The sequence below is a fragment of the Chlorocebus sabaeus genome, chromosome 29 (genome assembly GCF_047675955.1).
Source record: "Chlorocebus sabaeus isolate Y175 chromosome 29, mChlSab1.0.hap1, whole genome shotgun sequence".
Lineage (NCBI taxonomy): Eukaryota > Metazoa > Chordata > Mammalia > Primates > Cercopithecidae > Chlorocebus > Chlorocebus sabaeus.
In genome coordinates, this window is record NC_132932.1 from 7,726,964 (window position 1) to 7,838,956 (window position 111,993).

General features: G+C 44.0%; 2 protein-coding genes across 2 annotated transcripts; one reads left to right on the top strand and one right to left on the bottom strand.

Annotated features, from left to right (window-relative positions):
* The first annotated feature begins 16,611 nt into the window (after positions 1 to 16,611).
* On the top strand, positions 16,612 to 91,451 carry LOC103231258 (protein FAM169B). Its single transcript, XM_073012903.1, has 8 exons — positions 16,612 to 16,705; positions 16,807 to 16,977; positions 18,471 to 18,604; positions 23,393 to 23,492; positions 52,425 to 52,510; positions 57,627 to 57,804; positions 85,266 to 85,448; positions 91,082 to 91,451. Exons 1-8 carry the CDS (start codon positions 16,612 to 16,614, stop codon positions 91,219 to 91,221), a joined length of 1,086 nt encoding a protein of 361 aa, XP_072869004.1. The 3' UTR covers positions 91,222 to 91,451.
* LOC103231257 (mitochondrial import receptor subunit TOM20 homolog) lies at positions 64,295 to 64,881 on the bottom strand. Its single transcript, XM_037987644.2, has one exon. The coding sequence runs from the start codon at positions 64,769 to 64,771 to the stop codon at positions 64,334 to 64,336; it is 438 nt and encodes a 145-aa protein (XP_037843572.2). The 5' UTR covers positions 64,772 to 64,881; the 3' UTR covers positions 64,295 to 64,333.
* Positions 91,452 to 111,993: the final 20,542 nt, after the last annotated feature.

Sequence of the window (111,993 nt, forward strand, 5' to 3'; positions counted from 1 at the left end):
AAGCCTGATCTACACATGCCTCTCCCACCTGCCTCTGCCCGCCACATTATCATATTCCAGGATGTCTGCAAAGCCTGCGGAGACAGACATTGTTCCTGCTGGGCTCCTGAGGTCCCCTCCATCACCTTCTCATCCCCAAGGGAGGATGATGGTGTCTGCTTGGCCTCTAGGTAATGCAGGTTGATGAAATTGAGCACAGTAGACGGCGTGTGCAGTGGGGTTGAAGGACTAATCCAGTGTAGAAACAGCATTTACAGGCTGTTGGAATCAAAGAGCTGGGCAGAGAGGACATTGAAAGTTGATGAACAGCATTTCTCATTTTGCTGGCCACCTATGGGAAGGTGAGTGACACAGTCACATTCCACTAGGAAGGCTTGGGACATTTCCCCTGTTGGAGAACTAGACCTAGGGAAAAAGAAGGAGCAGGAGAGGCTCTGGTGTGGCTTTCGTTAGAGTCCTCCAGTCTTTGGGTTTTCTGCCTGCTGGACAACCCCTTCACAATACAGGAAAGGCAAGCATAGTTGCTGCTGGGAAGCTGGGATTGGGAATCCCAGTGCTCTAAATCACCAGTAAAACCAGGACAAAGACCTTCACCCTTTCATACCAGGGGAACAATGATACAGAATGTGATTTGAAAATCTTAACTGGCAAAGGATATGAAAAGATAATTATTATGAGCCCCCAGTGGCCATATAAATCTTTTATAGCTGTGTTCTTTCAACAACTACTCTTCTTTTTTTCTTTTCAGATATTCACTCGGGTCTCTAGACATGGTGACACCCCAGGGATGGTGGCAGCTGAGAATCTAGGCAAGGAGCACTTGGTTACAAATGTTCTTTGGGTTTTCTTCAGTCTGTCATGCAGAGTCGCTGTCTCAACAAGCATATTCTCATAAGCCCTTGCAAGCAGGGTCTGGTTATCTTCGCCTCTTCATCCCCAACTGCATGAACACTTGAGAAGGGCTCAGTGTATCATTCCTTTGATGGATCCATTGATGACAGCTCATTTTGGGCAGGTGTTTTATTGAATCAGAAGGAATCCCATCAGTAATCCCCTTTAAGGGAATTTATGTGGTCTGTTAGTTGCCAACTTAGTTCAGAAACTTCTGCTCAGAAACATGTCCTGAGCCTGCAGCTATAAGTTAGCTCATGCTCTGGCAGATTTTCAGACGTCTGTGACATCACCTCCACCTGACAGCTCTGCGTTCTCCTTAGAGATCTTGCCACATTTCTCCACCTCTCCTTAAATCTTGTTTTCAGAATTTTATGACACTCAAGTTCTTCCTGGGAGTCGTTGGCTCAGAGAGCGTAGGCCATCTGCCAAAGTCTGAGCCTCCTGGCGGGGCAGGGATGCACAGGCCTCAGGAACCTGGAACAGGTGCTTTGGTCTCACCTATGGAGACCTGTTGGTCTGCATCTGTGAAGACATCATAATCATCACTTGCAGTTTTAGTTTTCTGAATGACTGGGACATTCAAAGTTCTCCCAGTGCTGCGCTCACAGGTAGTCCTGCCTATCTGGGAAATAGGGGAGGCGGGTGCAATAGGGCTGAGCAGGGGAGCCCCAGCTCTCTGTTGCCTTTTGCAGGCAAGAGGATAAAACAGCTGACATCTGTTTAGGGCGTGGGAATCCCATTACACTGGAAGCCTCAGATAAAGTAAACCAAAACATTTCATTAAAATTCATTTCCTTTTCTCACATCTTACTGAAAACAGAAAAATATTTCAACCTTGGCATAGCCACTGAATTATTCATCTGAAAATTAAAAACAAAATACAAAACAAAATTTTGATGCAACGCAGACTGGATCCCCCTGTCCCATACTCCTTGCCATCCCTGCTCCTGAGGTGAGGCTGGGGCCTGATCTTCCACCATGGCCCTCACCAAGGGGACCATGTTCTCTTGTCCTCTCATGGTAGCAGTCTGATCTTTCTTTTCTCCCTTCCCTAACCCTTCACTATCCCTAACCCTTCCCTATCCCTTCCCTTCCCTTCCCTTCCCTTCCCTTCCCCTTCCCTTCCCTTCCCTTCCCTTCCCTTCCCTTCCCTTCCCTTCGCAGTCCTTCCCTATCCCTTCCCATCCCTTCCCTTCCCTTCCCTTCCCCTTCCCTTCCCTTCCCTTCCCTTCCCTTCCCTTCGCAGTCCTTCCCTATCCCTTCCCATCCCTTCCCTTCCCTTCCCTTCCCTTCCCTTCCCTTCCCTTCCCTTCCCTTCCCTTCCCTTCCCTTTCCCTTCCTTTTCCCTTGCCTTCCCCTTCCCTTTCCCTTCCCTTGCCTTCCCTTGCCTTCCCTCTTTCCTTCTTTCTTTTTTTTGAGACAAGTTCTGGTTCTGTTGCCCAGGCTGGAGTGCAGTGGCATGATCTTGGCTCACTGCAACCTCTGCCTCCCCAGCTCAAGAGATCCTTCCACTTCAGCCTCCCAAGTAGCTGGGACTACAGGTGCACACCACCAGGCCCAGATAATTTTTGTATTTTTTGTAGAGATGGGGTTTCGCTATGTTGTCCGGGCTGTTCTCAAACTCCTGAGCTTAAGCGATCCACCAGCTTCAGCCTTCCAAAGTGCTAGGATTACAGGCCTGAGCCACCATGCCCTGCCTGGTTATTTCTTAAAATGCCTATTTTATCTTTCAGCTCTTGTATTGTTTTATTGGATTCCTTAGATTCCTTGAATTGGGTTTCAACTTTCTGCTGAATCTTGATGGTTTTCATTCCTATACAGATTCATTCCTATCCTATCAGACTGTCATTTCTGTCATTTCAGTCTGGTTAAGAACCATTTAAAGTGAACTAGTGTGGTCATTTGGAGTGAGAAGACACTGGTTTTTTGAGTTGACAGAGTTCTTTTGCTGGTGCTTTCTCTTCTGTGTGGGTTGATTTTCCTTTAATCTTTGAAGTTGCTGTCGTTTCAGTGGATTTTTTGCTTTTATCTTCTTTGATGCCCTTAAGGGTTTGACTGTGGTATAAGGTGGGTTCAGTCAACTGGCTTGGCTTCTGGAAGATTTCAGGGGCCAAAGGCACAGCTCAGCCCGACTAGGCTGTGTGCTCTGACCCTGGGGGGCTGGGACCAGGCCTATGGTTTTGTTCTCTGGCCCCTCAAGGTTAAGCACCTGCTGCACTGCAGGGGCCAGTGTGTTCCCAGTCCACTGGCCACAACACTCCAGTAGGGGGTACCTGCCAAAGTGCTTCACTGGGGTGGTGGCAGTGGGGTCTGCCCTCATGCATGCATGGCAACCATCACCTCTTCTTTGAGAGTCGTTTTTCTATTCCCTGATGGGCATCCTTTAGAAATAACGTTAGGGGGATCTTCTTGTAGCAAATTTCCTCAGGTCTTATTTTTCTAAATATTGCTTTATTTGCCTCAGACTTGGAAGTTACTTTTGCTAGATGGAGAATGAAAGTTATTTTTCTTCTAGCACTTTAAAAAATAGTACTCCATTGTCTCCTGGCTCCATAGTTGCTCTTAAGAAGGCAGCTGTCAATCTAATTATCATTTTCTTTTTTTTCTTTTTTTGAGGTAGTGTGTTGCTCTGTTGCCCAGGCTGGAGTGCAGTGGTATGATCTCGGCTCATTGCAACCTCTACCTTCTGGGTTCAAGCAATTCTTCCATCTCAGCCTCCCAGGTAGCTGGGACTACAGGTGCGTGCCACCACGTCTGGCTAATTTTTGTATTTTTGGTAGAGACAGGGGTTTCACCATGTTGGCAAGGCTGGTCTCGAACTGCTGACCTCAGGTGATCTGCCTGCCTTGGCCTCCCAGAGTGTTGGGATTACGGGTGTGAGACATGGCGCCTGATCCTAATTGCCATTCTCTTGAAAGGATCTGTCATTTCCTCCTGGTTCTTTTTTTTGGAAACACAGTCTCTCTCTGTCACCCAGGCTAGAGTGCAGTGGCACGATCTCAGCTCACTGCAACTTCCGCCTCCCAGGTTCAAGCAATTCTCGTGCTTCAGCTTCCTAGTAGCTGGGACTACAGGCGCATGCCACCATGCCTGGCTAATTTTTGTAATTTTAGTAGAGATGGAGTTTTATCGTATTGGTCAGGCTGGTCTTGAACTTCTGACCTCAGGTGATCCACCCGCCTCGGCCTCCCAAAGTGTTGGGATTACAGGCATGTGCCACCATGCCCCAGCCCTTCTGGCTCCTTTTATAGTCATCTTTTTGTGTTTATTGTTTTGCAGTTCGACTACTGTGTGTTTAAGTGGGGACTTTTTCCTTATTTTCCCTGCTTTGGGGATTGGTTGGAATTCCAGAATGTTAGGGTAGATGTTTTTCATTAATTCTGGAAAAATTTCAAGCATTATTTTTTCAAATCTTGACTCTTCCTCATTCTGATTTCTCCATCTGGAACCTCAGTTAGATAGTTACTGGGCTTCGTCATTCTATTCTTCCTTTCTTTTAACCTGCCTTTCAAGTTTTCCATCTGTGTGTTCATCTGTGCTGCATTCTGGGTAATTTCTTCAGACACATTTTCCTGTTTATTGACGATTAAACACATTCCTTTCTAGAAGTTCTTTCCCCCTGGAATCTTATTGGGCAATTTGAAAAATCTTGGCCCTTTAAATTCTTTATTTAAATGTCTTGAAACTTATTTAATATCATTATCTTCTATATGGAATAGTTTTAATATCTGTGGTCTTTGTGGGTCCAATTCTGTAGTTTATGCTTATTCTTCCCTGGCAATGTCTTTAATCATATGCTCAGGGATTTTTGAAGTCAAGTGTGAATGACCTCAAAATGGGTGCCTTTGCCCTCGTGTCCAAACATCTGCGTGGCCTAATATTGAGGAGAGTCATGGTATCATTTTTTGAGTTTCTTCAGGTTTCAATCTAATATATGAAAGCCATCCTCTTGTGGGCATTTCATTTGCCTTTTCATGCTTGCTCAGTTTAAAATACCTTAAAACTATTTGTTGTTTTAGAGTAACGTGCATCTCATTCTTGTGTTGGTGTGTTCGTCAGTTTAACCCTTTGGGAAGGCTAGGATCTTAATAGGTTTATAAAGGAACATTGGAAACAGTCTTAGTCTGTCACAATTTGGAAGCTGCCAGTTGAATTTTATTGAGGGGAAGAGTTAAAGGAGAAGGTCAGCTTGGCCGCTGACCTGTACACCCTGCATCTGTAGCTTAGCAGCAAGTTCTGCCATGTCCATTGCCAAAACCTGGCTCAAGTCTCCCATCTCGCTCTCTCCATCTTCAATGCCATCACTAGACTAAGTTGTCATCGTATCTTGCCTGAACTCTTGGCACTCTGATTCTCTGATTTGGTTTCCTATTGCAGTGTATTCTAGAGGAAGCAACACACACACACACACACACACACACACACACACTTACTTATCCCATGCTGAATGAATATCTATCTGTCTGCCTCTTGCAAATTTTTCAAAGTTGATGTTAAAAATTATGAATGCATGGGCAAAGGATTTGAACAGACAGATATTTCTCTCTCTTTCTTTCCTTCTTTCTTTCTCTCTCTCTCTTTCTTTCTTTCTTCCTTCCTTCCTTCCTTCCTTCCTTCCTTTCCTTTCCTTTCTTTCTTTTTTTTTTTGATGATGTCCTGCTCTGTTGCCCAGGCTGGAGTACAGTGGCACGATCTCAGCTCACTGCACTCTGCCTCCTGTGTTTTCATCATGTCGGCCAGGGCTGGTCTTGAACTCCTGACCTCAAGTGATCCGCCTGCCTTGGCCTCCCAAAGTTCTGGGATTACAAGCGTGAGCCACTGTGCCCAGCCTTGAATAGACTTGTCTTCAAAGAAGATGTATTCATGGCCAATAAGCTTATGAAAAGATGCTCAACATAACTAATCATTAGAGAAATGCAAGTCACAAAAACATGAGAACTGGCTGGGCGTGGTGGCTCACGCCTGTAATCCCAGCACTTTGGGAGGCTGAGGTGGGTGGATCACCTGAGGTCAGCAGTTTGAAACCAGTCTGCCAACATGGTGAAATCCCGTCTCTACTAAAAATACAAAAAGTTAGCCAGGCGTCATGGTGAGCACCTGTAATCCTAGCTACTTGGGAGGCTGAGGCAGGAGAATCACTTGAACCCAGGAGGCGGAGGTTGCAGTGACCCAAGATTGCACCACGGCACTCCAGCCTGGGCAACAGACCAAGACTCCATCTCAAAATAAACAAACAAAATAACAACAACAACCACCACCAAACAAAAACACAAAAAGTGGCAGGTGTTGCTGAGGATGTGGAGAAATTTAAATCCTTGGGCATTGCTGATGGAAATGTAAAATGGTGTCACTGCTGCAGAAAACAGTGTAGAAGTTCCTCAAAGAAGTAAACAGAATTACTGTATTATCCAGCAATACTGCTTCTGAATATATACCCAAAATAATTGAAAGCAGGGACTTGAGCAGATATTTGTACACCTGTGTTCACAGCAGCCTTCTTCACAATAGCCAGGAAGCGGAAACAACCCAAGTGTCCACTGCTAGACGAATGGGTGAACAAAATGTGGTCTATATGTATGATAAAAAGAGGATGGTTTCAATAAACCTAATAATCTGAAAAAAATATTACTCAGCTTTAAAAAGGAAGAAAATTCTGACATGTGCTACAACATAGATGAACCTTGAAGACATTATGGTACATGAAACTAACCAGTTGCAAAAAGACAAATATTGTAAGATTCCACTTATCTGAAACACCTAGAGTAGCGATATTGATAGAGTTAGAAAGTGGGATGGCCGTTGCCAGGGAGGGTTAGTCACTTCTGTACAGGGAGTACAGCAGTTTAGTTGGTAAAATGAGAAGGTTCTGGAGCTAGGTAGTGATGATGATTGCACAACAGTATGAATGTACTTAATGCCACAAAACTGTATACTTAAAAACGTTTAAGTGAGAAACTTTATGTTATATGTATTTTACCTCCGTGAAAACAATCTAAAACAATAATGCGTCATGCTTTTCCATATAAAATAAAACTTTTGAAGGAAGGGGCCAGATATTCAGTGTTTTTACCATTTTATTATTTTTAAATTTATTTAGTTTTTTTTTGTTTGTTTTTTCAGACGGAGTCTCTCTCTGTTGCCAGGCTGGAGTGCAGTAGTGTGATCTCGGCTCACTGCAACCTCCACCTCCCAGGTTCAAGCAATTCTCCTGCCTTACCCTCCCGAGTAGCTGGGACTACAGGCACATGCCACCACACCCGGCTAATTTTTTGTATTTTCAGTAGAGATGGGGTTTCACCGTGTTAGCCAGGATGGTCTCAATTTTCTGACCTCATGATCCACCCACCTCAGGCTCCCAAAGTGCTGGGATTACAGGCATGAGCCACTGCGACTGGTTTATTTTATTTTATGTTATTATTTTATTTTATTTTATTTTTGAGATGGAGTTTTCCTCTTGTTGCCCAGGCTGGAGTGGAGTGATGCGATCTCGGCTTACTGCAACCTCCGCCTCCTGGGTTCAAGTGATTCTCCTGCCTCAGCCTCCCAAGTAGCTGGGATTACAGGCACCTGCTACCACGCCCGGCTAATTATTTGTATTTTTAGTAGAGATGGGAGTTCACCATGTTGGCCAGGCTGGTCTCAAACTCCTGACCTCAGGTGATCCACCCCCCTTGACCTCCCAAAGTACTGGGATTACAGTCATGAGCCACCGCGCCCGGCCGACATTTTATTTATTGTGTTAAAATATACATAACATAAAATTTACCATCTTAGCCATTTTTAACTGGCATTAAGTAAATTCACATTGTTGTGCGAGCTTCATCACCATTTATCTCCAGGATTTTTTAAATCATCCCAAACAGAAACTCTGCAAACATTAAACAAAGCTCTCCACTCTTCCTTCCCCAAAACCCCTGATAACTTCTATTTTCTGTCTCTATGAATTTGCCTATTTTAGGTACCTCATATAAGTGGAATCATTCAGCACGTGTCCTTTTGTAACTGGCTTATTTCACTTAGCATAATGTCCTCAGAGTTCATCCATGTTGTAACATGAGTCAGAATTTCCTTCCTTTTTAAGTCTGAATAATATTCCATTGTATGTGTATACCATATTCTGTTTATCCACTCACCCATCAATGGACACTTGAGTTGCTTCTATCTTTGGGCTATGGTGAATAATGCTGCTATGAACGTGGGTGTGCAAGTTAGTTTAGTGGTATTTTCAAAATGCAATGCTGAGCCCTGGCTGCCATTTGCACAGTGTGTGGGTAGGACAATAGAAATTAGTAAGTAGGTGAGTCAGTGAAGGCTGTGCTAGAAATCTCAAGACCTGGATTTGAGCCCCAGCCTCATTACTAATAACTTCTTGTTTTTGAACTTCTGCTTCCACACCTGAAAAATGGGGTTAGGATTTCGTGCTTCTTTGCCTTCGTAGGGTTGATGTAAGTTTCAAACAAGAGAGGAAACGTGAAAGCCCTTGGTAAACTGGAAAACTCTATGCAAATGTAAGGTTTAAAAGAGCACTTTTTTTTTTTTTTTTTTTTTTTTTTTTTTTGGAGACAGAGTCTTGCTCTGTCTTCCAGGCTGGAGTGCAGTGGTGTGATCTTAGCTTACTGCAACCTCCACTTCCCAGCTTCAAGTGATTCTCCTAACTCAGCCTCCTGAGTAGCTGGGACTATAGGCGCCTGCCACCACGCCCAGCTAACTTTTTGTATTTTTAGTAGAGATGGGGTTTCACCATATCAGCCAGGATGGTCTTGATCTGCTGACCTCGTGATCTGTCCGCCTCGGCCTCCCAAAGTGCTGGGATTACAGGCGTAAAAGAGTACATTTTAATATAGGAACATATCACCAAATTTTGTAATATCATACATTTTCTCCCAGTAAGTACTTCAGAAATATTGTTTATTTGCAGAAGGCAGAATGTTACATTCCTTTACTATTTCTTCAATTTAAAACTGAATTGGTACCAATATTGCAACCTTGATACAAATATTAGTATTCTGCATGTATTTCCTCATTTACTTTTCCGTTTTACACAAATGAGTTCAGTGCCCTTGTAAAAATATAGTCATCTTAATACATTTTCAATTATTTGGAAGTGACTCCTTTTTCCCTGAGTAAATCATTTTCTAAGTTTAAGATAAACACGTTCAACACCATTCATTTTTTGAGGGCAGCGTATCTGGAGTCTAAGTACTTAGACGGTGTGCACCAACTTAGTCCAGAACTGAGTTGTGCAGACGAGGACCAATGTGCTTCCAGTCTCCTCACTGCTTGCACAGAACTAGGCATGCCAAACAGAAAAACATTTTTTCCTTTTCAGAGGTTTTATTGTTTGAAATGTAATAGATGAACATGTAAGGATGTGATTTTTGGATGACAGTTTATAATGCCCGTTAATAGACACAATTTGGGGGTAAGTTCTGAGAAATGTTATTCTGTGACTAATGGGCAAATGTATCATGGTGATGGGTTATTTTTCTTCTCATGTGTGCTGTGTGGTTTAGGGCTCCGGATCCATGCTGGACAGTTGTTCCACCACAGCATTTTCCCACCAGCTTTGGGGCCACCGCATGGTGTTGTGGTATTACTGACACTGGGACTTGGTATTTTTACAAGTTCTTGGTCAATTAAATTCAGGATACGAAAAGTCGGGCTTTCCGTGTTTTCCTGTGCATGTGCCAAAGCCCTCTTCCTTCCTGGTAAAGGTTAGACAAATAGGGCAACATCATGATGACCACAGGGATGGGGTGGCTCAAGGTCAGTGGTGAGGGAAGCCTGAGCTTCCTGCACAGGGTCAAGGTCAGGACCTGTCTTTGGTTACCATTCAAAAAGAAGCAGATATTCGAGGTGTTATATCCTCCTGTCTGCCCCAAATGTAGAGACCCATTGGTCCCCAGACAGGACACCTCTTTGAATGTAAAAGGAACAGTATGTTTTAGTCCCACCTCATCTCCTTTTGATTGATTCAAAGGGAAAAGATAGTTTTATCTTGTAAAAGTGCCTAAAAGAAAGAGATAACAATGCTCAGATTACAAGACCTTATTAAAAGCAATTGGGATTATATAAACCTTTTTGTGGGTGGCACAGAAAGTCATCTGCATATTTTACCTTCTAAGATTTGGGAAAAGTGATTTATTTTCAGTCAAGGCAATGACAAGTTGCAAGTTGTCCAATACTAAGTATGTGATAACAGAGCAACAGGCTGCCTGTCAATTACTGGGTAATAGAACCTTCACGGCCACCACCTGCAGACCTCCAGCAGTGCCTCCTCATTCCCTGACAATTTTGCTCATCTGCTCAAGAAATTCTAACATATTCTACATTCTGTCTTCCAACTTAAAAAAAAATTCTTTGCTAAGAATATTTTGGCAATCAAATGCTCTTCAAAAAACAACAAAAATATCCAAGTGTTTATTTGCCTTACCTTCTGTTCTCTCCTCCTCTGTGTAGAGGGATTTACTGCTGTCACCATGGCTCTTTCAAATGGCCCTGAGTTCTTACGCTCTGACCTTGAACTCCGGGTGCTTGCCTGTTTGCCCTCTGTCTGACAGTGATGGGTCCTTCCACTGTAACATCATTCCAAAGCACTCTTCTCCAAGGTGGTTTTGTTACCTGTCAACGTTCTGGGACAAAGCGTCTCTAGTTAAATACATTTGGGAAATAAATGCTGAGTTAAGCAAACTCTGTTGTTGCAGGATTTCCAAAAGTCCTCGATTTCTGATAGGCGCGGCATGCCACCCTTTTCTAATCTTGCTGACTTCGGAAACCCCCTTTCATGAGCGCATCTCAAGCATAGCTTGTGGAGTTAGCGTTCCGCAGATGCACTTGGGAAAACGCCAGCATGATACCGGCGAGGTTGTAGTGATGACTGCACAAAACCTCAGATTCTCTGATATTAAATAAATGCCTGGCACTGCCTCGCACAACTGTGGGCATTCCTTACTGAATCCAACAGCCCTCCTTACAAAAAAATTAAACATAAGCATACTTTAAGTTAAAAGTAGCTCTGAGTTTTAAAGCATCATGTGGTGAGGTTTGGAGGCTCAGAATGAAGTTTGCATTTGTGAGTATTGAGTTTTCTTAAAGCATACAGCTTAAGAACACGCAGTTCTGGGGACTGGACTGTGCTGTGAAGTGCACGACTCCCTAGAAATCAGGGCCCCTGATGCATTTCTGGTTCTGGATTCTGAGCTGCTAAGGTGGCATTTGGAGCTCTTCTGCCTTTAGATGCTACACCACTACGATGGGTGTGTAGGACACCTGGGTTCAGACCCTTGCAGAACCTTCCTATATTTTCTGATGTTGTCCTCTTTCTGATTAGAAACTAGTTTTCATGCTCTCTGCTAAGCCCAAAATTAGTCATTTAACTCCCCCCGCCACCCAGGGCAGATTTCTTATTTAATAAGGATTTCTTCTATAATAAATTCCTTTTACAAGAAAATTGATTTGTGAAGAAACAGACCACCTATGTGACAAAATAAAGAAAAACAAAAATAAAAAAAGATTTTGTATAAGCAATATCTATTCTTAACTATTGTTTAAAAATAGGACTTGAGGCTGGGCACAGTGGCTCATGCCTGTAATCCCAGCCCCTTGTGAGGCCGAGGTTGGTGGATCAGCTGAGGTCAGGAGTTCCAGACAAGCCTGCCCAACATGGTGAAAACCTGTCTCTACTAAAAATACAAAAAAATCAGCTGGGCATGGTGGTGGGCACCTGTAATCCCAGCTACTTGGGAGGCTGAGGCAGGAGAATTGCTTGAACTGGGGAGGCGGAGGTTGCGGTGAGCCAAGATTGCGCCACTGCACTCCAGCATGGGCGACAAGAGTGAAACTCTATCTCAAAAAAAAAAAAAAAAAAAGTACATATATATATGTGTATGCCGAGACCAGCTCAGTCAGGGAGACCCTAACCCAGCAGTGCTAGAGGAATTAGAGACACACACACAGAAATATAGAGGTGTGAAGTGGGAAATCAGGGGTCTCACAGCCTTCAGAGCTGAGAGCCCCGAACAGAGATTTACCCACATATTTATTAACAGCAAACCAGCCATTAGCATTGTTTCTATAGATATTAACTAAAAGTATCCCTTATGGGAAATGAAGGGATGGGACAAATTAAAGGACTAGGTTGGGCTAGCTAACTGCAACAGGAGCATGTCCTTAAGGCACAGATTGCTCATGCTATTGTTTGTGGCTTAAGAATGCCTTTAAGTGGTTTTCTGCCCTGGGTGGGCCAGGTGGTCCTTGCCCTCATTCCTGTAAACCCACAACCTTCCAGCTTGGGCGTTAGGGCCATTATGAACATGTTACAGTGCTGCAGAGATTTTGTTTATGGCCAGTTTTGGGGCCAGTTTGTGGCCAGATTTTGGGGGGCTTGCTCCCAACATATATATATGACTTGATGGCCAGGTGCAATGGCTCACACCTGTAAGCCCAGCCAGCACTTTGAGAGGTCAAGGTGGGAGGATTACTTGAGCCAAGGAGTTTGAGATCAGCATGTAGTGAGACCTTGTCTCCACAAAAAAATTTACAAATGAGGCAGGAGGATTGTTTGAGCCTGGGAGGTGGAGGCTGCAATGAGCCGTGACTGCACCACTGCACTCTGGCCTGAACAACAGAGTGAGACCGTGCCTCAAAAAAAAAGAAAAAAAAAAAAAGACTTGAATACTACTTCATAATTTTGTATCCTTAGAAATGTGTTCACATTATCCGGAGCAGGAATTGTTCTTACTGTAGTTGAAGAATGACAGCCCATGTTACTAAAAAAAAAAATCAAATTATTTCAGCCAGCTTTTCCCATGACATATTGCCTCATAGTTACTGCCAGGTAGTGGCGTTCGGCAAAGTCCAAGTTTCTAAGAGTGGGGCTAGTAAAATTTAAAATATCTTTGGTAATGTTTCTTAAAATAATGGGTCCACATGATACAAATTACATTTGTTAAAATGAAAAGATTTTGCTAACCTTTGTGGTAAGGCAGTCTTTGAAGAGAGTATTTTGCTAGTGATACTAAATCAATGATTAATTGCAGAACATTGATCCTGTTCAAGATCTTCATTAGTTGGCCTTGCGGTTTACATAGAAAGGACCAAAAGGTGGTAGGCCTTGGACATTAGGCCTTGCTGGACTATCAGCAGTGGCTGACCCAGCCATTGTAGCGGCTGATGGGACAGGCAGTGGCTGAGGGAGTGAATTACTCTATTGCTGCAACCCTGGGAACCCAAGCTTTGATACAAAGATTCTGAACAATTTAAGTATTTTCCCTAAAGAACACGTTAAGATGCACCATTATTTTTGTTTTTAAGGTAACTACGTCAACATATGCTTAAAGGGAATTCTTATATTTGGGGTTTGCTGGGGGGTTTCAGTTTCTTTACAGTCTGCAGTGAATTATCGTTTTAACTCTGTGCCGTTTTCATAAAAGCATTTTACATTGTACTGAAAAGATTACATTCTTTTGGCTTTGGAAAAATATTTCCTGTTCAGTTCAAGCCATTAAAGCCTGTTAGCATTTCACATCTGGAAGCCTGTGCCTCCCGTCACCAGTGGAGCGAGTGTGGCGGCCTGGCTGGGCCCCCAGCGCCTGCGTAAAGCCCCGGACTTGTTTACTTCCCAAAGCTCAGCCTTGCGGGTTTTCGGGAGTGAAGGGGTTGTGAGCGGGGGAGAGGCACTTCCTTGCTCCCAGGGCAGGGCAGGGGTGTGTGTGTGTGTGTGTGTGTGTGTGTGTGTGTGTGTGTGTTCATTCTTCCTGGGATGGAGATGGAGGGGTCTTCCTCTTGGGTAATGAGGGGGGTTTCTTTCGCCCGGGGTGGGGAGGGGAATCTTTCTTCCTAGTGGGTGTTGCATCCTCCCTCCCCTCATGCATTAAGCAGCTCCTATTTTTCACTCCCACCCAGTTTTCCAGAAAGCCAACCCAAACATTCTCCGTGTGAGAGGGAAGTATCCCTCAGGGAAGAGAATTCATTTGAACAAAAAACGCTGGGCAGCCTGGGGCCTTAGTGTGGGTTGGAGCTGCAGGCCTCAGTCTGGTGCCCCTTGTCACCAGGCTACGTTGAGGGACGGCCCGGGAGAGGTGGCCCTGGCGCCTGCTCTGTGGCTGTTTTTCCTGGGAACACAGGGGACTGCGTCCTGCTTTCAGTCTTTAAAAGGGAACCAAGGCTCTGGGTGCCACGTTACTTTGTGAGCATTAAGCTCTCCCCCAGTTTGCTGTGGTCTGGGAGGGTTAATTTTTGTGGCCTCTGGGACCCTGCTCTCCGGAGGTGGGCCTGATGCTGCCCCCACTCTCAGGATCATTGAGTTGGGCTGTGTCTGCTGATCCTGGTGGCTTCAGTGCTGAGAACACTCCCCCAGGGACCTGTCCCTGTGGCCTCTTGGCTGCCCAGGCACTAGAGCTCTGGGGCAGTGGGTGCCCTGGGACAGAGCCCACTGAGTTCTTTGAGGGAGTTTGACAGCCCCCGCAGCATAACCTGTAGGGGAAACGATTTCATGGTGTGGAAGGAGCAAAACGTTCATTGCATTTCTCCTGATCACATGTGACCAGAAATGATGCCAAGCAACCCTAGGCTTCCTGCGAGAATCAGGCAGGACCCTGAGCACCCAGGCCTCAGACCTGATGGCCTTGGGTGAGGTGCCCCCCTCCCGACAAACCAAATGACCACAGTGTCTTTGCACTCCCCTGGCAGGAGGTCAATTCACAAGGGGCCAAGGTCAGCGTCTTCATGGGGCTGGTTAATCAAGCTCTTCGGTTGAACTTGCAACCTCGCTGTAGGAGACGGGTGGTCCAGATCTGACAAACATCTTTCCCAGAACACAGGGCCAGCGACAGAGAGTGAAAATCAAGGTCAGATCTCTCCTTGCCCCTTAACGCTGGAGTTCCTGGGTGTGTTTTGAGAAAGGTAGCTATTGAAGTTGGTTTCCATGGGAGGAGCATGCAGCATGCGTGCAGGCCCCAGGGTGGAGGCAGTTCTCTCTCCAGTTTGTTTTTCTTAATTTCTTTGAACATTCAGTGAATCTTTTTTCAGACTTGTGGGAAGCCACTTGCCCAGTGAGTTGAAATGAATAGCAGTTTCAACAGAGAGCTTAGCTGAACAACCACCCAAATGGACTAAATGCTTTGTATGGGAAAAGCATAGGAAGGGGTCTTCATGGTGGGCTGGGGAGGGGAGGGAAGCTGTGTTGTACTCGGCATGCCCCAGCTCCTCTCATTGTTGTGAGATGGGGAGTGACCGCTTTGAGACAGAGTTAAGGTGTGAGTTAGGGAGTCCTACAAGACAGAGGATGTGGCCCACATGTGCTCATCCTATCCTAGGCTGAACACAGGACTCAGTGTCCCCCAGAGTCCTTGCCCTTGTGTTTTAGGGCTCCAGGAGAGAGCTGGCTGCATTTGAGATGGGCCTTGAGGATGGACAGACAGACAGAGCCCTGCAGCGGAGGGCATAGGGCACCCTGGGTGCTGCAGGGGAGGGACCTGGGATTTTTTTTTTTTTTAAGACAGTTTCACTCTTGTCGCCCAGGCTAGAGTGCAGTGGTACGATCTCAACTCACTGCACCCTCTGCCTCCCCGGCTCAAATGATTCTCCTGCCTCGGCCTCCTGAGTAGCTGGGACTATAGGCACCTGGCACCATGCCCAGCTAATTTTTGTATTTTTAGTAGAAATGAGATTTCACCATGTTGGTCAGGCTGGTCTCGAACTCCGGGCCTCAGGTAATCCACCCACCTTGGCCTTCCAAAGTACTGTGATTACAGGCGTGAGCCACACTATACCTGGCCTGACCTGGGACTTTTAAATGGCATTTGAGCTTGGTAAAGGGGACTGTTTTGATCGGGTCGGTAGCCCCATCTGAATGTTTTACACAGATTTCGAAATCAGATAGACCTGGGCTTATGCCTCAGTGCTGTCCCCTACTGGCCAAGCGTTATCCTCTAGAGGCCTCAGTTTCTTCTTGTGTAAATGAGTTAAGCAGGATTCAGTGAGATCACGGGTGTGGAGTGCTCAGCATCTTGTTGGCAACTGGAGCCCAAAAGACGTCAGCTGCTGCTGTTATTTTAATTGGTGATGGAGGGAGGGCAGATGGATGGATGGAGCACGTGGTTGTTACAAGATGCTGAGGGCCTGGCCCAGTGGCTCAAGTTCGTAATCCCGGCACTTTGGGAGGCTGAAGTGGGTGGATTGCTTGAGTCCAGGAGTTTGAGACCAGCCTGGCCAACATGGCAAAACCCTGTCTCTAAGGAAAACAAAAAACAAAAAAAACAAACCACCACTACCAACAAATGTTATCCGGGCACGGTGGCTTGCACCTGTAGCCCCAGCTACCTCGAGGGCTGAGGTGGGAGGAGCCCTTGAGCCTGGGAGGTTGAGGCTATGGTGAGCTGAAATCGTACCACTGCACTCCAGCCTGGATGACAGAGTGAGACCCTGTCTCAAAAAAAAAAAAAAAAAAAGAAAAGAAAAGAAAAAAAAGATGCTGAGGCCCTGAGCTAAGGGGTGAATGTCAGGACGATGGGAGAGAGGTGGTGTAGGTTCAGTTTGGTCTTTATGGCAGATCTGAGTGGTCCCTGAGTAAGGAACTGGGGTGCCATCGCGAATCCATCTGGCTCCTAAGCTGTGCACCTGGAGGGCCCAGTAAGGAGTAGGGAAGGCCTGTCGGTTCAGGCCAGGGGGCTGGAAGAATGTGTTTACTCAGCTGTTTATTTACCACTCTGTATGCCCATGACATTTTCACCCTGGAAAGTGGGAGACAAGGAGGTTAGGCTTCCGCAGAGGCTGAGTCCTGGTCCGCTGAAGCTGTCAACATCCTCCAAAGGTAGGAGCCTCTCCCTCCAGGAACTATTCCCAGCAGTAAAAAATTCTTCCCAGGCAAACTTGGTGGACTGAAGACTTGACACGTTTTGCCACTTATTGCAGTCTTTGATTCCAGAATAGTGATTGGCAGGGGGAATGGTGCTTCTGAAACAAGCAGGGGAAGCTGCTGTTCCACAAGGGGCACGAAGTGGGTGTTTACCTTGGAGGAGGAGGAGGAGGAGGAGGAGGAGCCAGTTGCTATGGCAGCCTCCTCACCCTATGGGATGCTCCAAGGTGAATCAGAGGCTGAGGTGGGGTCCACAGATTGGGGATACAGTCCCCTCCCCACTTGGGGACATGCCAGGCAGAATCTTTGGTTGCTGCAGAATGGGAAACCGACTGCTGCTTCTCAGCTGAAGTTGGATGCTATCTATTTGTTTGAGCTGGCCGGGTGTGGTGGCTCACGCCTATAATCCCAGCACTTTGGGAGGCTGAGGCAGGCGGATCACTTGAGGTCAGGAGTTCAAGACCAGCCTGGCCAACATGGTGAAACCCTGGCTCTACTGAAAATACAAAAACTAGCCAGGCATGGTGGTGCGTGCCTGTCATCCCAGCTACTTGGGAGGCTGTGGGACGAGAATTGCTTGAAACCCAGAGGCCAAGGTTGCAGTGAGCCAAGATCACACCACCGCACTCCAGCCTGGGCAACAGAACGAGACTCTGTCACACACACAAAACCATCATCTGAGTATTCAAGGATATAATTTACCTCCAAAAGTAAGGTGAGAGGAAAGAGATGCAGAGGAAGAGTTGACAAATAACCAGCACATTAATATGTACGATAGCCCATCTGTGTGTGGACATGTAGTTGTATAAGTCATACTAGCAGTGTTCTTACAGAGTCTTACAAAGAGTAGCCCAATTAAAGCAGAAGAATTGGCATAATCTTATGAATCTGCACGGCCAACATAAGCTAGCAAAATAATAACTCAAGCTGGATTTTGACCAAGTTATCAAGTTCTATCCCGTTAGTCTCATGTTCAGGGTACCAGCGGGTCTACATGGTCTCTAGGTTGACTTTACAGCCATCTAAGAGGGCTCGTGCTTCATCTTCTTGGGGTTGGGGCCAACCCTGCAGTCAGGAATGTCTTCTGTTTTCTTTGGTACCCTCTGCTGTGCTGCTATTTTTTTTGTTTGTTTGTTTTATTTTTTTTTAAAAATAGGTGAGCTGGGCAAGGTGCAATGTGTCTGTGGTCCCAGCTACTTCAGAGGATCACTTGAGCCCAGGAGTTCAAGTCCAGCCTGGGCAACATAGCCAGACCCTGTCTCTGGAAAAAAAAAATTTTTTTAAATGGGTGAACATAATTTTTAGAGCAAATGTTCACTTTTTTTTTTTTTTTTTTTGAGACAGAGTCTCACTCTCTCACCCAGTCTGGAGTGCAGTGGCGCCATCTTGGCTCACTGCAAGCTCCACCTCCTGGGTTCATGCCATTCTCCTGCCTCAGCCTCCCAAGCAGCTGTGGGATTATAGGCGCCCGCTGCCACGCCGGACTAATTCTTTTGTATTTTTTTAAGTAGAGATGGGGTTTCACCATGTTAGCCAGGATGGTCTCGATCTCCTGACCTTGTGATCCTCCCACCTCCACCTCCCAAAGTGCTGGGATTACAGGCATGAGCCACCGCACCCAGCCCAAGTGTTAACTTTTCAAAAAATTCCTCAAGAAACAAGTTACTTTCCTTTCACAAAAGAGTAAAACTAATGTCCTTTCTTGCCTCTTTCACCCCAGCAGGCATGTACCCTGTAGATGTTTTGGAAGATGACCCTGACACATATCAGGAAGCAGCTCTGGCTTACTATGCTTCACTTAGGGAAGGAGCTGGGGCCTCATCTGGGGTTTTCTGTCTTCCCACTGGGGAGAAGGTATGCATGATCCTCCTTGGCGAAGAGCTCTGTAAAATCTAATTTACAGAGTAGAATGTTTTTGAAAGAATAAAATAGATTAAAAAAAAAACAAAAAAACCCCTTCTGGAGTGAGTATTAGAATAAGCACACCCTGAGAAGCAGAATGAATCCTGCATTGGGATTCTGGAGTCCAGAGTGTGAGTCCAGAGCTGCCAGGCAGTGAGCCAGACAGCCTGTGTGAATGTCTACCACTCACTTACTAGCTGTGTGACTTTGAGCAAGTGTCTTAACCTCTCTGGCCTTGGTATTGTCATCTGTAGACTGGCGACGATAACAGCACATACCTTATGGTGTTGTTATGAGAATTAAGTGAGATACTGTGTGTGATGCCCAGCTGCCTCGGTTTCCCCATTTGTAAATGAGGGGACTGGTTGGTCTTCAGTCTCTAAGGTTTGATTCAGTTCCAAAACTTTGTGATTCAGAATGAAGTTATATCAATTTTGATTTTTAGCACTGATAACATTCTATGCATTGTGAGTAGGGACTGGAAAGCAACAGAGAGAAATGAAAACCATTTGTTAGGACAGTAGGATTGTGGGTGAAATATTAAAATTGTGTTACTTTTAAGATCTTTATTTCCCTCCTTGCAGTAAGTTAAAAGAATATGTAACTCTTAGTCAATACCTATGTCAGCCACCTTTCTTTCACATTTGAGGCTGATCTGTTGAAAGAGACAAAGTTTTCTTGTTTTGTACGGATACAATTTCACTCATACCAGATATTGTTGTCATCTGGCAGGCAAAGTTGGTTGAGAAAGACAGGGTTTTATTTCACTGCACTGAAGTTGTTCCTGAGTTAATGAAAACAATGGCTTGTACAGTTTATTGTGTGGCTTCCTTGAGATTTTGGAGATGCTAGCTCGCAGTCATTCCCTGAAGAATCCAGCGCTCATCCGTGATCAAAAGCCTCCACGTTTTTGATCTGCAGGGTGAGGTCGCTTTCCTCACACGCTTCTAGCGCCCCCTAGTGGCTGTTAAGCCAAAAAGGCGAAAGCTCTGTCAAAGATAGGGGCTGTCTTAGTGAGCCCGGGTGGTGAGGGGCAGGGTTGCCTGGAGTATAGGGGTGCTAGATCATCTCGGAAGTGGGGAGAATTACAAGAGTTAGCCCTGAAGTACTTTAGGAGGCGGTTTCAATCATCTGCTTTTATTTCACACGTATTTATGGATTACATTACTTTGACCCCACCCGAATATGTAGTATGCTCAGTGAGTGAAGAATTTTAGTTTTATTGGCGACAACATAAGACAGCTATTAAAATTAAGTTGTTTCAATGTGATAGAAATGCGAAATGACTATAGCTATTTCCCTTTTCCCTTTTTAAAAAATGAAAATTTCGGCTGGGTGCAGTGGCTCACGCCTGTAATCCCAGCATTTTGGGAGGCAGAGGCGGGCAGATCACCTGAGGCCAGGAGTTCAAGACCAGTCTGGCCAACATCGTGAAACCCCATCTGTACTAAAAATTTAAAAAAAAAAAAAAAATTAGCCGGGTGTGGTGGTGGGCACTTGTAATGCCAGCTACTTGGGAGGTTGAGGCAGGGAAACTGCTGGAACCCCGGAGGCAGAAGCTGCAGTGAGCCAAGATCGCACCACTGCACTCCAGGCTGGGTAACAAAGGGTGAAACTCTGTCTCAAAAAAAAAAAAAAAAAAAGAAAGTTTCATGAAAACAATCATTTGATTTCCTACTGTTTTACTATTTTTGTAGTTAATAAGAAATGGGAGGCCAGGCGCGGTGGCTCACGACTGTAATCCCAGCACTTTGGGAGGCTGAGGTGGGTGGATCATGAGGTCGGGAGATCGAGGCCATCCTGGTCAACATGGTGAAACCCCGGCTCTACTAAAAATACAAAACATTAGCTGGGTGTGGTGGCGCGTGCCTGTAATCCCAGATACTCAGGAGGCTGAGGCAGGGGAATGGCTTGAACGTGGGTGGTGGAGATTGCAATGAGCTGAGATTGCACCACTGTGCTCCAGCCTGGGCAACAGAAGGAGACTCCATCTCAAAAAGAGACAGAAATGGGAGCTGTCTTCTGCCATTTAGGATGTTGAAATAGTCTGATTTGGAATAGTATTGGACCTCCTTATTGCTTTTCAAAGGTTTAACTTTTCTTTTTGAATGTAGAGAAGCTTTTCAAAGCAAAAAGAAAGATAAGGAAGTGATTTGAGGATACATCATGGCATTTCACTTTGGTCCCCCTAAAAATATTTCCTTCTGATAATTAACTCTTTTTCCAGTCTTGAAATTGTCCTATCACATTTAAAATACAATAATATTAATACTTACCAATTTTTCTGATTATAAAACAGTACATGCTCGTCATTTAATGTTTAGAAACTGTTACAAAGGATGGGGAAAAGAATATCATCCATACTTAACTGCTGTGAGTATTTTGATGTGTTTGCTTTTGACTTTCATATTTTTGCATTTCTTAAAACATAGGTGAGATTACTCTCTGAATACAATGTGGTTTATAACAAGCATCTTTTCCTTTTCTTTTTTCTTTCTTTCTTTTTTTTTTTTTTTGAGGCAGTGTCTCTCTCTGTTGCCCAGCCTGGAGTACAGTGGTGTGATCACGGCTCACTGCAGCCTCCCCTTCTCAGGCTCAAGTGATCCTCCCACCTCAGCCTCCCAAGTAGCTGGTACTACAAGAATGTGCCACCACACCCAGCTAATATTTTGCTTTCTGTAAAGATGGGGTCTCAGTATGTTGCCCAAGTTGCTTTCAAAGTCTTGGGCTCAAGTGATCACTGAGGCCTCCCAAAGTGCTGAGATTACAGCATGAGCCGTTGTACTCAGCCGTCTTTCAATGTTGATCCAATGCTTTTTAAATGTTGGGTTTAATGGCCTGTAACAACTGGCTTGTGGATGAACCATATTGCACACAACCTTTTCAGGAGGGCCAGCTTGGGGACTCTTCATTAAAGTGACGCCGAAGACCAAGACATTTATAGATTGCAGGATTTGTTAAGAAATAGTTCTCTGAGGCTGGGCGCGGTGGCTCAAGCCTGTAATCCCAGCGCTTTGGGAGGCTGAGACAGGCGGATCACGAGGTCAGGAGATTGAGACCATCCTGGCTAACACGGTGAAACCCCGTCTCTACTAAAAAAATTACAAAAAACTAGCCGGGCGAGGTGGCGGGTGCCTGTAGTCCCAGCTACTTGGGAGGCTGAGGCAAGAGAATGGCGTGAACCCGGGAGGCGGAGCTTGCAGTGAGCCGAGATCTGGCCACTGCACTCCAGCCTGGGTGACAGAGCAAGACTCCGTCTCAAAAAAAAAAAAAAAAAAAAAAAAAAAAAAAAAAAAAAAAAAAAAAAAGTTCTCTGAAACTGTGGAGGTCTCCTGTCAACTGATTTGAAAAAAAGTTTTGTTCTTGTTGCCAAGGCTGGACCTTAGTGGCACTATCTCGGCTCACTGCAACCTCCGCCCCCTAGGTTCAAGCAATTCCTCTGCCTCAGCCTCCTGAGCATCTGGGATTACAGGCACCCACCACCACGCCTGGCTGATTTTTTTTTTTTGTATTTTCAGTAGAGAAGGGATTTTGCCATGTTGAGCAGGCTGGTCTTGAACTCCTGAGCGAAGGTGATCTGCCCCCCTCGGCCTCCCAAAGTGCTGGGATTATAGGCATGAGCTACCGCGCCTGGCCGCTATCAACTTTTAACAAGCATTCTGCCTGCCTAGCTTAGCCAATGTGTTCTTTTGTAATTTTCTTATACTGTTCTTGGTTTTCAAAACAGACTTGGTACCAGAGCACACTGACCTTTTTCATTCGATGACCACAAAGAGGGCTTTGGATATGGACATTTGCGAGAAGCCTCTGGGACAATCTCAGTATTAGAGACACTGGTTTCTCTCTCATATGACAAACAAGTGCCCAAAGTTGAGCTTCTCTGTCCCAGGGCTGACAGGGAGCCTGGACAGGCCCAGAGAACATGTCAATTTCTTTCTTTCTTTCTTTTTTTTTTCTTATGAGACAGTGTCTCACTCTGTTGCCCAGACTTGAGTGCAGTGGCACAATCTCGGCTCACTGTAACCTCCGCCTCCCAGGCTCAAGTGATTCTCCTGCCTCAGTCTCCCAAGTAGCTGGGATTATAGGCACGTGGCACAACCGCCCGGCTAATTTTTGTATTTGTAGTAGAGATGGGGTTTCACTGTGTTGACCAGCCTGGTTTTGAACTCCTGACCTCAAGTGTTCCAACTGTCTTAACTCCCAAAGTGCTGGGATTACAGGTGTGAGCCATTGCACCTGGCCAAAGGTGTACATTTCTTGAGACTGCTTGCTGGACTAAGCCAGGACAGCAGGCAGCCTGAGTGGCATCCCGGGAGGAGGCGGGCACATCCCAGGTTGTGTCCATACAGTGGCCACTGGGACCCTGGGAGAAGAGCTGGGCCCGAGATGGGCAGATTGGGATCCAGAAGGCTACTGTGGTAGAAAGCGTTTGGAAGGGAGAGCTGAAGGGCAATTGGCCGACAAGTAGGTGTCTAGCTGACACATGGATAGATGGACATGTGGATGTGGGAAAGAAAAGGTGTGCTGGGTGGGAGATGCGAGAAGTTTTTGAAATTCCCCTTGTGTTTAGCTCAGCAGGGGTAAGGTTTCCATTTTTGTGGTGGCTATGTTCTGTCAAATTAAGCCTGTGTTCTGTGCAACAGTGTTCTTTCAATGCACACCATGCTAATTAATGTTAAGTAAATTCGCATGCCTGTATTATGATGAAATAACAAAATGGTTATTTTATTATTTTTTCAGATGAAACTTGAAGCTTCATATATCTGTTTTTGCATGGTACACCGTGATGAACCTCAACGTAAGATACCGGTTTTGGTTAATTCCCAGGACGCAAAGACAGGTTGCTAGTCATTAATGGATTTCAAAAACGGGCATCTTGATTTCATCATAAACAATGGATGGAATCAAATCCCTAGGAGATGATGGTTGTGCTCATAGGCTGAACTTAGAAGGACACGAAAGCAGAATTGATTTATTTTCAGCTTTTAGGGATCCAGTAGTGCATTCGTATTTCTGTTTATTGACGTATATATTGTTGTTGCTTTTTTGTTTTTGTTTTTGTTTTTTTTTTTGAGACAGAGTCTCACTCTGTCACCCAGGCTGGAGTGCATTGGTGTGATCTCGGCCCACTGCAATCTCCACCTCCCAGGTTCAAGCGATTCTCCTGCCTCAGCCTCCCAAGTAACTGGGACTGGAGGCACCTGCCACCACACTCGGCTAATTTTTTGTATTTTTAGTAGAGACGGAGTTTCACTGTGTTAGCCAGGATGGTCTGGATCTCCTGACCTCATGATCCGCCCACCTTGGCCTCCTAAAGTGCTGGATTACAGGTGTGAGCCACTGCACCCAGCTTTTTTTTTTTTTTTTTTTTTTTTTTTTTTGTGAGACGGTGTCTCACTCTGTTGCCCAGGCTGGAGTGCAGTGGCCGGATCTCAGCTCACTGCAAACTCCGCCTCTCGGGCCCAAGCGATTCTCCTGCCTCAACCTCCTGAGTAGCTGGGACTATGGGTGTGCCACCACGCCTGGCTAATTTTTTTGTATTTTTAGTAGAGATGGGGTTTCACCATGTTGGTCAGGCTGGTCTTGACCTCTTGACTTCAAATGATCCTGCCTGCCTTGGCCTCCCAAAGTGCTGGGATTACAGGCGTGAGCCACCACGCCTGGCCTGTATATTGGTTTTTGTATTAAAAGACATGAGAACTGCCTCTTGCCCACAGCAGCAGGCCTCAGAGCTGCTTTCGAGGTTGGCGCTTGCTGTTCTTATTAACAGCGCGCAGAATTGCAAGTGCTGTGTGGGGTTCTTTTGTTGGTGCGTTACCACAGCCCTGTGCAGCCAGGGGACCATTCTCATCCCCCACATTCAAACGAGGACATGCGGCCTCTGAGAGGTCAAGTAACTGACCTAAGACCACATGGTTAGGGCATGGTAGGGATTTTTTTGCAAGGTGATGATTGGATGGGGTTTTGTTTCTGGTGGTGAAGTTTAGGTAATCTGTAACTCATTTATTATTCCTTTGTGTTATGGAGAGACCATTTGTGGCTGGCTTTCATATCCTTGGAGTGAGTCCTCTGGAGAAGAGGCACCACCAGGCTCCATGGCATCTGGGGCAGGGGCTGGGGGCTGTGGCAGTGGGCAGTGTGAGGTGGGGAGCAGAGAAGGGGTGCAGCCCATCTGTCCTCCCTGAGAAGAAGTGAATGAACTCGTTTCAGTGAGGGCTCTCAGTTTAATTTTAATCCTATGCAGAAATTTTCTCCTCTATTATACCTATAGTTTATCTTGTGTTTTGCAGATCTCTTACAATGGCTGTGTACTGCTTTCCTAATAAGAAATAATAATAATACATCTTAATTGGTGATATGGTTTGGCTGTGTCCCTGCCCAAATCCCACCTTGAATTGTAGCTCCCATAATTCCAAGGTGTTGTGGGAGGGAGCTGGTAGAAGATAATTGAATAATGAGGGCAGTTTCCCCCATACTGTTCTCGTGGTAGTGAATAGGTCTCAGAAGACCTGATGGTTTTATTTTTTTATTTTTTAATTTGTTTGGGGGGTTGGAGTTTTGCTCTTGTTGCCCAGGCTGGAGTGCAGTAGCACAATCTCAGCTCACTGCAACCTCCACCTCCTGGGTCAAGCAATTCTCCTGCCTCGGCGTCTTGAGTAGCCGGGTCTACAGGCCTGTGGCACCAAGCCCAGCTAATTTTTGTATTTTTAGTAGAAACGGGGTTTCACTGTGTTGGCTAGGCTGGTCTCGAATTCCTGACCTTAGGTTATCTGCCCGCCTCGGCCTCCCAAAGTGCTGGGATCACAGGCGTGAGCCACCATGCCTGGCTTATCTAAGGTTTTGTAAGGGGTTTCCCCTTTCAGTTGGCTCTCATTCTCTCTTGCCTGCTGCCATGTAAGACGTGCCTTTTGCCCTTTACCATGATTGCGAGGCCTCCCAAGCCATGTGGAACTGTGAGTCCATTAAACCTCTTTTTCTTTATAAATTACTCAGTCTAGGGTATGTCTTTATCAGCAGCATGAAAATGGGCTAATACTATTGGTCAGCCCTCCTTTGATGATGTGGTATCTGGTGAAAGTTTGGGATTATGGGTTTTTTACTATATCTGCAAATGAGGGCCTCCTTCAGCTTCCAGTTTCCTTAGAGATAGACCTTTGTCTGTCACCTGCATGTCTGTCTGGGACCTGTACTCAGAGGATGCCCCGCTTGGTACATGTCACAAAGCCCAAGGTGACATCTCTGGGGCAAGCTATTCTGCACGTCCTCAAGGCCTCTGTGTTTGCTAAACGTGAAACTCAAGTGTGCTTAGCTAGCTGTGTGGGAGTTTTCAGCGTGCCAGCAAAGCCTCCTCATTGCTTCAGGGCTGGAGGTGGCTGAGATGTGTGTGAGCTTTCTATCAAGGTTCAGGGTGTTTCCTACCTCTGTCCGGTAGAGCTTTGGGTGTTGTGTACAGAGGGCCTACGAGAAACTCAGGTCTTTGATGTTGCCTTGGATTTGTGACTCCACCACCAAGTCGCTGAAGGTAACAAGATGTACCCACATGAACCCTTCAGTGCACAGATTGTCAAAAACTCTAAGAATATTGTTTGCCCATTTTAAGAAAATGCTCACATATCAGCTGCCCCACCACCCCCTTGTAGGCATTTAACAATATTCTGGTTATAGGTCTTTAACTACAATTTGCATAATGTAAACATATGACTGACTCTTATAAATCTGTTTCTCATTTGTATTGGACTTAATTTTTTTTGTTGTTTTCAAGAATGTACTATAATAAATATTCATAAGCTCCAAGACATCTCACTATGGACCATTCGTTATATATAATAGCACTTTAAATAACGTTTTGAAATGTTTTCCTACTGCTGTGGGCTCAATTGTGTTGGCTGTGATTTTGCATGGTTTCAAAAAAAGCACTCAGGTGTTCCTGGAGCCCCACGCTCTCGCTCTTTAATCCGGTATTTGGAAGCAGACATGAGTTCTTTCCCAAACACATCGCACATTTCCAGAGCATGTCTTGTGACTTGAAGCATGTGGACTGTGCAGCAGCCGATGGTATCAGGGACCCTCTTCACAGCTTTGACAAACGTGTCACCTCCCCTCTATGCTTAGCTGTGACCGTGGAGAATGCTATCACTAGTTCCTTTGTCACTTTCTTGGAGAAGTTCTATTTGTGAAGGCCGTGCATGTTTGTGTATTTGTGTGTTTAAATGGAAGCTAAAGGAATCAGAAGCTGTTTGATAAGCCCTGGGTGTGAGTTAATTATTGATAAGGTGGTTGAATTCATCACAGTCACTTCCGATAACTCCGCAAGCAAATGAAAAACATCCTGGAATTGTGAATTCCCCTGTGGCAAGTGGTTATCGTTCGTGGTGGCAGTCTGCTGTTATGATGTAAGTAATGAAGCTTTCCACCTTTCCCCTTTAAGAAACTGTGACTTCACTTTCTATATAGCGGGGGTGAGAGGCGTGTGTCCTTGTCCCCGTGGCTCCTGGCGTACCCTTTCTGGATGCTTCTCTGGACAGAGGTTGGTTTATATTCTTTGAGGGGACATGGCTGAAGGCTGCCAGTAACCTCCTTTCCTAGGTTGCTCCTGTGTCTTTGTAAGGACTTCAGCTTTCACTTATGTCTCCTTATTTGTTACTTCATTTATTTCTGCTTGTTTTGTTATTCTCATTTGTTAATTATTAATGGATCTCAAATGTTTACAAATATTAAAAAAACTTTTCTCATCAAAAAAGTTGTGGCCTTTTTTTCATCTTCCGTGTAAAATCAAAAGCACTCATCCTAGCCTTCAAGATTGACATCAGATGATGACCTTCAGCTTTTTCTGTTTCTTCCTGTGTCCCGTGCAGCATAATAGGATGAACATGGACTTTGATGTCAGATGGAGCTGACTTGGAATCCTGGCTCTGCCAACTGACTGGCAGAGGGGATAAGTTATTTAACCTCTTTGAGCATCTGTTTCATCGTTTGCAAAATGGGAACAGCTTACCTACTTCACAAGACAGTTGTAAGAATGAAATTATTTATGGCAGGAAATCTGATGCATTGGACCATCCCAGGGCAGAGCCTAGGCATGAAGTCTGCAGGGCTCCCGGACTCCCCCAGGAAGTGTACCCTGGCTTGTTTCTCCTCTGTCTTTGCGTGTTGTGTTAGAGAAGAATGGACTTCCGAGTGGGGGGCCTGTTCGGTAGCTTCTGATGAAAGTTTGGCAGTTGGAATCACTGCCCTGGCAGATTCTGCTTGGGTACTTCCCCAGGGACAATCTTAGTCTGTTTTTGAACTACTTTTTTTTGATTTTTTTTTTTTTTTTTTTTTTTTTTTGAGGTGGAGTCTTGCTGTGTTACTCAGGCTGGAGTGCAGTGGCACAATCTCGGCTCATTGCAACCTCCGCCTCCAGGGTTCAAGCGATTCTCCTTCCAAGTACCTGGGATTACAGGTGTGTGCCACCACACCCAGTTAATTTTTAGTAGAGATGGGGTTTCACCGTGTTGACCAGGCTGGTCTCAAACTTCTGACTTCAAGCGTTCCACCCACCTCAGCCTCCCAAAGTACTGGGATTACAGGTGTGAGCCACTGCGTCCGGCCTCTTCTTGGATTCTTATTAATTGTCAGAAAGTTGTTCCTTATACTGATTCAAACTGCCTCCTTGTATAAATGTCATGCAGTCCATCCAAAAGCCCCAGTTGATCAGGGATGGGCTGGAGGGGATGTCTCTCGATTCCCCCTGGGTAAAGAGACAGTGGCTCTCATCAGGTAAGCCTTAAGGCAGGCGTGATTTGGCACTAATGGAAGGATAGGTCCAGCTCAATTATAGCTCAGTTTTCTTTGGTGTTGCTCAGGCTGTGACTGAAGCAAACAGCACTTATCCACAGAGAGTAACAGGGATGACGGATGAGAGGATTCGAAACCTTTTGAGCAATGCTTGAGGAAACTAGGGCTATTTCACTTTAGAGAAGGAACGCAGGGGTCTAGAAACTCATGGTTTGAAAGGGTGTTGAGGTCATTAGTTCCAGTGTTTTCCAAGATGATTTTAAGGAGGTGCGACTGAATTTCAGATGGAGAAAAAGGATGATCTTTGGGGTTTTAATTTTCAATATTTTGAGGAAAATGATTTTGCTTCCTGCCAATGTGCCTTTAGTGCTTGACTAACACTTTTTAATCTTTTGAAAAAAGAGAGGAGGCCTCCCAGCTGAGTACCCTTAGCTAGAATGCTATATTTTGTCTTTGTAAGGTATTTTTATAATTATAGCAAATGATGCCTCATTTATGGCAGGGCTAATAAGAGGACAGGTGGTGTCCAGATGTGTCAAAATCACGAAGGTGCTTTCTGGGAGGCACTGGCCTGTGGTCTGGGCCTCTGCACCCCCAGAAGCCTGTTCTATTTTGGGATACTCTGATTGTTAGAATATACTTCATGAGGAGCCCAAACTGATAGGGCCATATGCCTCTCCATTGGCCTTGTGCCCCGCTGTGGGGTCATCCAGGTAGGTGGGCGTGGCTTCTCCACTCAGGTGTGCCATATTTTCAAAGTCCTCCCATCCACCAGATCACACATCTCTCAGTCTCCAACTGCTTCTCCTGGGATGCAGGCTGCAGAGCTTGTCCCATCCTGGGTCCCTCTTTCAGGTCTAGGCTTCTTTTAGCACGACATCAGAACTTGTGTCATGGGTGCCATTGTGGGAAGCACCTGGGTTTTGGAGTAAGTCAGTCCTGGGTTCAGATCCTGGCTCTGACCCTTAGGAGTGGGTGGCCCTGGTGAAGTTCCTGAGTGTCTCTGAGCCTTATTTTCCTGCCTTGCTACTTGATAGTGTGGCCTGTGCGCAGCAGCAAGGCATCACCAGGGAGGAGCTGGTTAGAAATACAGGATCTCAGCTGGGTGCGGAGGCTCATGCCTATAATCCCACCACTTTCGGAGGCTGAGGCGGGTGGATTGCCTGAGGGCAGGAGTTCAAGACCAGCCTGATCAAAATGGTGAAACCCCTACTCTACTAAAAAAATACAAAAATTAGTCAGGCCTGGTGGTGGGCACCTGTAATCCCAGCTACTCGGGAGGCTGAGGCAGGAGAATTGCTTGAACCTGGGAGGTGGAGGTTGCAGTGAGCTGAGATTGTGCCATTGCACTCCAGCCTGGGCAACAAGAGCAAAACTCCATCTCAAAAAAAAAAAAAAAAAAAAGAAATACAGGATCTCGGGCCCCACCCCAGACCTACAGAGTCAGAACTTGGGCTTTAACAAGATTCCCAGGTGATTTGCAGGTACACTGCAGGCTGCGAAATGCTTGTCTAGAGAACTGTGAGACTAGAGTGGTGGATGGTGAGAGTGTTCACTCTTTTGGACTGGACATTTTACTCAGTTTACCTGGGCATTTCCAGTCTAAGTTTGACTCACCTTTACCTGACACTTCACTCACCTCTTGCGTGCCTGGCCCTCGGCTTTTCACACGAACTTGTTATTAAGACATGACTCTCTTTCAAAGTTTGGGTAGTTGATGTTTCAAACCTAAAGATAGGACCTTACCTTTATTCCACTGTATATAAATAACAGCTTAACTGAGATACAATTCACATACCATATAATTCCTCTACTTAAGGTTTACAGTTCATGGTTTTTAGCATACACAGAGTTGTGCATCCATCATCACAACCAGTTTCAGAACATTTTCATTACCCCTAAAACAAACCCCACTCCCTTTATCTATCATGATCCCTCTACCCTCCCCAGCCCCAGGCAGCCACTAATCTACTTTCTGTATGGATTTGCCTATTGTGGACATTTCTTACGAATGGAATCATACAATATATGGCCTTTTGTGCCTGACTTCTTTCACATAGCGTAATGTGTTCAAGGATCATTCATGTAAAGCATGTTTGAGTACTTCCTTCATTTTTAGGGCTGAATAATATTCCACTATACAGATACACCACATTTGTTTATTCATTCATCAGTTGATGGACACTTTGATTATTTCCAGTTTTGGGCTATTATGAATAATGCCATTGTGAAAATTTGTGTACAAGTTTTTGCATGGGGATATGTTCTCATTTCTCTTGGGAACCCAGGAGTGGGATTAATTGCGCAATCATATGGTAATTATGTTTAACCTTTTGAGGATCTGCTGTACTGTTTTCCAAAGCTGTTGCAACGTTCTATATTTCCTTCAACAATGTTTGAGGATTCCGACTTTTCTACATCTTTGCCAACACTTATTATTGGCAGTAAGTCAATAGCCATTCTAGTGGGTGTGAAGTGGTGTCTCTGGGTGTTGGTTTGATTTGCATTTTCCCGATGACTAATGATATGAGTATCTTTTCATGTGTTTATTGGCCATTTGTATATCTTCTTTAAAGAACTGTCTATTCCTAATTTTTGCTATTTTAAAATCGGGTTATTTGTCTTTTTAGTACTGAGTTGTGAGATTTAAAATCAGTCTTTATATATTCTTGATACAAATTATTTATCAGCTGTATGATTTGCAAAATTTTTCTCTCATTCTGTGGGTTGTCTTTTCACTTTCTTGGTGGTATCATTTGAAGCACAAATGTTTTTAATTTTTATGATGTTCACTTTATTTTGTTGTTGTTGTGTTTGCTTTTGATGTCATATCTAAGAAACCATTACTTAATCCAAGGTCATGAAGATTTATGCCTGTGTTTTCTGATTATGTTTTACTTGGGTCTATTATTTCATTGTGTTTAAAGAGTTGGTCCTTCTATCCAGTTATATTAGCTCTTTCTTCCTACTGTATAGCTTGTGTCATTTGAAGACATGCATTCGCTTTTTTTTTTTAAGATAGGATCTCACTCTGTTGTCCAGACTATGGAGCTATCATAGCTTACTGTAACCTCAAACTCCTGGGCTCAAGCAATCCTCTAGCTTTAGCCTTCTGAGTAACTGGGACTATACATGTGTACACTATCATGCCTGGCTAATTAAATTTTATTTATTTTTATTTATTTTTTTATTTATTTTGTAGAGACAAGGTCTCCCTATGTTGCCCAGGTTGATTTTGAACTCCTGGCCTCAAATGATCCTCCCACTTTGACCTCTCAAAGTGCCAGGCCTATAGGTGTGAACCACCATGCCCAGTCCTGAAGATGTGCTTTCTTTATTTGTAATCCAAGTACCTTAAAAAATGCTGATCATTATTCATGCAATTATTATACCTTTAAAAACACACTCAACCCATTATTTAGCACACATTGCTGGTTCGTCCACAAAAAGATTTCAATAGACTTTATGAAATGAATGCTTGAAATTTAGAGTACAGGGAAATCTGGTTGCTGAAATTGAGGTGGCTTATGTTTAATTGTTCTCCTAACACTAGCCTGGGAACACTCTGAGAAAAGGAGGTAAGGTCAGTTTTGTATCATCTGGTTGTGGTGAATTCATACTGATTTTAAGTCTAGTCTTTCTTTTCTTGGTCCTTATAGACCATCTTTCACAAGTCACTCTAGACCTTTGTCAGGAGGGGATGCTAGGAGAACCAGGTTATCGCCCTATGCACTGGGGTAGCAATGGTTCATGTTTGGTCTTTTTGGCCCATTCCTGACATTGTATAATTACAGAGAGCGGATTTCAACTTCAGCATCACATTCACAGCTTCTGCTCCCTGGGATGTGAATTCACTGGGTCTAGAGACTTGAGCATCTCTAAAAGGAGCAAATCTCTAAAAGAATGTCCCCAAGGCTGATTAAAAATGGCAAATTGTAATTGATATGCAGTCGAATGCAGCTGTTTGGGAAATAAACAAAGGCAAGACCCTTGCCTTATACTCCAGTCCACTATTTCCAGTTTCCAACCCATTCCTAATTTTGGGACTATTTGCCTTTCCTGTGAAGATGGTCCTGTGACCATTAGAGCATCTGGCCAAAGTGTGTTCTTCCTCAAGCCTCCCCTCTCTGAGTCTAGCCAGCCTACCCAGGCCCCTCACCCTGTTTTTGTGAGCAATTTCCCAGCCTGCCTGAGCTTACTCAGCGCTCTGGTCTTCCCCACCTTATTCTTTAAGGATTGTGTCAGGCCTGGGGCTCTGTACTCAGTTATGGGCACCTTTGTCCATCCCCCACTGGAACACCTTTGTAACATCTGACCCTTTCTGAATGGACCTCTTTTCTGCAAGCTCCTGGGTCACACCTTTAGTTCTTCTAGGTGGAGTCTTCCTGTTGTCCTTGTCAAGAAACTTGCTGATTTGTCTTGTCAGATTTCCTCTTATCAGCTCTCTTTCTGACAACTTTTGTTTTATATATTTTTTTCATATGAAGCCCAGGGGTCAGATGATCAGAGGGCAAGGCAAAGAATGTTCCAGAGGCTGATTAAAAATGGCAAACTATAATTGATATGCAGTCAAATGCAGCTGTTTGGGAAATAAACAAAGGCAAGACCCTTGCCTTATACAACAACCCAAATAAACTCCAAACAGATTGAGGAATTACATGTAAAAAAACCAAACGAGATAAAATTAAAATCCTCACCCATAATATAAAAATGAATATAAAATTTCTTTCTACTCATGATTTAAGTTTCTGGAAACCTCTGCGGCAAAAGGAATTCACAACAGATCAGCTTCAGCATGTACAAACTAAAGAGTAAAAACAGCAAAATTAAAATTAAACCTATGATAGGAGAGGTATAGATAGATAGGCAGACAGGTAAGGATGAGAAAACATTCATGGTAGAATTTAGGTAGTGAGTGTGTGGGTGTCCAGTGTAACAAATGATTGAAAACTTTTGTAATCAAATGTTTTAGAAAAAGGAAAAAAATTATAATTGAGTAAAATGACAAAGATATGATGCCACAGTGCTACAGAAGTTTTTGGAAGAAGGAGGCTCTTGGGTATTGATGGAAACAGTTGGGACCCCTCCCTGGTTCTTGGCAGGGAAGTGGCAGTCTGGCCAGTATGGGGGTGTGGAGCCAGGTAAGTTGTCCACTGCTCACTGCCCATTTCCTCAGGACCTCTGGCTCTGCCTCCTGGCGTCCAGGCTCAGTGGTGGTGCCCGTGCCTGGCTCTCGCAGAGGCTGGCTCTGTCCCCAGCACTAGGGGCTATGGACCTACGGCAGCAGGCCCTCCCTGCTTGCTCTCAGCCCTTGGCTGCATGGGGGGCATGCTGAAGGAGCGCTGAAAGGAAGCACAGATTTCCAGAGAAGCCCGGTGATGTTATGGGGATGGGTTGGGGATGGGGATACTGGCTCTGTGTCTTCGGCCCTTGGCAAAATGCCCTATCCATGATTTGAAGGAAGGATGGACGGAAAGAAGGGCACGACAGTGAATCTTAAGGAGGCTGCTGACAACCTGGGCAGAGCTTCTGGGGGCTTGCCTGGCAGGGGGCACAGGTTGGAGACACATGGAGTGGATTGAAAGCAACGGTGAGGAATGTTTTAGCATGGCTAGCTGGTAGCACCAACCATGCTCAGTTATCTAGGAGAAAAAGTGTAGGGCAAGGTCAACCTGAGCTCCCATCTGAAGAGTCTGGGGAACAGCAAAAGCAGGGGGAAGTAAGATTCAGCAGCTAGAGGAAGAGTCTGGGCCTGGATCCCCCACCTGGGTGGGAACCTGTGCTCTAAGTGTGTCTGTGTTGTGGGGCATAACACCTTGCAGTTATCACCTGTTGCTATTCCTCGTCCTGGTCATTGCCTGTGGTTGTCCTTCTTCGGTAGATTATAATCTCTCTGAAGGGAGGGGTCCTGCCACTTACATCTTCTGGGTTCTGTTGGGTGGCCAACATCCGCAGAGGGTGTTTGCTAAATATTAGTTAGATCTCTGCATGGGGGAGATGTGGGATGGGGAGGCAGCTGGGCTGAGAAACAGAAATCAAGACACTGAGGGAGAAGGAAGGCTGAAGCAATAGTGTTTGCAGTTGTTGACTTCCCTGAGTAGAACATCTATCCCTCCAGCCAACTCCCAGGACGTTTTGTGACCAAGCATAGCACTAACCCTTCAAATGACTGCTAATTGATTTACAGTTTTTGGTGATTGCACATCATGTGCACCCGGAGAAAAACAAGCAGAGAATCAAAAAATGATGATTTTTTCCTGGAAAAGCATGCCCATTATAGCCTACAGGGACAGCAGGGGCCAAGGCAAACATTCAGCTGAAACCAGAGCCTTGGTGTAGCCTGCCTTCCGAATAGCTGTCCTGGGCCGGGAGATTGCGACATGGCGGGGCTGTGGCCAGACCCTCTCTGGGCTGTGCGGGGGGCAGGTGGTGGTCAGGAGGGAACCTCAGGGAACTTCCTTGGGTCCAGGAGGTCCTGTCTGGGCTGCTCCTCTCTGCTGTGTGGGCTGCCCAGATTTTGGGGATGGGTCAGGGATGGAGGGCTGGAAGCCGGTGGGGGTTGTGAATTTTGAACTCCCAGAAGGGGGCCTAGCTAGAGTAGCTCCTGGTCCCTGCTGGTGGGCCTTGAAGGGAGAGGCTGGACCCTCTGGTGGGATGGATGGGTTCAGTGCAGCGCTGACTAGCAGGATGAGGGCAGTTTGTGTATATCTAGTAAAAAAACAAAAAACAACAGGGGTGGTGGGAGTCGGGGAGAGGCTCGCTGACCTAGCGAAGTCTGGGTTTTGGCATGTGGAGCAGTGATTGCAATTTTTTCTGGCTTTGAAGTGTGATGGCCCCGCAGGCTCATGAACATAAAGGATGCAGAGTGGAGATTTCCCGGAGCCTGCTTCAGGGACCACCTGGTTAGCAGGCACCCTGTAAACATGCCTGCCGTGAGTGTGTGGACATAGCATCTTTACGTTTTAGTCTGTGCTTTCTTTCTGGATCATGCAAAGGGGAACATCAGTCTGAGGCAGGTCAAATACCACCCTCCACACTGGCAGAGCCCCGCTTAAGTAGGTTTGACAATTTGAGGGAAAAGAACTCTGGCCAAAAACTCAGGCTCTATTTAAATACCTGCGTCTCTGGGCAGCTAAGGTGCCCATGTGGCCATGGATGTCTGGCCAGTGTTAGGTGGCCCCCAGGTTGAGTAGCGACCCAAGACACTTCTCATACAACCTAAAGGAGCCCCAAGCTAGGAACAGAGAGATTTGTTTTCTTTGGGCCCTAAAGGGTGCCAATTGAAGGGCTGGCTGTTCACAAGGGCAGCAAAATGTTCTGGAAGCACATGTTGGCTAGAGTTTGGGATTTCCCTCTTTATGGCACTTACTGTGAGTTGGATTTAAATATAGGGGAAAACAGCATCCCACGTTCTTACCAAGGGACTAATGGTATTTGGAAAACAGGGAAGCTCCATGGAAAATATTTCGAGTGTCAAGGATGGAGCCTTGGGCTTGGTGTGGTGGGGGTGGGCTGCTTCTGGGAGGCACGCTGAAGGTCTTACCACTGCATTTGGGGTGCTGTCTGCATCTCTCTTTGCTTCCTCCAAACCCGAGAAAAGTGCCAAGCCTGCCTTGGTCCAGCCGGTGATTTTAAGACTCCTTTCCTAAATGTGCTAGCTTTAGCATGGGTTTCTTTTTGTCCCCAAAACCTTGCAGTTCAGCTGTACCTCTGGATTCAGGCACCCCACCTCACTCCATCTTCCTCTAGTTAAAATCTAGACTCATGAAAACAAAATTGCTTAAGGCAAGAAAGGCCTGAGAAACACAGGGAGGCTGATGCAAATCTACTGCAAACCAGATGTTTCCTTCTCCGTGGCAAAGAGGCGCCCAAGTTCATGGGGCATCTGGGGAAGTGTTTGTCTTTAAGGAAGACATCTGTATGGAAGTGGTAGCCTGAGTAATGCGATGTGACAGTTGCTATGTCGACTCGCGTATTTTTCCCTCCCCTTATATTATTGGCCAGTTCAATGTTGCATAAAAGTCGTGCAATGCCTTGGAATGTGTTTATGTGCTGTCCTCTGCCAGAACTTTTCAGCATTTTTTTTCCTACGTGTGTTTTGCTTTTGGGAAGATGGCCTGTCACTTTGGTTTAACTGTGTTCTTTTTTTGCGGAACTACATATTTCTTGGATTTGTAACCGGGCAGTAGTGACTTAGACTCCAGGAGAGAAATGGGTAGGGGAGCAAAAAGGGGCAGGAAGGGGCACTTGAAGCCCCTTCCAGACCAGGGGCCAGACATGAACAATTTGCAGGTAGTTTGAGGAGATAAAATGTGTGTGAGTGGAATGGGTCCCTCCTTGGTGTCTGTGACAGCATGGGACATGGACCCTTCTTCTCTCTCTCTTCTCAGCTCCCGGCTATGTATCCAGCTGCCTGCTGGCCTGGCTCAGTTTGCCATCTCTATAAGGCATTTGAAAATGCAGCCCACAGTTTCCTCCTCTTCCTCCTCCTCTTTGCTTCCTCCTGGTTAAGGCACCTGCAACCTTCTGCTGAAGCTTGAGGGCTGGCTGCCCTCGTTGCTACCCTCTTCTTCTTCTTCTTTTTTTTTTTTTTGTGATGGAGTTTTGCTCTTATTGCCCAGACTGGAGTGCAGTGGTGCAATCTCAGCTCACTACAACCTCTACCTCCTGGGTTCAAGCGATTCTCCTGTCTCAGCCTTCCCAAGTAGCTGGGATTACAGGCATGCGCCACCATGCCCAGCTAATTTTGTATTTTTAGTAGAGATGGAGTTTCTCCATGTTGGCCAGGATGGTCTCGAACTCCTGACCTCAGGTGATCCACCTGCTCCCGCCTCCCAGAGTGTTGGCATTACAGGTGTGAGCCACCATGCCCGGCCACTACCCCCTTCTTTCTGCTATGGATGAGTCCACTCCCAGCCCATATCTCTTCCCCAGTACCTCTGTCCCAGTCGGCCTGATTGCTGCCACCCATCTCTCCTCACTTCCTGGCTGCATCCCCATGGCTTCCCATTGTTTTCTCTCCCTCCAGGCTCGCCCCCATCCTAATCCAGTCTCCACCCTCAGTCAGTGTGAACCTTTTTTTTTCCCTTTTAAGACTTTATCTTTTTAGACCAGTTTCAGTTTCACAGCTTTAGGTTTAACAGTTTCAGGCTTAGGAAGGTACAGAGATTTCCTGTATGCCCCCTTCCCCGACATGGATAGGGCCTCCCCTGTGGTCAGCATCTCCCACCAGACTGGGACATTTGTTGCAATTGATGAACCTACATTGTCACATCACTATCACCCAGAGCCCATCGTTTACATTTTTAGGGTTCACTCTTGGTGTTGGACATTCTACGGGTTTGGACAAATGAATGATGACATGTATCCACCATTATAGTATTACACAGGCATGAGGCATTCACTCTGTTAAGGTGTTCCCTGGCTGGCCTCTCTTTTCTCAGCACAGTGCCTTGGTTTGTCCTCTCCTCGTCTATTCCTTTCCTTTCTCTTTCTGCTGACATCTCTGCCTCGGTCTGGCCCAGCTCTGCCCTCTTGTCTTTTGTTCATTCTTCATCTGGGGCATACTGCTTAGAACAGGGGCTTTGGAGCCAGTGAGACCCACTCGGGTTCACATCCAATTCTAGTGCTGCTGTTTCTAGGCAAACAACCTTGAACAGTTTTCTTTCTTTTTCTTTTCTTTTTTTTTGAGATGGAATCTCACTCCGTTGCCCAGACTGGAGTGCAGTGGCACGATCTCAGCTCACTGTAACCTCCGCCTCCCGGGTTCAAGCGATTCCCATGCCTCAGGCACATGAGTAGCTGGGATTATAGGCGCCCACCACCATGCCTGGCTAATTTTTATATTTTTAGTAGAGACGGGGTTTCATGTTGGTTAGGCTGGTTTCGAACTCCTGACCTCAAGTGATCCAGTGGCCTTGGCCTCCTAAAGTGCTGGGATTACAGGCATGAGCCACCATGCCCAGCCCTTGAGCAGGTTTCTTAACCCTCTGAGGCTCACCTGGAAAATGGAGTTAGCTATGGTAACCAGTAAATGAGATACTGGAGAACTTGGTGTGAGATATCAGCAAGATAGCCAACTAAAAGTCTCTAGTGCTTGACCCCCTACAAAGACAGCCAGAACAGCAAATAAACAACTACCTGTTAATGAAAATAACTGAGAGAGAGAGTGTCAAAGTATATCAGAGGTTTAAGAGAAACTCTGGTGAGCACAGAAACTTGGGATGGCCACATAGAGAATGGAAAGATGGGCCTCCGCCACTTCTTCTCCCAACTGGGATAATCTGGGAACCAGGAGGAGCTTTTCCTACAGCAAGGAATTAGGCAAGGGGATCCCAGAAAACCCCATTACCACCTTGGACCTCACTCCATCACACCTACAGACCTCTCTGCTGGGGTCTCCTGCAGCCCTCACAGGCACTAAGCCCAGCTGAAGGGACTGCCTGGAGTCTATACAGCTATGCTCCCCACAGGGTAGGAGCCAATATTGTGCCCTGCCCCTATACCTTGCATGGCTAGTGCATTCTCTTATTTTGGAATTGGAAAGATGGCTTGGGTATGTCTGGCTCTGGGGTTGAGTAGCCACAGCTTCCTTTCATCTCTGAGGTTAAGCTGCCACAGAACCACCTCAGCCTGATGGCCTGACATACCCAAGCGAAGTTGCCAGCAGCTGTTACACCCATCGCCATGGGGCCAAGTAGAGGTAAAGTGGCTCCACCTACCACCAGCTCTACCTCCTTGGGCTGGAGCTGAAGAAGCAGTATCCTGCTTCCTGGGAAAATAGTCCTTGGCTGCCCAGAGCAGCCATGTCCATCAGTGCCTAATTTGAAGTAGCACCCTACATCAGGAAATGATATCTTGGCTATCCAGAGTGGTCACACATCCTAATACCTAAGCTGAGGTGATGTCTTGCATCCCGGGGAATCAGTGCCTGGGCACCCAGAACAGTCACACCCCGCAGACCTAAGCTGAAGTGGTACATTGCCCTGTGGGGAATTAGAACTTTGGCTGAGCTGAGCAGCTACACATCCCAGGGCTGAGCTGATGTAGTATCCCATGTCCCAGGGAAACAGAGCAGTGACTGAGCTCATACACTCTGCTCTACTGGCCAGATAACTCTAGTATCCTGCTTTCCTGAAGCTGAACTAGATCCCTAGAGTCTGAGTTGCTGAGATACCCTTCTCCTTGGGGAGTGGAGTTACGGCTTTGCTGCCTCCTAGCCTCCTCCATCCCCCAGGGCCCAAAGGACAGCTGTGTTCCACCATTCTGGGGTACTTGTTGCTCCTGCACCTGGTCTCATAAAGTCTGGAATACTGGTGAGCCCCACTATCCCAGTGTCTAGAGTCACTACTGCATGGTGCCTTATCCTGTGGGACCCAAGTTGCCATGGAACCTTGTTGACTCAGGTTCCCAAATTGCAGCTGTACCTTTCTCCCCAGGCCCAAACCTTAGAGTATCTCTTCTTCCCTGGAGTTGGGCCAGTTCTGTGCCCTGCCTCCTGTGGGTAGAATCACAGCTACAATGCAACCTTGTGGGCCTGAGCTGCTAGAAGATGCCTCAGACTCACAGATCCTGGCTTTGTGGGCAATCTTCAACCAACCCTGCCACAGAAAGTGAACCTGTACCCCAAGACCTGAGTGCCAAAATAGGTTCGTGAGACCCTGAGCCTAGGATGTTGACTCCACAGTTGCTTTAAGCACCTGAGTCTGGAACCTAGCACCACTGCAACTACTTGTAGGCCATGTCAGACCTGACATCAGGAGGGATCCCCTTGGCTGAGTCTCCACACTGTAGGGAAGATAAGCCTAGGAGGACCCCCAAATCCCTTGACACTAAGGACATTAGCAACCTACACCATTGCTGCTGCTGCCACAAACTGCTACAGCCTAGGCCACTGTGGCACCCACAGTTATTCCTGATGTGCACAAATAAAGAAGCTGCATGGAGACTATAACATTGTGCCTATCTGGAAAGAGTCACCACACCCTTCCCAACTGGCACATTAAAATGCAACTGCAGGTGAAAGTCTTTCTCTACAAAATCTAGTCTAGAAAGCCTGAAAGAGGTGATTCTTCCATCAGATGCACAGACATTGTCTATAGGAACATAAGACATGAAAAAGCGAGCAAATTTGATATCACCAAAGGAACACAATAACTCTATAGTAACAGACACCAGTGAAAGGGAAATTAATGAATTCTCAGAAAGGGAATCCAAAACAATGATCTTAAGGAAACCAAAAAAGATAAAATAAAACACAATATAATTCAACAAAATAAGGAAAACAATTCACAATATGAATGAGAAATTCAACAGAGATAGAAATCATTAAAAAGGACCAAACATAAATATTGCCACTGAAGACTTTAGTGAATGAAATAAAAAATATGATAGAGAGCTTCAACAGCAGACTTGATCAAGCAGAAGAAGAAATTTCTGAACTTGAAGAGAAGTCATTTGAAATTAGAGGACAAAAAGGATATCAGAATGAAAAAGAGTGATGAAAGCCTACAAGACTTATGACACGTAAGTAAGAGAACAAATATTCATATTATAAGAGTTCTGGGAGAAGAGAAGGGAAAAGGCATAGAAAACGTAAAGTTCCCAAGTCTGGGGAGAGATATGGACATCCAGATTTAGAAAGCACAAAGATCCTCGAATAGATTCAGCCACAAAAGTCCCTCCCTGAGGCATATTATAGTCAGATTATCAAAAGTCAAAGACATAGAGATAATTCCAAAAACAGCAAGAGAAAAGCGTCAAGTCATATGTGATGGAATTCTCATTAGGCTAACAGTAGATTTCTCCATGGAAACCTTATAGGCCAGGAGAGAATGGAATAATGCATTCAAAATGCTGAAAGAAAAAAAATTGTCATCAAGAATACTTCAGAAATAAGGGAGAAATAAAGTCTTTTCCAGACAAGCAAAAAGTGAGTCTTTTCCAGACAAGCAAAACTTTGTAATGTCACCACTAGATTGACATTACAAAAAAGGCTCAAGGAGTCCTACATCTGGAGGCAAAAAGATGATAATCACTATCATGAAAACACACGAAAATATAAAACTTATTGGGAGAACAGATTCACAAAAGAGAAAGGCAAAAGAATAAAATCTTATCACTATGGAAAACCATCAAACTACAATTATAAATAGAGAGGAAGAAAGGAACAAATTACATACAAAACAACCAGGAAACAATTAACAAAATAACAGGAATAAGTCTTCACCTATCCATAATAACCCTGAATGTAAGCAGATTAAATTCTCCATGTAAAAGATATAGACTGGTTTAATAGATAAAAAACATGACCCCACTATATGGTACCTACAAGAAACTCATTTTACTTGTAAAGTCACATGTAGACTGAAAGTGAAGAGATGAAAAAAGATATTTCATGCAAACAGAAACTAAAAGCAAGCAGGAATAGCTATGCGAAGATTAAATAGACTTTAAAAAATGGTAAAAATATATTAAGAAAGTCATAATATAATGATAAAGAGGTTAATTCAGCACTAGGATATAACGATAATAAATCTATGGTCACCCAACTCCAGAACACCCAGATATATGAAGCAAATATTATTAGATCTAAAGGGAGATATATACTATAATACAATAATAGGTGGGGACTTCAACACAAACTCTCAGCACTGGACAGGTCATTTAGACAAAATCAACAAAGAAACATTAGATTTAAATTGCACTTTAGACCAAATAGACTTAGCAGACATTTATAGTACATTTCATCCAACAGCTGCAGAATACACATTCTTTTCATCAGCACATGGAACATTCTCCAGGATAGACCACATGTTAGGCCACAAAAAAAGTCTAAACAAATTTAAAAGAATTGAAATCATATCAAGTATATTTTCTGACCACAGTGGAATAAAACTGGAAATTAATAACAAGAGGAACATTAGAAATAGTATAAATTCATGGAAATTAAGCATCATGCTCTCAAATGACCAAGGAGTCAATGAAGAAACTATGAAGGAAATTTAAAAGTTTGTTGAAACAAATCAAAATAGAAACACAACGTACCAAAACTTTTGGGAGACAGCAAAAGCAGTTCTAAGAGGGAGGTTTATAGCAATAAACACCCACATCAAAAAAGTAAAAATATTTCAAATAACCTAACAATGCATCTCAAGGAACTAGAAAAGCAAGAACAAAACAAACTCAAAATAAGTAGGAGACAAGAAATAATAAAAAGTAGAGCAGAATAAAATAAATTGAGACTAAATAAAATACAAAAGATCAACAAATGAAAGTTAGGTTTTTGAACAGATAAACAAAATTGACAAACCATTAGCTAGGCTAACCAAGAAAAAAGAAAAAATACCCAAATAAATAATATCAGAAATGAAAAGGGACAATTACAATTGATACCACAGAAATACACAGGATCATTAGAGAATATTACAAACAACTTTACAACAAATTTGAAAAGCTAGAAGAAATATATATATTTCTGGACACATGGAACCTACCAAGATTGAACCAAATAAGAAAGAGAAAACTTAAAGAGACCTATCAAGGTTATTATTGATAGGTGAGTAATGAGATTGAATCAGTAATAAAAAGTCTCTCAACAAAGAAGAGCCCAGGACCTGACGTCTTCACTGCTGAATTCTACCAAACATTTAAAGAATAACTAATACCAATTCTTCTCAAACTCTTTCAGAAAATGAAAGAGGAGGAAATTTTTCCAAGCTCATTCAATGAGGTCACAATTACCCTGATACCATAACTCGGCAAGGACACAACAACAACAAAAAAGGGAAACCATAGGCCAATATCCCTGATGAACATAATTGCACATGTTCTTAACAAAATACTAGCAAACCAATTCAACAATGCATTAAAAAGATTGTTCACCATGATCAAGTGGGATTCTTCTCCCGGATGCAAAGACGGCTCAACATACGCAAATCAATAAATGTGATACATCAGTGGCATCAAGGATAAAAACCATATTAGCACCTCAATAGACACAGAAAAAGCATTGGACAAAATTCAACGTTGCCTCATGATAAAGCTCTCAAGTTAGGTATAATAGGAACCTACCTCAACACAATAAAGGCCATATATGACAAACCCGTAGCCAACATCATACCGAACGTGGAAAATTTGAGAGTTTTACATCTAAGATCTGGAGTAAGATAAGGATGCCCTCTTTTAACACTTTTATTCAACACAGTACTAGAAGACCTAGCTATAGCAACTAGTCGAAAGAAAGAAATAAAGGTCATCTAAATTGGAAAGAGGGAAGTCAAATTGTCCCTGTTTGCAGATGGCATGATCTTATATATAGAAAACCATGAAGGCTTCACCAAAAAGGCTCTTAGAACTGATAAACCAATTCAGTACAGTTGTAGGCTACAAAAATCAACATAAAAAAATCAGTAGCATTTCAATACATCCATGACAAACTAGTGGTAAAAGAAATCAAGAAAGGAAATCCATTTACAATAGACACACACATACATACAGACACACACACAAACTAGGAATAAATTTAACCAAGGAGGTCAAAGAGCTCTACAAGGGAAAATATAAAACACTGATGAAAAAATTGAAGACGATACACAGAAAATAGACATCCCGTGTGCATGGGTTGGATAAATTAATATTGTGAAAATGACCATACTACCAAAAGCAATCTATAGATTCAGTGTACTCCTTATCAAAATACCAACGGCATTCTTCACAGAAATAGAAAAAAATTCTAAAATTAATTTGGAACTACTAATGACTTCAAATAGCCAAAGCAATACTGAGCAAAAAGAACAAAGCTGGAGGCATCAAACTACTGGACTTCAATATATTCTACAAAGGTGTAGTAACCTAAACAACACGGTACTGGCATAAAAGCAGACATATAGACCAATGGAACAAAATAGAGAACCCAGAAATAAACCGATGTACTTACAGACAGTTGATTTTTGAAAAATGTACCAAGAACATTTATTGGGGGAAAGGACAGTCTCTTTAGTAAATGGTGCTCAGACAACTGGATATTTATATGCAGAAGAATGAAACTAGGAACCTACCTAGTTTAAAAAGTTTATTGAAACAAATCAAAATAGAAACACAACATACCAAAATTTGTCACCATATACAAAATTCAACTCAAAATAGACGAAAGACTTAACTGTAAGACCTGAAACTATGAAACTATTAATAGTAGAAGATGGCATAGAGGAAATGCTTCAGGACATTGATCTGAGCAGATATTTTATGGAGAAGATCTCAAAAGCACAGGAAACAAAATCAAAATAGGACAAGTGAGATTATACTGAACTAAAAATCTTCTGCACAGAAAAATAAACAATAGAATGAAGAGACAACTTGCAGAATCAAATAAAATATTTGAAAACTATTCATCCAACAAGAGATTAACATCCAGAATATACAAGGGACTCAATTCAACAGCAAAGAAACAAATAATCTGATTAAAAACAGGGCAAATGAACTGAATACAAATCTCTCAAAAGAAGACACACAAATGGCCAATAGATATATGAAAAAATGCTCAACACAACAAAATATCAGCAAAATGCAAATCAAAGCCACAGTAAGCTATCACCTCACCCCATTTAGAACGGCTATTATGAAAAATACAAACAATAACAGATGCTGTGAGGTTGTGGAGAAAGGGGAATGTGTGTACTCTGTTGGTGAGAATGTAAATAGTACAGCCATTATGGAGAACAATATGGGGGCTCCTCAAAAATCTAAAAATAGAACTACTATATGGTCCAGCAATCCCACTTCTGGGTATATATCCAAAGGAAATAAAATCAGCATGTTGAAGAAATATCTGCACTCTGGTGTTTACTGTAGCATTATTCACAATGGCCAAGATATGGAATCAACTTAAGTGTCTATCAGCAGATGAATGGATAAAGACAATGTATATGCAAAGGAATACTATTTAGACATAAAAAAGAACAAAATTCTGTAATTTGCAGCAACATGGATGAGCTTGGAGGACATTGTGTCGAAATACGAAAAAAAGCCAAAACAGAAAGATAAGTACCACATGTTCTCACTTATCTGTAGAAGCTAAAGTAGTTGAGCTCATACAATTAGAGAGCAGAATAGTGGTTACTAGATGCAGGGAAGTCTGTTGGGGGATGAGAGGGAGGGCCTAGCTAATGGATGCAAAGCACAGGTCGATAGGAAAAATACATTCTAGGGTTCCATGGCATTGCGGGGCGACTCCAGTTAGCAACAATTTATTCTATGTTTTCAAATAGCTAGAAGAGTGGATTTTGAATGTCTGCAGCACAAAGAAGGAATAAATCTTCGAGGTGGCATGTAATGATTTGATCATTACATGTTGTGTACATGCATCAAAATATCAAATGTACCCCATAAATATGTGCAATTATAATGTGTCAATTAAAAAGAATACAGGCAAAAAAATGAGATACTACATGTGCCCTTGGCATTGCGCCAAGGGCTTGATGAGTGCTTGGTTGTGCTGTCGTGGTCAATGCTATTATTTTATTTTATTATTATTATTTTTTTTGAGACGGAGTCTCGCTCTGTCGCCCAGGCTGGAGTGCAGCGGCGCGATCTTGGCTCACTGCAAGCTCCGCCTCCCGAGCTCACGCCATTCTCCTGCCTCAGCCTCCCGTGTAGCTGGGACTACAGGCGCCCGCCAGCACGCCCGGCTAATTTTTTGTATTTTTAGTAGAGACGTGTTAGGGTGGTCTCAATCTCCTGACCTCGTGATCCGCCTGCCTCGGCCTCCCAAAGTGCTGGGATTTCAGGCGTGAGCCACCGCCCCCGGCCAATGCCATTATTTTAAAGTGGTAACTGGATCATGTTCCATCCTTTTCTGAAGCATAGTACCTGTCCAGAGTTTGGCTCTCACAGCCTTCCTGATGGGCCTCCTCCTGCCTCCTCACCACTCTGAATGCTGGTGGCTCTGGCATGCTGCAGTTCCTGTCCTTGCCTGTCACATCTCTACATCTCTGTCACCTCCCTCACCTGGCATGGCCTTCTCCCCTTACTTTGGCCTGACTCATTCTTCCCACCTGGTTAGGTCAGTTGCCCTTGGATACTCTCTCATCCCCCATTCCAAATGACCTTCTTCTCCCTTCTGGCCCTCCCACAGCACATAGCCTGGGTCTGATCTGACTCTATTCTGTGTCTTCCTCTAAACTGTAAGTTTCTTAAGCCAGGGTCTAGTTTGATTCCTTGATTGGATGTAATATGTCTTTTGCACATTATAGCTGCTCTGTATGTGGGTTGGATAAGCAACACGTGCCACAGACTTGTGACCTCCGGAGGGTCTGTGCACTGCTTTGGTACCTCCTGCTGATCTCTGTGCTGAGGCAGTTGGAGGGGGACCTCAAGCTCAACTTTGCGCTCCACTGTCCCCTGCTGGACGTTGCTACTACATCACACCACACAGCCTGGGTCTGATTTGACTCGATTCTGTGTCTTCCTTTAAATTGTAAGTTTCTTAAGCCAGGGTATAGTTTAATTCCTTAAGTAGACTCCTCCTTGCTGAATTTGTCTGCGGCCTCAAAAATCCTTCTGAAGGCACCACTCACTCTTAGTTGCCACAGCCCATCCATCCAAGGTGACAGGTGACAACCAGGTCTCTCTGACCTGTACTGTGAAAAAGTCATGCTAACTTTTTCAAAAGGATTGCTTTGCTTACTTATAGATTTTAAAAAATCAGATTAAAAAGGTTCGGCTTCTTTAAGAAGTCTTAAGCAAGACATAAAGTTTAAAAAATCTTGTCAGAGGTCCTGTTATGTGTCTGAATCCGGCGCTGATGCGTGCCCACTACGTTGGGAGGGCAGAGCGAGGAATGTTGTGGTCAGCTTAACTCCTGATAGAAAAGGGGATGGTCATGAGGAAATGTGATGTGAAAAGTAAATACTCACTGGATGGGCAGATCTCAAGCTGTGAAAGACAGACATTTCTGTGTAAACCGGAGCAGAAAGATGGTTTGGATGGGGATCTCCCAGGGAGAAATGGAGTGTTACAGAACACTTTCGATTGTCTTGTTGACAATGAAAATATTACACAGCCTTTTCATACTTCATTGTAATCCCAGAGCGATGTTTGAAGCAGATGGAGGAACCTTCTAGAAATTGCTGGAATGCTTCAAACACCTAAGGAAAAGCAGTTTGGTGAGGTGAACTCTCTCACCTACATTGCTTTATAACAATAGAAGAGGATGTGATCTCCATTTGACTGGGTGAATCAAAGCTGGGGAGGGGATGGGCTTAGGTCATGCAACTAGTAACTTGGGACGCCAGAATTTGGGCCCTGTCTGGCTCTGAGGTTCCAACTCCTTTTCCTTTTCCTTTACCATGGACAGTATGTAGAGCCGTTTCTAAAATGCCTTGAGTCATCTTACTCCCCATTGGCGCTGATATCAGCTGGTGACTTCCAAGTGAACGAAGCCAATGTTTTGCTGAGATGGTGTTTGCAGCCCAGTCTCTTCCATATTTAGACCTTGCCCAGCTACCCCTGCCGCTTGGGATGCCCTGAACACAGCCCGGGACTTACAGGACTCTGTGTCTCTGCTCCCAGGTTGCCTGCATCAGCCTTCCCCACTGTCTCTGTCTGTTGAAACCTCACCCAGTGATGCGGAGCTGGTGGAGTTTCTGGGGATGCTTTCCCAATTCCCCTCTGCAGAGTCGACCTCCTTCTCTGGGTCCTCATGAAACTTGATTCCAGCACCGATGATTCCCTGCCCTGTACGGGAGTAGCTTATTTAGCTCTCTCGTTCTCAGTGGGCTCTCAACTCCAAGAGGTAAGGATGGAGGCTTAATCATCAGCTCCCGGGTCCCAGGACAGCATCAGTCACACAGTGGGGAACTCAGCCATGGAGAGTTGAATTCAGTTATAAATCATGCTTAGCCTCAGGTGAATCCAGGCCTCTAGGAATTAGCCTTAGGGACCTCACTGTCTTAACTTCTTTGGGAGACCTTGGAGTGTCATAGAATAAAATCCATTACTGACACTTTCCTTGTGGTCCATGTCACCTGCCACTCGGAGACAGGGAAATTGAATTGGCTTGGTGAGGCTGGTTCTTCACAATGCCCTCCGGATGGCTCTCGGCATGGTGCATCTCTCTCTGCAGGTGTCCAGGCTCTTCTCAGTCCTTAGGTGGTGGAAATGATTGCTCAGGACCATACTTTTCCTTTTTAAAAACAAGGATATTGTGACTTCCATTTTCTAACCCTTGGAGGTTGCTGGCTCCAGCGTCTCAGCAGTGATGCCCTGAGGCTGGCTCTGTGGCACCTGTCAGCCCCCCAGAAGCTGTCATTTGTCCTTGCTGAGCTGGGGACTGCCTCTCTCCAAGGGCTGTGCCACCATGTCTCCCTCCTGTGTTCTCTGGACAAGGTATTATACTTCATTGATCAAAAGCTCCTGCTCTCCAGAAGGCTGATTCTATTTTTCAAGAGTTGGTTTTGAGGGCAGTTTGTTTTTAACCGTTACATGTGATTGGACTTCAGTTTCATTGTTATGTATACTTAGCAGTTTAAGATAAGTTTTGAAAAAAAACAACAACAGTTCAGTCTTATTTGTGCTAACTTGTGTGACTAATTAATGGTCTGCAGTGCACCGTGAAACTTGCAAGGCACCACATAAACACTGAATCGTAACACATTTCTTGTTTGAAATTGTATTAGCAAATTGAACATCTGTATTACAGCAATACAGCATATTAGTAACTTCAACAGCTTTTATTGATTCACCTTGTTAAGCAGGAAAATAATCCTTGTAGCTTATAAAGCTCCTGGAAGTTCTAGTAGGTGCCATTTTGGAAGTGAATTGAGTCGAATAAATGAAGGCAGATGTCCAGCATTTAATTGGCTCTTTGCTCCCAGCTGACTCTGTCAATTTTGGAACCATTGTCAGAGATGATATAATTCACCCATATGAAACTGACAAGGTGAGTTCGATGCTGTTGGTCTCTAGGGAGGAGGGGCTGGCTATGCAGAGTTAATGTTTAATACCTGGCTAATGCCACTTGTATTAGTCAGGGTTCTCTTAGAGGGACAGAATTAACAGGATACATATAGGAGATATATGTGTGTGTGTGTATATATATATGGGTTTATTAAGTATTTTATATATATACGTGAAGGGGAATTTATTAAGTATTATATATATGTATAAAGGGGAGTTTATTAAGTATTAACTTACATAATCACAAGGTCCCACAATAGGCTGTCTGCAAGCTGAGGAGCAAGGAGAAGCAGTCTGAGTCCCAAAGCTGAAGAACTTGGAGTCCGATGTTCGAGGGCAGGAAGCATCCAGCATGGGAGAAAGACGTAGGTGGGGAGGCTAGGTCCATCTCTCCTTTTCACGTTTTTCTGCCTGCTTTATATTTGCTGGAAGCTGATTAGATTGTGCCCACCAGATTAAGGGTGGATCTGCCTTCCCCAGCCCCCTGACTCAAATGTTAAACTCTTCTGGCAACACCCACACAGACACACCTGGGATTAATACTCTGTATCCCTCAGTCCAATCAAGTTGACACTCAGTATTAACCATCACACCACTGTAGCTTGGTCTTCACAGAGTTTTCCACTAAAGTTCCTTCAGTAGCAGAGAGGAACAGGGAGAAAGGCTGTGGCAGCTGACCCCGAGTGGTCCACAACATTTGTTTTAAAATCTTGAGGCTTATGTGAAATGTTCAATTGCCTTTGTTTTCTACTCCATGTTCACATTTTCCTCCAAATCTCCATCTAAAAAGGTCTGACTGGGAAGAGGCCTCTTTTATAATTCTGTGGATTCTGGAACCCTCAGGCTCAAATACTGGCCTTGAGAGACAGATATAAAAATGATGATCAAAGGGGTATAAAAAAGACACTAGAAAACAACCAAAGTAATTTTGGTGCTTAAAATGTGATTCTTGTACATTTTAAAATAACTAAAAGAGTAGAATCAGATTGTGTGTGACACAAAGGATGTAATGCTTGAAGGGACATATACATCATTTTTTGTCTTTTTTTTTTTTAAGACAGAGTCTCAGTCTGTTGTCTAGGCTGGAGTGCAGTGGTGCACCCATGACTCACTGCAGCCTTGACCTCTAGGACTCAAGTGATCCTCCAGCCTCAGCCTCTCAAGTATTTGGGATGACAGGTGTGTGCCACCACACCCAGCTAATTATTTTGTATTTTTCACAGAGATGGGGTTTCGCCATGTTGCCCAGGCTGGTCTTGAACTCCTGGGTTCAAGCGAACCGCCCACCTCTGCCTTCCAGAGTGCTGGGATTACAGATGTAAGTGCTCTGCTGGATACTCCATTAATATGCATTGCATGCCGGTATCAAAACATCTCAGATATCCTATAAATATATACATTTACTATGTACCCACAAAAATTAAAAATGGAAAAAAAATTAAAAAGGAAAAAAGTTAAAAAGAAAAAAATTTAATTTTTAAGCAAGGCAAAGAAAATTCCTGAGTTGAGACAAGGGGAAGAGACCATGATGGGATTTAGAGCGACCACTCAGTAGGGATGGATTGGCAGGGGAGACTGAGGTGGGGACCAGGCAATGGGCTGTCTCAGCCATCAGTGGAGATCATGGTGGCCTCATCCAGCTGGGATCTGGGGCTGGAACCAAAAGGACAGATTTTGTTATGAGGCAGCAGGAGGAACTGATGGGACATGGTGATGCCAGCATGAGGGAAAGAGGAGAAATCAACTCAATGATTAGTAGACACTGAGCACTTCCCGTGTGCCAGGCACTATGCTGGGCATTTCAGTTCCTCATGGGAACTTCCCAGCCACCTGGGGTGATCGGTTTGGGCAACTCCGATGAGGAATATGGGGCTTAGTGAAGTTGAAGTCATGTCCAGTTCTCTCCTGCTGAGCAGCGGGACCCATGTCTACACTTGGAATGGTTCCGGGGATGCTTCTGAGGCAGAGTCAGCAGGCCTTGGGGATGCCTGGGGTAGGAGTGGGGAGAGCAGGGGGGATTTCCCTACCCTTCTCTTGTAAATCTTAGCCCCAGGACCTTCTCATCCAAAGACACTCCCTCCACCCCATGTGATTCACCCATTCTTAACACCAGACCCATCTCCAGCCTCTTAGAAGGAGCACTGACTTAGGAGTCTAGTGGCCCAGGGCTGAACCCCACCTCAGCCCCTTCTAGCTGATTGCCTGCAAGTCACTTCACCTCCCAGAGCTTCAGCAACCTCCTTAGAAAGATGCTGGTAACAGTTTCATGATGAGGATGAAAGAAACTCAAGTAAAAGAAGGCAGCACCAAGCCCAAGGCCAAGGTGACGCTCAATACACAGGTATTAAGTCAGTTTAATGTGTTTAGCCCATGTTGAATTGTACTAAATTGGGGAAATTCTGGGCTGTGGCACATGGTTGGATTTTCATAAATGTTTTTGACATGGAAAGAGTTGGCCGGGCACGGTGGCTCATGCCTGTAATCCCAGCACTTTGGGAGGCCGAGGCAGGGGGATTACTTGAGGTCAGGAGTTTGAGACCAGCCTGGTCAACATGGCGAAATCTTGTTTCTACAAAAAATACAATAATTAGCAGGGCATGGTGGCTCACACCTGTAGTCCCAGCTACTTGGGAGGCTGAGGCAGGAGAATCGCTTGAACCTGGGAGGTGGAGCTCACAGTGAGCCGAGATTGCGCCATTGCACTTTAGCCTGGGTGACAGAGCGATACTCTGACTCAAAGAAAGGTAATTCTTACTCATTGGATTTGTCAATATTGGTGTGTATCCTGCTGTGTCCCCAAACATTGGGATATATCCTGTTTTGCGTCAACAACAGGCCACCTCTGAAACATCTGAGAAGCCCATTTCATGTGAGAGTGGTCAATCTTTCCTGTACAGTAAATTCTGCTCTAAAAATATCACCTGCTTTCCTCACAAATCATCTTCCCTTTGCACCTTGTCAGTGGCTCTGTGCTGTGAAGCTGCCCCTCTGTTGGCCAGTTTGCTGTGTGCACATCATCCTCTCTTGGCTTTCTCTCCAGTTGTGGCTGTTTACATAAAGGAATCCTTGTGGTCCACGGAAGACGCACTAAGAACCTCTGATCCCGCAAGAGAAGGGTTGATGAAGGTGAGTTGATGCAATTTTAAATGAACATTGTAAAAGAGATTTTAAAAGTCACAGTGCTTACTTGATAATTTGATAATTTAAAGCAGTCTAGCCATGTCTTCATTTCCTAGTACCACAGAGTACCACAAAACAGAAATGTATTGTCTCACAGTTCTGGAGGCTGGAAAGTCTGAAATCAAGCAATCGACAGGGTTGTTTTCTTTTGAGGGCTGTAAATGAGAATCTGTTCCTGGCTTCCCTCCTAGCTTCTAGTAACCTCAGGGGTTTTTTGGCTTGTAGATGACCTTCTCCTTGTATTTCCACGTTGTTCTCTATATGTGTGTCTGTCTCTGTCAAAATCATCCTTTTTTTATAAGGACACGAGTCATATTGGATTAGAGACCAACTGAATCCCCTCATGTTGATTGATCAGCAGACTCTATTTCCAAATAAGGTCACATTCACACAACTGGGGGTTAGGACGTCAACAGCTTTTTGGGGGTGATAATTCAATCCATAACACCCTGCTAGCAAGGAAAACAGCATTCAGTGCTATGTATAACAGATATCTGGCTACTGATAAGTCTATTTTACTTTCCTGAGTGGCCCCTCATGTCTAAGTTTTAAAACTTTAATATACACCATCTCTCTGTTGTATGGGAAACTTCTGCTTAGTACATTCAGGTAATGTTTATTGGCACTTAGCATAAGTTAGAATTATAGCAGATATTATCCTGTATGTTACCTGAGACTCTATAGAGCTTATCTAATGTCAGAACCTTCAAGGTATTTGTTTTGCAGATGAACACATTGAAACTGAGTCACACAGCCAGTAAGTGATTTAGCTGGGTACAAACATCTGTCTCCTTGACATCAGACCTGGTGATCTTTGAAGAGCTGTGCCTCTGTTGAGCAGTTGTAAAGCAGAGACCTGCGATGGCAGGTGTGAAGGCAGGAGCCAGAGGAGCTTTTCAGAGGTCCAGGTGGTGTCCTCTTGGCTGAACTTTGGCTGGGGCCGTGGCTAAGGAGGAAGCCAGTACCCAGCTGAGAGTTGGACTGTGTGCCTCACATTCACCCATTTGATTGGTATATTTATCTTAATTCCATAGATGGGAAGAAGGATGATGCTTCCCTGCAGTCTTGAAATGTGTGATCTTGTTTTCAGTTGTCTGGCATGCCATTCGGTTCCCTTCATAGAGCCCTGTAAATAATGAATGAAATATCAGTTTTCTTTCAGGTTCAGTATGGAGAATGGCTAAGAAACAAAATACAATTAAAAGATAAAGAAAAAAAGTCAAGACCTAAAGTTCTACAGACAGAGAGGGGAAATAGTCTTAGGCACAACACTTCAAAGATCTCCAGCCTGATGTTAAGGAGATGGAAGTTTGTACCCAGCTACCTCACTTACTGGCAGTGTGACTCAGCCTCGATGTCTTCATCTACACAACAAATACCTCGAAGGTTCTGAAATTAGATAATCCCTATAAGAGGTCTCAGGTACTGTTCCCAAGTTGTTAATCCAGGTTTTATTTTATTTTTATTTTTTTTTCTGCTGAGCAATTAAAAAATATAGTTCTTGATTTTTTTCTAAACAAGAGCTTCATTAAGATAAATTCATACATCATAAGCTTCATTCTTTTAAAGTGCACAATGCAGGGAGTTTTAATATATTCACAACATTGTATATCAATCACCACTAATTCTAGAACATTTTCATCATTTTAAAAAGAAGCTTTCTACCCATTAGCATCACTCCTCATTCCTGTCTTTCCCCAGCCCCTGGAAACCACTAATCTGCTGTCTTTATGGATTTGCCTATTCTAGATATTTCCTATAAATGGAATCATATGACAGGTGGTCTTGTGTAAACAGCCTCTTTAACTTGACAAAATCTTTTCAGAGTTCATCCACTGTAGCATGCATCAGTACTTCGTTCTTTTTTGGGGGGTGAATAATAGTCCATTGTATGGATATACCACATTTCATTTATCCATTTTTCAGTTGATGGACATTTGAATTGTATCCACTTTTTGACTATGATTAATAATACTTCTATAAGCATTTGTACATAAGTTTTTGTGAGGATACATATTTTCAGTTCTCTTGAGTATATATCTAGGAGTGGAATTGCTGGTCATGTGGTAACTCTACGTTTCATATATTGAGGAATTGTCCAACTACTTTCCCCAGCAGCCACACCATTCTGTACTCTCAACAGCAGTGTCTGAGGGTTTCAGTCACTCCATATCCTCACCAGCACTTGTTATTGTCTTTTTAATGTTCTCCATCCTAGTAGGTGTGAAGTAGAATCTCACTGTAGTTTTAATTTGCATTTCCATGATGGCTAAGGATGGTGAGCATCTTTTCATGTGCTTATTGGCCATCTATAGATCCTCTTTGGGAAAGTGTTTATGAAGATCCTTGGCCCACTTTTTAATTGGGCTATTTGACTTTTTACTATTGGGTTGTGAGAGTTTTTCATATGCAGAGTCTCCTATGCAGGAGTTTTTCATATGCGTAATCCTTATCACATATATGATTTGCCATTATTTTTTTCCCATTCTATGAGTTGCCTTTTTTAGGTCTCGTTTTAATTGACTTGGTAGATATTATTTTGAAAAGGTTTTTCTTCCAGCACATTAGAGATGGCCTGAGATTCAGCAAGTGAGCATGATGTACCCAGTGTGGTGCTTGGCATCTTGGTTTGCGTTGCTGTCCCAGCTCCGGTGCTGCAGGTGGGCCAGGTGCCACTTAATGATTGACTGTTCTGAATGCTATGAAGAATGTGAATGGCTCCTTAAATAATTTTTTCAGAACAAGAGTTGTTACTTTCTTCATTTGTCATCTCTTCTTCTAAGTTTAAATGAGAAAACCCCCACATTTTCTGAAAATGTGGCCTATATTATGAACAGAAAGAAACTTGGGTGTTATTTCCACTTAATGAACCATGTTGTAAAGATCTATCCTACCCCAGCTGTACAAGGGAATATTTCCTCTCTCTGTTTGTAGAACTTTAGGTCTTGACTTTTTTTTTTCTTTTAATTACATTTTGTTTTCTAGCCAGCTCTTCTTCACAAATTACCAAAAAAACCCCACAAGATTTCTTAATGTTTTTCCTGTTAACTTAATTAGTGGTCCTAATGAGGGATGTGAACTGGAACTTAGTTTTGTGTTTTCAGAAACATTTCTGAGTCAAAATCACATGTCACACGTTTTCCTCCCCCGTAATGAAATTGGACAAATTAAGTACATTTTCTTTCTCCTCCTTTTTCTCCTGCCAGTTTTTGATTGGATATTTCCCTTCTGCCAGATGCAATCTGCTTTTGTCTTCTGGCTTTCTTCTGAACTTTTTGGTTTTATAAGTTGAAAAATATAACCTCCCCCACGACACCAATCTGGTTTTGTGACTAGCTAGTTATTCTTAATGTCTGCACTTGATTTGGCTGCCGCTGTCTGAGATACAAAATGTGATGGTTTCTCAGAGCCAAGCTAGTGTGGTTTTCACTAATCTTTTTCTCATTTAAGATTTAACTCCAGATGAAGGTGAAATATTTTACATTCTGGCCAATTCATAAGTTTATTGGCACTGAACACTTCTTGCCATTTGCTGCAAGCTGCCTTATTTTTATTACCAGAGCATTTGAAAAACATGCATGTGTTTTAGAGACCACATGAAGGATCTTATCCCTTGACTGGAGGGGGAAACCAAGACTCAAAGAGGTTGTGAATTGCTGAAGATCTCCCAGCAAATCCAGGGTAACAACCCACAAACCACAAACGATGAGGATGATAATCCAAGGGTCAAGTATTAAATATAAAATGAAGTATTAACATTTGTATTATCCCCTTTCCCCAGATCTCATTTCTAATGGATGAAGATGAAGAAGGAAACTGCTGGCTGGACTTGAAAGCCCCAGTCTGTTGTTTGTGCCTGCCTCTGACAGATCCCTTGTCCAGCTGTCTCAAGTCCTCTTTGAAATGAGGCAGGGAAATCAATAAATGTAATCACCCTCTTTGAGCCTCAATTTCCCCACCTATGAACCAGGACCTCCCCAGCCAGGTGGTGAGAATCAAATGGGAACATGTGGGTGGATGTCATGGACCAGTTAGTGGCCTTGTTGATCTAGAGGTAATGCATAGGATGAAGTGACAAATACACACACGCAGAGGCTGTCACCTAGCAGTGTTGCAGAGTAAATTCCAATACAACAGCATTGTCACCTCATAAATAGCTGATTGGTTTCACCTCGTGCCACATTTTAGCAGTTGCTCGTGACTGTCTGAAGGGCTGCGTTAAGGAGGCTTCTGAGACCGTGTCCACGCTTAGCTGGACAGATAGGTCTGCTCTGAATCCAGGGGTGGGAGACCTTGGTTTCTACCACCTATTTGCCATCCATGGGCTACAAAAATGCACAGCATTTTAATAGGCAGGAGTGTGAAGTCATTTTGACTTGCGAAGGGGAAAGCTTCTAACTGTGTGGGCCTGACTTTGACCACAATACAATTTCCTCACTTGTGATAACTTTGCTACAGGCAAGAGATGGTTCAATTTTACAGCCTTAGAAGGGGTGTGCCCCGAGTCCCTGTAATTCTCTGGGATTAGGACGCCAGTGTGTGCTCCAAATCGGTCACAAACCGTTGAAACTCCCTTGCTTTTGGTGTAGCAACTGATCTCCCACATTATTTACCCTCCTTCTGATGGCCAGAATTCCGGGGCCTGCTGTCATGAAAATGGCAGATTGGGTTTATTTCAGGACACATCCAGCGAGTCAGTTGAAATGGGTTGCCCAGTCCCCTAGTGTTAAATTCCTGTTTTGTTACCATGTGATGGATTGTGTTTTGTCGTCTCACATTCCTGGTCTGTGGTCTTGAGGACCCAGGGGCCGCCCCTAGTGTTGTTCTCTGCTCCTGGAGGCCGCATGGTGCGAAAGGTCAGTGGTATGGAAGGCTCTGTGAGATGGCATGATTCACGTTTTGGATCTTTGAGCACAAAATGAATCTTCGATAGAGGAGCTCACACCTGGCCCCAATGTGTGGGTCATGTCCAAGCACAGAATTTATTGCATATGATTTTCCTCTCTTGTCTCACGTGATTATTGTTGCTCTTTTCTTTCTTTCTTTTTTTTTTTTTCCAAAGGTTCAGTCGTTTGGGGAAAGGATTGTGCTTTTCATTCTAAACGTCATTATTTTTGGAAGACTGGAGAGAAATTTGGATGATGATGACATGTTTTTTCTACCTCACTCTGTGAAGGAACAAGCTAAAATCCTGTGGAGACACGGAACGGCTGTTGGGTTTTACACAACCAAGATGAAAGGTGAGGGATGCACGGCCACCACTTCAGGCTGGACTGAGTGGGGCTCTCTAGGGGTCTGCCTGGTCTGGAGGGTTCCCTCAGCACCAGCTATGTGGAGAGAATCTTTTCTCGTGGATTAAGTTGGGTGTAAATGAACCCCATGTATGGATTCCATTTCCACCACATTTCTCATCTCAGTGGCAAACATGGTCAAAAGCATGTCCCTTTAATTTCCAGGCAGTGCCATGTCCCCTCTAAAAAACACCTAATTGTAGTTAATGGTATAAAATTCATTTCTTTCCTTCAGTGTTACTAGTTAGTTGTCAGGAAAAATACCAGTGCTAATAGCTGACATGTGGAGCAAAAGCACCTTGGATGCCAAGATTTATAGACATTACCTCAGAAGAGAGGGAGTCCGGCCATGATAACAAGGTTAGGGTGAAAATCTCTGACTCAAAGGGCAGTCACCAGTGATAAGTGTGGGACTGGTACCATTTGGCTGAAGGGATTTGTCTTGTCTTTTTTTTTTTTTTTTTTTTTTTTAATTTTTTGAGGCAGGGTCTTGCTTGATGTCACTCAGGCTGGAGTACAGTGGCACGATCACGGCTCACTGCAGCCTCAACTTCCCTGGGCTCAGGTGATCCTGCTGCCTCAGCCTCCTGAGTAGCTGGGACTCCAGCCACATCTGGCTAATTTTTGTATTTTTTGTAGAGATGGGGTTTTGCCATGTTGCCCAGACTGGTCTCGAACTCCTGAGTTTAAGTCATCTGCCTGCTGCAGCCTCCCAAAGTGCTGGGATTGCAGGTGTGCGCCACTGCGCCTGGGCCACTGGTTTTCTTCTTTAAAGTTGCTTTCTTTTTTTCATTCTTTCTTTTCTTCTCTCTCTTTTTTTTTTTTTTTTTTTTTTTTTTTGAGATGAGATCTCTTTGTCATCCAGGATGGAGTGCCGTGTCGTGATCATAACTCACTGCTGCCTCAAATTCTTGGGCTCAAGTGATCCTCCTGCCTCAGCCTCCCAAAGTGCTGGGATTACAGGCATGAACCACCGTGCCTGGCCTCTTTATTTAATTTTTAAAGGCTGTCAACATCTCTCACCTAACTAATTCCAGCCCCATCATTTGGTTGTCAAAAAGTTCTCAATTTTAACAAAAATCAATCTACTCAGTAAACTGCCATGGATGTACTATGAGTTAGCTGTTTTTCTCCAGCACTAAAGATGCTGAGTTTGGTTCTGAGCCATGTTCACATTGTGTGTGTGCTTGATCTGTCCAGAATGCGATAAATTTGTGTTTCTCACTTTTTTGTTTTTTCCTCAGTGAGATACAGCAGTTTCTCATCCAGACCACTTCTTCATTTCTTGGTTAATTATTTGCAAAGTCAGTTGTAGCTTTAGCCCCTGTGGCTTTCATCTCCTTTCCTCATGACAGCCTCAGATTTTGATGCCCTTTCACTTTTTTGAATGGTCATGTTCTTTCACCATTTAAGATAGACCAAAGGATCTAGAGAAAAATTAAAATGAAAAGGAAGCTTTTTGTAACTCCTCTTTCCTGGGAGACTCATCAGTGGTCATTTTCTACCAAATGGCTGTTTTTGAATCTGTAACCAAATCATTTGTGGTGTAGACATCCTACTAATAATAACAAAAACTGTTAACAGATTCCAGCTTGATGTGTGAAACCACAGGTAGGTGGCAGAAAGAGCTTGACCTTGGTCTTGCCTGGCCCTGCTGCTATTCCTGGAGGCAGTGATACCAAGGGTCCTGATTCTGGGGAGGGACGCAGGGGTTGTCTGCAACTGCCATGCTCTTCCCCAGGCAGATTCAGAGCCTTGGAGGAGAGGGAGGACCTAAGGATGCTGAGCTGAGGCAGGTCAGACTGGGTGCTTGAATTCTGCCTTTTCATTTCTGATGGATCCCACAAATTCAGTGAAAAGTTCCCTGAAGCTGCTTGTGAGGTCACATTATTTTCATCAATGAACTGGTTTTTGAAGTGGCAATGGACTGTTAGTTACTCGGCAATTTAGTGGGTTTAAAAAGTGTCAAACGTGTGTTGTGGCTCGTGCCTGTAATCCCAGCACTTTGGGAGGCCAAGATGGGCAGATTCCTTGAGCTCAGGAGTTAGAGACCAGCCTGGACAACATGATGAAACCTCATCTCTACTAAAAGTACAAAAACCAACTGGGCATGGTGGTGCACACCAGCTACTCAGGAGGCTGAGGTGGGAAGATCACTTGAGCCGAGATCATGCCACTGCACTCCATCCTGGGTAAAAGAGTGAGACCCTGTCTCAAAAAAAAAAAAAAAAAAAAAAAAAAAAAAAGTGTCAAACCTGTAGAAAATAAAATAAATAAAGCAAATGTGTTTTTCAGGTGTCCATTGCCAACTTTTTTTTTTACTGCCTTTTTATGGATTAATATTTTTAGGGAGACAGAATGAGGGATGGAATCAATATGTATATTACCAGCAGCAATGTCTGAGAGTTACAGTTGCACCACATCCTTGCCAGTACTTGGTATTGTCAGTCTTTTTCATTTTAGCCAGTCTATAAGGTGTGAAGTGGTGGCTGATTTTGGTTTTAATTCACATTTCACTATTTCACTAATGATGGATGATATTAAACATGTGCTTATTTGATGGTCATATAACTTGTTTGATGAAGCGTCTGTTCAAATATTTTTGCCCATTTTTAATTGTTTTTTAAATTATTGAGCTTCAAGAATTCTTTAAATATTTTAGATAAAAGCTTTTTATCAAATACATGTTTTGAAAACATTTTCATTTTGATGACAGTGGTTTTCAAAGAGCAAAAGTTTTAAATGTTGATGAAGTCTAATTGATCAATTTTCACGATTATTCAGTTGAAAATATTTTCTAAAATACTTTGTGATTTCTAAGGGTTCTTTAAAAGTGAGTTTTTAATTTCCAGATATTTGGGGGCTATCTCTGATGTTTTATTTTTTGTTGATTTCTAGTTTAATTCTGCTGCAGTAAGAGAATATACTCTGCTATATTTTAATATCTGAAAAAGAGAGTTGTTTTATGACCTAGTGTTGGTCTATCTTTGGGAACATTCTGTGGGGACTTAAAAGAGTATATTCTGCAGTTGTTGGGTGTAATGTTTAGAACTGTCAGGTTATGGCGATTGGTGGTGTCATTCATATCTGCAAGGGAGCAAGAGTGGGGAGGAGACATGCTCTTTTAAACAGTTGCTATCCAGCGTCGTTTTCCTTCAGGCCAAAATACTTCTGATACAGGTTGGATATTTGTCCCCTCCAAATCTCAGGTTAAAATGTGACCCCCCCATTGTTGGAGATGGAGATGGGGCCTACCGAGAGGTGTCTGGGTCATGGGGACAGATCTCTCATGAATGACTTGGCACCTTCCCTGTGATACTGAGTGAGTCTAGCTGTATTAGTTCATACTAGAGCAGATTGTTTAAAAAAGCATGGCACCTCCCATCCCTCTCTTGCTCCCTCTCTCTCCATGTGACACGGCTGCTCTCCTTTGCCTTCCACCATGAATGGAAGCTTCCTGAGGCCCCACCAGAAGCAGATGCTGGTGCCATGCTTCTAGTACAGCCTGCACAACCAGGAACCAAATAAACCTCCCTTCTTTACAAATTACTCAGCCTCAGGTATTCTTTTATAGCAGCACAAAACAGACTAATACAGCTTTCCTTAATATTTCAATTGACTTAGCAGTGAATTATAGATGGCAGATGAATCTGAATCACCTTTGTAAAGTCAGTTCTATTGACCACCATTATTTTTTTTCCTGAGTAAGGGTCACACTTTCCTGTTTTTTTGCATATTTAATAATTTTTGGCTGAAAACTAGTCATTGCAGCAACTGATTTTTTTTTTTTTTTTTCCTGAGGATTTTGAGATTTTTGTTTTAGCAGGCATTGAACTTGCCTGGATTTAAACTGCAATCACCTCCCTCCTTTGACATGTGGGTATTACAGGTCTCTCCCTTAACATGTGGAGACCACAATTCGAGATGAGATTTGGGTGAGGATACAGAGGTCTAATCCTGTGTAGTTCCATCTTTCAAGAGTGGGTATCTCTCTGGGCTCTGACTTCTTTTTTGCGGGATCCCTTGGGGTCTGCTCCACTCATATGTAGATAAGCCAGATTTGGGAAGTTTATGCTCTGAATTTGGGTCTCACTAATTCTGTGGTTCTCATGCTGCTAGGGCTTCCTCATTAAATTTCTGCTTCTTTTCCCATCCTGAATTCTGATATTTGACACATTTAGCTGGTAAGGCTGCGATTTTTCCCACCAATGTTTTTTTTTTGTAGCCTTGCAGGTGGAATTAATCCTGTGGCTGGTAAGCTGTAAACTCACAGGTTCTACCGATTTCGGTTGCAGTTTTCTGAAAGTAAATTTTCCTCTGGCTTCTTTTTTGTTTTTTTCTGAGATGGAGTCTCACTCTGTTGCGCAGGCTGGAGTGCAGTGGCACGATCCTGGCTCACTGCAAGCTCTGCCTTCCGGGCTCACGCCATTCTCCTGCCTCAGCCTCCCGAGTAGCTGGGACTACAGGCAACCGCCACCACGCCTGGCTAATTTTTTGTATTTTTTTAGTAGAGACAGAGTTTCACTTGTTAACCAGGATGGTCTCGATCTCCTGAACTCATGATCCACCTACCTCGGTCTCCCAAAGTGCTGGGATTACAGGTATGAGCCACTGTGCCCAGCCAATTTTCCTCTGGCTTCTCTCTGCTTTTGGATGCCTTGCAGTTTCTTTAAATATTTTATTAAATTTATTTTTTTAATAGTTATTGTATGTAGGGATTTGCATGACCACTTCATCTCACCAGCATTATCCAATATTCTGTTCACGTATAGAACATAGAATTTTGTTCCTTGCCTTCCCATCTCTTCCTGTAAGTTGAGAGAGGGATCTATTTAGATGCATTAAAAAACGGTTGCTATGCATGCAGGTAAATTAAACAAAAAGTAGTTTTGATAGTGATTAGGTATATTTTGTGATCTTTTGTTATTTTACATATGTAAGTTAAGAAAATTTGCCAGTGGAGTACATGTGGTTTAATTGACTATAGGAAGGGTTTGTAGTTCAAAAGTTCAGAACAGTTATTGATGTTTCTTCAGCCTTGGCTCTGTCTTGGTGCCTGCCACAGTGTTATGTGGTGGTGCTGTATTGGTGTTTGAGAGATGGGCACAGCAAATGGCATGCTTCCTCACTTTTCAGTACAACAGTCTCTCTTCATAAGCTTAGATCCATATGATTCAGAATGTCTGTTAATTTAGCCTGGACTTGGCTGAAGTTTATAATTTCATTCTGTGAGGAAAACAAAATGTACAAATTCATTGCATAAATAGGATCACAGGGGCCAGGTTTTACCTACTGATATGGTTTGGATTTGTGGCCCCGCCCAAATTTCATGTCCAATTGTAACCCCCAGTGGTGGAGTGGGGGCCCAGTGGGAAGTAATTGGGTCATGGGGTGGACTTCCCCCTTGCTGTTCTCATGATGTGAATGAATTCTCAAAAGTTCTAGCTGTTTAAAAGTGTGTAGTACCTCCCCTTTCAGTCTCTCTTCCTCCTGCTCTGGCCGTGTAAGATGTGCCTGCTTCCTCTTTGCCTTCGGCCATGATTGAAAGTTTCTTGAGGTCTCCCCAGCCATGCTTCCTGTGCAGCCTGTAGAACCCTGAGCTACTTAAACCTTTTTTCTTATAAATTACCCAGTTTCAGGTATTTCTTTATAGCAATGTGGGAACAGACTAATACACCTACTGAAGGGTATATGTTGTTTCTTTTCTTTCTTTCTTTCTTTCTTTCTTTCTTTCTTTCTTTCTTTCTTTCTTTCTTTCTTTCTTTCTTTCTTTCTTCCTTTCTTTCTTTCTTTCTTTCTTTCTCTCTCTCTCTCTCTCTCTCTTTCTTTCTTTCTTTCTTTCTTTCTTTCTTTCTTTCTTTCTTTCTTTTTTTGAGATGGAGTCTTGCTTTGTCACCCAGGATGGAGTGCAGTGGCACAATCTCTGCTCACTGCAACCTCTGCCTCCCAGGTTCAAGTGATTCTCCTGCCTCAGCCTCCTGAGTAGCTGGGATTACAGACACGTGCCACCACGCCAAGCTAATTTTTGTATTTTTAGTAGAGATGGGGTTTCACCATGTTGGCCAGACTGGTCTCGAACTCCTGACCTTGTGATCCGCCCTCTTCAGCCTCCCAAAGTACTGGGATTACAGGCATGAACCACCGCGCCTGGCAGAGTATACATTGTTTCTAAGCATTTTAGCTATACCTTTTCTGTCTGCAAGTAACTTTAAATCTTATTTTTTATTTTTTAGTAACTCATAGTGTATTTATAAAATGAATAAAAAGTGTATAAAATGAATAAAAAGTGTATCTACCAAAATACACTTTTCACTGGGAAAAATAAATAAAATAGACAAATGGATCTACACAAAGTAAACATTAACTTTGGTAGATTTCAGTGTAGTTCATATTTGCCCTTATTCCCCCAGAGCTGCTCAACTACCAAAAATTTTAAAAATATTTTTAACTGAGATTTTATTATGTTGACATTTGTTTCTCATTCCACATCATCTTCAGCCAAGCTCTGAGCACTTACAATTCTCTGACTAATTGTTGGGAGCTTAGTCAGAAGCATCTGGAACACTGGTGGTGGAAGAGTTTGCTGTAAGACCTGCAGTAACCGCTGTGGCTGTCCACACACAACAATTGCATTTGTGAGATGGTCTACGCCCTTCTCATATTCACCTTGAGCTAGTAACTCTTCACCAAGCTGTATTTCTTCAAGGAAGAACTTCTGAACAGCTTCAGCATCTTTAAAGTCAGGTAACTTGGAAAGCCCAGCTCTCTCCTTGGCAAGCTTCTGTTTTTTTCTTCGTTCTCGAAGCCTGTTCTTGAAGTTGGGGTCACTTCGTCTTTTGCGGTCGAAGTAGATACAGTACCCAATAAAAAGGGTTCCGCATACCCCGGCGGCGATGGCGCTGTTCCGACCCATCATCTTCTCTACGACGCTGAGCGTGGACGGTGGCGGCAGAGATGGCGAAGGAGTGGTGGGCCACGAACCCTCAGAGCGGTCGGCGCAGCTCACACCCGACGGCCGCGGGCCAGTAACTAAATCTTATTTTTAAAAGTTGTAGCGTAAAATTCATTTTTGGGGGACTTTACAACTCTGTGAATTTTAACCCATGTATAGGTTTGAATAACCACAACCACAATGAAAATAAACAATAGTTTCATTACCTCCCCCATACACTTCTTCCCCCCTTCCCATAACCCCAGCAACCACTGGTCTGTTCTCCATCACTACAGTTTTGTCTCTTTTAGAATATCCTATATGTGAAATCAGGCAGTGTTTAGCCATTGGAGACTGACTGCTTTCACTCAGCATAGTGCCTTTGAGATTCATTCACAATAATGTGTGTATCAGTAGTTTGTGTCCAATTACTGCTGAAGAGCCCAGTCAGTTTTCAAACAAGTGAGTGCCTTTATATAGAATAAATAAGATATTTTCAGGTAGACCCCTCTTTGGACACATTTTGCTAATAGGGTGGTTTGAGTTTCTCCCTTTGTTTGATGGTTCTGTAATTGTCTTTCTTACAAAATATTGACACTTCAGCCATTCACTATTTCATGTTGAAATTTTCCCTGGGTAATCAAAATTGTGAGGTTTTACTTTAACTTTTGCTTTAAAATCACCATTCCACAAAACTGTTAGCATTCAAGGGAAGAAAATACTGGACTGGGGAGTGGAGAGTGGACCAATTTAAGGCAGAGCTAGTAAGTATTTTGGTTTTGTATAAAAATCTAAAAAGAACACCTTTGCATTTCAGATTCCTGAAAGCCCAACACAAATGATTCCTGAAAGTCCTTGAACAAATACAAGGGCAACACTTAAAAATATTAAACTAGGTGATTTGGAGCCCAGGCAAGCATGGGACCTGTGAGATGACAGTGACACTGTGGAGTGGGACTCAACCCTGCCTGTCACCAGGGCCTTCTGTTCTCTGTCTTCCCCAGACACCAGGCCCACAGGGACCTCCTGTACTGTTGTCCCATCAAGCAGGGACCCCCTTGCCATCTTCCAGACTTTAGTAGAAGCATAGCAAAAAATGGAGGGGCAAGAGTGCAGTGTTGTTTCAGGTACCAAGTCTGCCACCCAAAGAGAAGGGACTTGCCACTGCAAGGAACAGAGGTCTACTCCTGGAATTACAAGAAGGGAGGGCACTGGAAGAGGGCAGGGGAAGTTCGTGGGGTGCTGCCTGGCTTCTAAGGCCGGGATGGTGACCCCACAGCTGCTAGTGGGGTGCTACTCTGCTAGTCTCTTTGCAGACCAGCTTCCTTTACCTACTGAAGTTTCTTGCTCCCTTAGAATGTTGACTTTAGTTTGCTGTGATGCCAGCCTGGCTTCTAACTGTACTGCTTTCAAGGGCTGGGACCTACTATAGTGCTAGTCCAGCTGGCTGGTGGATTGGTTTCTTATGGATGGATCATGGGTCCACCTTTTGCTCAACTGTGGTCAAGTGGGCTGGGTGCTGTGGATCAGAGATGGCTGTCTAGCCCTGTCTCTTTAACTGAGGCTATGGTGGGGCAATTTTAAAGAAGAGCTACGGGTTTGGCAGATATCCCATAATAATCCATGGAGGAATCCTGGTGGTCTCACCTAAAAGTATTCTGGTGTCAACCTGGGCTGGAATACTCTTAGTCAAGACCACCAGGCAGCCCTTTGTTGACAACTCTAATTTTTAGAGCCCCCCCAGAGGACACAGCTTTGTGCTGCTCATGTAGTGTAGGATACAGGAATTCTGGGCTCTTCCCCAGACTTACTGAATCAGAAACTCTGCAGTGGGGCCCAGCAGTCTGTGTTAACAAGCCCTGCAGGTGATTCTCATGTACTCTAAAGTGTGAGAACCACTGACCTAAGGCACACATTCTCAGCAAGGAGGTATTGCCCCCACTGAGACAGTGATTTGTTCTTGGGGAGCAAAAAAAATCCTAGATATTTACAGTGATTTGTGACTTTTCAAAGATCAACATTATTTAACAAAGTCTTATTTTTTGTTAGTATTTAATTAAAAATGTCTTAAAAGGCTACTTGAATTGGCCATAATGAAAAATGTTTAAGAAACACTGATCTAGGGTATATAACTCTAACTGGGCTTTCCACCTGTGGAGTAGGCACGAGTTCAGCGTTCCTAGGTAATGACCAAGCTCAACTGTTTTGCTAAATGACTGTAGCCGTTTATATTCTCACCAGCAGAAGGTTGAAGGCTTTGTTGCTCCTTATCTTTGTCAACACTTGGTATTGTCCAGCGTTTTAGTGGTTGCTGATCTGATGGCTATGAAATGATATCTTATTTTAAAGCCTTTTTCCAATTGTTTCTAATATATAGTTGTTTTTTTTTTTTGAGATGGAGTTTTGGTCTGTTGCCCAGGTGTGCAGTGGCCTGATCTCGGCTCACTGCAACCTCCGCCTCCCGGGTTCAAGTGATTCTCCTGCCTAAGCCTCCTGAGTAGCTGGGACTACAGGCACACGCCACCACGCCTGGGTAAGTTTTTGTATTTTAGTAGAGACAGGGTTTCACCGTGTTGCCCAGGCTGGTCTCAAAATCCTGAGCTCAGGCAATCTGCCTGCCTTGGCCAATATATAGATTTTTAAGTATTGATTTTGGGTTTGTCAGCCTTGCTAAAATCTCCTATTAATTCTATAATTTTTTGGTGGTTTCTTTGCTTTTTGTTCCCAATTTTTTTATTGTAGTAACATACACATAAAATAAAATGCATCTTACTTATTTTTAAGTGTATGGTTCAATGGTATTAAATATATTGATGATGTTGTATAACCATCACCACTATCCATCTCCAGAACGCTTTCCATATTATAAAATGGAAACTGTGCCCATTAAACAATAACTCGCCATTTCACTCTTTCTCCAGTTCTTGAAACTACCATTTTACTTTGTTTGAATCTGACGATGTTAAGTGCCTCACATAAGTGGAATCACTCAGTATTTTTCCTTCTGTGACTGGCTTATTTCAGTTAGCATAATGTCCTCCAGTTTCACCTGTGTTATACCATGTGTCAGAATGTCCTTCCTTTTTAAAACTGAATAATATTCCACTGTATGTATATGCCACATATTGCTTATTGATTCATTTGTTAGTGGACACTTGGATTGCATCCATGTTGTAGCTGTTGTGAATAATGTTGCTGTAAACATGGGTATACAAATATCTCTTTGAGACTCTGGTTTAGGCATACACTCAAAACTGGAATTGCTGGATCATGTGGCAATTCTAGGTTTCATTTTTTGAGGAACCGCCGCACTGTTTCCCATGGTGGCTGTACCATCTTACATTCTTACCAACAGTGCACAAGGGTTGTAATTTCTCCCCATTTTTTCTAACACTTATTTTTTTATGGTAACCATCCTAATGGATGTGAAGTGGTATCTCGTAGTTTTGATTTGCATTTCCCTAAAGATTACTGAGCATGTTTTTACATGCTTATTGGCTGTTTGTATATCTTCTTTGGAGAAGTATTTATTCAAATCCTTTGCCTATTTTTTGTATTGGTTGTGTGTACGTAATTAAAAAAATTTTTTTAAATTACATAATCTATACATATTTCTTTTTTGCGACAGAGTCTCACTGTTTCACCCAGGCTGGAGTGCAGTGGCGCGATCTCGTTTCACTGCAAGCTCTGCCTCCCGGGTTCATGCCATTCTCCTGCCTCAGCCTCCTGAGTAGCTGGGACTACAGGCGCCTGCCACCACGCCCAGCTAATTTTTTGCATTTTTAGTAGAGATGGGATTTCACTGTGTTAGTCAAGTTGGTCTTGATCTCCTGACCTTGTGATCCACCCGCTTTGGCCTCCCAAAGTGCTGGGATTACAGGAGTGAGCCACCACGCCTGGCCATAATCTATACATATTTCAAGACATCATGTTGTACACCAAAGATATATACAATATTTCCTGGCAATTAAAAAATATTAATTTAAAAAATACTCATATTCAAATTGTGAATTTATCTCAAATTCATACGAAGCAAAATGGTGGTTTCAAGAACTAGAGGGAGAGGGAAACAGGGAGTTATTGTTTAATGGGTACAGAGTTTCCATTTATAATATGGAAGGAGTTCTGGACATGGATGGTGACGATCGTTAGATAACATTATTCATATTTAAAGTTTTTTAAATTGACAGATAGATATATATTTTTTGGTGTACAACAGGATGTTTTGAAATACGTATAGATTGTGGAATGGCTAAATCAAACTAATTAATATATGTATTACCTCACATATTTATCAGTAATTTGTAGTGAGAACACTTAAAATCTACTCTCATAACAATTTTCAAGTATACTATATGTTGTTATTAACTGTATTCACCATGTTGTACAGTAGATTTCTTAAGTTATTCTCCTGTGTATGTGAAATTTTGTATCCTTTGACCAACATCTTCCCAGTTTCTCCCCACCTCTAGCCCTTGGTAACCACCATCCTACTCTCTGCTTCTATGAATTGGACTTTTTTAGATTCTACATGTAAATGAGATCGTGCACCCATTTTTAAAATGGGTTATTTGTTTTCTTGCTATTAGGTTGTCTATGTTCCTTATATGTTTTAGATATTGACCCTTCATCTGATGTATGCTTTGCAAATATTCTCCCATTCTGTAGGTTGCCTTTTCATTCTGTTGATTGTTTCTTTTGTTATGCAGAAGCTTTTTAGTTTGATGTAGTCCCCTTTGGGTATTTTTGCTTTTGTTGCCTATGCTTCAGGATCATATTCAAAAAAACCATTGTCCAGACCAATGTCATGGAGCTTTCCATGACATTATAGTAGTTTTACAGGTTTCAGCCTTACATTTAAATCTTTAATCCAGTTTGAGTTGGCTTTTGTATATGATGTGAGATAAGAGCCTAATTTCATTCTTTTGCATGTGGATATCCTGTTTTCCCAACACCATTTAGTGAAATGACTGTCCTTTTTCCAATGTGTATTCTTGGCATCTTTGTCAAAAATCAACTGATTGTACATATGTAAGTTCATTTCTGGGCTCCCTGTCATGTTCCATTGGTGTATCAGTCTGTTTTTATGTCAGTTCTATGCTATTTTGATTACTATAGTTTTGTATATGTTTTGAAATCACAGAGTGTGATGCCTGTGGCTTTATTCTTTCTGATTAAGATCACTTTGAGTATTTGGGTCTTTCGTGGTTCTATACAAATTTTAGGATTTTTTTTCTATATCTGTGAAAAATGTCATTGGAATTTTGATAGACAATGTGTTGAATCTACAGATAACTTTGGGTAGCAGGGACATTTCAACAGTATTAATTTTTCCAATCCATGAACATGGGATAATTTTTATCTATTTGTGTCTTCTTCAATTTCTTTCATCAGTGTTATAGTTTTCATTGTATAGAATTTTATCTCTTTTGTTAAATTTATTCCTAAGGTATTTTGTTTTTGTTTTTTTTTGTAGCTATTGTAAATGAGATTGTTTCCTTAATTTCTCTTTTGGATAGTTCATTGTTAGTGTGTAAAAACACTACTGATTTTTGTATGTTGATTTTGTATCCTGCAAATTTATTGAATTTGTTTATTAGTTCTAATAGTTTTTTTTAACATAGTCTTTAGGATTTTTTTTATATATAAGATTGTATCAGCTGGGCACAGTGACTCATCCCTGAAATCTCAGCATTTTGGGAGGCCAAGGCCAGAGGCTCACTTAAGCCCAGGAGTTTGAGACCAACCTGGGTAACATAGGGAGACCCTGTCTCTACAAAAAAAATCAAAAAGTAATTAGCCAGGTATGGTGGTGTGCCTGTTGTCCCAGCTCCTTGGGAGGCTGAGGCAGGAGGATTGCTTGAGCCTGGGAGGTTTAGGCTGCAGTGAGTTATGATCATGCCAGTGCACTCCAGCCTGGTTGACAGAGTGAGACCCTGTCTCAAAAATAAAAGAGAAAGAAAGGAAAGAAAGAAAGAAAGAAAGAAAGAAAGAAAGAAAGAAAGAAAGAAAGAAAGAAAGAAAGAAAGAAAGAAAGAAAGAAAGAAAGAAAGAAAGAAAGAAAGAAAGAAAGAAAGAAAGAAAGAAAGGAAGGAAGGAAGGAAGGAAGGAAGGAAGGAAGGAAGGAAGGGAAGGAAAAGAAAAGAAAGAAAAAGAGGAAGGAAGGAAAGAAAAGAAAGAAAAGAAAAAAGAAAGAAAGAAAAAGAAAGAAAGAAAGACAAAGTAAAGGTTATGTCATCTGCTGCAGAGACAATTTAACTTCTTGCTTTCCAGTTTGGATGGCTTTATTTCTTTCTCTTGCCGCATTGCTGTGGCTAGTACTTCTAGTACTATGTTGAATAGAAGTGGCAAAAGTGAATATCCTTGTTATTGATCTTAGAGGACTATCTTGCAGCTTTTCACTGTTGAATATGATGTAAGCTATGGACTTGCAGATTGTTTTTATGTTGTTGAGGCTGAATGGTTCTTTATATTTTCTAGATATTAATCCCCACTTGAGTCTATTTGTGGTGCTGTAACAAAATACCACAGATTGGGTAATTATGAGCAATAGAAATTTATTTCTCACAGTTCTAGAGGCTGAGAAGTCTAAGATCAAGATACTAGCAGGTTCAATGTATAGTGAGGACCCAAATGAGTCCTGCCATTTGCCTCCAAATGGCGTCTTGTTAATGTATCTTCCTGAGGGGATGAATGCTGTGTCCTCACATGGTGAAAGGGATGGAAAGGGGAGAAAAGGGCCCCTTTCCACTCACTCCCTCCAGCCCTTTCATAAGGGTGCCAATCTCATCCATGACACTGAAGCCTTCAGGGCCTAATTACCCTCTAAAGGCCCTATCTCTTAATACTATCACTTTGGTGATTAAGTTTTAATATATGAATTTTGGGGGACACTTTCAGACCATAACAATCCCTCTTCCTGATCCAGCATACCATGTTGCATTTAGTCCTCAAGTCTCTTTAGTCTACTCTTCCAATCTGAGACCTCTTCTTGGTTTTTCCTTGTTTTTCACCATCTGGACATTTTTGAGAAGTACTGGTCAGGTGATCTATAGAATGTCCGTTAATATATACTTGCCTGATGTTTACTCATTATTTGACTGTGGGGCTTTGAATTTGGGGGAAAAGGGAAGTACCTTTCTCCTCACATCATATCAGAGAGGTGGGGTGCGTGATATGAACATTACTACTAGTGATAACCCTGATCACAGTTAAGAGAGTGTCTGCTAGATTTCTCCACTGTAAAGTTACTCTATTCCCTTTTTTATAATTGATATGTTACAATCTCTTTTTTTTTTTTTTTCTTTTTGAGACGGAGTCTTTGCTCTGTCACCCAGGCTGGAGTGCAGTGGCGCGATCTAGGCTCACTACAAGCTCCGCCTCCTGGGTTCACGCCATTCTCCTGCCTCAGCCTCCCGAGTAGCTGGGACTACAGGCTCCCGCTACCACACCCAGCTAATTTTTTTGTATTTTTTAGTAGAGACGGGGTTTCACTGTGTTAGCCAGGATGGTCTTGATCTCCTGACCTTGTGATCCGCCCATCTCAGCCTCCCAAAGTGCTGGGATTACAGGCTTGAGCCACCGCGCCCGGCCAACCATCATCAAAATCCAGTTTTAGTACATTTCCATCACCCCTCCAAAAATACTGTCTGCTGTCAGTCTGTTTCCATCCCAGCTCCAAGCAATCACTGATCTGTTCTGTCTCTACCAACTTGCCTTTCCAGGACAGTTCACATAAATGGAATGATGAAATATGCAATCTTTTGCATCTGGTTTCTTTCTTTCTTTATTTTTTTTGAGACGGAGTCTTGCTCTGTTGCCCAGGCTGGAGTGCAGTGGCATGATCTCGGCTCACTGCAAGCTCTGCCTCCCGGGTTCATGCCATTCTCCTGCCTTAGCCTCCCGAGTAGCTGGGACTACAGGTGCCAACCACCACGCTTGGCTAATTTTTTGTATTTTTAGTAGAGATGGGGTTTCACCATGTTAGCTAGGATGTCTCGATCTCCTGACCTCATGATCCGCCTGCCTTGGCTTCCCAAAGTGCTGAGATTAAAGGCCTGAGCCACTGCACCCGGCCACATCTGGTTTCTTTTTCGTTTAGCACAGTGTGTTCTCAAGGTTCATCCAAATTGTAGCATGTGTTAATATTTTGTTCCTTTTTATTGCTGAGTAGTATTCCATTGTATGAATATCACATTTTGTTTATGCATCTATCAGTTGATGGGTTGTTTCCAGTTTTGGGCTATTATGAATTACCCTGCTATAAACATTCACAAACATGTCTTTGCATAGGCATTGTTTTCATTTCTTTTGGATAGGTTCCTAAGAGTAGAATTGCTGGGTCATTGGGTAAGCTTATGTTTGACTTCTTAAGTAGCTGACAAACTGTTTCACAAAGTGGCTGTACCATAATACATTTCCATCAGCAGTAGATGAGGGTTTCAATTTCTCCACATCCTTGTCAACAGTTGTTATTGTGTTTTTATTATAGCCATTCTAGTAGGCCAAAAGTGGCATTTCACTGTGGTTGTAACTTGCATTTCCCTAAGGACTTAGGGTGTGAAATATTTTTTAATTGATAAGTAGTCATTTGTATGTTTTCTTTGAAGAAATGTCTGTTCAGATTTTCTGTCCATTTTTAATAGGATTGTTTGTTTTCTTATTGAATTTAGAGTTCTTTATGTATTTTGAATCTAAGTCTTTTATCAGAAATGTGATTTGTAAACATTTTCTTGCAGTCTGTGGCTTGTTTTTTCATTTTCTTAGTGATGTCTTTTTTTTTTTTTAATTTCCATAAATTATTGGGGAATAGGTGGTGTTTGGTTACATGAGGAAGTTCTTTAGTGGTGATTTGTGAGATTTTGGTGCACCCATCACCTGGGCAGTGTACACTGTACCCTATTTGTAGAGTTTTATTTCTCACCCCCTTCCCTTCCTTTCCCCCTGAGTCCCCAAAGTCCATTGTGTCATTCTTATGCCTTTGCATCATCATAGCTTAGCTCCCACTTATGAATGAGAACATATGTTTGGTTTTCCATTCCTGAGTTACTTCACCTAGAATAATAGTCTCCAGTCTCATCTGGGTCGCTACGAATGCCATTAGTTCATTTCTTTTTATAATAGCTTAGTAGTAGTCCATCATGTGTATGTATGTGTATGTGTGTGTATATATATATCTCTCACAGTTTCTATATTCATTTGTTGATTGATGGGCATTTGGGTTGGTTCCCTGATTTTGTAATTGAGATTGTGCTGCTATAAACACGCATGTGCAAGTATCTTTTTTCTTTTTTTTAATGACTTCTTTTCCTCTGGGTAGATACCCAGTAGTGGGATTGCTGGATCAAATGGTAGTTCTACTTTTCGTTCTTTAAGGAATCTCCACACTGTTTTCCATAGTGGTTGTACTAGTTTACATTGCCACCAGCAGTGTAGAAGTGTTCCCTGTTCACCACAGCCACACCAACATCTACTACTTTTTGATTATGGCCATTCTTGCAGGAGTAAGGTGGTATTACATTGTGGTTTTGATTTGCATTGCCCTGATCATTAGTGATGTTGAGCATTTTTTTCATATATTTGTTGGCCATTTGTATATCTTCTTTTGAGAATTGGCTGTTCATGTCCTTAGCCCACTTTTTGACGGCATTGTTTGTTTTTTTCTTGTTGATTTGTTTGAGTTCATTGTAGATTCTGGATATTAATCCTTTGTCAGATGTATAGATTGTGAAAATTTTATCTCACTCTGTGGGTTGTCTGTTTACTCTGCTGACTGTTCCTTTTGTCATGCAAAAGTTCTTTAGTTTAATTAAGTCCCAGCAATTTATCTTTATTTGTATTGCATTTGCTTTTGGGTCCTTGATCATGAAACCCTTGCCTAAGCCAATATCTAGGGGGTTTTTTCCAATGTTATCTTCTAGAATTTTTATAGTTTTATGTCTTAGATTTAAGTTCTTGATCCATCTTGAATTGATTTTTATATAAGGTGAGAGATAAGGATCCAATTTCATTCTCCTACATGTGGCTAGCCAATTATCCCAGCACCATTTGTTGAAAAGAGTGTCCTTTCTCCACTTTATGTTTTTGTTTGCTTTGTCGAAGATCAGTTGGCTATAAGTATTTGGGTTTATTCTGGGTTCTCTATTCTATTCCATTGGTCTTTGTGCCTATTTTTGTACCAGTACCATGCTGTTTTGGTGACTATGGCCTCATAGTGTAGTTTGAAATCAGGTAATATGATGCCTCCATATTTCTTCTTTTTGCTTAGTCTTGCTTTGGCTATGCAGGATCTTTTTGGTTCCATATGAATTTTTTCTAATTCTGCAAAGAATGATGGTGGTATTTTGATGGGAAATGCATTGAATTTGTAGATTGCTTTTGGCAGTATTGTCATTTTCACAATATTGATTCTACCCATCCATGAGCGTGGGATGTGTTGCCATTTGTTTGTGTCATCTATGATTTCTGTCAGCAGTGTCTTGTAGTTTTTCTTGTAGAGGTCTTTCACTTTCTTGATTAGGTGTATTCCTAAGTATTTCTTTTTTTTTTTTTTTGCAGCTATTATAAAAGGGGGTGAGTTCTTAATTTGATTCTCTGCTTGGTTGCTATTGGTGTATAGAAGAGCCAGTGATTTGTGTATATTAATTTTGTATCTGGAAGCTTTGCTGAATTCTTCTATCAGTTCTAGGAGCTTTCTAGAGGAGCCTTTAGGGTTTTCTAGGTAAACAAGTATATCATCAGCAAATAGTGACAGTTTGACTTTCTCTTTACTGATGTGGATGCCCTTTACTTCTTTCTCTTGTCTGATTGCTTGGTTAGGACTTCCAGAGTTTGGCTATGTTGAAGAGGAGTGGTGAGAGTGGGCATCCTTGTTTTGTTCCAGTTCTCAGAGGGAATGCTTTCAACTTTTCCCCATTCAATATTATGTTGGCTGTGGGTTTGTCATACATGGCTTTAATTATATTGGAGTATGTCCCTTGTGTACCGATTTTGCTGAGAGTTCTAATCATAAAGCGATGCTGGATTTTGTCTAATGCTTTTTCTGCATCTATTGAGATGATCATGTGAATTTTGTTTTTAATTCTGTTTACGTGATGTATCACATTTATTGACTCATGTATGTTAAACCATCCTACATCCCTGGTATAAAACCCACTTGATCATGGTGGATTATCTTTTTGATATGTTGTTGGATGCGGTTAGCTAGTATTTTGTTAAGGATTCTAGCATCTATGTTCATCAGGGATTCGGTCTGTAGTTTTCTTTTTTGGCTATGTCCTTTCCTGGTTTTGGTGTTAGGGTGATATTGGCTTCATAGAATGATTTAGGGAGTGTTCCCTCTTTCTCTATCTTGTGGAATAGTGTCAGTAGGATTGGTACCAATCCTTCTGTAAGTGTCTGGTAGAATTCTGCTGTAAATCCATCTGGTCCTGGACTTTTTTGGTTGGTCATTTTAAAATTGCCATTTCAATCATGCTGTTTGTTATTGGTCTATTCAGGGTATTTCATTCTTCCTGATTTAAGCTAGGAGGGTTGTATCTCTCCAGGAATTTATCCATCTCTTCTAGGTTTTCTAGTTTATGCATGTAAAGGTGTTCATAGTAGCCTTGAATGATCTTTTGTATTTCTGTGGTGTCAGTTGTAGTATCTCCCATTTCATTTCTTATTGAGCTTATTTGGATTTTCTCTCTTCTTTTCTGGGTTAATCTTGCCAATGGTCTATCAATTTTATTCATCTTTTCAAAGAACCAGCTTTTTGTTTCATTTATCTTTTGTGTTTTTTGTTTGTTTGTTTCAATTTCATTTGGTTCTGTTCTGGTCTTGGTTATTTCCTTATTTCTGCTGGGTTTGGGTTTGGTTTGTTCTTCTTTCTCTAGCTCCTTGAGGTGGTGTGACCTTAGACTGTCTGTTTATGCTCTTTCAGACTTTTTGATGTAGGTGTTTAGGGCTATGAACTTTCCTCTTAGCACTGCCTTTGCTGTGTCCTGGAAGTTTTGATAGGCTGTGTCACTATTGCTGTTCAGTTTGAAGAATTTTAAAATTTCCTTTGATTTCATTTTTGACCCAGTGATCATTCAGGAGCAGGTTATTTAATTTCCATGTAAATGCATGGTTTTGGAGGTTCCTTTTGGAATTGATTTCCAGTTTTATGCTACTGTGGTCTAAGAGGGTGCCTGATATCATTTCAGTTTTCTTAAGTTATTGAAGCTCATTTTATGGTCTATCATGTGATCTGTCTTGGAGAAAGTTCCATGCACTGTTGAAGGGAATGTATTTTCTGTGGTTGTTGGATGGAGTGTTCTGTATATATCTGTTAAGTCCATTTGTTCCAGGGTATGATTTAAATCCATTGTTTCTTTGTTGACTTTCTGTCTTGATGGCCTGTCTAGTGCTGTCAGTGGAGTATTGAAGTCCCTCACTATTATTGTGTTGCTGTCTATCTCATTTCTTAGGTTTAGTAGTAATTGTTTTATAAATTTGGGAGCTCTAGTGTTAGGTGCATATATGTTTAGGATTGTGATATTTTCCTGTTGGAAATAAAATTATCATTATTCTAATGCCCCTCTTTGCCTTTTTTAACTGCTGCTGCTTTAGTTTGTTTTGTCTGATATAAGAATACTCTTGCTCGTTTTTGCCTGTAATGTCTGTTTCTACCCCTTTATCTTTAGTCTGTGTGAGTCCTTATGTATTAAGTAAGTCTCTTGAAGACAGCAGATAGTTGGCTGATGAATTCTTATCCATTCTGCAATTCTGTATCTTTTAAGTGGATGATTTAGGCCATTTACATTCAATGTTAGTATTGAGATATGAGGTACCATTCCATTCGTCATGCTGTTTGTTGCCTGTATACCTTGGTTTTTTGTTTTTGTTTTTTAAATTGTATTTTTGTTTTATAGGTCCTGTGAGATTTATGCTTTAAAGAGGTTCTGTTTTGATGTGTTTCCAGGATTTGTTTCAAGATTTAGAGCTCCTTTTAGCAGTTATTGTGGTGGTGGCTTGGTAGTGGTGAATTCTCTCAGCATTTGATTGACTGAAAAAGACTGTATCGTTCCTTCATACATTAAGGTTAGTTTCACTGGGTACAAATTTCTTGGCTAATTGTTTTGTTTGAGGAGACTGAAGATAGGGCCCTAACCCCTTCTAGCTTGCAGGGTTTCTACAAAGAAATCTGTTGTTAATCTGATAGGTTTTCTTTTATAGGTTACCTGGTGCTTTTGTCTGACAGCTTTAAAGATTCTTTCCTTTGTCTTAACTTTAGATAACCTGAGGACAATGTGCCTAGGTGATGATCTTTTTGTGATGAATTTCCCAGGTGTTCTTTGTGGTTCTTGTATTTGGATGTCTAGGTCTCTAGCAAGACTGGGGAAGTTTTCCTCAATTATTTCCCCAAATATGTTTTCCAAACTTTTAGATTTGTCTCTTCCTCAGGAACACTGAATATTCTTAGGTTTGGTCATTTAACATAATCCCAGATTTCTTGGAGGCTTTGTTCATATTTTCTTATTATTTTTTCTTTGTCTTGATGGATTGGGTTAATTTGAAGACCTTGTCTTTGAGCTCTGAATTTCTTTCTTCTCCTTGTTCAATTCTATTGCTGAGACTTTCCAGAGCATTTTGCATTCTATAACTGTGTCCATTGTTTCCTGGAGTTTTGATTTTTTTAATGCTATTTCCTTGAATATCTATTTCCTGCCTTCACTTCTTGTATCATTTTTTTGGATTTCCTTGCAATGGTCTTTGTCTTTCTCTGGTGCCTCTCTGATTAGCTTAATAACTAACCTCCTAAATTCTTTTTAGGTAAATCAGGGATTTCTTCTCTGTTTGGGTCCATTGCTGGTGAGCTAGTGTGATTTTTTGGAGGTGTTAAAGAACCTTGTTTTGTCATATTACTAGAATTGGTTTTCTGGTTCCTTCTCATTTGGGTAGCCTCTGTCAGAGGGAAGGGCTAGGGCTGAAGGTTTGTTTTGTTCCACAGGGTGTTCCCTTGATGTAGTACTTTCCCCCTATTCCTATGGATGTGGCTTCCTGAGAGCCGAGCTATAGTGATTGTTGTTTCTTTTCTGGATCTAGTCACCCAGCAAGTCCACCAGGCTTCAGCTGGTACTGGGGGTTGTCTACAGAGTCCTGTGATGTGAACCATCTGTGGGTCTCTCAGTCGTGGATACCAGCACAATATTTGGGGTGTCTCCCGGGTCCTGCAGGAGCAATCTGCTTCCTTCAGGGAGTCTGTGGGTCCTCTCAGGTTTCCTGATTTATTCCTGCAATTATTCTGGAGCAGAAATTAACAATGCAAACCTCCACACGCTGCTCTGTCTGTCCCAGTCAGAGCTGCAATCTAGTCCTGCCTCCCGTCTGCCATGTTTCACAGTAGTGTCTTTTGAAACAAAACATTTAAAACATTGATGAAGTTAGGTTTGTCAATTGATTGTATTTTTGATGTTGAATCTAAGAACTCTTTGCCTAACCCAAGGTTGGGAAGATTTTTACTTTTTCTAAAAGCTTTATAGTTTTAGCTCTTACATTCATGTCTATGATCCATTTTGAATCATTTTTTGTGTGTGATGTAAGGGTCCAACCTCACTTTATAAAATACCTAATACACTTAAAAATATGAATAGGCTTTATTTTTAGAACAGTTTTTAGATTTATAGAAAAATTGAACGGCAAGTACAGAGTTCCTCTGTATCCCCTTCCCCAACAGTTTCCCCTATTATTAACATATTGGGTTAGTGAGGTACATTTGTTACAATTGATGAGCCAATATTGACATATGCATTAGTTTTCTAGGGCTTCCATAACAAAAGACCACAGACTGAGTGGCTTAAACTAGGGGTCCCCAGTCCCCAGGTCATGGACCGGTACCAGTCAGTGGCCTGTTAGGAGCTGGGCTGCACAACAGAAGGTGAGTGGTGGGCGAGTGAGTGAAGCTTCATCTGTATTTACAGTCACTCCCATTGTTCACGTTACCACCTGAGCTCTGCCTCCTGTCAGATCAGTGGCAACATCAGATTCTCATAAGAGTGCGGACCCTACTGTGAACTTCACATGTGAGGGATCTAGGTTGTGCTCTTCTTATGAGAATCTAATGCCTGATGATCTGTCACTGTCTCCCATCACCCCCAGATGGGACCATCTAGTTGCAAGAAAACAAGCTCAGGACTCCCACTGATTCTACATTATGGTGAGTTGTATAATTATTTCATTATATATTATACTGTAATAATATAAATAAAGTGCACAATAAATGTAATGCACTTGAATCATCCTGAAACCATCCCCTCCCTTTCCCAGTCCATGGAAAAATTGTCTTCCATGAAACTGGTTCCTGGTGCCAAAAAGGTTGGGGACTGCTGGCTTAAACAACAGAAATTAATTTTCTCACAGTTATGGAGGCTAGAAGTTCTAGGTCAGGGTGTCAGAAGGCTTGTTTTCTTCAGAGGCCTCTCTCTCCTTGGCTTGCAGATGGCTGCCTTCTCACTATGTCCATACTGGGTCTTTTCTCTACTTGAGTATTGCTGGTGTCTTTCTGTGGGTCCAGATTTCTTCTTATAGAGACACTAGTCCCTGTAAGAAGGTTGGACTGGTGCATACCCTAATGGCCTCCTTTTTAGCTTCATGACCTCTTTTAAAGGCCTTCTCTCCAAAGATCTCGAAAGAAAATATCTTCTGAGGTACTGTGGGTTTGCAAATGTTGGAGACACAAGGTTCAGCCTGTAGAAATAGATTATCATTAACTGAAGTTCATAGTGCACATCAGGGCTTACTCCGTGTTGCACCTTCTATGGGTTGTGACAAACGCAAATGTTTAATGGCATGTGTCCACTGTTGTAAAATCACAGAGTGTAGTTTCACTGCCTAAAAATCCTCTGTACTCTGCCTATTCATCCTTCTTACTCCTAGCCCTGGTAACCACAGATCTTTCTTTTTTTTTTTTGAGATGGGGTCTCACTCTTGTCACCCAGGCTATAATGCAGTGGCATGATGTCAGCTCACTGCAACCTCCACCTCCCCGATTCAAGCAGTTCTCATGTCTCAGCCTCCCAAGTAGCTGGGATTACAGGCATGAGCCACCTTGCCTGGCTCATTTCTTTGTATTTTTAGTAGAGACAGGGTTTCATCATGTTGACCAAGCTGGTCTCGAACTCCTGACCTCAGGTAATCCGCCCACCTTGGCCTTCCAAAGTGCTGGAATTACAGATGTGAGCCGCTGTGCCCCGTCACCATGCCTCCCTAGTTGTGCCTTTTCCAGAATGTAATATACGGCCATTTGTCACTTAACCATAGGGATATGTTTTGAGGAATGCACTGTTAGGCAATTGCATCATTGTGTGAACATGATAGAATGTATTCACATAAGACTCCATGGCAGAGCGTCCTGCACTCCTAGGTGGTCGAGTATGGCCTTTCCTCTCTAGGCTACAAACCTGTGTAGCTTGTTACTGTACTGATTACTGGAGGCAATTGTAACACAATGGTAAGTATTTATATATCTAAACATATGTAAATATAGAAAAGGTACAGTAAAGAGATTTAAAAACAGTATGCTTGTGTAGAGTACTTAACTTGAGTGGAGCTTGCAGGACTGGAAGTTGCTTTGGGCGAGTCAGGGAGTAAGTGAGTGGTGAGTGAATGTGAAGGCCTAGGACAGTCCTGTATACTACTGGACACTTTAGAAACATTGTACACTTAGGTTACACTAAATGTCTACAATAATAAATGAACTGTAGCTTACTGTACAGTTTTCTTCAATAATAAATGAACTGTAGCTTACTGTAACCTTTTTACTTTACAAAAACTTTTTAATTTTTTTAAATTTTTGACTCTTGTAATAACACTTGGCTAAAACATAAATACATCATGCAGCTGTACATAAATATTTTCTTATTCTTAAGCTTTAATTACAAAATTTTTTTTTAAAGTTTAAAAACTTTTTTTGTCAAAAACACAGAGACAAACACACTCGTTAGCCTAGGCCTGCTCAGGGTCAGGACTGTCAATATCACTGTCTTCCACTTCCACATCTTGTCCCACTGGAAGGTCTTCAGGGGCAGTAACACATGTGGAGCTATCATCTCCTAGGATAACAGTGCCTTCTTCAGGAATACCTCCTATAGGACCTGCCGGAGGCTGCTTTACAGTTAGTTTTATTGTTTTAATGAGTAGAAGGTGTACACTGTAAAATGACAATAAAAAATATAGTATAGTAAATACACAAACCAGTATCAGTCATTTATTATCATTATTGGGTATTATGTACTGTGCATAATTGTATGTGCTAGACTTTTTTTTTTGAGACAGAGGCTTGCTCTCTTGCCCAGGCTGGAGTGCAGTGGTGCAATCTCAGCTCACTGCAATCTCTGCCCCCTGGGTTCAAGCAATTCTCCTGCCTCAGCCTCCTGAGTAGATGAGATTACAGGTGCATGCCACCACACCTGGCTACTTTTTTATATTTTTGGTAGAGACGGGATTTCACTATGTTGGCCATGTTGGTCTCAAACTCCTGACCTCAAGTGATCTACCTGCTCCGGCCTCCCAAACTACTGGGATTACAGGTGTGAGTCACTGTGCCTGGCCTGTATGTGCTAGACTTTTATGCAACTGGCAGTGTGGTATGTTTTTTTACCCCAGCATCGCAGCAAACACATGAATAATGTGTTGCATTATGACTTTATGATGCCTATGACTATCACTAGGCAACAGGAATTTTTCAGCTGTATTTTATTCTTATGGGACCTCCACTACACATGTGGTCCATTGTTGACCAAAATGACTTTATGAAGCACATTACTGCAGTTGGAATCCAATGGAATGTCATTGTTCAGTTAGCTTCTTTCACTTAGTAATATGTCCTTATGGTTTTTCTATATCTTTGTGTAGTAATAACTCATTTCTTTTTAGTGCGGAATAATGTTAAATTGACTGGATGAGCCACAGTTTGTTTATCCACTCACCGTCTGAAGTACATCCTGGTTGCTTCTAAGTTTTAGTAATTATGAATAAAGCTGCAATAAATATTTGTGTGCAGGTTTTTGTGCGAACATAGTTTTCAATTCTGTTGAGTAAATACCAAGGAGGGTGATTGTTGAATCATAAGGTAAGAATATGTTTCGTTCTGTAAGAAACTGCCAAAATGCCTTCCAAAGTGGCTGCACCCTTTTGTATTCTGACAAGCAATGAATGAGAGTTCCTGTTGTTCCACATCCACACCAGCATTTGTTGTTGTCAGTGTTCAAGAATTTGGCTATTCTAGGCCGGGCATGGTGGCTTATGCCTGTAATCCCAGCACTTTGGGAGGCCGAGGCAGGGGGATCACCTGAGGTCAGGAGTTCGAGACCAGCCTGGCCAACATGGCAAAACCCCGTCTCTACTAAAAATACAAAAATTAGCTGGGCTTGGTGGCACACGCCTGTAATCTCAGCTACTTGGGAGACTGAGGCAGGAGAATTCCTTGAACCCAGGAGGTAGAGGTTGCAGTGAGCTAAGATCACACCATTGTATTCCAGCCTGGGCAATAAGAGTGAAACTCCATCTTGAAAAAAAAGAATCTGGCTATTCTAATAGGTGTGTAGTGGCATCTCATTGTTTAAATTTGTGATTTCCTAATAACATATGATGTGGAGCATCCTTTCATATGCTTAGTTGTAGAATTACAAGAGGATTTTGATAGAGCTAGCATTGAGTTTACAGATCATTTTGAGAAGAATTATCTTAAGAATTGAGTCATCCAATCCAAGAACATGGAATTTCTCTTCATTTATTTAGATCTTCTTTAATTTCTCTCAACAATGTCTTGTAGTTTTCAGTGTTCAATGCAATTCTTTTCTTAAACATACTCTTAATTATTTACTTCTTTTTAATGCTACTGTAAATTAAATTGCGTCTTTATTTAATATTAAACCTTTTTAGTTTTGGAAGACTTCACAGTTACAAGAACATTGCTCTCATCTTCTATATATTGAAATAATATAATTGCAAGCAAGTTGGTACTATCATCTCAAGCGCATCAAGGTTGAAATCCCAAATATTTTATAGTTACTGTCTCAAGAGAAATGAACTTCCTTATTGGCCATAGATTATTTATTTTTAAATTCATTTTTGGTATGAAATAGTAACTGCTTATTTAGCTAACAATTATTTTGGTTGGCATTTTAGGCTGAGCTCAGCTGGGTGGTTTTCTAGTCTAGCTGGGCTGGCTATGTATCCATGGTGACCTGCCTGTCAGGTGGCTCTGCTGCTTGGAGCTGGCTAGACATTGACTGGGACCACAGCAGTGCCTGGGCCATATTCCTTTCATGGTAGCAGGTTACCCTGGGCTTGCTTTTGTGGTGTGTTGCAGGGATCCGAGAGAGAACACAGGCCACTGGACCTCAGGAGGCCTAGGCTTAGAGTGGTGGTGCTGTCACTCTGCCTCATTCTGTTGACCAAAGCGAGTCACAAGGCCAGCTGGAATTAAAGGTGAGGGGAAATTGATCCCATCTCTTGATGGGAGGAGCTTCAAAATCAAATGCAAAGGGGCATGGCCATAGGAAAGAAGTAATCGTGGCCATTTTTGCAAACAGTTCACCATGGGAGTGTGTATCTTTGCAGTTCAGTCTGGCTGATTAGAATCTGAGTCATATTTTTGTTTGTTTGTTTGTTTGTGAAATTATCCACTTCTGAATCTTGGCAGGGACAAATACCACCACTTCCAACAGGAGCCGAAAATGCTCCTTGTTTGTTTTCTTCTTCCATTGCATCTAGGGCATAGGCACCTGTGCAGTTTAGAGGTGAGGAAGGTGAGCTAGTAGGTTCAATGTAGAATTGGTGTTCTAGTTAGGGTGATGACAGGGACGCCTGGCTGAAAGGCCATGTTCTCATTGCAGAAATGGCAACTGTGCTGGTGTTGACCTTGGTTGCAATACAGTTAAGTTATGGGTGAAAAGCGGGGAGGGTGCCAATTGTCACCTCTCTTGCTCTGCTGCAGCAGGGCCATCAATATTTCATGAGAAACAGGGCCTGGTGCTGCGTCTATTTGCGGTAAGTGCATTTTGCTATAATTGGACATGGTGAGCCCTTGCTAGAGTTACCGAAACAAGTGCGTACCCTAGAGATGAGTTGAATTGGTCTCTTCAGGTTTCACTTCTGCAGGGAGATGGTTGACGTTGCCAGATACTCCTGGTTGGCTCCAAGGGTCTTATTGAACTGTGTGCAGTGAAGGGAGGAATCTGAGGAGGGTGCTGCCTGAGTGGCCTCACTCTGCTTAGTCTCCCAGGTTCACCTTTCATTTCAGTCCAGTGGTCTTGTATCATGTGAGTTTGTAAAGAAAGCTAATCAGTCAACTGGAGAATGATCTGCTATTTTAGCATCACTTGTTTAGCTTGTGAAACTGACCATGCTTCCAGGAGGTACCCATGACTCTGGCTGTGCAGGGGCCCTACAGGGTCCTAGTGGGTCAGCTGTGAGCCCAGGGGACAGTGTCTGTCTCTTTCTTTCTCTACAGGCAGCCTGTGTGGTGATGGCACTGGTACATGCTACCTGCTGCCCATCTTTGACACTGTGTTCATCAGGAGGAAACACTGGTGCCAAGGCTTGGGAACAGCCATGCTGTGGGACTTCTGTGAGACATTCCCAGAGGACGAGGCCCTGGGGGTCAGCTGCCTGATGTCTCCTGCCATGTACCAAGGTAAAACCCCTTGTGTCTTGCAGAAGCATTTGGGTAACGGTGATGGATAACACATGTGCATTCTGGAGGATTCTGCAGGGGGAGGCCCTGGGGAGCCCTCGTGGGCAGATGCAGGCCTCCGCTTGGCAGCACGCTCGTGGGGTTTTCCTTCTTTCTGAGAAATCTGTGGTTGCTGCAGCACAAACTGAGACTTCATGTTTGATCACAAGAAGTGAACTTCTCCCAAGCTGGAAAATAATTGGATTCAGAAACAATCACAAACAAATCAACGAGCTCAGAGAGAAGGGAATCCGGAGAGCTACCGCCATGCTGCGGGCTGCGGGGCTTTGGAGTGCCTTTGCTATTTCACTTGATGCCTGTAGTTCCTCACTTTGTCCTTTGAACTAGAAGCCACGGGAGAGCCCAGAAGCTGAAGGGAAGGCAGGGACCGGGTAGAAAGGCAAGCTCTGAATGGACTCAGCTTTCCAGCACCTCTGTAGCTCTCTACGCACAAGGTGCCTCCCTCCCATATTCTTTATCCACCTTTGCCAGAGGAGGATGAAACAACTCTCATGTGAAACATCACACTCTAAGGTGACGAGGGTGGGAGGCTCTGGAGAGCATGTCTCTGAGTCCCCTTCTCCCCCATGAAGCACACACACCCTACTTTGTGCCCTGCCTCTGTTCTTGGTGTGCGGCAGTTTTTGAACGCTTAGTATGCAGTTTCTGGCGTCTTTCTGGCTCAAGGGATAGGAGAGAACAGTTAGGAAAGGCAAGGAGGCTTCCGTTGCTGTGAAGTCATAAAGAAAAGCAGGTAAAAACATACTTTTCCCCAAGTGGGTCTGGCTGTTTCTTTGTATTTTCAAACTCTTAGCCTGTTGTTAAAACTCTGAAGAGCCTTGAATTTCTGCAAGAGTGCTCAAGGCTTCCTGCATCGTGTAGCTCACTTTCAGGTGCAGGAGCATTCGGGGGCCCAGGCAGCTGGTCCTCTGTCCATACCCATGTCCTTCCAGGTCCCCTCCTCCTTCTCGCTTCAGGTGCAAGCCACCTCAGGGTTTTAGGAAGCTTTAGCAAGGGAGTGGAAGAGAGCCTTTTACTCAAAGGAACAGTGGGCTCCAAGGCTAAGGGCTGGCTGCTGATCCTGGGCCAGCCTTGCTGAGACCCTGTAGGGCCCTGTGATCCCTCCCATCCTTCCACTGTCTTTGCCTGCAGAGAAAGATCTGAATGTGCTGATTCTGACTCACGCTACTTCTCTCTGGGCTTCAGCCACCCAGGTGTGCCTGTCAGGTTTTTACTGAGTTCAGTGATGCCTTCCAACTGGACAGGAGGGACTCTGGCAGGAGTCCTGGGCCCCATGCTTTGAGCCTTCTTTCAACTGAATCTTCCTCCAAGGGGCGAGGACTCCATGGGCCCAAGAGGAGGTGCCCACCTGGCTCATGCTGCTCCTTCTAAACTGGCTCAGGGTGCCAGTACCCCAGGATTCCTGCCAGTGGCCACTGTGGGCCTGAGTGGACCTCATCCCTGGGTCTGTGCTCATAAGGGTGGACCATGCTGCCAGTTTGCACATCCTCAGAGCCCAGGGGCAGCTCCTGGGGGACTGTGGATGGCATGTGGGGAGGACGGCCACATTTGTACTCACAGGCCCCGTGAGGTATTGGGGGCTGGGGTGGGAGGAGAAGGGGGTGGACTGCCGGCTGGGGGCCAGCTCGCTTGGTATTGCCACATTCTGGTGCAACACTCCAAGGAGTCCAAGAATTCTAAATTTGAAACGAGCTTCTCCTGTTGTTAGGAAGTTATATTTGTCAAGATAGGAGGGCAGAACATGTCATATATAGCGCTTTGCTAACTTGGTTTGTACCTTTGGAAGACAGGCATTCCTCATTTCACTGCTCTTCCCTTGATTGCACTTTGCAGATGCTGCATGTTTTACATTTTGAAGGCTGTAGCAGCCCTGCTTCAAGCAAGTCTATCAGGGATATTTTTCCAACAGTATGGTATCGTTTCATGTCTCTGTGTCATGTTTTGGTAATTTTCACAATATTTCAAACTTCTTCATTATTATTATATCTGTCGTGGTGATCTGTGATCAGTGATATTTGATGTTAGAATTGTTATAACATCAATTGGGGGCACCACAAACCATGCCCGTGTAAGTCAGTGAACTTATCCATACACGAGTCTGTTCTGACTCCACTTCCGATCAGCTGTTCCTTCCTTTTCTTCCTATTCCATGAGACACAACAATATTGAAATTAGGCCAATTAATAACCCTACAATGGCCTCTGAATGTTCAAGTGAATGGAAGAGTCACATGGCTTTCACTTTAAATCAAAAGCTAGAAATGACTAAGCTTAGCAAGGAAGGCGTGTCAAAAGCTGAGGTATGCTGAACGCTAGGCCTCTTGCACCAGGTAGCCAAGCTGTGAATGCAAAGGAAGAATTCTTAAAGGGAATGAAAAGTTCTACTCTGGTGAACACACAAATGATAAGAAAGTAAAGCAGCCTTATTGCTGATAGGGAGAAAGTTTTAGTGGTCTAGATAGAAGATCAAACCAGCCACAATACTGCCTTAAGTCAAAGCCTAATCCAGAGCAAGGCCCTAACTCTCTTCAATTCTATGAAGGCTGAGAGATTTGAGCAAGCTGCAGAAGAAATGTTTGAAGCTAGCAGAGGTTGACTTATGAAGTTTGAGGAAAGAAGCCGTCTCCATAACATAAAAGTGCAAGGTGAAGCAGCAAGTGCTGATACAGAAGCAAAGCAAGTTATCTGCAAGATCTAGCTCAGATCATTGATAAAGGTGGCTACACTACACAACAGATTTTCAATGTAGGTGCAACTGCCTTTTACTGGAAGAACATGCCATCTAGGACTTTCATAGCTAGAGAAGAGAAGTCGGTGCCTGGCCTCAAAGCTTCAAAGGACAGGTTGAGTCTCTTGTTAGGGGTTGATGTAGCTGGTAGCCTTCAGCTGAAGTCAATCCTCATTTACTGGTCTGAAAATCCTAAGGCTCTTAAGAATTATGCCAAATATTTTCTGTCTGTGCTCTAGAAATGGAACAACAGTGTCTGGATGACAGCGCGTCTGTTTACAGCATGGTTTATTGAATAATTTAAGCCCACAGTTGAGACCTACTGCTCAGAACAAAAGATTCCTCTCAAAATATTATTGCTCATTGACAATGCACCTGGTTATCCAAGAGCTCTGATGAAGATGTACAAAGAGGTTAATGTTGTTTCCACGCCTGCTAACATAATATCCATTCTGTGGATCAAGGAATAATTTTAGCTTTCGAGTCTTATTTAAGAAATACACTTCCTAAGACTTCCATAAATAGTGATTCCTCTGATGGTTCTGGGCAAAGTACACTGAAAACCTTCTGGAAAGGATTCACCATTCTAGACGCCATTAAGAACACTCAAGAACACTCATGATTCATGGAAGGTCAAAATATCCACATTCATAGGAGTTTGGAAGAAGTTGATTCCAACTCTCATGGATAACTTTGAGGGAGGAGTCCAAGACTTCAGCAAAGGAAGTCGCTACAGATGTGGTGGAAATAAAGAGAGAACTAGAATTAGAAGTGGAGCCTGAAGATGGGACTGAATTGCTGCAATCTCATGATTAAACTTGAACAGTTGAGGAGTTGCTTCTTATGCATGAGCAAAGAAAGTGGGTTCTCGAGTTGGAATCTCCTCCTGTTGAAGATGCAGTGGACATTGCTGAAATGACAACAAAGGATTTAGAATATTCCATAAATTAGTTAAGAAAGCAGCAGCAGCAGGGTTTGAGAGGATGAACTCCAATTTTGAAAGAAGTTCTACTGTGGGTAAAATGCTGTCAAACAGCATCACATGCTGCATAGAAATCTGTTGTGAAAGGAAGAATCAATTAGTGGAAGAAACTTCATTGCTGTGTTATTTTAAGAAATTGCCACAGCAACCCCACTCTGAGAAGCCATCAACCTTGAGGCAAGACCCTCCACCAGCACAAAGATTATAACTCCCTGAAGGCTCAGATGATCACTAGTATTGTTTAGCATTAAAATATATTTTAATTAAGGTATGTACATTATATTTTTTAGACAAAAATGCTATTGCATGCTTACTAGACTACAGTATACTATAAACATAACTTTTACATGAATGCACTAGGAAATCAAAAAATTTGTGTGACTTGCTTTTCTGTGATATTTGCTTTATTGTGGTGGTCTGGAACCAAACACACAGTATCTCCGAGGTCTGCCTGCACTTAGCATTGCACTGTGTAGGTTTCCATCTGTGTTCTTTCCCAGGGCCCCCCAAATGTTAAGAAGAGGGCCTAATGGAGTCCTCATGGGCACCTGCAGAACCAGGAGCAGTTTCCCATTCACCTGGATTCAGGACATTGCCATGTGAAAATGTTCACCCATGAATGTGAGCATAAAAGTGTGGGAAACTTGAGTGGACCCTGGAATCCAGGAGGGAGCAGAGGATAAGCTTGAAGGTTCTTTGGGAGGGAGGAAGGACGGTGCATGAAGAGTGGCCAGGGTGGATGGTGCTGAGGACTGAATTGGGCCCCCCACTCAAATTCATATGTTGAAGCCCTTGGTGTGACCACATTTGGAGATAGGGCCTTTAAAAAGTTAATTAAGGTTGAATGAAGTCCTGAGGGTGGGCCCCTAGTCCTGTATGATTGGTGTCCTTGTAAGAAGAGAGGCACCAGGATGGACCCAAACAGAAACAGCCGTATGAGGATACAGGGAGAAAATGACCATTCGTAAGCCAAGGAGAGAAGCCTCAGGAGAAAACAACCCTGGGCCACCTTGATCTTGGATGTCCAGCCTCCATAACTATGAGAAATAAATTTCTGTTGTTTAAACCAGTGGTCCCCAACCTTTTTGGCACCAGGGACTGGTTTCGTGGAAGACAGTTTTTCCATGGATGGGGCAGAGACAAGGGATTGGTTTCAGAATGATTCAAGCACATTACATTTATTTATTGTGCACTTTATTTCTATTGTTATTACATTTTAATATATAATGAAATAATTATACAGCTTACCATAATGTAGAATCAGTGGGAGCCCTGAGCTTATTTTCTTGCAACTAGATGGTCCCATCTTGCACTAGATGGGAGACAGTGACAGATCATCAGGCATTAGATTCTCATAAGGAGTGCGCAACCTCGCATGTGAAATTCACGATAGGGTCCATGCTCTTATGAGAATCTAATGCTGCCACTGATCTGACAGGAGGCAGAGCTCAGGCAGTAACATGAGCAATGGGAACAACTATAAATACAGATGAAGCTTTGTGTACTCCTCCACCACTCATCTCCTGCTGTGCATCCCGGCACTGGTCGGTGGCCCAGGGGTTGGGGACTCCTGGTTTAAGCCAACCGGTCTGCAGTGTTTTGTTAGAGGAGCCCTGGTAAATGAATGCAGATGGGAAGCATGGAGATGAGAGCTCCTCACCGGGAGGAGCTGGGGAGGTGGGCATGTCCATGGTAGGCAGGTGAAAAAGTGGTTTGAGTGCCGCAGGGATTCCAGCAGAGATCAGGGGGTAGAGGGAGGCTAGAGGACTGGAGTGGGCCGTATCTGAGACCCAGAGAGCTGGCGCAGAGTGAACCAGGGTGAGGTGGGGGACTTCCTGACTCACACTGTGTTCCCTTCTCCCAGTCTGTAGGCAGTTCCTGCTGGTCTGTCTGAAGGAGCGAGGGAGCCTGTGGGAGGTAGAGCCCCTGGGGGCCTGGGGCCAGCACACCAACGTCTGGCTCAAGGTTCAACTTCACCAGGCAAAGCTTCCAGACTGTGAGTAGGACTGAAACACTGCACCATGTCTAGTTATTTCTCGTCTCAATACTAGTATGGATTTACATGATCTAATGAGACCCATGTGGATGTTATTTCTGTTGTGGCAAGAACAAAGGAGGGGCAGGACCTGGGTGGGGACATCTTATCCTCCAACGTTCCCCTCCTGAGTGAAGCACACCTTCCTGTCCTTCTTGCTCAAAAAGATCACCCCCAATTTAGCAGTTAGGAGCTCCCTGGGACTAAGGGACTCCCCTTTTAAAATTAGATAGATTATTGAAACATATAAGAAGATCAGTTTCCTCTGCCTAGCTGAAGATGAGTTGAAAACACTATTCTGAACAGGTAATGAAAGGTAATGTGTGGCTGGGCGTGGTGGCTCATGCCTGTAATCTCAGCACTTTGGGAGGCAGAGGCGGGTGGATCACAAGGTCAGGAGATCGAGACCATCCTGGCTAACACGGTGAAACCCCATCTCTACTAAAAATACAAAAAAATTAGCCAGGCGTGGTGGCGGGTGCCTGTAGTCCCAGCTACTCGGGAGGCTGAGGCAGGAGAATGGTGTGAACCTGGGAGGCAGAGCTTGCAGTGAGCTGAGATCGAGACTGCACTCCAGCCTGGGCGACAGAGTGAGACTCCGTCTCCAAAAAAAAAAAAAAAAAAAAAAAAAGGTAATGTGTGCACTTGGTTGAAATCTCCAAAGCGTTTACTGTGAAGCGCGAGTCTCCTATCCTCCTCACCTCTGAGGCGACTGCACACATAATGGCAGCGCTGCAGAGACAACGTGCTGCAAAACCGCTACCTGATGTTTTTCACAGCAGCATAGTATGATGTCGCGTGGACATGATGTCATTTGTTTCCCTGTTGACAGATGTGCACTCTGTCTTCAATTTCTGGTTGCTTGAGACAGTGCCCCAGTGGCAGTTTGCCAGTGGGGGTTAGTGGAGGAAGCACGAAAACAGAGCCTTTGGTGGTGGGTTTCCGGAGGAGGCAGGGGGTGGGAAATCCTTTAAACAGTCAGATGGGAAAGCAGGCTTGCAGTGTCAGGATTTCCAAGTTGCTTTTTTTTTTTTTTTGAGACAGCGTCTGGCTCTGTCACCCAGGTTGGAGTGGAGTGGCGCAATCTTGGCTCACTGCAACCTCTGACTCCTGGATTCAAGGGATTCTCCTGCCTCAGCCACTTGTGTAGCTGGAACTACAGGCATGTGACACCATGCTAGGCTAATTTTTGTATTTTTAGTAGAGACGGGGTTTCACCATGTTGGCCGGGCTTGAACTCCCGACCTCAGGTGATTTGCACTCCTTGGCCTCCCAAAGTGCTGGGATTACAGGTGTGAGCCACTGCGCCCGACCTCAAGTTGCTTTTTTGACAGTGAACTTTCCACTTCTTGCAAGTGGGTAACGGCTGCCCATGACAGGCGCTTCTCAGTTCAGTGCTTCTCAGCTCAGCACTGAGAGGTGAGGCCAGGCCAGGGGTGGGGCAGCAGACACCTCCAGGCTGCAGGTGCTGCCATGGGTGGGAGGTGAGGGGGGACAGTTAATTTAAATTAACTGTCCAAAATGAAAGCCCTGGCTCTCCTTCACTCCTGGAGTGGGTGCTCCCATCAGCGTCGAATGCCATTTCTGCGGCTGCAGGTGGCTCATTAAGGGGTTGACAGGCAGCCGAGGTGCCAGGCTTTCTCTCCACGTGGTGACTGATCCACCTTAGGTGTTGACAGGTGAGCGTGCCTTGGAGTTTATTGATGATAATAGTGATCAGTTTTGCTTTTATGCTGGAAGGCTTAATGGATCTTTACAGATATTAATGGGGTGACCAGGCACCCGGGAAGGAGGCATGGCAGGGCGGGGCTGTGCTGTGATCCTAATGAGGCAGTTAAGTGACTTGCCCTGTGGCACTGAGTTAGGAATGAAGGGAAGCCGGTCAGGTCCCTGGGCACTGAGCTGTCCAGCTGTGCGGGTTTATGGACACGCTTCACAAATGAGGCTGTGGGGCCTCGCACAGCCTCTGTGCTTGGATGTTTCAGTTCCTTGGCTGGGAATGGAAAAAGAAAATGTGTTGCATATTGAAATGTGGAAATCGCACAGGCCAGAGGGGTGAGCAGGGATGAGGATGTTTTCTCCTAATTGGGGAGATGGCTCCTCCTGGAGAATTCCACTGGGGCTGTTTCAAGAGCTAGGAGTCAGTGTGGTCTGGGCAGAGGAAACTGAGCTGAAAGTCAGATGCCAAACCTGTCACTTTAATTCACTCTGAGATTCACCAACTCTCGTTTTAAAACAGCAAATGAGGGGACTTGCACAGAGAATGTTCCAGAAGCATGCTTGAGTCCCTTGAAGGAATAAGGGTTATCATTATAATTAGGATATAATTAGATTACTAAACCTCTTTAATTAAAAAAAAAAATTCTAAGTTATGGTCTTTTCACTGCCTGTATAAATCATGGCTAGTTCCCAGTTTCACCCACATCTTCTTTCCCCTCGAGGGCCCGCAGTCAGGATTTTAATTCACTCAGGAAGGTTTTCAGCCAACCGGCTTCAACTTGCAACCATTATGACAGTTAGTGCTGACATCTCAGGTTTTTTTCAAGTTGGTGAGTTGGGGCTGCAAATGTGATCACAGATTAGCTCAGTGCTCTGCAGTTTCTCATCTGTTTCTCTCTTCATGGAAATCAGCAAGTGTTAGTGGATTAGAACTTCTTACAGATCACCTAACAATGCAGATTCCGGAACCTTCTCTTCCCTGGGAAACTCAGGCCATTAATTGGATGTTAGTCTTAAATTAGTCAGTGATTCTTAGAGTTACTTTCTTGACTTGTTCTGTTTTTTCAAGTTTTATCTGTTCTCCTTTCTTTTTCCTGACAGTTATTTTGGAGGTATCCTATAATTTTATGTGCCATAGAAATAGAACTGTAAGCAAGAAGCCCAGTGGAATCAATTGCTTCTTGCTCTAAATAAGGCATGAACATTTCACAACATTTCAAAGGGAAATTAACTTGTGCTCATTGCAAATGTTTTTTTAAAGACTATTTTTGAAGCAGCCTGATTGGTGGGCCAGGTCTTTAAAAGTTTGTGCGATCTTGGCTGTTGATAACATCTGCAGCTTATAATGGCCCTGAAAATATTTACAGGTTATGCAGACCTTTTGAGGGAAGGAGTTTGTGGGAAATTTCTTTCTTCCTACATTCAGTTACAGACAAAGCCTTTGAAACTTGACCAATAGGATCATAATTGCTTCTGATGTGATTTCCCGGTCAGCCTAAACATGCCTTAAGTTTCTTTACCAGAGAGAATGAAACTGAATATGTCAACAGTGAAATGTTCTTTTACAAAATTGTTACTGGGGGCAGGAAATAATTGACCACTGCTTTAAAAATTAATTTTTTTTCAATCTATAAGTCATAGTTTTGCTTTCTTTCTCCAGCTGAATTTTTAATCGATTCAGTTGTCATCCACAAATACTTTTATTTGCATTTAATTTTTAAACCAGAAGGATTTTTGCATCAAGAGTTGTGAAAAATATGAGATGGGAAGCGGGGGCTACTTTTCTGAAAGTTTAATGCCCAGCAAACTGCAGTTCTGACCTTTTTTTTTAGTTTGTTCTGGTGACTTATACATTATAGAGTACAATAGCAACAGCAATTTTGTGGTGGTGCTGTGTGCTGGGGAGTGCTGGGGGCAAAACCACCATATTGGGTGTGTTTTTTTCTGGTAAATGCTGCTCTTCGACAGGTTGTGTGGCTCCCCTTAGTGGCCATTGTAATCTACTGCAGCCTTGGATGATAACTTACCTCTGTGATTAGGGCTCTGATACCTCCAGGTGTGCTTCCAAATTAGTGCGCTCATTTTTAAAGATTTAATGAACCTCAATTAGGAATGAAATACAAGTAAACATTTGATAGCTCACAACACATAAAAACATTAGGAAAGGTGGCAAATTGATAATAGGTTTTCTACTTCATTTTCTCATTCATTCATTCGTGTATTGCTTTATTTGTTCATTCGATAACCATTAATGGGGCATCTACGGGTGCGCCAGGCACTTCCTAGACGTTAGGGATGCAGTAGTGAATAGGGCTGACCTGGCTTCTGAACTCGTTTACCAGCTAACTACATGGGCACCTACTACTGTGTGATATAAAAACTCTGTATGGCCAAGAGAGCTAAAGTGTGCTGATATTTTTAAGTGCCCACAATTAAATTTTGCCAAACCAAATTTTGCTAATTTATGCAGTTCTGTAAATACATTTAAAAATTTACTTATATAGATAACAACTAAATAATTCATTTGTTCTTTAGTAAACAAAATGTGTTACATAGGTATTTTCAGCTGAAATGTAAAACTGCGTATTTTTTTAGGGATCTGAACACCACACACACATATGGATTTGGGGGCGTGGGGTGGAGAGGTGCAAAGGAGGACAAGAAAGTCATCCCTTTCCAAGTCGGTACTGATTTGGTAGGAGAGGAGGGAGACTCACTGAACGTGGGTGATTATGACCTCTCTTGTGAGCAAAATCACCAGTGAGCAAAAAAAAAAAAAAAAAAAAAAAGGATCCAGGACTAGAACTGGGAAAATGTGAGTCCCTTGAATTCCAGAATCGATGGAAGAACAGATCACAATTCCAGCTCAGAAATGCTTGAGTGGAACCATTACTTTGCATCTCCTGACACCTGTCTTCTGGAGAGCATTGTAGCAAATGGCAAAGTGAAAGTCAAGAAGATAGAATTGACCTAACACTTTGGGAGGCTGAGGCAGGAGGATCACTTGAGGTCAGGAGTTCAAGACCAGCCTGACCAACATAGTGAAACCCTATCTCTACTAAAAGTACAAAAATTAGCCAGGCATGGTGGCAGGCATCTGTAATCCCAGTTGCTTGGGAGGCTGAGGCAGGAGAATCGCTTGAACCTGGGAGGTGGAGGTTGCAGTGAGCCCAGATGGCGCCACTGCACTCCAACCTGGGCCACAGAGGGAGACTCCATCTCAAAAATAAAAAAGGATATAGAATTGGGTCATGGCTATCAACACGTTTACAAGGTCCCCAGTGTACCATTTCCTCTTTTGATTGTCCAGCCCCTTGGGAGCCACCCTCATTTGCTTATCCTCTTTCTCTTGCTTGGGGAGGGCAGCACACCCAGGAAATTCCGAGGAGAACGTGAGCCGTCATGCGAGGACTTCTCAGAATGACAGACCCAGAGGGTCTGCCCCTGGAGACAGCAGCAAGGTATGGTGATACTATATCACCCCCATGAACCTCTCACTTTCTTAGTAATCAGGTTGTCCTTGCTTAGTGAAACCGTGGTCTGAACCTGCCAGGCAGCTTCCTAGATGACTCGGCTGTGGGCTTCTTGTGGCAGCGGGGCCTTGGTCTAGGCTCAGAATCTCCGGGCTATCATGGGAGGGGGGTGTTGCGAGGAGAGGCCTTTGTAATTAGATTTTTTATGGTTCTCTTCTCTAAACTAGACAAGCTCTAACGAAACCAAAATGGAACAGAACACATGGGAATTGGCCGTAACCTTGCATCGTTAAGGAAATATTGAAAAATCTGAATTTCAAATTTTGCCATGGACCAGTGTCTGTCAAGCAGAACAAAAAACAAGACAAATTTGTCTTTCTTTCCTCCTCCACTGCGAAAGCTCAGATTGCTGGGATGGAGTGGAATTAGGTATTAGGTTTTTGTATAATCCAGAGTGACTGTAGAACAGAATCTTGAGGGAATATTAAGAATATTTCTTAGAGGCTTGTTGTCATTCAGTATTTCATAAGATTTTAGGTTTTCCTGGTTTTCCTGTGGCTAAACCAGACTCTTGCCCACACAGGGTATTGTGAAAATGTCCATTCTCTGGTGCCAAAGGGTCTTTGCTCTCAAATCCCTAAAGAGTCCAAAATTACTTTAAACTCACACTTGTACATCATGGACAAATACTGCTTATTTTGGAAACTATATTGCTCTGAAATAGAAGATTCAACAATGAAAGCATAAAATATCCCAGTAAGTGCTGGATTGTTTTAGAAAGCTGCTTCCTGTCTGACATTAGCTCTAGCCATCTGGCAGATGAGGGCTTTCATTTTCTTTGGTTCACCATAGAAAGATGGGCTAACCTAAGACCCAACAGGCACTGAACAGAGAGCGTAGTACTTGGCCATTTCTGTTGATCCTTGACTTTTCTTTTAAACCTCTGTTAGAGGAAGCAGAAGTGTCCAGGGTACTGTAACGCCCATGGGTGTGGACCTGGGGGAATTCTGCACATTTGAGCACGGAGTGCCAGCTTTGAAAGCAATGCTTCCTTCCCTTCCCTTTCTCTGGTCTCCCCAGGCTGGGCTGTCCTTCAGTTCCTTTCAGTAAATATGTGCTCTTATGCACAAAACCTGATTTCCCCGTGGCTGGCTGGGGCGTTTGAACCTGGCCTATTCTGAATCTCAGCAGGAAGTGAAGGCACAAGCCAGACCAGGACACCTGCATGTCCTGAATGTCCAGCCCCAGACTGTGTGGGACAACCCCTTTGCCCTGTTTAATTGGCATGCCTGTGGGTTCTTTTCTGACTTCAGGAGAGGATGCGTGGAGAAGAATTGGAAGACACAAAGAATGATCCAGAGTGTGGAGTGGAAGAGGAGGATGCCGGGCAAGCTTACAAGGTCCAGTCCCTGATGTCTCCAGATGCCCATCTGGGCCGGGTCTGGAGGCCTGCCTGGGCTCCCAGGTTTCGGGTCTGAGACTTGTGTGGCCGGGAGTGCACCTTCCCCAGGGATCTTTGAGGGGCCAGTGACCCCGCAGGCCCCACATACCTCTGAGGTGGGCTCAAGCTCTAGAATGCCTGAGAACATGCTGCGCTTAGCATGCGACACCATGCAGCAGTGAGGAAATATTTCCCTAAGTTAATTGTTGATAGTTCCTAAACATTTCAGAAGCTTACTTGTTAAAACTAATGTGGCTTCTGCTTCTCAGGATAACTTGGTGGGACTTCACCGGAACCACAGGGATGTTTTACTGAATGTACCTCTTTCCTTATAGAAGTTTAAAGATGCTCAGGAAGGGGCCACACCCATTCCATCTGGGCTGTAGAAACCCATGGCAGGTTTGCACATGCCAGCCTTGTATTGCTGTGAGACCACGGACACCAAAGAGGTTTCCAGGGGGACACATGTCCTTTCCGGGGAGGCTTCAGTCACATCAGAAGTGCCTTGAGGGCAGGGGCAGGGGCTGGATGGTGCCTACTGCAGATCTGGAGCTCTTTTCTGGCCTGGTATACAGGAGGTGCTCAGAGAGGGCTCTGCACAGGCTTCAGCCATCAGCTTACATGGGAAGCACCAGGTAGGAATTGGGCAGATGGTGCTTCTAGCATATGGTGGCCTTGAGTGGAAAAGCTTGTGGTAGTAAAAGTAACTAAAAATGACAACCTGGCTTGAATGTGACGTTGACCTCCCCATTCTCAAATACTGATGGAGCCCTGTTTGGTGGCTTGTGTATGGCCGCACTTGGGATGCAGAGACAGGGACCTGCTCTCAGGCCTCAGGTCCGATGGGCTAGGCAGAGCTGACCCAGAGCCATCTGCCCTCCTCAAGGGTGGAGCGCAAATCCAGGCTGCTTTAGGGAGCCCAAAGCCTGCTCCCTGAGAGCGGGGGCGGTGCTTTCTCTACAACTGGGTCCAGCCTTGCTGATTTCAGTAGGATTTTCCCCAGGGAAAGCTGGTCAGGCCCTCTTGAGGCAGATGACCCAAGTTCTTGACCCTGCTTTTGGGAAAATGCAAATCCGATCCCATTGCCGAGGACACCCCAAACCCCTCTGTGCTCATCACTGACTTTGGAGAAGCCAGGGGCCTGCTACCGTGGGCCTTGCCACCTCTGCTCTTTGCCGTTGGAGTTCAGCTGCAGGGTCAGCTCTGGGCTGCCTGGTTACCTTGTTGACAGAGAAATAGGGTTTTACCTTTTTTTTTTTTTTGAGACGGAGTCTTGCTCTGTTGCCCGGGCTGGAGTGCAGTGGCGCGATCTTGGCTCACTGCAAGCTCCACCTCCTGGGTTCACGCCATTCTCCTGCCTCAGCCTCCCGAGTAGCTGGGACTACAGGCACCCGCCACCACGCCCGGCTACTTTTTTGTATTTTTAGTAGAGACAGGGTTTCACCGTGTTAGCCAGGATGATCTCGATCTCCTGACCTTGTGATCCGCCCGCCTCGGCCTCCCAAAGTCCTGGGATTACAGGCGTGAGCCACCGCGCCCTACTGGGTTTTACCTTTTTAGGATGTAATAAAGCCCCTCCTGTTGCCTGGTAAGACCACCAACAGTCCCAAGTTCTGGGAATACATCATCTGTTCTTTGAGCAGTCAAAGGACACACACAGTGGGAGCTGTTATTTATTCATCCATGCACCCAGCTGTCCATCTGTCCGAGCGTCCATCTATCTATCCATCCATTCATCCATCCGTGTGTCCATGCATCCATCATCCATTCATCCTCCATCCATCCATCCTCCATCCATCCATCCATCCATCCATCCATCCTCCATCCATCCATCCATCCATCCACCCACCCATCCATCATCCATCCACCCATCCATCCATCCATCCATCCATCCATCCATCCATCCATCTTCCATCCATCCATCCATCTATCCATCCATCCATCTTCCATCCATCCATCCTCCATCCATCCATCTTCCATCCATCCATCATCCATCCATCCATCCATCCATCCATCCATCCATCCATCCATCATCCATCCATCCATCCATCATCCATCCATCCATCCATCCATCCATCCATCCATCCATCCATCCATCATCCATCCATCCATCCATCCATTCTGTTGTACAACAGATATTCAGCATGCTTTCGCAGGGACATGCTGTGTGCCGGGCACAGGGGATATAAGTGAGGTGTGGTTACTGGCCTCAGGAAACTCTCTTCTCTTTAAAGGAATATCTTCTGGAGTATTCCACTGGAGTTTTCATCTCTCTTGCACCCATTACAAAGATGGAAGGGTCCAATTGACTAGAAATATAGTTTAGAGCTTCATATGAAGACATCATGAAGCCTGCCTCCCCGCTGCCCCTTACACATGGGCTCTTTGTGCTGGTGGCACAGACCATAAAAGTAGAGTTAAGTCTTCAGCCTAGAGGGTGCCCTGTGTGTGGTGTCAGATGTAACCTTTCACATGGGATGTGTGTGCTGTGAACATTGTGCTATTTGAGATGAATGGTTAGTATTTTGTGTTTACATGAAAATAAATGTTTGAAAATGTCTCAGGGGTTTGATGAAGTTGCTGTTCAATAAAATAAACCTCTCAGGGAAGAACAGCTGATGTGTTGATGGCTTTGTTTAAGGGCATATGAATCGACCACACAAGTTAGAAGGCAATGCCGTGGAACTGAGAGCAACCTCCTGCCCAGTCCGTGCCAGCTGTGAGGCCGTGTGCAGGGGGGGTCCCTTCCAGCACTGTGTGCAGGACTGCCCATAATGCACATATTTGTGTGCGTTGTCTTGCTTTTATTAAATCAATTTTATTTTTTGGTTTTCTGTGTTCCTGTCTCTTATTTTTTAACAGCTCTATTGAGATATTATTTACAAACCTTAAAGTTCCCTCATTTAAACTAATAATTCAGGCCTGGCGAGGTGGCTCATGCCTGTAATCCCAGCAATTTGGGAGAAGATGCATGTGGATCACTTGAGCTCAGGAGTTCAAGACCAGCCTGGCCAATGTGGTGAAACTCTGTCTCTACAAAATTACAGAAATTAACCAGAGGTGTGGCCACTAATCTATATATAAATTTGCCTCTTCCGGATATGTCATTTAAGCAGAATCACACAATATAGGGTCTTTCACAGCTGGCATCTTTCACTTAGCATAATTTTTCCAAGGTTCATCCGTGTTGTGGTGGGTGTCATCAGTTCTTATTCCTTTTGATTGCCAAATAACATCCCATGGTATGGATGTAGAACACTGTATTTTGGCATTCACTAGGTGATGTAGTCTGGATTGATTTGAGGTTTTGGTAGTTCTCAATGATGCTGCTATGAATATACACATACACAAATACAAGTTTGTGTGTGTACATATGTTTTCAGTTCTCTTGGGTACACATCCGAGAGTGGAATTTCTGGATCATATGGTAACTCTTGAGGAACTGCCAATTTTTTTCCAAGTCCCTGCACCATTTTACATTCTTACCAGCCAGGTATGAGGGTTTATGCTTCCCTCATCCCAGCCAACACTTATTCTATCTTTTTTTTTCTTTTAGACAAAGTCTTGCTCTTGTCCCCCAGGTTGGAGTGCAATGGCGTGATCTCAGCTCACTGCAACCTCTGGCCTCCTGGGTTCAAGTGATTCTCCTGCCTCAGCCTCCCGAGTAGCTGGGATTACAGGGACCTACCACCATGCCCGGCTAGTTTTTTGTATTTTTAGTAGAGACGGAGTTTCACTATGTTGGCCAGGCTGGTCTCAAACTCCTGACCTTGTGATCCGCCCACCTCGGCCTCCCAAAGTGCTAGGATTACAGGCGTGAACCACTGTGCCCAGGGCCTATTCCATCTTTTTGATACAGCCACCATCTTAGTGGGTGGGAAGTGGTATCTCATTGTGGTGCTGACTTGCATTGCCCCAGTGACTACTGATGTCAAACAGCTTTTTATGTGCTTTTCAGTTATTTGTATTATCTTCTTTGGAGAAATGTCTATTCAAATCCTCACTTATTTTTGAATTGGGTTGTTTTTATGTTGTTGATTTGTAAGAATTCTTTATAAATTCTGGATTTTAATCCCTTTTTGGATATATGATTTGCAGGTGTTTTCCCCATTCTTTGGTTTCTCTTTTCATTTTTTTGATGTCATTTGAAGCACATTTTAAATTTTGTTTTTGAGTCAGAGTCTTGTTCTATTGCCCAGGCTGGAGTGCAGTGGGGTGATCTCGGCTAACTGCAACTTCTGCCTCCCAGGCTCAAGTCATCCCCCAACTTCAGCCTCCCCAGTAACTGGGACTACAGGCATGCGCCACCAAGCCCGGTTAATTTTTGTATTTTTGTAGAGATGGGGGTTTCGTCATGTTAGCTAGGCTGGTCTCAAACTCCTGAGCTCAAGTGATCCTCCCTCCTCACCCTCCCAAAGTGCTGGGGTTACAGGTGTGAGCCACCATGCTGGCCCAGTTTTAATTTTGACAATGTCCAATTATTTTCCCTTTGTTTGCTTTAACAAAACAACAAAGTTGCAGTAGTAAATATTGTGTGTGTGTGTGTGTGTGTGTGTGTTTTGACATGGAGTTTCGCTCTTGTTTCCTAAGATGGAGTACGATGACGTGATCTCGGCTTACCACAAACTCCTTCTCCCGGATTCAAGCGATTCTCCTGCCTCAGCCTCCTGAGTAGCTGGGATTACAGGCATGCACCACCACGCCTGGCTTTTTTTTTTTTTTTTTTTTTTTTTTTTTTAGTAGAGACAGGGTTTCTTCATGTTGGTTAGGCTGGTCTCAAACTCCTGACCTCAAGTGATCTGCCCACCTCGGCCTCCCAAAGTGCTGGGATTACAGGTGTGAGCCACCGCACCCTGCCGTGTGTGTGTGTGTGTGTGTGTGTGTGTGTGTGTGTGTTTAAACGAATGCTCTTTCATTCCCATCTAAAAGGAGTTATTGGGGAGAAAGTGATCTGACTCCAAAATGAATGTGGGAAATCCACACAGAAGTCATTACTTAGAACAAGGCTGTTTCTGGATCCCACGTTCTTCAAGGGCAGTGGCCAGACGCACATGCGCACATGCCCTGTAACAGTCACACTGTCCTGAGGGCCACTCTGCCCCACACTCACGAATGGGCTCAGGCAGGGAGTCCATAGTCACTTGGAAGCTTGCATTCCGGACCAGGGTCTGGCAGCGGTGACGGACACTCACTGCTATGCATGGAGCCTTCAAACAGGTTATATTTCAGGAAGCAAGGTTTTGAGACTCTCCCAGAATTGGGTATTTTGTTCCAGGAAGTCTTTGAGAACAAGCCCTTCAGGATGAGGAAGAAATAAACTCAACTTGTTGGCTACTTCCAGAAACCTCAGGGGGCCAATGGATTATGAGATAATTTTTAAAATCCCCATTTTCTGCAAGAAGCAATCTTTGCATTTGATTTAGTTCTCTTTCTAGGGAAAGCATGCTTAGCAGCTGGAAGTGTTAAAGTTAGGTATCTAAGTTTCCCTCTTGAGAAGCCATGAAATTCCTTGGCCACCTTCCTCTTTTCCCCTGGCTCCTCCATTTCACACAGGGCACAAAACATTACCATGGCAAAGCAAGAGGGATTGGAGCTGGGTATTCTTCCGAGCTCAAACCACAGCAATGCAGTCATGGGAGGTCCCTAAGCCCGGTATCTACGCAGCTGTGATTTCTGGCTCTAGGAAGGTCCTGTGTTATTTTCAGTATCAGATGAGACACAATTGGAAGGAATAATTTCTTTCCTGGCAGGAAAATCCTAATGTGACCACAGCCACTGAGGTGCTTCCGGAAGGGTGCTTTAGTGCCAGCTAACTCTGTTTAATGGAGTTGCCTCATCTTTCTGAACTTTCCTTCCCACCAAACAAAAGTCACCTTCAGGGCTGGGTGTGGTGGCTCACCCCTGTAATCCCAACTCTTTGGGAGGCCGAGATGGGTGGATCACGAGGTCAGGAGATCAAGACCATCCTGGCTAACACAGTGAAACCCCATCTCTACTAAAAATACAAAAAATTAGCTGGGCATTGTGGTGGGTGCCTGTAGTCCCAGCTACTCGGGAGGCTGAAGCAGGAGAATGGCATGAACTCGGACGCAGAGCTTGCAGTTAGCTGAGATTATGCCGCTGCACTCCAGCCTAGGCAACAGAGCGAGACTCCGTCTCAAAAAAAAAAAGTCACCTTCTGATTTTCTAGGCAGCAAACCCTTCTAACAGGGATTCTTGACAATGTGCAGACAGGTGGGCCGCAGGACTTGTGAACCTGGGTGATCTTGACTGCTTGAGACTCGAGGCACCCATTCTTCGTGGGCGACTGATGGATGCTGTACAGGATGGGCTCCCAGCAGACGGCTTTGGGTCCTTGGGCACCCAGGTTCTGTTCCAATTCTGTGGGATTGGGAGGACATCTTCTGGGGGCAGATTGTGGTATAATCTTCCTAGGTAATGCCAGTCACAGGACTAGGTAGGCTCTTTTTATGATCATTCCCTCATGGCTCTCAACTTGCAATAGGGGTGCTTTGATTTAGGAAATGTTTGCTGGGTCTCCATGTGTATTAGTCTGTTTCCATGCTGCTGATAAAGACATGCCTGAGACTGGATAATTTATAAAGAAAAAGAGGTTTAATAGACTCACAGCTCCACGCGGCTGGGGAGGCCTCATAATCACCGCAGAAGGTGAAAGGCAAATCTTACATGGGGGCAGACAAAAGAAAAGGAGACCCTAGCAAAAGGGGAAACCCCTTATAAAACCATCAGATCTCGTGAGAGTTATTCACTACCACAAGAACAGTATGGGGAACCGTCCCTGTGATTCAATTATCTCCAACCGGGGCCTTCTCACAACAGGTGGGAATTACGGGAGCTACAATTCAAGATGGGATTTGGGTGGGACACAGCCACACCGTATCACCACGTGAACAACAGAAGCAGATAAAATTCGTCCCATCTAATGTAGATATTACAACCAACTATATGTATTGTATTTGTAAAGTAGCTTCATGAAAATCAGTCTAAATTAAATTCACATAAGCTACATAAAGAAATACTACAAGGGACTGGGTGTGGTGGCTCACACCTGTAATCCCAGCACTTCGGGAAGCTGAGGCAGGCAGATCACTTGAGGTCAGGAGTTCGAGACCAGCCTGGCCAATATGGCAAAACCCCATCTCTGCTTAAAAATACAAAAATTAGCTGGGTGTGGTGGCATGTGTCTGTAATCTCTGCTACTTGGGAAGCTGAGGTGTGCGAATCACTTGAACCTAGAAGGTGGAGGTTGCAGTGAGTTGAGATTGTGCCACTGTGCACTCTAGCCTGGGCAACAGAGAGAGACTCCATCTCAAAAAAAAAAGAGAGAGAGAGAGAGAGAAAGAGAAAGAGAGAAAGAAAAAGAAGGAGGAGAAAGAAAAAGAGAAAGAGAAAAAAGAAAAAGAAAGGAGGGAGGGAGGAAGGAAGGAGAGAGAAAGAGAAAAGAGAAAGAGAAGAAAAAGAAAGAGAAAGAAAACAGAAAGAGAGAAAAAGAAAGAAATAAAGGAAAGAGAAGGAAAGTGAAAGAAAAAAGGAAAGAAAGAAAAGAAGAAGGAAGGAAGGGAAGGAAGGAAGGAAGAAGAAAAGAAAAGAGAAAGAAAGAAAGAGAAAGAAAGACTACAAGGAATACACTGCAGTGTCCCGCTGCTGGCCACGCATGTGCCTTTCTGGTTGAGCTGTGCCGTCAGCACAGCTTCCCATCCGCTCCTTTGCGTTTCTAGTGGCTGCTCCTACCCCAAACCCCTGCCACATGAGTGGTACTTTTGGGGTGTTTTGGGGTGCGGGGTGGGAGTAGGTGGATGTGGGTTAGAAAAAGACATTTAATACTACAGTGCTATATTTTGAAAATGAAAAAAAAGTTACTAATTTACTATTAGAAAATAAAGTTCTATAAAATCATAACCGATGGTTTGAAAAGTTTGAGAACCATTTCCTCATACTTTCCGGAAGCTTTTATTTCCTTCCCGAGATGCTTCCGGGAGCAGAAAGGAGTTGCCAGAGGAGGCCTCCTGGGAAGGTTCCTTTAGTCCCTGCCGGCCCCTCTCCACCCCCAACCTTCCTGGGCTGTAGGTGACTGACGCTGTGGCAGCAAGTGTTGGCGATGGGCCCTGGTTTGACATCAGACACTGAACTCGGGGGCTCTGCTTTCCTCTTTTGATCTCTCCTCATCAGAGATTTTTGGTAATTTCCTAACAAAACCCTCCCCTGCTCCCTTCCTGAATGCTGCAGACATAAGTTGAGCAGAAGAAATCGGATTTCACAATACACGCTCTGACTTTTATCCCACCCACTTTTGCTGTGGACCAGAGCCTGGGCTGCAGAGGTGGCTTCTGGAGGCTCAGCAGCTTTGGCCTTGGTGCCTGTGCTGTGGGAAGGCCAGGCTGACTGGAGGCCTTTGTTCCCTCCCCTGCAAAGCCTGGATTCTGTGTGTGTCTAGCCCTGCTGGCTTCCCACCCCTGTGTTTCAGATGGTCCTGGGTGCGTGGGGACCCTTGGTGACGGATCAGGAAGTGGACGCTGGGAGAGAGCTCCATTCCACCATCTCTCTGATGAAGCCAGCTTGGGAGGGGACACACAGCGTTTTGAAGACTTGGCCTGCACATTTGGACAGGTCTTGTTGAGTGATCACTGCACAGCTCTGAGCCCCACAGGTCCTGGCTATCCATGGGCATGAAACACCAGCCCCAGCATGTCCCTGTGAGGGGACCACGGATGTCACCCAGGACAGCACTCTTCCATCTGTAAAAGGCTCCATTATTACATGCACCTGCTATTGTCATACTTAATTTTGACTTTACACAGTTCACACTCAGGTGTGCCAAATTAGGACTTGATTTTTCTAGAACTGAGTTTTATCTATATCTGGAGCACCCATTCTGGCTGATGGCAGAAAAAGTAGTCGAGTGGATTTAGATACCTTCCAACTAACCTCACTCCAAGTAGGATTTTCTTTGGTACCTCGTTCTTCCTGCGGTCAGCTCCAAGGGCAGGGGTCTTGGTGAGGAGATGCCATCTGCTCTTGGCCCACCCTGGCGCCAGCTAATATGCACGATTGTCCTGTCATGGTCTCTGGTCTCAGGCTCCCTGGACACCTGGTGTGTGGTCCTGTTGGCTTCTGTTGACGCTTCTCCCCCAAACCCCTGTCCAGGAAGTGGCGTTTGTGGCTGGCAAGTTCTCGCTCTCAACCTGCGTCGCCTCTGTCCCTGGTCACATGGGAAAGCATCATTTGTCTGTCCCCACTGGGGACTCCTGGCTTTGTTGTGGGGCTGACCCTGCACCCTCGTGCAGTCCTCTTCTAAGCCCTGGGGTTGGGGCCACTCACTCTCTGAGAACTCCAAGCTGGAATTGGAACACACCTCTCTTCTACTCTGGAACCCCTAAATCTATTTGAGAGCTTCTACGATGCCCTTCCCACCGCTGCCCAAGTGAGCCTGGCTTTTTAGACTTCCAAGCCAATAACTGGGCATTTCTTTTCTGTTTCCCTCCCTGGCACTTCGTATCCTCACACTCAATGCAGAGCCAAACACAGGTCTTACCCTCCAAGTGAGGGAGAGACCCCTGAGCCCATCCCGTCAGTCCCCAGAGAGCCATGGTGCCCACATTGCTCTCACATCCAGCCCCTCAGGCAGGGCCCTGGGCTGATTCTCACAGCCGGTCTCCAACCTCTGGTGGGGGGTGTGGAGTGTAGATGGTGTGGGGACCACCACTTCCTCCCTAGCCTCATGCACAGCTTGAAACCCCATGGCAGAAATGTTTCCCTTTGAGAGTGGGTAACATAGACTTGTGTCCCAGAACTGGGAAGAGCTTGGGGTCTGGCTTCAGCCTGGCTCCTTCCTCCAGAGGGGGCTGGGATGATCACTTTCCTTCTGGGTCCCTCAGGTTCTTGTTGGTGAAAGGAAGAGGATGAGTCAGGGTCTGTAAACTGGCAGCTTGAGGGTTCAAGTTAGTCAGCAGGTGAGATGTTTTAGGGCCTGGAAGCTGCCGTCCCTTTCCTGGAGGGCATATCCCCACCACTCACTGGCCTGTGTCACTCATCTGCACTGTCTCTCTAGCCTGGTCAAGGCTTACACTTGTATCTTCTTGTGGCAGCCCCCAAAGATGCTCACGTGGGAATCCTGGGAACCTGTGAGTGTGTTACTGTATTAGTCCGTTTTCATGCTGCTGATAAAGACATACCTGGGACTGGGTAATTTATAAAGAAAAAGAGGTTTAATGGACTCACAGTTCCAAGCAGCTGGGGAATCCTCACAATTACGGTGGAAGGTGAAAGGCACATCTTACACGGCAGCAGACAAGAGAGAAACGAGAAGTAAGTGAAAGGGGTTTCCCCTTATAAAACTACCAGATCTCTTGAGACCTATTAACTATCACAAGAACAGTATGGGGGAAGGTGTCCCATGATTCAATTATCTCCCACTGGGACCCTCTCACCACACAAGGGAATTATGGGAGCTACAATTTAAGATGAGATGTAGGTGGGGACACATCCAAACCATATCAGTTACCTTACCTGGTAAAAGAGGACTCTCAGATGTGACTAAGCTCTTTAGCTTAGATTGTGAGAGGGAGACGGGGTGCAGTGGCTCAAGCCTGTAATCCCAGCACTTTGGTAGGCGGATCATGAGGTCAGGAGATCGAGACCATCCTGGCTAACACGATGAAACCTCGTCTCTACCAAAAAATACAAAAAACTAGCCAGGCGAGGTGGTGGGCACCTGAAGTTCCAGCTACTTGGGAGGCTGAGGCAGGAGAATGGCGTAAACCTGGGAGGCGGAGCTTGCAGTGAGCTGAGATGCGGCCACTGCACTCCAGCCTGGGGGACAGAGTGAGACTCTGTCTCAAAAAAAAAAAAAATTGTGAGAGGGAGAGATTATCCTGGATCCTCTGGGTGGCCCAGTGTGATTACAAGGGTCGTTTAAATGAGGGACACACAGAGAGATGTGACTGCAGGAGAACTGTCAGAGTGTTGCAGCATGAGAAAGACACACTCAGCCATTGATGGTTTTGAAGATGAAGGAAGGGGCCATGAGCCAAAGAATGCAGGCTGCCTGTGTGGAAAGGACCAGGAAACAGATGCTCCCCTGGAGCCTCCAGAAGGAACCAGCTTGACCTTAGCCCAGCAAGACCTGTTTTAGACTTCTGACTTCCAGAACTGTGTGGTAAGAAATCCTGGTAGTTTTAGGCCACTAAATTTGTGATAATTTCTTACAGTTGCAATGGGAAATGAGTACACCCCCTCCTAGGTTCTCAGGTGGGTAGCTTTGCCTCCTAACCCTGGACATTTGGCCATGTCTGGAGATATTTTGGGTTGTCACGGTTGGGTGAGAGGTGGTACTGGCATCTAGGGGGTGGAGGCAGGAAAGCTCCCATAAAAGAGTTATTCAGCCTGAAATGTTATGCTAAGATTGATACCAAGCCTGAGCTCTGGTATGCGTCACATTTTGAACTGTGGACTGCCCTGACAGGCAAGTTCTTCCTTTAGAGGAGAAATCACCACCTACTGCAGTCAAGGCTCGGGGCACGGCCTAGGAGGTGCCCTGGAGAAGACTGAGACCCGGGTTGCAGCAGTGAGCCCCATTCTGGCTGTTGGGAGAAAATGGCGATCTCAGGACAGACTTGCGGAGAGCGTGGACTCCTGTAAAACCAAGACGCGCGGGCGCCTGCTCGCTGCCCGCTCGCTGCCCGGCCGCTTTCCGAGGGAAATACCCATGGCGGCCACACGATGGCAGCCTTGCCCAAACCAAAGCCCGCCAGGCGCGCTCCAAGGTCCGCAGCCCCAAGTCGGTGTCCCCAGGCGGTGGACACGGGGCCGCCCTCCCACAGAATCCAAGGGCACTCGGCCTGGGTGGGTCTTTAGTTGCAGCTAGAAACTCTGCGCTTAACAGGTGAAAGAAACAGAGAGCCGCACAGACTGCACACTCCTGCCTGCTCGTCTGCTTCGATGTAAACAGCTCATCTGTGTCAATGTGGAACTATGTTCTCCCCATCCCCACACTTCAGTGATGTGACAAGGCAGATAACACAGCTGAGATTTATTCTTAAAAAGATTTATTCTTAAAAGGGGCTCGCGTGTCTCTCTTCCTCTTCCTTCCTCTTCCTCTTTCCTCCTCCTCCTCCTCTTTTTTTCCTTCCTTCCTTCCTTCCTTCCTTCCTTCCTTCCTTCCTTCCTTCCTTCCTTCCTTCCTTCCTTCCTTCCTTCCTTTCTTTCTCTTTCTTTTCTTTCTTTCTTTCTTTCTTTCTCTTTCTTTTTCTTTCTCTTTCTTTCTTTCTTTCTTTTTTTCTTTCTTTCTCTCTCTCTCTCTTTCTTCCCTCCTTCTCTCTCTCCTTTCTTTCTCTCTCCTTCCTTCCTTCCTTCCTTCCTTCCTTCCTTCCTTCCTTCTCTCTTTCTCTCTTTCTTCTTGTCTAGCTCTGTCTCCTAGGCTGGAGTGCAGTTGTGATCTCAGCTCACTGCAACCTCTGCCTCCCCGGTTCAAGCGATTCTCCTGCTTTAGCCTCCTGAGTAGCTGGGACTACAGGCGTCCACCACCACGCCCAGCTAATTTCTGTATTTTTAGTAGAGACGGGATTTCACCATGTTGGCCAGGCTGGTCTTGAACTCCCGACCTCATGTGATCCGCCCACCTCGGCCTCCCAAAGTGCTGGGATTACGAAAAAAAATGTTTAGCTTTCATTGTGAGTCCAGGAGTGCAGACCCCAGATTTCCCGAATTACTTCATTAATCCCATAGACTTGCAAATAAATAAATACATACATAAAAAATTCAACTAAACCCACTACAATGCACCCTGCCTCCCTTCACCACAAGTTGAAAGTGGGGGTCCTTGAGACTCACCTATTCCTTGGGATTCCCCACCCAGGCATGAAAGCTGGGGGGTGCAGTGGGGGCTGTCCCCTTCCTCCCTCTTAGCCTCTCTGGCCCTTGGGCATCCTATAGAAAACACTGGGGCCATGGGCCTAGAGGCACCCCCCGATCCAGCTGTGATCTGGACTCCCTTCTGTTCTGTGTCATCAATTTGGCCCCATTTTCATCTGTAGTTTTTTGATGTGTTATTTGGCTTCTTTCAGCAGCAGCCGCCGCCAAAATACTCTGGGGCCAGTGTGCTTTGCTTATAAAATGGGGACAGTGTCTCCCTGGCAGGATTTGCTGGGAAGATGAAGGTAAATTTGCAGCGTCCTGGGGATGCCAAGTTCATGGTGACCCTGGCTTGCAACAATGAGGAGAATGGAACTAAGTGTGAGAAGAGGGAAGAGAGGGAACAAGGAAGTGGAACAGCCAACAGAGCATGCTGGGGCCGGGTGCCCCCACCTGCCCCCTGGGAGGTTGAACTGAGATAGCGGGGAGCTGGGGGAGCCACACCTGGTACTTGAATTGGGGTGGGAGGGATAGAAGATGCCCTTCTGGTCCAAGGAGCCCTCCCCCTAGTTAAACCAAGCTGGACTGGTAACAGAGGTGCCCAAGATCCTCCTGGCCACAGGGTGCCCCGTGCCTCTGGGGACTACCAATTTAAGGATAGCATGCTCTCAGCTTCCAGAAGTTCTAATTACTGTTTTAAAACTGGTTCATGCACTTTGGGAGGCTGAGGTGGGAGGACTGCTTGAGCTCAGGAGTTCAATACCAGCCTGGGCAACATAGTGAGATGCCATCTCTACAAAAAATGAAAACATTAGCTGACTGTGGTCACACACACCTGTAACCCCAGCTACTCGGGGGGCTAAGGTAGGAGGATTGCTTGAGGCCACCAGTTTGAGGCTGCAGTCAGCTGTGATTCCACCTTAGTACTCCAGCCTGGGCAACAGAGCGAGACCCTGTCTCAACAAACAAACAAACAAAAACAAAACAAAACACTGGTTCATGCAGTCATCCTTCCCATGCACACTGGTGGCTTCCATGGGCCAGGTGCTATGCTGAGGACTGGTACAGACTCGTGGGTATGGCAGAAAATTGTCCTTCTATAGCCCTTGGCTCCCAAGGATGAGATGCAGGTGCAGCCAGTGAGATGAATAGAGGAGGGGACTTCTGAGGAGGGGCAGGTGGGGTTCACTTGTGGATATTTATGCTAGATTGATTGTAAGCTCCCTGAAGTCAGGGTC

Coding starts and splice junctions, on each gene's coding strand:
- LOC103231257 (XM_037987644.2), bottom strand. CDS start 64,771: ATGATGGGTCGGAACAGCGCCATCGCCGCCGGGGTATGCGGAACCCTT.
- LOC103231258 (XM_073012903.1), top strand. CDS start 16,612: ATGACATTTTCACCCTGGAAAGTGGGAGACAAGGAGGTTAGGCTTCCG. Junction 16,978..18,470: donor ACCCTATGGGATGCTCCAAG/GTGAATCAGAGG, acceptor CTTTCACCCCAG/CAGGCATGTACCCTGTAGAT. Junction 23,493..52,424: donor TTCCCAGGACGCAAAGACAG/GTTGCTAGTCAT, acceptor CTTTCTCTCCAG/TTGTGGCTGTTTACATAAAG.